The sequence below is a fragment of the Labrus mixtus genome, chromosome 11, assembly GCF_963584025.1.
Source record: "Labrus mixtus chromosome 11, fLabMix1.1, whole genome shotgun sequence".
Lineage (NCBI taxonomy): Eukaryota > Metazoa > Chordata > Actinopteri > Labriformes > Labridae > Labrus > Labrus mixtus.
The window spans coordinates 20,872,966-21,015,646 of record NC_083622.1 but is presented as its reverse complement, the minus strand read 5'-3'; the positions used below and the strand labels follow the sequence as shown (position 1 = coordinate 21,015,646).

Below are 142,681 nucleotides of genomic sequence, written 5' to 3'. Positions count from 1 at the left end.
TCAAGAATAATCCAACTTTACGGCCAATGGGTTCAACATTCGCCTCTACAGGGGGTCAGACGCAGATGTTAAATATCAGCTTTAAAATGCATGAACTGCTATCAGATTATGACCTAACTCATTCTCTAACTATGCAGCACTGACTTGAAGTTTTGGGGCAGTTGTTCACCGCCCAAAACTGTAAACTGAGATCTGTTAGTAATTCGAAAACACAAAAATGCCAGTTTTTCTAGAAGTTGTATTTGTAATAACGTTGAAAGATTAAGAGAAAAAAGGAAACCATTTTTTTTTTTGGTTAAGATTACTGGCCATAAAAATTGCGTGTGCGTGCGCTTATTTGGAGAGGAAAATAACATCTAAAAGGAAAGTAGCCTCTTGTAAAGTCATCCTCGTGTGTGACATTAGATTATGTAAAGGGGATTCAGACACTTGAGGATATAAGCAGACGCACGCCATACACGTAAAATCAACAATTTTAAATTTGTTCATGAAGGTAAGAGCAGACCATCATAATAATATCAATAATAATAATAATAATAATCATTATGATAATAATAATAATAGTTTAATGACAACATATTGTATAAATAGTAGAAATCTTTATGAGGTTTCGCACATTAAAAGTCGCCATTCTGTCCAGTTAGATGTAAATGTGTGCTGTAAAGTGTTTTGCATCTTTGCACGACAGTCTCAGTTCAGTCTTTATAGCAGAGGGTTTGTGTAGTACTGTAATCGGTCTCTGTTCAGTTTCTTCTCCTTCATCCTCCTGTTCTGAAACCAGATTTTCACCTGGCGATCAGTCAGATTGAGCATCCGCGAGAGTTGCAGCCGCTTCTCTTTGTTGATGTAAACGCTGAAAAAGAACTCCCTCTCCAGTTCCCTGATCTGATACTTTGAGTACGGACATCTCTTCTTGCGCGTCCTCTGGCCACCTGAAAATATGAAGAAATAAAAGGGCAAAGGGTCAGCACATTGGATGTTGTAGACTCGTTCGAACAACATGAATCATTAGTCTGATTTCCTGCTTGAAGCAGCCGCGGTGGTCTGAGCTGATCTTTGGAGTTCAAGTGTTTCCTCCTCTCAGGCCTGTAGGACTCAGATCTGTAAACAAAGACTGGACTTGATGGAGAGGCACGTGAAGGATATCATGTCGGAAGTTGTGAAAAACTTAGTGACATCGGTAAACCCTCAGTGTCTGGTTTTTAAGAATGGGGGCCTTCGTTCAGTCATGGGTATCATGTATCTGATAAGCTTGTATTGTGCGTGTTTTTTATTTCACTGTGGGCAAAGAGCAGTCGTTTTAGTGTCAGCGGGGGGAATGCCAGAGAAAGCAGTTGTTGTATTAAATCCTTGCAAATCCAATGAATGTGTAAATATTTATCTTGAAAAAGCAGCAGGGTTTAAGCCTTAATCTGGCGCAAAGTCAGATTCAAATGCCTCAGCATGCAGTTCACATGTGTTAACCCGGAATAAACCACACTAAACACCCAAAAACTTACATGAAACAAGATATATTACGAAGAAATTAATTATCAGCACATGGATCCAAATTTGTTAGATTGTAGATGATACATCTTAAATCTCTTGGATTTGGATTTTTATTGAAATGGGTTGTACAATGACTTGCCGTAATATTACATGTTTATAGACTAAACTACATATAACTAACTGGCATATTTACGTTTACATTTTTCTCCACATTACATTTATGGAGAAAAAAGGTGGAGGTTTGGGTTAAAATATTGTAAAGCGAGCATTACGCCAAAGTCGTCACGGCCAATTCCAATCCCAAGCACGTGATCTTGCTGTTTCAAACATAGTTTTGTTACAGGGGAAATCTGCAGGCCCTCCATAAACCTTCCATGCTTATAAAACAGCATATAAAACGCTTTAAGAGCAGCGCGTTACATGTTTCTCCTGCTCGCATTCAGCACAGTTTACTCACTGCTGCTCCTACTCCGCTTGTCCTCGCTGTGTCCGGAGGAAGACTTGGGGCTGAAGCTCTCCGCCGTGTCGGAGCCTGCGTGCGCTGGTGCGGGGCTCCTCTTGGCTGCCTGTCGTTCCGAATCTGCTGCCGCTTGTGCTGTGTTTGTGGTGCTGTTCTCCGCGCTCCCGTACGCGGTGTCAAAGAACTGGTCAAAAGCCTGTGGCAGGACTCCGTTCCTGCCAACGCTGCCGTAGAAACCCCCAGGCGTCGAAGCGGTGACGCCGCCTGAGTGTCCCGCGCTTGAGCTGCCTTTCACCAGGATATCTCCCCCCCGTGAGGTCGGGGTCGTCCAGCCATCCCTGTGCGTGATGTCCTCGGCGTAACAGTGCGTCAGGCTCCCCCTGCTGTGGTGCCATTTACTGGAGGCATCAATCCCATAGTCCCTGAACGCAACGTCTCTCACGGAGGGGACCTGTGGTAGCGCTGGGGACTGGTAGGGGTATGTCACGGGGCAAGAGGACTGGCTTTGGGTTAAATAATGAGGCAGACCCGGGAAGTCTGCTCCGGAGACGTAGTAAGTGCAGCTCGGTAAATACATATTGGAGGCAGGGATCCGCTCATCAAAATCCATATTCTGCTGCTGGAAAACCCTTCTTATAAAAATCCGCTCATAGTTCCTCCGCGCGCTCAGCTCCAGTCACTTTGAGACAGACTGCTGGAGCAGAAATCCTTAGACGTACAAGCTGACGTGGGGATCCATCTCTATCCATTCCTGAGGGCCAAAGCCATGTGACCACTGGCACAAAATGACAGCTAGCCTACGCCTCAATGTGTAGGCTATAAGAGGCAATGAGTCTATAAAGAAGACATTTGGGAAGGAAAATACATCCGAGGAATTACGCACAGGCATAGTTTATGCTATTTTGACCTGGCTGGATATTTAAACACGTTTTGCGTTGTAGACTAGAATATATCTAACTATAGCCATTAACGTTGAGGTATAACATTACAATGTAAATACAAAAACGAGCATTATGTATTACAGCATTAAAGCTGTTTCAAATGTTTTATTTTTGCAAAGCTTTTCGTTCGTTTTTCGAGCTAATCCTCACCTTAACCTTAACCTCAGCGGAGACGTTTCAAAGACAAAGATCACATATTTAGAGTGAAGGCAACACTTTGTCACGCATGTAAGGCCTAAGACACAAACATCATTGGATTTGCTCAAACAAACAACATGCTCTGATCATTTGGGCACGAACCGTTTATGTGTCACTTATTTTGGAAGCTATTAAGAATGAATTCGATCTAAATGAAAAGTTGTCATCATTGTACCAGTGGCCGGTATGACTTAACTTAGCCACCCAGGCTATATTTAGACTGACACAGTCCACGAGTGGCGGAGTCATGTAGTCATATAGAGTGCACTTTAGTGAGACATAGACAATAGACTTTAAAGAGGGCCGTGTGTTGTCTGTCGTGTGTTTGTTTGGACCAGCGTTTTAGCATACAGGCCTACATGTTCTACAGATTTGCACGATCGGATCACTTATTTCATGCTATTTCTTTTATGTATGCGTAAAAGTTGGTAAGCCCTTTTAATGTGTTTAGATTGCACGAGTAATGGCACTGACCCATTACGCACGTGCAGGATGTGTACAAATGTAAATGTCTGGTTAACTATTCGACGAGGGAAGGAAGCATGTATAGTTCATATGAGTATTATCCACGAAGTCACGATAAAGCGACCGAGCATGCGTTTAACGTCCAGTGCAAACATACGCATGCTGTTTATAGGCTATGAATACTAAAGATATTTAGCGAGGGGGGCTCTCGCCTTTGGACACGGACTATTTCCCCCACTGCAATCCATTTCCATTTGTCATCACTGCAGTGTAAGTGGGCACATGTGCCTCATATCGCTGTTCATGTTTTGCAGTCCATTTTGAATTTAGTCCGAATTCACTCTTCATCAATCAAAGGCTGATAGCCTGACACGTTTCTCTCTGCACAGGTGCTTCGACTTTAATGGTGCGCATTTACTGTGTGAAACTGTTACTCGTTTAATTTTCTCGCGTGATAAATTTAACAATAACGCCTCTCCTTATGTTTACAAAAAAAAAAAAAAAAAAAAAAAAACTCTCACACGCATGCTAAATAGTCAGGCAACAGGAGTGGTCCAGTATCCCTCCGCGTCTCACAGCAGCTTCAACCACAAAAACACTGGGTTCACGTTTAACCCGGGTCAGTAAATGTTGCGTTAATCCACGAATATAAAATGAGACCGTTTTCATAGAGATCGAGTGGCTGCTAAGCATGGAGGCTGCGTGTAAACAAAAACCATGACATCCAGCCGGTTATCATGAGAGAAAAAAACAATGATTGTATTAGATGTAATAGTCATTTTAACCCACCAGTAGTCCTACCGGAATAATAATTAAGATGCATTAAAACTGTATTATATTTAAGGTGAAGTGGGGCTTATTTAACAATTTCTTATATCCACGTGAAAGTCAAGGCTGGTTGTTTTAGAGTGTCATGAAAGATGCAAATACTTTTTTTTTTTTTTTTTAAATCAGGCCTTTAACCTGAAGCACGCGCACTTAGAAATATGAAACGTATTTTATTCAGTGTGAAAAACGTTAAACTATCCAAAGGTACTAAAATATCTAAATCTTTCCCAATGGATGATATAACTGATATTTATTTTAAAATAAAAACAGTGTGTCTGGTTTCATTTAGATTTCGCAGACACTAAAGAAGGTATTTGGTTTCATTTAAGCGCTCTTACATTTCCTGTTCCTGCATGAGTTCATTTCACAGGATACACTTATTAGTATTATAGGCAATCCTACTTGTAAATATTGTGGTTAAAGACGAGCGTGTTAAGCTTTTGTGCATGTGTAAATGCTGTGTTACAGGTACAGTGTACAGTGTACAGTGTACAGTGAAATAACATTAAACATTACAGTCAAAAAAGGATACGAACACTTGATGTGTATTTGACTCTTTCGTAATGAGAATCGCTGTTGTTATAGGGAAATATTTCACAATTCAATGATAGTTTTCAATGAATCAAAGGAGCTGTAAATCAATGAGAGCGGGACAGCAGGGTTCAATGTTGTGTTTTGCTGCTGAGGCTCAGAATGTGTTTAGATTTGGATCTTGGATTGTGTCTTTAAAGAGAAACTGTTCGACAGGAAACTAAACCATTTAGTGTTTCTAGAAATTCCAAAATTCGTAAAATTCAAGAGGATTAGAGGTTTGCAGATAGGACGTTTGCAGCAAATTTAGTCATTATTTATATTTAGGTTTTTTTACGAGTCTTTAGTACCTCGAATGTTCAATTGCTTAAGTTCTAACCAGATGTTTATTGTTAATCGTGTTATTAACTATTAACTTTCCCCGTGAAATATAACAACTCAAATACATACACAAATAAATCGACTGTGGGCTTAGATTGACCTCACTATACTTCCACTTTCTTTCTGGTTGTGTTTAATGTGAGAATGTGCGTTATATTGTCTCGCTAAAGTCATTATTTAAACTGTCATGACTCTATAACAGCTCTAAGAGAAGTGTTACAAACCTTTCTAACTTTATGTTGTGGCAGTATGTGCTGTGATGACAAATATAATATAATGCTCTGGATTGCAGATAAAAAAAAATGAACAAAAACTGTTAAATGTGTTGGTGGTTGTGAATGTGCTCTCAGAAAGTGGAAGGGGAAATATTGGTTAGATGTAAAAAAAAAAAAAAAAATGTGTTAAAGCCAACTCTGTCCCATTTATTTTTATTTTTTTGTTCCTGGTTTATTCGGAGAAAACTTGGATTTTATTCACTGGCATTTCATTGAAGGCCACCCAAACAAACGAACGACAAACATATTAAATGATCAGCGTAAACGTCCATCATAACACACAAAAGATGAGTTTCTTTGGTGCTTTGTGTGTTCATTTGACTCCAATGTCTTTGAGAAGGCGCCACCACCTCAGCTCACATTTGACATTTTAATGTAAAGAGTTTCGGAACATTTAGTGTGTTAGTTTGATTCTAGACGTTATCTTGGAAAGAGGTCATCAGTGTTGTTACTCTTTTCTTCTTCAGCTTGCTTTAGGCCTGCACATACGGGTCTTCGTGAGTGAGATGCACTAACATGTGCGGCTGTTAGGGGGCGCAATGACACAGAGCATCAGAAGGGATGAGGACGAGCTATAGAGGGAGGTTTCTAAAGAGACCTTTACTCATCAATGTGGATCAATAATAACACCAACATTATCACTGAAACAGAAGCTGTGACAGCAGTCCAGCTTCTCTGCATTGAAGTAAAAAGTATAAAGGCTGATAAAAAGCCTGACTGGCACTCTGAGTTACCGGCGAATACTGTTTTAAGTCATGTTTGTAGATATGTGATCATCTAACTATTACCCACAAGTTGTCATAAGCGAACAGAGTGATAAAGAGTGTTTGAACAGTTTGGAGGTCAGTGCAGGCTTCAACTTTCATTTGAAAGAAAATGACGTCAAACTTTTCACAATGCAGGTATGTTTTATTCTGAGAACAAATTGTGTGGGAAATTAACATTCAAGCTGATAAATGTCACTGTCTATGATGGTACTGTAATGTGGATCATGACCACATCATAATACATTAATAATGAATGATTCCATTTTAGTAAGTAGAAGGCAAAAAATCAGATCAAGCTGGCAACTTTAATCTGAAAGGATTTTTGCACGTCTGTTTCACACTATTCTTCCTTTTCGTTAAAATGCAAATTCGTAAAAATCAATTAAAAAAAACAAGGTGTCCTTTTTTTATTATCCCACAATAATTGGAAATCAAAACATAAATTAAACAGACTTAACCTTAAAGATTCCGATTTGAGATGCAATGCTGGATAATAAAGTGATCATGTTCAAAACTGTAGGCATGTTGGAAACGAAAAGTTGAATTTTACTCTTCAAAAAAGTCCAAGAACAGATTCAACTTCATGCAAACTTCAGTACCTGAAGGCTACAAATGCTTAGGCAAGAAATTACGCATGATTGAACAATGACTTGAGAAAAAAAAAACTAATTTCTAAAAGGAAACAAAATGAGCTGAGATGTGGAGCCAAATGTCTAAATGTGAATACAGGTAAATAACACGTAAATCTTGGCCACAACTTGTAGAGTATTCCTCTACAATTATAAAATAATAAAAAGAATAATAAATATTCTTAAAGTCTTTCTTGTGCATACACATAATGTTCTCAAAGGAGAATCAGTTTTTTCATTGTGTGAATTATGTTTATGAGTGTTTCTTTGATTTCAAATGTTGAGAAAAAATATACTGATATAGGCAAACTGGTGTAAATACTGGATATTGCACGCGCACATGCACACACGCCTTTAAGTACAGACAGATGGATATGATAGGCATGAGTGAGAAGACACTGTGCTGACAGGGTTTCGCCACTAGATGGCGACATAAACTCCTAAACCTGAGGCCCGCAGTGGCTTTACTGTCCGATGGAGGCCTGTTGACGAATACGATTTGGAAGTTCTCTATCAAGCAATCAGAAATGTCCAACTTCACTTCGACTGAGGATAATTAATGAAAATGACAAAACTCACATTACGTCTCTCAAACATTTATTGTCAAAAACTTTGACTATTGCAGTCAAAAAAAAATAGAATAGATAGTGGCAGTCAGGGGGTATTTACATGTTTAAATATATGTCAAAGTTTCCAGCACTTCCTTGCAAAATCGCTGGTGACTGACAGGTCAGTCAGAGTTATTCTAGGCTCAAAAAGCAATCAAAACAGAAGTAAGTATTGAAATGCTCAGTGTTCACGTTTGATTACGTTTCACAAATACTGGTAGATTAATGAACAGAGATTGAATTAATCAAAACAAGGCCGTAGTGTACATCCTGTCAGTGAGAGTTCCAAGCGGAGAATTTACGCATAAGCTTCATCACCTTTCCCCCCCTGTCTTTAACCCCTTGTGAGTAATTGCAAAAAAAATGTATTCTATCATATCAACACTTTTTGTTACACTTTAGCCTTTCTTTGAGGATCACGGGTTGAAAATGACTTTTCAAATGTATTTGCTGTAAATTGGTTCTATAGGTGCTTATTTTAAGGACATCAATTTTAAATTCCGGATTGAATTAAGTGATACAAAAGCGCAGGATCACTCAGGGTGTCCCATGGCTTCTAACAGAATGTCTTATTTTCTGATGAGTATTTAAAGGAGCCCTCTCAGACTCGCCTTGGTCAAAATGTTGCAAACCATTTCCGACCTCCTGTCAACAGGCTGCACCGACTGGTTCCAATTAAACGCGAGGAAGGAAATGTGCAAGTCAAAAACAGAGCCATTCTGGCGACCAAAAGGCCGTTCATATCATGTAATAAATTATCGCACAGTTTTTTGGATGAAGGCACATCCGTGTCCGCACTTCCTCTCCCGTTTCATTTTTTTTTTTCCACAGCTAACTGGAGCTCTTGAATTTATTGACCACTTTTTTCTCCTTTACGCGGCGGTTTTGAAACCAGATTGTCACTTGTCTCTCAGTCAGATTTGTCTGTGCGGATATCCTTCTCCTTTTATCCTTGGTGATGAATTTGTTGGCGTTGTATTCTCTCTCCAACTCCTTTAACTGAACCTTTGTGTATGGCACGCGCTTCTTTCTCCCCCGGCGGATAGAGCTGTCACCTCCAGATATGGTGTCTGTGGAGATATAAGAAAAAAGCGTTTTTACAATTTAATTTGTTCAAATTGCATCATATAGAACATGTTTAATTGTAATAAAAATTGTGTGTTTTTTAATGTGAACATTCAAATACTGCCTGTTAAAATGTTTGATTTTGCATTTGCCTTTAATTCAAATATTGACAAGTTTTACATACACATCCACTTGCACATTGCATATTTCTCTGTCAATAAAAATGTTAAAAATTACCTTGCAAAGAGGATTTCCATAGAGGGTTTGACTGTGGCTGCTCCTTGGCGCAGTAAACTTGACCACTCCAGCCATTAGTGATGGCCCAGGGCTGGTAGGGCTCCATGGGCAGCAGTGACTCGTGTCTGGGCTCAGATGGAGCACTCAGTGCAGGTACCACAGGCACGTCCAGGTAACTGGGCTGGTAAGGACTCGAGGAATAACCCTGATAAAATGCAAATTCCTTTGCCCTGGTTGAGAACTCCTCACCAGAGACGGATGAGTCCATGTATTTATCGCCATATCCAGAGGGCTGAGCGCACGCCTTGACGCTGCCGTGTGACATCCTGCACGGGTAATAACTGCTGCCAAAGTATCCATAAGGCAAAGACGCATTTGGAGAGCTCTGAGTGGCAGAACAGGGACTGCATTGTTTGCCAGGCTCCCCCATGCCAGACACTGGCACCTCACTCGCAGTGTAAGTGGTGCTGGGAGCCAGCGAAGTTGGATGCGCTAACAAATTCCTGCACTGATTTGCTGCAAAATTGCCTCCAGTAAATCCCTCCATGTTCTTGCTTCTTTCATCCAGGCCACTGTCGTAGAGAAACATCACCGGGTCGATCCAGTGCGAGTGGAGGAGTAATGAAGCGGTCATAGCATGCCCTACATCGAGAGGACCAGCTCTTTTTCCAAATCCACTCAACTGAGCAGAGACAGGGACTCCGGGAGAGTAACGATACCAGCACGCCTGAGTACAGAAAGATCGCGAGGTTATTGGCCAGGGCCAAGCACGTGATATGCAAAGGAGCCGATAAACGTCTAGACATCAGATCAAACCGCATATTTGTGAAGATGTACTGAACATCAGTAGATTTACATTTGATGCAAATGAGTCACTAGGTTTTTTTTCTTCAAAATAAACGAATATTTAAACCTAGAACAAAGTGTAACTTTGGTTCAAAGACAGTTTGTCTATCTGACTCATTCCAACAAGTTGTGTGGAAAACGAAATTATCCATGCGTATTTCTGAAGGTGCAATGCTGCGCAATTACGCGTGCCATTTTGGTTTCTCCCTCTGAGGGCGAAGCAAACCTGACTTATGTTTGAATTGATTTTTGTTGTTTAGCATAAGATTTGAAACTTTTTTTGTTCTTCCAAACAAAGAGACACACTTTTACAAAATGTTCCATCACGTCTGAAAGGGTCTGTTAACTTAGAGTTGGGCTCTTTGAACATAAAGATTACAAAATAAAGATTACACAACAAAGAAATAAAGTGATATTCTGTTATGGATGCCTTTTTATTCATCATATAATAACAGTAATTATCAGTTTAATTATCTTCACATTTGGCACTACACCAAGTTAATGCAGACCTTAGTAGGGAGTGCAATAAATACAAAAAACAGGCCATATTTGACTGTACAGAGTCGCGACTGGAGGCCAAGGTCAAGTTGAAAGTTGCATTCAACCAAATAGGCTCTTTGCGCCTGGAACCAAAACACTTGTGAATGGCGGAAAAGGCATTCAACGACTGACATGGCTTGTTTGTAAATATTCCGTCTCTTTCGTTAAATCTACCATATTTTGCCATGACAGAAATTAAATAATTTCTGGTAGTAATCAACTTGACGATTTTTTTCTTATTTAAAACGTGACTTTACGGAAAATATTTGGTTCAGCCAGAGTCTCTACATGTTTTTGCATTCCGCGTAAAATGGCTCCACGGGTGGTCTGTTGTCCTTCTCAGCAGAGCTAAAAGAACTTTTACATTTGGGCACATTTACCATATATTATACACATTTACCATATATTATACACATCTCATTCATGGGCACGAGAGTGTATGACAATGAATAAAATAAAATGTTGTTAGCGGTTTAGCCCACATTTGGCACAAAAATCTTCAGCTAAATATCACCGTGATGGCAAACACTGGTGTCAACCTAAATACTATTCTAACTCCAAGAGAGCGTTTGTGTTGTACATTTCTGAGGCAGGACCACAGACGCAGAGCAGAGTATACCCTTCCTAAATTTGAGCACCATTTTATTTTTAATAGAGTTTTCCCACCTTTTGAGGCTGTAAATCTTTATGGCCCAAGTTCATAGCTCGTAGGCAGAGAGAGCAGTGAACATTTCAGAAGGGAAGCAGAATGTTTTATAACTGGATATGTTTAAGTTCTGGTATGTTTTGTTATGATTCGATTTAGGCCTAGCCTTATTTGGACTAAAATCGTACACTGCATTATGGGTAAAGTAGTCTACTTTCTTTAATGTCGCTGAAACAGATTTAGAAAATGTGTGAGCTATAGACAGAAATCTGCTCAGCCACGTTGTTCACACGTTAGAGGACGGACGTCCACGAAAAAAATACAGCTGCTGCTGGGAAAAATGAAACGAGCATTCAGGTCAGCACTGAAAACTAAAAACACAAGCATATCTTTATGTGAAAACAAACAATTCTTACTGATGGTGGTGATGCCATTTTTGAGGTTTTTTTTTTTATTGGAAGTCCATCAACACACACACACACACACACACACACACACACACACACACACACACACACACACACACACACACACACACACACACACACACACACACACACACACACACACACACACACACACACACACTCAAACACACCACGCAACATCCTAATTCATGCCATGACATTATATAGAATTAAGTTAATGGTTTTTTTTTTCTGAAAAACTAGATGGTATATAGTGCCGGTGAAAAAGACAAGATAAAACCAGTTGAACAAAAAAAACCGTTTTAAATCTTAAACAAAATTATTGTTAATGTTTTTTTTATGTTTTTTTTATTTTATTGTGTGTGTGTGTGTGTGTGTGTGTGAATTTGTTGATCAATAATGAAATATAGCCTTTAACCTATATAATACATTAAATTAAAAATCCCGTATAGGCCAAGAGGAAACTTCTTGAAGTAAGTCGTTGTAATTTAATCATCAATGTTGTTACTTATATGGCATATTTATTATGCTTCGTTTTTCAGTTTAAATTGTTTGCATTAGTTGATTAATTTGAAGAAAAAAAAAACAGTATTCAATAGGGTTTACATTTGACAAGGAGGCATCTGAAACTACCTACATTTGACATTCAGACAGATCGTTACGTGTCTGCTTTGAAAGCAAAAAAAATAAATGCAGTTGAGGCTTATTACATTAGTCTGTAATTTGGATAAGTACAATCTACAGCAAAAAAAGATGTGTACCGAATAGTCATCAGAGCTAGCAGCGTTACTTTTCTCCATTTACACAACACAAGAAATGTCAATAGCGCACATGCATATTTGTTCGTGCATATATTGTAATTGCAAATTAAATATGTATATGCATACATTAAAATAGCATAAAACATTGCCGTATAGCAGACGATCTGAAGGGCAGCGCTCTAGTGGCAGACGAAAGCAAGTTGTGTTTCCATTTATGTATGTATGTATGTATGTATGTGTGTGTGTGTGTGTCCCAGTCTGCTGGAGGCCTGAGACCAAAGCGCAGTTCTGTTTGCAGGACCTATCAGCTAGATGACAGCACAGCTCTTAGCGTACAGTGCTTAATGGACTTTTTATGAGTTTGCCTTGTGATCGCATGACCTCTGGCACCTTGGCCCCTCAGTGGCTCTTGGCAAACCAGATCAGAAACATGCCGCCCTCCTGGGTCGGACTAAGTGGGGATAGAATAGGAAGGATCTAAATCCCAAACCTAAATCTCAAAAGAAAATCTACTGAGACTGGCCCGCTGCATGACGTTAAAGTGCTCACAACTTTTTTTTCATAGCTGTGCAGTAGGAAACATGCAATAAAAATCATTTAAGCATCTATTCGAAAAGGTCTTCTAGCAACAGGGTGTGATTTTTGGGATCATATAGTTCTAATAGAGCTGATGTAATCTTTGCCTGGAACTGTTTCGGTGTGTTTGTTTCCTTGCCCGTCGCCCCGTCACTGAATGTGCTCTGTAGCCACACTGCTGCTGCTGCTGCACGCACATGTTCCTCTAACATTGTCTCGTGACTGAAGAATCGACACGAGGCGACAGAATTCATTTGAGTCATTAGACTTAAGTACTGACAGACATTGGTTAATAGTACTGAGAGTCCAAATAAGAACCATCTAAAATTTGAATATATGTTATCGTAGGGCATAGTAGTTATATCCTTTGTGTCTGATGTTTGGACGCTTTGAATGATCACAGCAACAATAACTTGAATAGAAATGAAGGAATGCATATACTACTCGCCCGCAGAGCTCTTCCCTTTACATCTGTGGAAGTTATTCAAGAGAACATTATTTATGGCCTTAAAACACATCTGTTACAAGCCAATTTTTTTTAAATCTGTTAATACTGCAGGTAAGTCAGTAAAACATTCAGTTAGGTGACACATTAATTAATCACAAAGTTTAAGACATACCAATCTGTCTTTATTTCTTAACAGGATATGATATAACACTCTTATCCCAAAGTAACATTTCCAAAATCAAGAAAAATAACCCCCGAACAGAAACACAACATGAAGAAAAGATCACAAACAATAGATAAATATGTGGAGACTAAACCGTACTCTGCATCTGTTTAGCCGTGAAAAAAAAAGAGATAATGAGTTATCTTCAAAACACCAGACTCCCATCAAACTGTCACTGTCAAACATCATCTCTGTATCTGACGATTCTTAATTTCTAAAAACTGAAAAGGAGTGTTGCAATTTAACAAAAAAAAAAAAAAACATGATTTCCTATATAGGAGAAGTGCACTCATGATCTGTCACGCTGTGTTGGAGCTCTGTAGGCCTCATTGTCTTTTACAACCTTGGAAGAAAGAATACAGTCCTCAGGGTGAGTTGCACCCTAACTACGCTATAAGTCCTGTGCAGGGCCAGGCCTGGCACGGCTGTGGACGGGGTGGAGGCTGATATTATTGGCCCTCCTCCTCACGCAGGAACTGAAACACTGAGGAGAAATCTTTATTGGCATAACCACGCGCGCACATCATACGGTAGATCTGATGGGCTAAAGAGCCGAGAGGGACCGGAGTCTTCGTGTTGGTGGCTGTGTTCTGTGCAAGGCCGAGATCCTAAAAGAAGAAAAGCAAACATACATTAAACAAACCCAACAGGGCTGAAAATGTAACTCTTAAAACAAAACCACAAGTCCACATACCGCAGAGAATTTTTCTTTATGTTGCTACAATATGGACTTCATTCCCTTTTAAGAGGGACGTTAACTCAACTGTATCATTCACTGCATCATTTCAAGTGGTTTGACCCAAGATAGACATTTTCCTAACACTGTAACCTAATCCCTGTCAGATGCACGAAATGTAAGTAGTCCTTGACTGACTTATGATAAATCTAAATGAATGTATTAAGAATATTAATAAAAATGACCCAAAAAGAAAAACATGAATCCACTTCATTTGTCTCGTCAATCATAAACTATTGGTTCTCATGGAAACACATTGTTTTCGTACACTTTTAGGAACCACTAACTATTTGGGCAAATTTAAAAACTTGATTTTTAAAGATTTTTATTAAAAGGGCGACAACTAAGAACTTTAAATATATTTTTTTTTACAGAAACCCAAATATTAAAATGTAATTGTGAGGCCAGAAAATAGAGAAAGTCCAGTGTAGCAGGTATTCTAAACTGACCTTGGCCATGAGCTGAGTGCCGAAGCCCCCCTGGTAGTTATTCCCAGAGGGGACTCCCTCCATGACTCCGGGCACAGGGTTGTAGGTATCACTGGACCAGCACCGACCCGAACTCATGTTCAGGATCTTAGCCAAAAGTTTAGGATCGAGACCAAGTCTGCGAATTAAAAAAAAAAAATTAACTCACAGCAAAATATTTGCTGCTGCAACTATTGTGATTATTTAAAATGACTTCAAATGCTGCTTTTAGGAAACAAGACTGTGTTCACCTGACTCCCAAGTTCATCGTCTCTGAAGTCCCTATCATTCCAATCGCCAGAAGCATGTTATTACAGATCTTAGCAGCCTGTAAAAAAAAAAGAAGATGTTTAGAATTTAACAGCTGTAAATATGTTTTAAATCCCTTGTTATGTGAATGGCCAGTATATTGTGAATGTTTGTCAAAAATAGAGAAAATATCTGCTCCCACCTGTCCAGTTCCAACCTGACCACAGTACACCACATTGGCTCCCATGCAGCTCAGAAGTTCTTTGGCTGCAGTAAATTCTTCTTCTGCTCCTCCGACCATAAAAGTCAGTTTACCAGAACTGGCAGCACCCACACCTGGGAAGGTGAAATCATGCTTACATAAAATAAACCATGTGCAAGCAGAGATTATTTAAATCAAAAAGCTGAATTAGCTTTAAGTCATTATTGTTTATCAAAGCAGTAGTACCACACATTTGGCATAGAGCAGATCAGATTTGTGTTTGTTCTCATGTATTAACCAAAATAAAATGTCACTGCTTTTGAAGCTGTAAGCTGCAGTTGTTTGAGTTTTAGAGAGCACAGTACGCACAAAAAGGTCCACTGAACTTTAAAGACGACTTAACAAATACAGACTAACTTTTTGTCCTTCCCTCTGCCTAAAAAAAAGCCACATGGCTCCATATGTTGTTTCACTACTCTTTACTCCCCTGATCATCAGTCCTGTCTTTAGAACATTGGCCTTATACACAGGCGAGAGTGAAATATGTTTAACTTTGAATGGATATCTTTTGGATTTAAATCTCTATTTCTCTCAACTCCTTTGTGGTCAGGTCGTATCAGTATATGCTCAACAGATATACATAAATATATCGGAAATACACCTGTTTACATGCCTCCTTTTTATCATTTAATACTTTGACGGGATAAAGCACAAGCCTGTTTTCATCAGTATCAAGCAACTACTAGCTTAATATTAATGTAGTGAAGCAGCTATCAAAACAGAACTACAAGTAGACATTTATAAACCATAGTAGAAATGAATTCTAAGTTAATGCTACATTGAAATAAGAATGAAGTTCTAAATTTTATTAAAGTAAATGAATGTAGATGTACAATAAAAAGTATAAAATTACAGCCATTTAGGTATATAAAGCATAGTTAATCACATATAGCCTGTCATTCAAAGTCTTTTGAGACCATCAGATTAAAGTCTAGTCAGCATATTCCAAGATTTAAGAACATCTGTTTGATGATCCATTTGTACATTTGATGATGCATTCAGGTTCACATGGGGTTAAAATCACAGTCATATACAACAACCAGGTGCAGTCCACATGGGTGCCAAGAAATTAACCAACAGAGTCTTATAATTAATCCTCAACTTTACAGGAAGACAATGGAAGAAGGCCAAGATGGGTGTAATGTTTTCTCCTCCCTCATGCCCGTGAGATGTTGAGCCAGCAGCATTTGAAACTAGCTGGAATATATGATGACTGTGCTGCTGGAATAAACTGGGAGTTACGGCTGTTGGGCTCAGATAAAAAGACAGACATTGGTAATGGTGTCTATATTCACAGTTTTCTTTTAAAGCGAACAAGTCAATGTGACACAGAGATAACTTCCAAATATTTCTTTTCTATTTTTCTCACCACATTTCTTTTTCTGTTGTCAGATTTTACTCAAACTTTAGTACAGTCATAACAGACTGAACTAAATGAAACATGGCCGTTACCTCATTTGGTCTTTAATATTTTCACACGAAGAAAGAACTGTCAGACACATGCTGACTCAATTACCTCCCTACTTCCATGTGTGCTTTTATGTTATAGCTTTAACCAAACTGGATGAAGTAGTCATTACCATGCAACTGCACTTCTTTTGATTTCTGTCTCACTACCGGAGAAAAGCTTCGTTGAGGAGCTAATGCCTGCTGATTGACATACCAAAGTATGACACTGCCATTAGTTTGGACAAGTTAAACGGCTGCGGCCACACAAAAACACACACAGATTCAAGTTCAAAGGACAAAGTTGGAAACTTTCCTGTATGTGCACTTCCACATAATGGAAACATATAACGTATTACTTATCTTTAAAGCTAAGCTGTTAAATGGCCCAAATCAATTTAAAGAAAGTGGCTCTGCTGACGTTGAAGAGGCCAAGTTCAAACAAACTGGGTGCATGTGGACCCCCAAGGGAGTCTGACAACACACACTTTACAACCAGAATGTATTGAGGCAAACACTGATCCTCCTCTTCTTCCTTACACAGATACACAATGAGCTGTTTATCAACTCAAAACATGCAACACTTCATTTGCCAATATAGCAGAAATACTGTGAATAATTTAAGTTAATTCTGTTATATAATATCAGCAGCTGATCAATATAGACCAGGGGTTCCCAAACTTTTCAGCCCATGACCCCCAAAAATAAGGTGCTAGAGACTGGGGACCCACTCTGTCCATGGAGGTGGTTAAAACATTTACCGTTGTGCACAGCCGGGTACACGATCCAAACACTGGAATTAGAACGACACAAAAGAACAGCCTGAACACTGTATTATTATTATTTTCATAATGGTAGCAGAATTAATCTCTTGATCTTTTTTTTCATATGTTTTGACAATAATGGGTAAAATAGGCAATTTTAAGTGATTTTTAATTTTGATGTGTTTGGAAGAATTCTCACGACCCCCTTCTCAGTGTCTTGCGACCCCCCAGTGGGTCCCGACCCCAACTTTGGGAACCACTGATATAGACAACATGTTGCACCTATGGTAAGAGTCACTTTCCTTACTTTCACCCGTACCAGATTTATAATGTAACACATTTTATCTACCTTTTCAATGTATCTGATAATTTGGCAACTTTTTAGAAAAATATAAATCACTTTTAGTTGCAGGGCTTAAAGTAAGAAAAATATATAATATAACAAAACACTTTGTCAAGGTAAAGTTGGGATCTCCCCCAGAACACCAAACATTTATTTTCCTGCAGTCCGATACATTTTTTTAAGCACCAATTTGTGACTTCACTGCAAAACTCTATGCTCATGATCTTGTGTTTTCTTTCTTCAAATCTCTTTTAGTCTTCATCAAACACATGTTCACACAATGACGAATGCATTCATCTGAATATTTGTATACACATGTGGACTATGCAGATGTGTTTCTGCTCTATTCCAGCAGAATTTCTAAAGCTGTAGCTTTAAACTAGTGACACATCCTGAAAATAAAAAAAAGAATGTGTTTAATTTCTGCGACACATGGTCATGCAGTGAAAACATGACCTCAATTATTTTTAGTTGTTTGTTTAGAGGGACAGTTTGAATGACAGACACACTTGCATCTTCCCGAGCACGAGAGAGAGAGAGAGAGATCAATCCCTTACTAGTTAATTGATCTCAAATGATAATCATATGGGCAGAAAATAAACCTTGGCTGCCTGCCTACCATAACATGCTAAAAAGACATAGATAGATCAATCACTGTCTATTGTTGCCAAACTGGAACTGCCATTTTCCACTTCTGATTGGGATAACACTGCTAGTTCGGTAGGTTGAGAGTGAGAGCTGTGGTACTCTCATACCAGTGGTAGCTGAAATCCATTGTCTTGACCTTGATAAAGCCCATTCCCACGTGTATTCATATTTATTATGAATAAAGAAATCAGAATTGAGCATTAAGGCTTGCAGGTTGAAGCCTATGTTGCCAGTCTAATTGCACTGAATGTTCCCTAGACAATATAAAACTCCTCAGTGCAAAACATTTGACAGCTCCATTGTAGTTTCCAGAATGACTAAAATTGGTTTCACACTCAAACGGGTTAAATAGAAATTCAACATTTCAGCATTCATGAATGGTTTGTTCTTATTTGGCTGACTTGGTTGAATTAGCTAAAGGCTAAATGATAAACTGGTTACTTAGTGTACACATTTTTGGAAAACTAGGCCATGAATTGTTAAAAAAAAGTTTAACATACCTCCTGATACTGGTGCATCCATAAAAACTGCCCCTGTCTTCTCCGCAGCTGCAGCCATCTCTTTAGAAACAGCTGGGTCAATGGTGCTGGAGTCAATAAGCAGAGAGCCTTTCTTCACCTTCCTGTTGAGAAATGTACATAATTAAGAATCTGACTTAAATCCATAATTTCACACAATCAAAGAGAAGCAAACGCTTACTTGAGAATGCCATTGGGTCCAGTGTACACATCTATCACATTGGGACTAGAGGGGAGCATAGTTATAATGCGGTCAGCCTTGTCTGCTACTTCAGCAGGATTATCCACAATCTGTGGGAAAAAAAACACAGTGTGAGGAGAAAATGCACAGGTGAAGTTCTTAAAAATGTAAACAACTAATATGAATTGCACCTCACCTGAGCTCCCAGCTCTTGCAGCTCCTTGCAGGACTCCGGGAAAACATCAGTAGCAATGACTGGGTAACCGTGCTTCAGCAAGTTCTTTGCCATCGGGTTTCCCATATTGCCCAGACCAACAAACCCCACCTGTGTCTTAGAGGCCATAGACCTTGTGGAGACTACAACATAACAGCCAAAATAGATCAATGATTTAACACAGTGTAACCTTCTTCAAGGACAATAATGCTTGTCTGCAAGACAAGTATGCAAACATTTTTTGTGGACAGATTTGATTTTGTACCTTCTTAAGTAGTAATAATTAAAAAAAACATTTCAAGCAATGATAACCCTTGCTAAGATTTGTGTATTTTAAGCTGCAAATGTAAGTTTCGTATAGGTATATAAAAGGAAAGTTTAAATTTCCTTTAGATATAATCTCCCTTCTGTTCAAATGTCCTCAGCTATATCATCAGTCAGGCATCTTTCAGTATGGGTTTAGATCCTACTTCATAACAGAAAACTCAAAACACATATTTGTGGATTCAAAGAATTAAGACAGAGAAATAGCCTTACCCCTTCAATTGATCTCCACAAAAATTTAAGAAGGACAATAATATATGTTTCAACGTATGTGTTACTACAAGTTATTTGGCAGCATACTATATCAAAACAATATCTTCTGGTTGTTCAAACTGAACGAGCATGCGCACTAGATCCAGCAATAAAGATACTTTGTTACAAGGTGAACAGAATACGATGGATAAGTTGCCCCATCAGAAGCTTTTGTGTTCTAGTGGCTACAAATAGCCACCCCAATCGCCCTTCACAAAGTACATTACACAGTGATTGACATTACATAATGTACCTTAAACAATAAGGCAGCATACAGTAGGACACAACAGCGTATACAAACAATTTGACCCGTCAGCGTTTTGAAACTCGAATCGCATTAGATGATAGTTTGTAGGTTGCTTACAATAAGTACTTTTAAAACAAAGGTTATTTAACCAGCAGAATGTGAGCTGAAGCCTGTGCAAGTGAAGCTAGCGACAACTCAAACTTATCTTCAAATATTTAAAGCAAAAGTTGTTTTCGTGTTTCAGAGAGGCTTAAAGTAACAACACCAGCTTCTATAGTAAGTTCAGCAAGGTGCATTATGTGTACATAGTTTTAGTTTGTTGTCCTTACCAAACGCAAAGTCGACATTTCTGCAACACCTTCCAACTATGTACCGAGACCCTCTCAACACAGCGGCCATGCTTCTTTCCTCTAGACCTACGTAGAGGACGCAGTGAAACGTCATTTAATGGCGCATTTCTCCTCCAATCAAATCAAAGACATGAGCTGCACTGCCTCCCAGTTTTAGCCACTCAGCTGAAGGGGAGGGCTTTCGAGCTGTGCTCTCATACAAACTACAAACTGTTCATAATACTATAGATGAGTTAATCTAAACTCACCTGTAGTATTGTATCACCTAATGAAACTGCTAAAGTAAAAATTCCGCATTAAAACCGTGCCAAAGTTAAACTTTTACCATTATTAAGAACACGTAAATTCAATATAATTAGTATATCTACTCCTCATTTTAAAATCATTTTTACGTACACTTACGTCTGAAAGTTTAATTTTACATCCTGATTTTGACTAATCCAAACATGTGTATAAGTTTAAATTGATCTTGACGTAGCTTACACAGTATCTTTTTTCTTGATACACTTCTAACCACATTTTGAAATGGATGTAGTCCGTTTTAAAGTGCAATGTGAATATGATATAAAACATTTTAAGAAAGAAACACTATTTTAAAGGATTTCCAATCCATCTACATTAAACCACAACTCCAAAGCTAATATTATCTTTACCATTGGAATCATTCTTCTTTAAATATGTACTACAGTATTATTGTCATCATGATATATTGTTTACTTTAGTTAACAACCATTCTGTGTGTTAGACACAACCATAGACTGTAAATAATAAGGTCACAACCTGCATTTTCAGGTTTCGGGCGAGTGGGATTCCCAGGTCTCTTCCGGAAGTGACGTAGCCCACTGTTGTTATTATTCCAGGAAGAGGACACGGGGAAAGCACTGAACTGCGTCAACAATTGTTTTTATGATACTTTCAAATTCCAGGTGTAATTCGACATGGCAACTGGGTACGTTTAATGATTATTTTACAATTGTAGCTTATAACAAAATCATTGTTCATATTATCATCGTTTGAAGTGTGTTTTTTGAACTGTTTACGTTGGCTAACCTTGTGGTGGTAGCATTGCTCTCTGGTTAGCTCTTCTGTTTTTCAATAAGGACATTGTCATGATACTTGTTTAACGCCGTTTGTTTAACCAGGCAAAGTTTACATTTCGGCTTGGTAGTTTATACATTACACTTAATCGACTGTCCATTTGCCTTTAAATATACCCGTGTTAAAGTGTGTAACCATCGTTGCTAGCTAGCTGGCCATTGCTAACAGCGAGATATGATCTCTGTTTTAACATGAGGCCTGACCTCCTAAAGCTTGACTTTATTTCAGAAATTCATGTTAAGTTTTCTTTTTTTTTAGATTTAGGGTTACATAACCGTGTGACATTTTGTGATTTGAGTAAATGACAAAAATGTGTAGCGTTTGTGATTGTAAACCGAGCTAAATGTTTTGACTCAGGCCTCAAAATAATATCTGCCGAGGCCCAAATCATAACAATCATACTCAGTTGAAAATGTCTTTTGAGTTAGGTTGAAATTAACATCAGATGCATCAAGGGGAGTGTTCTGTTCTTTAATTTATTTATTTAATTTAAACCATTAGGTATATGTATTGAATTTATTGTCAGAAATGTTAAGGTACCAGTTTTACTTTCCAAATAGGTCAAATGTAATTAATCAGATGGATAAATACTTGAGTTTAAAATAATCAAATTCATTTGGAAGTCTTTTTTTTTTTTTTTTTAGTATATTTTACTTTTTAGTAGAGTTTCAGGACACACTTGAATACTTTTATCAGTTTTATCAGAGTAACCATGTGTCAGCAATCGAAATAATTAAAAATCATTTCATTACCGTCTTATTTAACAGGAACTTGTCACTTGAGTTATTATTAAATACACTACTAGAAGATACCAAATAATGGTGTAAAACGTGTTAGTGTGTTGAAAGTGAAAAGTGATTATTTGTGCTGTAGATCTACTCTCTGCTTGAGTCTCCCAATGACAGATTTCCATTCTGGTTGTCAATTGAGGGACATTTATTTGAGACAAACTAGGATTTCTTTTTACTTTACACTTTTCAATTATGCTTATTGATCATATAATATTTCACAAGAAAAAAATGAAGTCTTTGTTAGCATGTGTAAATCTTTAAAGTAAAGTTTGAACTGAGAAAAGAGGAATGAGACACATTTTAATATGCGTTCGTTTTGAAGAACATGTACATTTCCATATACTGTATTTTCTCTGACTTGCCACAGTACTGTTCTATTATTAGTTGATTGATTAAATTTGATTTGATTCTATGACAATAGTTCACAGTAATTGTAGGATTCCAATCGTTTAATCTGTTCCTGTTTTGTAAACTGCATTGCTTACTTGTTTCGTTTTCCCTTTTGCTTTATTTATCACATATTTCATTGCCGGTTTCTTCCTTTACAGCCACTGCTGAGTGATTTATGGCACTGTTCCTGGAAGGGACTTTATTAAGCAACAACATGGACACATCAAATTTTGCTCACGTCATCTTCCAGAATGTGGGTAAGAGTTACCTGCCTCATGCTGCGCTGGAATGTCACTACACCCTGACGCAGTTCATCAAACCTCATCCCAAAGACTGGGTCGGCATATTTAAGGTGAATAAAACTTGTGCACTCTTTTCCATGTATGATGAAAGCTCTGAATATTTATTTGACAACTTTTATATTCTTATGTTTTTGGGCTGAGCTTTAAATTGAAGTTGCTTGAGGGTTTTGATAAAATGTGTCGATAATGATTTTTTTAACGTTTGAAAGGTTTTCTCAGAGGATACATCAACAGAACCATTAGACAGCAGAGGCTGTGACAGCAGAACGTTAGTCTGCATTGTTTGCTTGCATGGAAGTATAAACAACCGATTTGATTCAACATTTCAGCTGCCAAACATTGAGTAAAGGTGAAAGTAAAAAGTGGTTCCCTTGTCTATAGTATACAAAAAAAATGTTAGTGTAAAGAGAATTCCTGCTGTCCTCCAAAGATGAGGGTTAGGTAATTGTTGCCAAAAATGAACATTTAGTTAACTAATGGATAAAATTAGTAGCAAACAGCCCCCTATGATAAAATGTATTTCTCAGTTGAATCATTCAGTGTGTTTGTTTTTATGGGGAACAGACATTTGCTGATAATTCAGCCTGAAGCTCAACTCTCAGCCCCTCCTAACTGGTTTTGTAGATAGGTTGGAGTTCAAGAAACACTAATTTCCAAATTAAAACTTCTGCATTTAAAGTTTATTCTTACTTGAATAACATGTGCTTTGGGAACAATTAAGAATGCAGCCTTTAAACTGCACCATACATTTTAAGCTCATACTAAATAACTATAGTCCAACTGTAACCAATGTGCCACCTTGTGTTTCAGTCCTCTGTAATGAACTGGATACTCCTCAATCTGAAAGCATATTATATTGTTATCAACATTGATCCTGATCAATATGGGAAATCAATTTTGTGCTCGTACCCTTAAACCATCCTGCCCAGCACTTTAATGATTCAAGCAGCTGTGGTAGAAAATGTTTACAGTGTGTACTCTAGTGATCAAAGCATTTTGTGCATGATGAGGTTGAAAGTTAATTTCTAATACACTGTTTTATTACTCTAGTTGTACAATGTAGTGGTGATATCTTGGCAAGCGTAGTATGACTTTAGCTCTTTATATCGGTGTCTTTGGACCCTTTGCAGATTTACTGCATCATTTGATTTAGCAGATATTACAGTTCTTAGATAATACAAATAAGTTGGCAGAGCATTGATTCAGTGGTGAGTTAAACTGAGAGATTGTAAGATCTTTATGTTCATGTTTTTGTTGTTTTAAATGAGCTTAGCAGAGGGTAAAAAACATTCAGAGTTCCATAATGATCTTGTTATAAGAGTACATTGAATACAATACAGTGGCACTAATGTATTATACATTCATCTACAGTGAGTCTGCAAGTAGTCTACTGTAGACCACATGGTTTTTTTTTATCTGCTAGAGTTTTGATAACAGCGCCATTAAATCTCATTAGATAAAAAAAACTGTTTTGCATTCCTCCTGAATGCGCTGTGTGTCTATTTGTATGATACCATACTCTTGACAGGTACTGTAATGCAAATAGGAAAGTAGAGGCAGTTTGTCATAAATGTAAGATATGCAACTTTTTCACGTCTTTGCAATATTAGGAAAAGCCCTGTATAACTGTGTCTGAGGAAAATATGAATGATTCACTCCTTTGTGCTATTCATAGAAAGTATGTGGTGTTGGGAAGGGGACATAGGGTGAGGAATATGCCAAAGAGAGAAATTAGGTCAGGTGAGGCAGCCGACGGTTGATCAAGTAATGTCCAGAGGCTATTAAAATCTCGCATTCAGCACTCTGTTGGGGCAGGATGCCACATCACATTTTGTTTAGCCTCAAGGAAGGCACCAACTGGCAGTGTAGATGTAAAATTACTAATTGTTTGAGCCTCTAAAATAGAGCTGAGCTGGAAAAGGCTGAGACCAGGCTGGTAAATCGTGTAAATGTTCCTGGTAGTGCTGACAAATGAGAAGATTGGTGCCAAAGTCTTGCATTTCTACAGAGAGAAATCAATAGACAGATGTGCACCAGTGTTAGGCCCTAAACCGCACATATAGTCACTTTTGGCTAAGGGGCCATCAGATGAAATGTGAAACTGTCTATAAAATAGCTTGAATATTTTTTTATTTTGAAAAATGAAGACAAATACATTTCAAATGAACAATTATCTCATTTTGATTGAATACTTTTAGCTGTCAACTTATTAAGTATAAATCTTAATAAGTGAATGAATAAAACAATAAAAAAAATGCTATTGACGATTAAAAGATAAGAGGTTCTTGTTTACATGAGTCCGGCACTAGCCTTGTATCTGAAATGAAGTTAACAAGCAACACGTCGTTGTTTCTGGGCATGCAGAAGAATGCTGTTGGAACAGGTTGGCTTAGTGCCTGGGAGAAAGTTTGTGCAACTTTATAATTAATAATTCTGAGCACAACCTCTCAGTGTGAAATGAATCATGAATAACTCACTCCTAAATGTATGAAGTGTGATTGGCACAGAATACATGATCTCCTGCAGCAATAGTCTCATGTATAGGGCTTCAGTGTATGCTGATCTACTGTCATGTTGAAGTAAACTTAACATGTTGCATCAATTTGTAGGCACACAAGATTTCACAATCATTGTTTGCCAAGACGTTTTGGTATTCATAGAAATTGTCTTGGTGTTTTGGTGCATCACAATACACACAGAAACGACTCTTGTGTTTCACTTCAGTCAGCCACCAGTCAGGTTTTTATGGTGCCTCTGTCTGTGCCATCTCTACCTTCTCTACTTACATTCATACACGTTACAGACCTGTCTGTTCTAAGTGAAAGAGTTCCTCTCAGAGTTTGCACTCACCACCACCTCTGCTGCTTTAATGAGTGGACTGGTAAGGGCTAGCCTTGAGTAACGACACCCACTAACTAGGTGCAAGTTTTAATTGCTTCCTGTTCTTTACTGCTGGAGGTTGGAACTGCACTGGTAAAGAGTGGGGGTTTCCAAGCACCAGGGCCCTCTATCTCTGGCTCTCATGAACACTTGCAGTATTGAAGCTTTAGGCGGTTTTCTACACAGGTGAGAAAATGAATCATCCAGCAACATCTGCTCCACAGCATTTATTGAAATCTGATCCATCTGTATGAATACTTTGAATATAATTTGTGAAAACTTTGAAAGTGGTATCACACAACTTAAGCTCTGTGCTATAACTGGGGCTGATGTAATAGACTGGTTTCGTGGTGCGTGTGCCCGAGTGTGCACACCGAGAGCCAGCCAGCCTCAAGTGACTCTGATTTTGTTTGACAGTTTTATGGCACTGGTCTGAAGTTATGGATGTATTTTCTGTACTCCCCCTCATCAGCGATCAGTTAACAACACATAAAATATGTATAATTACATTTTGGTTTTTATTTTCAAGTCACCTGTGTATAACATTTTCACCTATTTTCCTCTTCCTGTTAGAAGTGAGTTGTGGCTGCATTTCAACAGTTTGGCTTGTTCATGACAAGGGCTCGTGGTCACCTGCTGTATGAGTAGTTGACAGAAAGAAAGTCCCAGTCCCCTCGTTGGCCTTATCGGACAAAGACTATTACCCCTACATATATAGTTTTTTTTAAAACATGATAAGTGTTACAAACCAGTTTGAGATATTTTGCAAGAAGCACTGTGGATTTTAGAACGTCTTCCTGTTATTCCTCCATTGTTATTATCCTACACTGATGTGGTAAGAACGTCTGGTTGAATGGATTTCCTTCAATGTCTCACAGGTTGGTTGGAGCACAGCGAGAGACTATTACACATTCTTGTGGTCGCCTCTCCCTGAGAACTATGTGGAGGGAACCACAGCCAACCGAACAGTGGTCTTTCAGGGTAAGATCATACTACGGCTTCATATAACTTTAACACCTTCTAATAACCTGATATCAGAGGGCGGTTTACAGGATTGTCAAAACTTAGATACCAAATCAGTGGTGTGGAATGAATGAGAAGTTTTTCTCCACAGATTGCTGGTCTGTTGTTTATTATATTTCAGTTACTGTGTTTTAAAAAAAATATTTTTTGGGTCTTATATACTCAAGTTTATATCAACAATACCATTCTTAATATCACAAATATCCTTTGTTTGACCATTTGTACTGCTGAATACCGACTTCACTGACTGGATGAACATTTTCCACAGGATATTATGTGCCCAACGATGACGGGGAGTTCTACCAGTTCTGTTACGTGACCCACAAAGGGGAGATCCGGGGAGCCAGCACGCCTTTCCTGTTCCGCGCCAACAGCCCTTCAGAGGACGAGCTGCTGACAGTGGAGGATGAATGCAACTCTGACATCCTGGTGGTCACCACCAAGGCCGGTTTCTTCGAGGTACAGTTTTGACAAGGAAGTAATTCACAGGGGAAACAGAATTGAACACACACTATTAAAGAGTTGTGTAAGGAAAAGAAGGTAATAATACAGATGGCCCAAACAGCTTGAACAATGTATCTCTCTGTACGCAGCAAAAGATGGAAGAAGCCCAGAGAGAGAAAGAAGAGTTGGTCAAAAGCATGGCCCTCCTGCAGCAGGAGAAGGAGCAGCTGGAAGCTGAGAAGGAGAGTCTGCAGAAGGAGTTTGAACAGGAGAAAGAAACCTGTGTCCAGCTGAGAAGAGAGAACCAAGTAAGCCCAGAATGAACTAATGGACTTTTTTTTTCAGGAAGAGAGGTGTGCCAGTAGTGAGGAGTGAAGAAGGGTGTCTGTTGCTGTTAGAAATATGTTGTCTTTAAAACAATAGGGTTTGTTCCCTTTTTGTACTTTAGTTCTTCCTGCGTTTTGACTTTGCTTATTTTACAGCATAAGATGGATTATTCAAGGATTTTTTTTTACATTTGTCCAAACAGTCTCTTAGCCCCCCCTAGTGAAAGACTGCAAATATGCAGAGCTACTCAAACTGGTGATGCCTACAAAGTATAAATCACACGCTGACAGATGAGAATGTCTGTATTATCAAAGTTATTATACAGACTTTTATAGTGTAACATGAAGTCTTAAAAGCTGTGTAAGTAATTATTCTTATAGCTGTCCTCTATAATAAATCTGCTCGTTTTGAAATGGCTTTCAGATGAAAACATGATTACAGATTTCGTGGCTGTTAATTTTATGACTATACTTTTATATGATTTTTTTATGTGGTGTGAATATTAAGATTCCAGAATATACCCTATAAACATACTGTAAAATAATGATTTCCTTTTTCTTTTTCTTGTCTTTTTTTAAGTTTAAGAACACATCAGAGAGACATAATGTAAAGTTGATTTAGACATTTCAAAGACGATAAACGTTTAATGTTTTACAGACACTTTCCACAAACTGAAAATCACAGACAGCGAGGGAATGTGGTGAATGTGTAGGAAGCTACTCTTTTCTCATTGAGTTGATCCACACTTGATTTATGACAACGTTATGGATGAAACTGATTATTTTATTCAACAATATGTCAGGGTATTGCCATTTTCCAGTCTTCCTCAGTTCTTTGTCAAATTTTACTGCACCTGTTTGTAAGTTTGTATTCTATTGTTTCTCAGGAGGTGCAGAATTCATCCCATGCCCTCCAAGAGGAGAAAGAGGAGGTAAAGAGGAGGCTGGACGAGGCCACAGCCAGAGTTATACAGCTGGAGGAGGACTTGATTGGAGTCACTCAGAAGGGCCTTCAGAAAGAAACTGAGCTGGACAAGTGAGTTAAAGATTGATAGGTTGTTGTTAAAGAGTTACAGAGACACTGGTTTTGGAAGTACGGTATAGTTAGAGTTGTTTATTTAAATTAGCAGAACACCAGATAAAGCGAATAAACTCACACAAAAATTTTCTTTGTGTTTTTTTTCATCTGAGCATTAAGTCTTGGACAAGTTTTGTTCAAATGAAACATTTAGATACGAACTTAAAGTCTATCTGTTATATTTACTGAAGGGGGTCACGTTGGAATTGTATTGACCTTATTACTAAGTCAAGATGAGAAAAAAATCACTATATATTTTATTTTCAACAGCAGCTCATTCTATGTACGAGTGCAGCATCAATACATTAACCACCCTATAAGAAAGGATATTATGGTCAATAATCAATTATTCCAAAGACTGACTGAAGACAGATGTTATGGGGTTTTGATCTCTTCTGATCTCTTTTCAGTCTTAGGGATAGAGTGAAGAAGCTAACAGCTGAGAAGGACTTGCTTGAATCCCATCTGAAAAATGAAAAAGATGAGAAAGAACTGTACAAGGTAATGTCCCATTCTTTTATCTTTTTAAGCCCAAAAAGTTTCATTCTTATATTTTTTCCTGTGTGAGAATCATTAAAACATTGTATTATATCACATCAAGAACTATATTTGTTTTTCAGGTTCAGGTAGAAAGCAACAAGGTCCTTTCATTTGACATGATTTTTAGGTTCGAGGGGGTGGGCTTAGCAGCGGTTTAGCTGATTCGTATTTTAGGGACAGTTTTACAATTTGTACATATGAGAGGCTTCAGAAATGGAGGTCCAGTTAATAGACTTTTCCTGTTTTTCCCTTTTTACCACCGTGATAATTTTGCACATTCTCATAGAAACATTTAGTCCAAACAGGCCATGCCTTATTCAGTCTTCTTCTGGTCCATCTGGTGTTTGTTTGTCTTTGTTGTGGTGGGCACCACACAGGAACTGGGAGTGCCACACAAACAGTACTGTCGCCACGGAAATGGAGCAAAAGACCGTACCTAATTTAACTTGCACCATCACACCGGGGCTTTTGCAAAACTTTATGGGCCTATCACAGTCTCTGTTTTGTAATCGAGGTCATGCAACATTTACTTTATAGTCATATGCTCTTTGGTACATGATCATGGCTGGTGTGTGTAAAACGACTGTGTGTTTTATAACTTCACTTGTGTTTTTATAACTCCTTCTGTGTGTTTGTGTACGTGTGTGTACTCAACAGATTCACCTAAAAAACCGGGAGCTTGAAAACACTAAATTAAGTGCAGAGCTGCAGATGCTGAAGTCTGTGGACGTGAACAAGGAGAACACAATTGCCCAGTTTAAAGAGGAGGTGGGACGTCTGCAGGCATGCCTCACTGACAAGGAGAAACAGTACCGAGAGATCCTGGCCAAAGTTCCCCCCTTGGTACAAAGACCTTTCCTGTAAAACGTTAAACAGTCACAACATATGGATCGATTTGTTAAACAGTGTTTAACTTTAGAAATTCATATATGTAAACATTAGTGATATGTTCATTCAAAGATAAATAACGGCAAAAAATACTGACAAAAATATATTTTAAAAAATGAATGGAAAGGCAAAAATCTCCAACCAAATAATGTCTGTTTCCTACAGGGAGATATGAAGGCCCTGAAGGAGCAGCTGCGGCAGAAAGAGGAGCAGCTCCAGGCCAACCAGCAGCAGTCCTCCTTGTTAGCTGCTGAGCTGAGGGACGCCTCCAGCACCAGAGACCGTACCATGTCTGAGCTCTACCACATGAAGCTGGAGGCAGATGCCCTCCGTCAGGCCAAAGCTGAAGCTCAGGCCCAGTGTGCCCGTCTGGAGCGCCTGGTGGAGCAGATGAAGGCAGCGGCAAAGCAGGAAGCTGTAAGGAGGATAATCAATCTAAGTGTTTATCAATTCAACTAGCTCTATAGGGAAAATGTCATTCATTAAAACATACAGTATGTTTTTAAAATACAGGTAGGCACGGGGGATTCTTTATTTCTGATCAGCAGTGAGGTAAAATCTTTGGCGAAAAAACTAATAATAATGTAAAATCCAAAATAGACAAATAGACGATCTTATTTCATGAGAACCTATAAGTCCTTCATTTTTTTTTTTAACTACATTTAGTAATAAAATATACATCACTTTAACAGTTAAAGTTTCATTTAGCAATAATCTACCCCCTCCCCCCAAATAGAAGGTTTTATGATTAAACATCATGACAGTGTAGTTTAATGTCTGTATCATATTCTGTATGTTTTGAGTTCTTGTGATAGTACTCTGAAAGAAGATCTAATTAGTATAAACACAAACAAAAGTCTCCTTCCCAAATGGTTCTGTCAAAGGCTGTGATTCTTTTCTTCAAACTTCCACAGATTAGTTTACACGGCAGCCGTAGTGTCACCACACATCTACCACGTAATACATGGAGGGGCGCTGTTTTGCTCGTAAAATAAGGAACATTCAAGATGACAGAAACAGCTCGGAAAAATCACCTTATCTGTTTAACATTTTTTATTTCAATGAAAACATCAGTCTGAAAAAAACTAAGGAAGCCTGGCTTCTCTTGGCTTCCAGGAGAAAACGTCACTGGTCACAATATCTGTCCCACTCTGAAAACTTTTCATTGACCCCCATGATTGTTAAAGAATTATCAGATAGTTTTTTTTTTAACTTTAAAATGTAGCTAAAATGCTTTGTAGATTATTCCTTTCGATCATAAAGTTGTTAAATGAGAAGGGATCTCTTCTCCCTGTGTTTGGATCTGATCTGTTGTGTCATAATGATTATTTATCACTAGGCCAAAGCAGAAGAGGAAGCGGCTGCAGACCCAGCTGTCGTAGCAGAGCTCCAGAGAGAAGTGGAGGACCTGAAGCTGCGGCTGCACATGGCAGCAGAACATTACAAGGAGAAATACAAGGAATGTCAGCGCCTGCAAAAACAAGTGCTGAGACTCTCTGAACAGCCAGGGGTATGTCCCACCAGATGCCAGAAAAAACATCAAATATATACGTGTACCTGGAAAGTGAAAGAACAGAACCAACGTTAGATGTCATGTTCATATCCCACTTGTCATTCTGAGTTGCTTTTTTGTAGACTTACTCTAGGATTAGATACATTCATATTTATCACCATTGAAAACATTTACTCATGTACATTTTATGTCTCTTTGCAAACTCATACAAAAACTGTTCCTGTCTGTATCAATGTTTGGTAATGCGATCCTCTTTGATTTAACTGAAGCCCCTGTCAGTTAAAAGGTGTTTCTGTCTTCTAGTCGATTTTAGAACTAATTTTAAACTAATTTCAAGCATTTGTTTTTCTGCATCTAGGATGTTAAGAGAACCTCAGTTCAAGAGGCAACATTACTCCCTGCATCAGGGAGTCCAGATACATCAGTACCAGGTACATTATACTTAACTTTTCCAAGATGTAAGTTATGGATATTAACTTCATGAGCAATAAACTTGGATTATGTGTTAAGGTTGTGTAAGTTTACCAGCTGTGTAATTTCATAGGTATAGCCTTGTATTCTTCCTTTTTAGGTCAGTCAAGTAATCATCATAATGTAGATGCTGGTCTTCAATATAAAATAAATCTGTAAGCGGATAGAAATAATATGTCATTAAGTATATTACTTTGTGTCAGTTAGTCATTATAATGATCGATGGATGAATCAATAATAATCACATCATATATCAACAGTTGCTCTATGTTTACTTCACAGGGAGTCCAGGTTCAGCTGATCCCATGCTGGAAGCCATCATCCAGGAAAAGCTCAAAGGCATCAGCAGAGAGGCGTCTGACAGGAACGACAAGTACAGAAAATGCAAGCAGATGCTGGTGGTAAGAAACGTGACATTTACATTTATTTTAATGATAATGTTTTAAAATCTAGTTAAAGACTAATGTTCTCCAAAGGTATGACTCACATGATGTACTCTGCATTTTAAAAGAGGAATATGCTTTTTTAATATGTGTCTGCTGTTCAGGAGGAGAAGGAGCGTAGCTGCATGTTTGCTGATGAGCTGGCAAAGATGGAGGTGAAATTTAAGGAGCAACTGAAGACCAATGAAAACCTGAAACTACAGTTGGCAGCAGAGGAAGATCGCTATAAGGTCAGCTCATCTGACGGCGGTTCAGACTACAGACATTTTGCGCTGCACTCTGATTGGTTGCTAGCAGTGAGGCTCTGTTACTTTCTATGCAGGTCTGTCTCTGTCTGCTTACTGTATGTTGTTACCTCTTAGTATGGCTGGTCTAGCTCAGGGTTGGAGCCTTTGATGCTATCTCTTCTTGAACAAACTCGCTCTGACAGTGTTGTTTATGAGAAGGCCCATCAGCCGAGACGACATTTTACTGCTGTTTATGTCAGGCTCTGCAGACAAGCTCAGCGAGACTCTGAAGAGTCATCTCCAGTTGCCGGGCTAATGCCGTGCTTGGCTCAGGTCAGGCGGATATTTGCTTAGTGTCTCCAAGGAATTCAAACAGGTTGTTTTGCTTGGAGGCATATTGTACATAAATCAGTCCTCTGCTAAGAGAAGCCTTTTTACGGCCTCGTTCAATTAATGTTAAGCTCTGGGGTCTGACAGAATTTCAGTGATGCAGTTTTCAATCACCACATCAGATTTGGAGAATTAGTGTTTTCTGTTTTTTTCCCCTTCTTTTCTTAACTTTTAACTTCTTCTAGAGCCAGGTAGCTGAGAAGGGACGGGAGCTGAAGGAGCTAAAGGACACACTATCACTTTTTGTTAAGGACAAGGAAAAACTGGAGGGGGTTAGTGACTGCTTTCATTTTCGCTTTTATTGACTTCTACGGCTCTAAAGAAAACTCTGAAAAGTGCTATTCTTTTGCTATTTTCCCACTCCCAATCTGGACTGTGTTTAACATGCCTCTAATTGTAGAAGCAAGGTAAATGAGTTCTTATTTTCCATTCCATTACTTTAGACCACAGTAAGCTCCTCACTGCCCTAAAATATGGCTTTGAGGTAATGCTTTAACATTTAAGAGGAGCAGAAATACCCAATTTGAGGTTTAGACTGTAAATTAAATTGGCGTCTGCAACTAACCTCAATAAAACACAGCGTCCCATTCCCTTTGAAAATGAGAAGAGTTTCTGCTTTAATGAATGCACTAATTAAAATGTTTCTGTGAGCCAGAGAAAAGCAAAGAGTCACAGCTCTGGAGGTGCTGGGTGATTGGAAGCGTTAACTAAAAAGATTAAACCAGATATTTGGCTCCCTGGAGAAGATACTGATGCTTATGGTGCTATTTGATGTTGTAACTGGGCTTTGCTGGTGTCAAATATTGTCGAGATGTTGCTGTTTCCACCCCTTAGGATCTCCAGAAAGGCACCAGGAAGGGTGATCAGGGCGTGGGTGAGAAAACCAGTCCAGACGTCACACAGTCCAGTGTGCCTTTATTCCTGCAGTATCCTGTCCCTTACGCCCAGGATGCCCCGACCCCTCTGCTGGTATCTCAGAGCCCAAGCAAGCTGCAGTTTGGAAACCCTTACTCCCCCTCAGACTCAAAAGGTCAGTTTTTCTTAAATAACACATTTCTGTTCTTGAAAGTTATACAGTAATTACAGACGCATTTTTATGTTAGCGTTGTCTCTGAATTCTCTCCTTGCAGATGAGGAAGATGAGGAGTTCTCAGATGACCAGCTGCTGAGGCTGCCCCCTGTGGGCCCACCCTCCTGGGACAGTAATGTGGTGTGTATCCAGCCCACACGCAATTCCAGCAGGCCAGAAGGCCATGAAGAATCAGAGGAGAAGCAGAACAACAACAATGTAAGCCTCTCAGACTGAGAATTCTTTTTGCTTTGTACAATTAGTTTTTTCCCCATTACGTTTGATCCTATTGTTGTTTTTATTAAAAATGTTTTTCTTTTCTCTCTCAGGCTAATACCAACGAGCAGCCTGCAGCAACTGAAACACACAGCCCATTTGTGAATGATGGACAAACTGCCTTCTGCTTTGATCCAAGGTAACACACCCTGACACGCCCCAACTTCTCATTAACGATGTCAAAGTTTGCTGCACCCTACATTTTCTCAACCTGCGCATTGTGCCATGTGTAAAGTGTTTGTTCTGCTGCACAGCCCCTTTTGTTCGAATTAGTCAGGCAACAGGCCACCCACATCGCAACAGACAGATGCTCTTTATTAGCCAGCACTCCTGGTCTGCCCACATCATCACTTGCCTGCTTATTAACTGAAGCTTTCTCTCCCTGCCTTCTTCTTCTTCTTCTTCTTCTTCTTCTTCTTCCTCTTCCCGTGTGCAGCATGGACATGAAGCGGTGTCCACTGTGCGAGGTCATCTTCCCGCCCAACTACGACCAGAGTAAGTTTGAGGAGCACGTGGAGAGCCACTGGAAGATTTGCCCAATGTGCAGCGAGCAGTTCCCACTGGACTGCGACCAGAAGGTGTTTGAAAATCACGTGCTCACTCACTTTGACGGCCACCCGCTCAACTTTGAGTAGAGAAACATAAAAATAAATCTGCACATCCGGTCAGCCTACTTCCTGTCGCCAACTAAATAATTCCCTGCACATTTTTCTGCATGTAATGGTGTGAAGATCCAGTCTTTAGGACTATAACGACTTTCGCTTTGTTACTCCAGCTTAGAGAAATACTTTGAATTGATGTGACATTTTAAAATGTTCTAATTCGGTGTATCGGGCAGGGCTTCTGAATCTGTTGGCAGATCAGACAATTTTTTTTATTATAGGTGAAATGTTTCCCTTCAATTGGATTTGAAGACTAATTTAGGATGATAATACTGTTTTAAGAATAAATACTGACTTTAAATGGACTCAGCTTTTAGCCTGCAGGATGTAACGAATCAGGGACAGAGATCAGTGTTTACCAAACTTACATTCAAGACATCAAACCAAATGGTCCCCCCTTAAACATCACTGTACAAGAGATTTACTCATTCTTTATAAATAGCAGCCTTGGGGCACTGAATGCAGTCAGGGAGAAATCGTCAGTGATTATACATTATATCATCAGATCATCTATTTTAGAATAATTAAAGCCAATGACATTGTGAAAGCCTTGATTCTTTGTTTATCATAGGTTTGTGTTCTGTTATGTTCACTTTGTTTTGATTTATTTGGTTTTTGTGTCCTTAAGAACTTTCATATCATCAGCTAATCAGTGCATGCTGAGCTTATGTTAAACTTCCTTCTGTTTGTTTCCTTCTTTTAAAGCATTAAGTTATTTTACTCAGAAATATCTCATTGGTAAGGTGAGTTTCATGTATCAAATATAAACCAATAAAGTCTGTTCGAAACTGACTCGTGTCCAAACAGTTAATAACTCAAACGTCTTCAGGCATAAATCAGAGGATTTTTTATTCTAGATGTAACAAAAGTTGACATGAAGCAGCTTTTTAAAGAAATACAGTACATCAACAAGACGTTCTCCAAACAACCTCTAAGTTTGCCTGTTCATACACTTTATACTTTTGATTTTTTTTTTCTTCAGAGACATATGAAAATATAATTTAATGCACTTAACACATAATACATTCACTGTACACTATATCAAACACTTTCCTCCACACTGGCAGTACAATACTGTCACAATCTCAATTGGACCTTAGTTCCTTTACACAAACATCATGCTGTGAGAATGTTAGAAAATGGCTAGTTTTTGATAAATCCCTTGTCCTGTGGTATTATCATCTATATGGTCTTTATTCATGGGATTTATTGATTTCAGTACCCTCAACTGACATTACATTTTATGGCACAAAGTCAGAGCTGGGAGGGTTTCCTCAAAGACCATCATCAGGACTGCAAGAGTGAAAATGTGCTAAATGATCTGCTGTAATTATATTCATCACAATGACTTTGACATGTTTTATCGGACTGTGGAATGATGAATAGCAAGAAAATTAGACTGTGATGTCTGTGTAATGTTTGCTTACAATTGAATTTGTGTGGCATTCAAAATGAAGCTGCACTGAATGGAATGGTTTACAAATGAAGGCAACGGTTGTACAGACAAAAATCTCCCAATACTGGAAACACTATAGATTTGGTGCACATCTGCCCTGGGAGCATTTGAAACGTCTGCTCTGAAGGCCTTTTGACTCATTTTGGTAGTTACTGTACAAACAACTAAAATGAGATATTGGCAAAAAAAAATGCTTATTTGTTGGCAACTTGTTACAAAAAGTGCATCAATCCTTCACCCCTCAAAATAGACAGGGAAACTGCGCAAGTCATCAGAAAAGTGACCAGGAACATAAGAAACAATGACGCACAGAGTTCCCACTATCCCACTAAAACATGATCAGAACACTTGGGCAGGATAGTGGGGCTGAAATGCTTGAAAAACATCACCTGAGATCATCCTTTGGTGCTCACACACAGATGAAGGCAGTAAAACAGATGAATTAAAGAGGTTTGGAATACTTGTGATATGAAAGAAAAAGTCCAACAAATTAATACTATAACATTCAATCTAACAGGTAATGAAACATTTAGATTTTTTTTCAGCTTGGATTTCTCTTGCTATACCACACACATTGTAATTTTTGTCATTTGTTCCTAACAAATATTTTGATAACCAGAGGCAATCTAATGGTGCTCTCCCTTTTTCCAAAAGAACAATGGTGTCATATAGATCAATCAAAGCTTAAATGTGCAAAATACAAAACTGTGAACTACATAAAGAGTCAACATTCTGAATTAAAAAACAAGAACGAATAATATCACATCTATACCATGCAATCAAAAATAGTGTCATAACAAAGTGGGAGAAAGAAGAGAGAAAGGGTTTCAGGATAAGAGGAATGAGAAATAGCCATTGCTGGTGATAGTGGCTTTCAGATGTTGGGGAAGTTTCCTGAAGGAGAATGCTGGTCGCTCACTCCGTCTCTACTGCTGCATCTTACGGATCATGTCAGTAGAGATGGGTGGGTGAAAGTTGATGGTGTGGTGGCGGAGACCCTGAGACGTTTTGTAGCTCTTCCCACACCGGCACTTGAAGGGTTTGCGCACCCTTATCTGGGTTCGATGGCCGTTTTTGGCGTGATACTTGATCCCGTTCACATTCTGTAATGAAGCAAAGAAAATGAATCATCTTTTACTGAGTTTTCCACATCTGTGTCATTTGTATAATGTCAACCATAAGAGGTAAAAATTTACAAGTGGGCTTGAGACACTATCTCGTACATTTCTACAAAAGACGTTGCCGTTTGATATAAAGCTATCAAGGAGAAATAAAGTGTGTTCTTGTTACAAATCTGCCTTGTTCTGCCTCTGAACAGATGCCTAATGCTGCCTGCTGCCACAGACTAAGTCATCGCCCATAACCCTGTCATTCACGTCAGCAATGCAATTTTCTCAAGCTGCACATAATTTATCCCAACCACACACACCAGATGTGAATGGAAAATCCCGTAAAACTCCACATCACTGGAGTGGACTGGATGTATGCATCTATGTTGACATGCTGTAACGCTCCACCATGGGCGGATTTTCCGTTGTCAACAGCAGGGGCTCTATTTTGATTTCACATTCTCATTTGTGTGAGAAAAAAAAAAATCCCACACTTTGCACACTATTTTATTTGTATTAAATGTACAGCATTCTCCTGCCTTGTATCTCTTTTTACAGCCTGGTACGGGGCAGGCGAAAGGCTTCTCGTCTCCTCCGTTCATGCACATGGAGCTGAGGATAGATTCGGAGCTGATGGCGCTCTCTGTGGTCCACGACTCATCGCTGTCAGACTCCTCAAAGTCTACCTCCTCCTCATCACACTCGCTACCTGTTGAAAGGGGAAACACAAAAAGTAACTGACTCATAAACATCTTTTCCAACATGCAATCATACACATTTTTCTTTCCTTCTCTACTTGGTGACTAATCACTGACGATAAAATTCTTGCCTTTTGATGCTTCAGTCAGATAATTGTGGGCCATTCTCAACATACGCGCCCGGTACTTCAGTGTTCCCATAATCTCCATTTCATGTGTAACAGCGCCCAGGTTTTTAGAAAAGACTGAAATATGTCAGTTGTGGGAAAGAATAGATGCATTTACTGTAATGAGGTTTAAGGGTCAATGAGCTGCAAATACTCAATCCCTTACTTAAGGATATTTTCCAGAAGAAGCGATAAAAAACCACAAGAGCTGCAAAACAGACGTAACTTTAAAGTATGCAAACTTAACAGAAAACATGAGTACATGGGAAAGATCACCAAAAATAGTTTTTCTGTTAAGCAATCTTTACTGTGGTAAACAAGACAAATCAGTTGGACTGTGAGAACCCAGCGTTGTTTCTATTGCTTGAAAGCGAATCATGTTTGACAAGCCCTCCTGATGTTGTGAGAAACATTTAAAGTGAACGTATCGATAAAGTAAGTCAGCGAAAGCATTTAGGGAGAACATCTATTTTATCAGTTAAAGGGATAAAGGGTTTTCTACTAGCAAATACAAATAAAACTTGTCCTTTTCATTTTCATTTGCCATTTCAGCGATGATAACAGACTACGTATTTTTTGAACCTTCAACCATTTAAAAAGTAAATGTAGGGATTCAAATGTAACTTTGAGCCAGTGCCATTAACGACAGCTGAGCACAAGTTTTGTCACAAACTTGTCTCACTCTTTGTGTCAGTCCTTCAATAGTGGATATCTAACCAGGAAAGTGATTGTAAAGGTTGCTGACGTACCTGTGGGAGTGTTACTGCGGAAAGAAGAGGAAGGGGTGATGGGTGGGGTGACTGGAGGGGTGAGGTTTCCACTGGTGTGGCGAGGTGGAGTGGACACACTGGTGCGGGACAGACTGCCTGCCAAAGACAGAGACAACTTAGGCTGCACCTTCTTCTTCAGGGTGTCGTGCTCTCGCCGCGCTGCCTCTGTCATGAACCTGGCATTGTGAGATATCAGACCGAGTCAGCATTTGCAATATTTGACAAGAAAACGGGCGATCTTGTTTAAATGAACACTGGATGATGTGTTACTGCAGGATTGCCTTTTCTGTTAGCAAAGTTCTGCCGTTGATGGTTTGCTCCTGTTTAGCACATGCTTGGATAAAGAATATCATTGGCTCTGCTCTCATCAAAAAAAAAAAAAACACCAAAGTTTATGATGGATAGTAAAGTCTTTGGTAAATGTGTAACATAAAATGAAATGTTAACATAGACATTGTAAAAGCAGAAGTGGAATTAACAAATTAAGCTTTAACCACATCAAGATGTGTTTGTGCAGGCAGGGAGACAGCAGCAGACCTTCTTGAACACTGGCTTGTTGCCACTAAAACCACTATTCAAGCACCATATCAAAGACGACAGGGATGAACCTCGAGCAATAAAACAAACCAATTACCAAATACAGAAGCAATTCATCGAAGCAAACCACCAGACGACATTTGAGATCACTGGTTAAACCTCAAAGGAGAAAACTCTCCTGAGTGCACAGCAGAAAGACTCACTGATTGAGACGACTTGAAGATCATATTTTACCCGGCCAAAGATTCCTAACTTTAATGTTGTTGTTATTTTAGATTGACTTATTGAGTTATATTCAGCTGCTTTCACTCTCTATAATGGTTGTATTTTTTACCTGTTGATGTAGCTAAGGGCAACATATGTCGGCTGCTGCAGCTCCTGCTTCTCCAGAAGACGGGGGTCTGTGTCTGAGCAGAAGAGAGAGAGGCAGAGAGTCCAGAGATTAGCCACAGAATATAGATGTCAACATTGGCTAGTTTTCTAGCTTACCAAAAAATGCAAATCTTATCATGTAATAGAATATTCGTGTGTTTGCATTTGTGATGCCCAACTTCCACCTAAACTAGAGTCTTTGCACTGGTTGGTTTCCACTAGATCACACCCCTCTCAAAATGTGCATCCTTGCCAACCGGAGATAATGAGTGTAGTGACAGAGTGGATCGATCTGGAGAGCAAGTCATTTCTTCTGGCACAACAGAGACACAGTGTGAAAATGCACAGGTGGGGTATTTATACATTTACTTTATTTGATAGGTGATGCAATTAAAATCTGTATTTCAATTTAGATATTAAGGTAGATAAACAGCAGATAGACATATGCAAAACAAATCCAAGTTTCAGAATTTCAATACTTTTGCACTAGATTTCCAAAATGTGATGCAGCACAAAGTAGTAGTAAGTATTCTCTCCCTCTGCCTTAAAAAATAACTTTTACATTGTTTATTTTTGGCTATCAGAGGCTATCTCGTATCTTCATGCAGCATCAAAAGATATATCATTAGAGCCCATTATGAGTTAACACATATCTGAAAACATTTGCCTTACATTTGTCTTACACCAGTGTGCACCTGAGCAGTGAGCAGCACCTGAGCAGTGAGCGGCACCTGAGCAGTGCACACAGTGGCAGGCTGGCGATGAACTTGGAAAGTCTCAGGTATGAATGTGAGGAGTCAAAGAGCACATAGGCTCAGGTTATTCAACAGATAAAAGATAAATGTGGGTACTGTCTAATGTGGAGTACAATAAACTGTAGTATGATACCATGCACCATTGTTTAGAAGACTACAGCCAGTTTAGTTTAGCTGGAGAAGCTATTCAGTTCTAAAGCTGAAGCTGGTTTACTCCATCTAAAGAAAGGTACTAACAGTTGAACAGTGTGCTTCAGACTTCTTTCCTATTTGTAAAATGCAAAAACCGTTACTTTTATTCAGAATATAGAGGAGAAAGTAACATCTCTCTTGAGTTTCCATGGTACTTTTTGTAAATCTGCACAGCAGACACCACATTGCTCATACATGACCACACTTGACACATACTGTGTTTCCACATGCTGTGCTCCAGACATTCATCTTGCTGAGCGGTGCTAAATGTACAACAATAGCCAATCTCCACACCCTGAGGTGAAGAAGGCCTGACTTCAAACACTCTTCGTTCTGCCATCCATGTGGGAGAAGAGCGATGCCCTATAAAACAACAGTGTCGACCACTTCCCAGCTGAGCCTCACTGTCTGCCTCTGACAGAGCTGTGAAGGGCTGCTACCCCCATGTGGTTAAAACTAATGCCTGTTTCCATCCACAAGCTCATTTATACACAACACAAACACCTCAGGCTGTTTGTAACATTCAATTTTAAAATGTGCTTTCTATGGCACAATGACTACAGGCAGCTTTCAGAGTAACTGCTCATTCAGCAAGTAAATAAAAAGAAAGCAGTCATGGTTGATCAAGTTTCACAAAGATAATGATACAAAACATATGGAACTATAGCGTAATTAAAGTTTCTTCCTTAAAGGGGTAAGCAACACCTTTGTAAATCATTAATAAAATCCTGAGTCATACTCAATTATAACCAAACTAAAACAGGTTTAAATGGCCTCCTGTTTGTTTGTAAGACCAAAACAAAACACCTTAAACAGATTTCCATTTAGAAGTGTTAAAAAATGGTTTCCAGTTAATTTCTGATTAACCAAATGTCCAAGTTTCAAGTTAATTTATGTTGAATTGAATGAGCCTGAGCGAAAGAAGAATGTATTAGATTTTGGTTGTGTTTCTATAAAAGGAAAATTTGTTTTTCACTGTATGCAGGAACATCATCACCTCTTGTTTATTAACTGAGATGCCTTTCATACAAACAATGAAGTATGAAAAGTTGAGATGAAATGCTGCTTTGCCTTTAATTTTCTGCAACTAAAACAAGGATTTTGGGTGACACCGGTAGCCGTGTGGTTATTGCACGCATCACATGTACAGAGGCTAAGGTCATCCAAACAGGTGGATTTGGACTCCACTGCAGAATCTCTAAATTAAGGCATAAATAGATCAAAAATAAACCTTTAAATAAAAAAAAGGGATTTTGGCAAATTTTGCTTTCATTTATTTCATCATTAAAGTTTTTGTTTAAAAAGTGTGTCAGTTTCTTTAATGGCAAAAATAATTTAGTGGAAAAGAGTAATCCCAAAAAGTAATGATTAATTCAAGAAAGGTCACCTATATCAGAGAATTTCCATTAATACCTGCTGACTTTTGTATTCTTCAATGTTGTTATATAACCTCACTGTTTATGTCCGAACTGACTGTCAAAATGATACCTTAGCAGGTTTCACATTTATTTAATTCTTATTTAAGTGAAGCTGAGAAATATCAACTTCTCTTCATATCTTAAGCCAGAAATGAGAAATCTGTGCCAACTGAAACACGGACAGAACCTTAACGTGTTTGTAAGAGTCAGCACATTGTGTATAGGTATAGACCCTTTTAGTGTTTCAGTGGGCGGGGCTTAGCTCCAGACCATAGACTATAAAAAGATATTATGTACAGTAAATATATACTCTTTATATACATATACTGTATATTATTTACAGTCTATGCTCCAGACATGTTAACCAAAGCTAGCTATAAGTTGTTTTTGGCTTGCATTCGACATAGGTGGAAGAAAATACAAGTCTCTCTGTCTACATCGCCTACTATCAGGCGATTGTAGTGTACACATGCAACTATCCAACAAGAAATAACACAGCTCATGCTGCACACTCAATTTCAACAAAATAAACTACTGGCTTAGGTGAAGGTGAAAGTTGATATCGACCAGTAATACTCAACCCAAACCACATATAAGTGCAAATGGTAAATGGACTTGGAAAGCCCAAGACTACTCTTCTGACCTCTCAAAGCTACATGTCACAATCACCCATTAACAACACATGTACACACTGATGGCAGAGGCTGCCATGTAAAGTGCCCAACAGTACTATTCAATTATCACACATTCACATCTCTGGCTATGCAACAGGAGCAATTTAGGACTCAGAGTCTTGCCCAAGAACCCTTCGCATTGTGGATGCAGGAGCAGGGGATCCAACACCTGACGTTCTGGTTAAGAGACGACTGACTCTACAAGTAGGGAACAGACGTGAGAAAGTCAACAAACTGTCACTGATGTCAGTCCAACTGGACAGTAGACAAGGGTAAAGGAAGAGACAAAACCTACAAACCACTCAAGGCGGTTGGTGATGAAATAGTGTCATAATTTTATGATACTGGCAGGCAGGCTGTAAGAAAAGCTTAAACCTCAGCGCCTGAGGCTCAGGAGGTTTCCCTCAGGTCCTGAGTCGTAAGCAAGTGTTTCATTAACGTTGGATTTATCCCCAATGTGACGGACAGCACATCTCTCTTCACTCTTCAGCCAAAGTCGTGAAAACACCAAGTAGGAAAGACATGTTCATATAACAACTTTACTCCAATGCCAGAAGCCGGAGGCAGTGCACAGACTATTCTGAGTTCTGTGTGTTAGCATGTGTGAGCGTAAGTGCACACAAAATCCCTCCAAAGATCCCTAATGAGCCTGGAGAAGTGGCATGGCAGCCTGCTCACAGACCGCTCAAACAGCAGCGGATCAGTCTGTTCCCACACGCTGTAAATCACACACACTTCAGGTGGGGACCGGGGCGAGGGAGGCCTGCAGGGGCCAGACCCCCACAGACTCTGCTGTTCTTGGGGCCACCAGCAGTCATGGACCAGGATGAAGGCGCCTCATGTAGAGATGAGAACCCTTTAATGAAACTACACAGGTGGTCCACCATGGTGGCAACCGTAAGAGGCCTTCTGGGAAACAAAATATGCTATTTATTCACCATGGCTTGTTCCAGAACAAACAATCACTTCCTATACACTGCAGCGATTGTTTATGTACAAGATCAAAAGTCAGGTGTTGGATAAATAAGATGTCGACAAGCAGAACAGATGTACATTAAAGACTGATGCATAATAGGGCCCCTTAAATTTGATTCTCAATGAAATGCACTCAGAGCTTTTCAAAGATGTACATTAGTTTAAGTTTAACTCCAATAATCAACAATATTCCAATGCAGGTTTCTTTCTGTTTTCTATAAATAGCAGTTCAACACGAACAGAGAAAATTGAGAACAAAAGGTCCTGAATTAATAGCTATCAGAGAAAGTCCTTCTCAAGGGCTTTATGCCTTTACTTAGAGACAAGACAGTGGATAGAGTCAGAAATCAGAGAGAGAGAAAATGGGGAATGACATGCGGGAAAGGAGACACAGGTCGGTTTTGAAACCAGGCCGCCAGCTTGGAGGACTACAGCCTCCGTACTTGAGCGGGGACTATTGGACTACTGGACCATTGGGCTACGGGCGCCCCCAAGAGAAAGTCCTTTTAGTGACCAAAAAAGCAACATCATTTTTCTTCATATTAAAAAAAACAGAAACAATAACAGTTATATTTCCACTTTTGAATTGACCTAAAGTTACAATCCTTAACCTTAACATGACACTAATCTTACTTAATATATGAAGCATTTCCGGTATGGTGTCTCTATGTGCAGTATACTTATAAAGTTTATAACCTGAGTGAGTCAGTGGCTGCTGTGTATGAGAGCAGAAAGTATGATGCAGTGACTTGTTCTCATTAAAGCCCATGATGGCCCTCAACAGGAAGCCTAGAGACGATCGCACAGCTAACCTTCCTAAGGCAACGGGGGAAGTGACGCCTGCTGCCCTCTCATAACTCCCTCCACGACCCTCTGCCTCACCCACACCCACACACACACACACACACACACACACACACACACACACACACACACACACACACACACACACACACACACACACACACACACACACACACGAATCGCAAACACACACATGCACACCAGACGAGCTAGCTCCCTCTCTCATTTCCACCGTCGTCTGTGCTCTCCATCCAGCCTCATGGCCAAATGCACTGTGGGGTAGAGCGGAGTGCTGAGCATTATGGTGACATGTTTATGGCGGCTCTGAGCAGCGGGGGACATTACCAGGAGTGGTGGCACAGGTAATTCATTATGATGTGACCTCTGAGGAGGAAATTAAACAGAGTCAAGCTCCATGTGGAAGCTGCCTTAGCGGTTTGCTGAAAAACACTAGGAGGCAAAGTGATGTTTATATCTAACAGTGACAACGGCTGAAATGTGTATACACATGCTCTTAGTCACGCACACGTCTCTACAAAAACACATTTGTAAAGACACAAATACAAGCATTTATTGATGCTAATTGCACATATAGTACATTGGGATAAATGATTACTATTTTCATCTGCTTAGTCTGATGATTTTACTCTTAATTAATCCATTGTTCAATATACAAAATGTCCAAAGTGTTGTCGTTCACAGGGCTCAAGTTATCTTGTTTGCAAAATATTCAAATCAAAGAGCTGGAAGTAGTGAATGTTTGGTAGTTTTACTCAGAATGACAGAAAGAATTCAACCATAATCAAAACAGATGGGGATTCATTTCATGTCCATCACACATTTAAGAATTAGTCTTATTGTACTACTTTGTGTCTTCAAACCTGATTTTTTTTTTAATGCTGGAAAAGTCAATGAGGGTCACTTACAATTTGGTTTAAATCCACAGTAAAAAAAAATGGAGGGAATTTCAGCTCTCAAACTTGTGACAAAGTTCAGAGGATTACGGGGTTACATTTTAAAAGAAAAGGAACTATGGTTGCAAATTGTTACATGAAAATTAACCATTCAATCAAAAATTGTGGGTTCGAATTAGCACTGACAAACACATTTCATAGCGGTGGTCAAGAGAATTACCTACATTTGTATCATTTGACATCAGAAAATATATTGTTCAACATTTTCCAAAAGTACTTTACAAAATCTTTTGAGAAAAGATATCAACAAAATTCGCTTTTTAGATCTGCATAGAACTACAACTCCCCATATTGTGTTTCGTCCTCAACACAGGCTTTACATTATCTCCCACGAGGAACATTTTATCGAGTAGAGGAGCCCCTCATGCGGCAGCCACCACACAAGAACAGGAGCAGCGGTGTTGGGGGATGGGGAAATGTAATTAGGCCCACCAGGTGCACAGATCAGGGAACTAGTTACTGCTTCCCAAATTTATTACTTCCATGCAGATTGTGAGGGGGGGGTGCCCCACCAAAATCTACTAAATGACCCTTTAGTGAGATTTGGCAACAAACAGACCTATTGTTACAGAGCTTGGACACACTTGGCCTCAGCAGTACGTATAAACATACAGTCACAGGTCTGAATAACATGGTTGCTGTTTGCTTCTGGTCCACAGCAGCCTGGTCACTCAGTGACAAAGTAAACGTTTCAATAGCTTAGTGCGAGCAGTTATTCAAGCTGCACAAGAAGAGCTTTCAAGCTACACATGAACCATTCTGTCTTGAAATATGATTATGTTTAGGGGGCTCATTAAAGTCTACATTATTATTGTTTGGCTTAATTTCACAATGGACTAAGTGGACAACCAAACACTCATTTTGTTAATCTAAATGGCCAACAGGGTACCCCATGCACAGCCTAAACATGTTCTCAGGTAAATAAAAACTCTGTGGCACACTTACTTTACTTTAACTTTACTGTATTTTGCACATTAAGGTTTTCATTAGAGGCTGTGACCCAGTATGGTGTTTATTGTGATGATTGGTCACGTGACGATTTGTATTTTAGGCACCTGTATGCCCTGTGATTGTGCAGGTCAAACCTGAGGAAGCTACAGGCAAAACGCGTTGTTAGCTCACATTAAAATATAGTAAAGTTATTTTCAGTGTGCCATGGAGTTTTGACTCATTTTATTAACTTGAATCGACAACAGTATACAAAGAAACCCTGATTCATTTATGTTTTATTATATCACTGATGTTGGATTTATTTTGGCTTTTGAAATGTTATTTTTATCTAATTAATGTTCAATAACAACTTGAGTTTTTCAGGAAAGACGCAACACTTTGATTTGTGTTCTTTTTTTAAGATTTATTTTGGGATTTTTTTTATGCCTTTATCAAGAGACAGGACAGTGGATAGAGTCAGAAATGTTATTCAAACATGAGAAGTATCCCTTGATTGTTTTTGTTCTCAATAGCTTACAAATGATCCTTTAAAATATTTCACATTACCGAAGATGATTACTCTTATGACACAATTCACTGTGTTGTTACATGAGCTGAGGAAGTTAGATTTTTGTTTATAATATGCTCTATAACAAGCCCTAACTGTGCAGACCAAGGCCCTCAAGAATGCTCCCTGACCAAAAGCAGAGCAGCGCCACCTCTTGTCCAAAAACCTCACCTGCAGGCTGTATGGAGAAAAAGGGGACAAGAATGTGTGCTTGTTTTCCAGGCGCCTAATTATAAAGGAGAATGTGCTTTAAGCAGCAGGCCACCAGATGAGGAGGAAGACAGGCCAAATCAAGCACTCTGTCTGTAATTATGCTTCACAGGCACTTGGCACAACGCGCAAGATTTCGCACTTCTCAGAGTGGGCACAGGCCAGTGGACAGAGGAGGGGGGTAGCAAAGTTTTCCACTCTGGCCCAACTAATTGCCTCATTATTCCCCAATAAGTCATTCAGAGGCGTTTTTTTCTAAATCTAACACCTTGGACACATGCACAGCACACAATCGGAGGGCAGAGAATATTAAAGCAAGTCAAGCAACAAACAAGAATAACAGAGACAGCTGGGCCTTGTCAGCTTCAATAATAAGAGTGTAATATTAAATTAGGAAACAGATGGAGGAACTAACAGAGCGTCACACTGAGAGGAGGGAGGTTTATTTCAGGGATTGTGTTGAAACATATAAAAGCTTTCAGAAAAAAAACTAACATTTTATATTTACTTTTACTTTAACTTCTTGATTTGTGCACTGTGTGTTCCTTTTCTGTAATTTCTTTGCTGCTTTAAACACAGAAAATTACACAGATTTAAATGTATCTTATATTATTTTACAACAAATATGATCTTATGCCTTCCTATAATACAGCACAAATGTGTTGTTAGGTCACGCCCCATGTACATGTAGGATAGTCCTCCAGCTATTGTTTCATTTGCCAATAGAAATGAAAACATAACCACCTTGAAATTCAATTTAAAACCTCTAGCATGATGTTCTCATGTACTCAGCCACATGGGTTTATTTTTACATCTCACTAAAGTAAATCAAGCATGACTTTTCAACTAAACACACAGTGACTCTGACCAATATAAAACTGTTGTATGCACATCAACTGGCCCACAGCGTCCCTTCCTTAAAACAGGCTGATTATGTTGGGCTCAATTAATGTGTTGCTCCCTTACAGTAAATAGGCTACTGCAGTTCATAAACTTATTGATGCTGCATTTATTTGAAAGCCATTACGAATTAGTCAACAATTACCATATAACTTGCTCAATCAGTATTCTTCAATGAAGTGTTTTGTTTTTTTTAAGTACCGGATTTGTTTGTGATCTGAACCAAGAGGAAGCTCTTGTTATTGTGTTACTCCTCATGATCTCGAGGTGGCGCTGCTGATTGGAGTAGAACTTGATGTGCAGTCAGGAGTGAGAAATACCAATTTTATATGGTAAAATAAAATAGGTATTTAACTGAATACAATTTCGACCACAAAAAAAAGTATTTTGAAATGTAATAATTAATTTAAACAATCCAGTATGCCCTCAATTTTATTTAATTTTGAAAACATATAGCCTACTATAGATTAGTTATATACAATAACGAATCATTTTCTATAAAGAGTTGAACATTTTAAAATAGGCTACATTCTTTCATTCATTTTTTACGGATATATTTGTTTGTCAGGAGATATCTTTATGTAAATTATTGTGTTTCAACTGGCAGTAAGTTAATAATAATAATAATGTTACTATTAATAACATTGTTTGTGAACCAGTATCCTAAAGATACATACTTTGTTGAACTTCGGTATATCATTTTAAAAATGTTGAAGCTTTTAAAAAGGTAAATAGCCTACACATGTGACATAAGACAGTTGGATGGGAAAGAGTGCATTTCTTTCATCAGAAGTCTATAACTGTGTAAACTTTTTGCTGGCTCTTATTTAATCAGTGTTTGTTCATTGGCTCCTGCAGATTACAACTTCTCTCACGAGCTTCCCTGGCGGCTCTCCGCGCGGCCTCACGCTACAAATATTGATGAACGAGCGACCCGACGGAGCGTAAAGAAAGTCTTCCTGTCTTTGTGTCAGTGCGGCTCATTTGATGTTGTAGCTGTCTTATCTGTTGAAACGCATCTTTAAACAATACTAGGTGGTGGAGAGGTACTGTATTTTCAACATGGAAACATCAACCGCCACCACACCTAGCAACAGGGTTGTCAGGACGCAGGAAGTAACTTGCTAGCTCGCTAACGTAGCCACTCCTGCTAGCTGCAATCCTCGGCCATTGCTAGCTGCGGCGCTCATGACTTCTCGACTCTTACCGATGTGGTTATCCTCGATGTGCACGATGAGCTCGGCCAGAGAGTCGAAGTGAAGTCCACAGCCCCCGAATCTACAAGCATTGGAGAAGAAAGACGCAGCGGCGATGCCTGTCATGGTCGCTGCTGCATTGGAAATGGGGGCTGGCAGCAGCAGCGAGCAGCGGGGTAGCAGCAGGCGAACAGCGGTGCGAACAGCTGGAGCGGCAGGGCGGTGCGGTGATGGAGGTGCGTCAAGCGTCAAACCAGCTGGAGCGCAACAGCGAGACAGGAAGTAAGGCGGTTTTTCTTTCACTGCAAAAGCATGCACTGTTGTTAAAGGAAATAAATATTGATATCTAATAAACTAACCAATACAAAAATTTGCTTCTAATGATGATAAAAATGTTATGCTATCGGTCACCAAAATATTTTCATGAAATTGCTTCAATGTTCCTATACACAGCTGTTACCAGCAAATACTCCTACCTGCCTTTACTAAAATAAGGCTATGATTCATTGAAAATAATATATATAGCCTATGTGAAAGATAAAATGTTTTAAAAAAAAAAAAGACTTAATCAAATTGACAATGGTACGACTTATTCACGTTTAAAACTAAGAAATATAACATTTAGGTTTGGTTTATAAATTTGAACGGGAAGTGGTCTTTTTGGATTTAGTCTAACTTGACGCATTTTTTTGTAGCGAGTAGGTTCGTAGGATATATGGGTCTAAAGTGGAACTATACATAGCTTACATGGCCTCATATACTTATTACTTTAAATTACTTTTTGTTGCATCTTTTGTCCTTTAATATGTGTCCCATGCACTGTTTTCTGATGTGTTATGAATTGATTTAAGAAACGCTGTGTTCATTTGATGTATTGTATCTAATACATGTGTGCACACTATGCATATACAAATATATATATTTTTTAAATCAAATACATTTTAAGTACAATTTCACAATTTTCAGTATTTTTCCGTGTGATGACTGCAAATGATGAAGTTTCTAGTTTCATGTACCACACAATGGATCAACAAGTAGCTAAACTATTATGGCCACCAAGTGGCAGTGTTGGTCAACAGAAAAACAGTGATGCTTGCTTTTTCTAAGCATTAATTTAAGATTATTTACTTTTAACTGTACCATGAGTGTTGCTTCATACGTGGTGCTAATAAGTAAAGTATATTTTGATAACATGATGCTATAATAAATACTCAACAGGGCAGTATCTTACTTGCTACTACTACTTTTTGTTTTTAAGATTACACTTGTTTTAAGTTTTTGCATGGGTGTTTTTGCCCATTTAAATTAAAATATGCTTTACATGATGAAAAGTAATTCTTGGTCATTCAGGTTTTCCAAGTTGAGACTTGCTATAAATGAACACACATGGCAATTTGGAAGTGTTTGACATTCTGACTAAAGACAAGTGGCTCCTCTCCTAATGCTTCGGTATTGTATAGATGAAAGTCAACAAAAGCATGACTTTGCAAATTTTACTGTGAGTACTAGTGACAAATATGAAATATTTGTATCTCGACATTTGCAAGTTTGTGTTTTTTTTGCTTAAAGAAGATAATGAGAATGAGCTAGACAACCATTTGCCAGCAAGTTAAAACAAACTGATGTCTCCACAATGTTTAAGAATAAACATTGCTTGTATGTAGAAAGTAAACATCGTGTACCCTTATGGGAATGTAGAATCTGGTGAAGATCTGATGCCAGATGTAAGAATTTAAAATTACAGTTACTTTTCTCCCTCCCGAGTTTTTACATTTATTGACTGGGCAGTACCATTGAGTTTGTGCCTAGTGATGGTGTAATGGGTCATCATCATTCCCATGTCCAATTTCAGACCAGGCACCACAGTCATGGTTAAACATTTTTCCAGTTGTTCTTGACAACCATGAGACATTAGTTTGCGAGCATTATGTCACACATGGCCTTGTGTTTGAGAAAGCTGATGACTTTACTTTTAATACTTGCAATGCCAATCCTTAGCTATTTATTTCTGGTTGCGCCTGATGAGGATTCAGTAACTCAAGTCAAGTTCATCATCACTCCTCAATTTTCTTACAGCACATTAGAGGTAACAAATGATTTTCTGTAACAGAGATGACCTAAATTAGATTGTTCTGATTGTGATGGAAACCGACCAGCAAAGTCACATTTAGTAGCTGCTGGTTAGTGACTAAACCCTGCAGCCCTCTGTTTGTCAAGTTTGAGCTAGTGCTGTACCACAGATTTGAAGTGAAGAGAAAAACACACGGATTCTTCCTCACACCCAGATAACACTTGTCGTAATTTCAGACTTATCATGTTGAAGTAAAACACACAGAACCCAAAAAAGTTCCCAAAACTGATCTTTTTTTTTTCAAGCCTAATCATCATTGTGTTTATGAATTAGTATTTTGTAGGACATGTTTTAAATGCCAGAGTGAATGATCTTAAATTGATTTCAAATATTATCACTAAAAACAGATGACACTTTTTTTTAAACCAAGCAATAGAACAATTATGAATGCTTGTAAATGACATTGATTATCCAGGCTGGGAACAGCCCAGTTCAGGATTCAAAAGAGGGATGTATTTTTCCACAGTTTCTGAGCAAAGAGGAAATTTTCTTACAGAATAAATCTAAGCGTCATCACACACACACCCAGCACCAGCTTCCATATGTAGCGGTTATCGGGCTTAGTGTCTGAGTGCAGGAATGTCACTGAGGTTATCTGCTGGGAACCTCCCAGCACATATGTTTTGTTGTTATCAATTTTAATGTGATGTTGTGCGACCCAGAACACAAGTTTGCACCAGTTGGTTTGGAACCTTCAGTCAGAAGATGATTCTTTAAAAAACCTTTCACCTGGAGACCCTAACTGTGTCTATTGTTTAAAAGATGATACAGCTGTTTAATAAAGTAATATTCATGCTATGTTGAAAGTAGATAATGACAAAGCTGAAGAATCATTTTCTTTCCAGAGTAACTTCTTTATTTCGATGGACATTGTGAACAATGTCATTCTTTGGTAGTACCACTATCATTTCCTGAGGTCATCCATCTTGCAATATTACCTGATCTTAACCATCTTCAAAAACTAGCATCCTCTTCAAACGTTCAGAATCTCCATTAAACCAGCATAAATAGACAACAACTCTGACTCTTAGCTAAAGTTAGTCTTATCTCTTATAAGCTTTCACAGTTTTTGGGATATTGGTCAGAGCTTGCAGCTTTAAGCTGTAATTTTGTTTGTTTATAGTTTGCAAAAAATGTTAATGCACCCAGAATATAATTCTGATAAATACAGACAAGTGCATGAAATAATGTTGTACATTTGATAAGATTTGTAGAAATCACACCACAAAACATTCCATCAGCTTATAGACTGTACATCCAAGAAGATGAATAAAGGATTCCTTTTTTTTACTGAAATCCCTTTTCTCATATTATAGAACATTCAAATGTAACTTGCATGCATATATTGGTAAATAATCTTGATGCTCACTCATGGTTTATAATCTATTGATAAACACTTGATCAAAATAACAAAAATAAATTGGAGATGTGCCAGCAGTTTGTACAGAGCAGAATCTTCACATTTAAAAAATACACAACATCATTTGTCAGAGAATTACTCATGATAGATTCAATTATTCTGATATTTAATCAGAAAACCATTTGAAAAAACTTGGCTGAAAAATATGATGTATTTTTCTACTCCAACTTTTTTTTGCACCTTTACACTTAAACATATTAGTAAGAATTGAAGTGCATATAGAAACAGAATCTACAGTTTAAACCACCATCTTATATGGCTGAGGTGTTGTAATGTTGAAGTTTAAAGAACAGGTTACAATGTATTCACTGCAATCTCTATTTTATTAGAAAGTCATTGTCTTTCTTTATTGGAATGAAATCTATCTGAAGGTGTTGTATATTTTTTAAAATTGAAAGCCTGTCTGACATGTTTGTGATTTAGCCTCCTTCACCTTTTGCACCTGCTGCAACAAAGCATCCTCACCGGGGGTAATCTTTCCAAGGTGATCTTTCGCACATAAGCCCTGAACAAAGGCATAATAATAAAAGGTTTAGTATAATATAGATCAAATCTGCTTTAGTGTGGGTCACTGACCCAAAACTGTATCGGCTCTTTTCAACCTTAATAGTCTGCTCCTCTGGGAGCATAATGTTTGGATTGGTTGGAAAATATATTGGCAATAAAGAGACAAAGGGATGTCATAAACGTTGATTAAAGCTTTGGTTAAAAGACAGAGGCGGAGGAGCCCTGAATTATGAGGGCTTTTCAGACTGCGTTATTGTTTCAGTGACAGAGCTCTTAGTGCCTCTAGTGAAGTGGTCGCTGGCGAGTGGTAAACATTTCTCAATGTGCAAGGAGTCATTAATCCCTGGAGCCCAGGATGGCTTAACTATCAGTGTCTTTGGTCCAAGAAATCACAGCCAGTTGGCACCAGCAGGTCACACAGAGCTCCAACAGAAATGCTTGGTACTCTAAAAATCTTTAAATCTCGTCTAATGTGCTGAAGCCAAACCATATACTTTTCAGAAGAGACAGTGCGGAACAACTGTGTGTTTTACATGTTCAGTTATTTTGCAGGTGAAGATTTTGATTATGCATGCTTTTTGGAGGAGCCAGTATAGCAAAAAGAAATACTGTTCAGGTCGTCCCTGCGAAATCTAAAATGATCCATATGTCTTTAGAATGTTAAAACTCTACAAAATCTCCAGAGACATGTCATGTAAAGGGCCTATAAGTTGTAGCATTACTGGTCTGTGCAAATGTAAGTTACTTGATAACATGATAAGGGTATCATATATCACATAAGGTACTGTCTTAAGATGGTGCCTATGTTCAGGACTTCTTAATATGTGCCTCCTTTTATGAAATTGTAGTTAGCAGAGCAAATTTAGAGCCAGCTTGGTAAAGGGGAAATGGGGTTATAGTGGCTCCAGCAGCTTTTTTCTGTTACCCCAGTTCCCGAAGGCAGGTTAATCAATCCACTACTGTCACTGCATAACATCAACTGTGGACACATGTGGAGGGTCATTATAACTTTATATTGCATAAACCTCCCTCATGACATGAACATGTGAGAGTGATGTGGAAAGACGTATTGTTTTTTAACAGTATCTCATAGTTATATTTTTTATTGTACTGATTATCCAATGAGTTAACAATCAGTTCACATGTCACACACATTAAAACTGACTTGATTCCAGCTAGCTGCTGTAGGTTTAGGAATCTGCATGTTGGCTCTTTTTCACTCTTATTGGGACACTTGAATATAGCAGAGGGAAAAAGAGAGTATGAATGAACACCTGTGCTTTATCCTGCTCTGAGAATTCAATATGCTAAAAAAAGATGTCTTCAGAAATGTAAGGTTTCTCTTTTCTAGAACGTTTTTAGAAAGTAAAACCGTGACTAATGTATCATACAACAGTGACCAGGGCCCAATTGGATGAAGCAATGTTTCTTATATTCTACTTGAAGATGTAGTGTTGAAGTCTTTACGTGAAGGACTGTGTGATTCAATCGTCTCGTCACTCTCAGTTAATCTGAGGTCGCCATGTTTAGTAGACAGTTATCAGCCACATCAGTTGTTAGTTGCGGTACATTTCGCTTATTTGCATCCCTGATTTGTCAGTAAATGCAACCCAGCTTTGGACCACACCCACTCCAGGTCCAGCAGTGTCCTGCCCATGCCTCTGGGGCGTGCATTTGCAAACTCCGCCCTGCACGCGCCGCCTCCAAGCAGACCGCAATGATTTAGAAGTTCAGGAATCCCACGTGACGTCACCCAGGGGTGACGTTATGCTTCTCTAAATAGATCGTATTGTAATCTTTTCTCAGTCCAACGTGGTTTCTTCTGAGAGACTGCTTCATATTTTCTACACTTGTTTGGTAAGTCGAAAAGCCTCTACCAGCATGCAGAGGACCATGCACGCGCCTCTGCAGGTTTGTTTGTATTTGTTTCTAAACGATACTTGTGACTTTTTCTCCTGCTTTTTTCATGCAACAGCTTGTTTTGATGTTCGCTTCGGCGGTTCTTGTCAAAATGTATTTTTTTTTCTCTATTTTTATAAACTATTTTCTTCTTGCAACTACAATAGACAAAGTGTCATGTTAGGTTGTTAGTATTGAGTGCATTGTCATCCCACTTCTCCGGACTATCTGTTGACTGTTGTTGAAGTTGAACGCGGAGTCAAGTGCCGCCGCCGCTGCTGCTGCTCGGAGTGTGTCTGTCTGTCAGGCAGCAGTGGAGACAATTCTGCAGGAATTCAGAAAAAAATCTCCACTGAAAACTACACAATGCGTGGATGCAATGGATGCTTTTAATTGCACTTCGCACTACTTGAGCACGTCCTCTAGGTTTTTCTGTTGGTTCCTTAGTGCCAGAGCTGGATGAGATCCGCATCATTGTCACGCCTGTCCCATCTCGGGATACGCAGAGCCGACGCTGGTCCCGGACTCTGCGTGCTGCGGTTCACCAATGACTGGGAAATGATAGCTCGGTCCCTTCGCTGTCACTCCGGTCAAAGAGAAAAGAGTGATGCTCCTGTAATCCTGTGAAATTGACGTTCTATTTCTCTTGAACAGCAAAGTGACTAACATTACGTCATTCTGCAGGCCAGTCGATATGTGATTAAGCGCTGAGATGTTGAGGGTTACTCTCAGTAAGGTTGTGCTGACGAGGCGCGCTCTGTAGCTCGAGACTGTGCGGCTTTGAAAAAAAACAAGAAAGATGTTTTAATCATTTGATTAGTCTCTGCTGTCATTATGTTTATGTGACAACACTATCAATAACAGCTCGTTTAATGCGCGCTGCTTTAGATCAACGTGGAGGCTTTTATTGCGTCCCTTCAATTGGCTTCGTTAATAACAGATGATGTCTTTAAGTTTTAATTTGATTTAAGTAATGTGATGATTTGAAACACACTGAGATTAGTTTGAGGACTGCTTTGATATTGAACTTTGTTGAACGCTTTACATGTTTTGTAGTAACAGCTGAGAAAAGGCTTGGAAAGGAATACTTTTTTTCCACATTGTCCTCTATTTGTAACACGTATCCTTAGCAAGTGTAATGTATTTTATCATCTTTTAAAATTGACAAAACTTCTTAGGAAATAATTTATTTAATGTGTTTTTTATATCAAAACCTTATTTTCAACAAAAACTCTGGTTTCCACATCCAAATATGAATAAACACAAACAGCAAAATCACAAACTTTATGTTCTCTGAATAACAGGATAACTTGTTTTATTTATGAACTGTGATACACATTCAATTCTTCCCATGTTTTACACACATTTCAGCTTGATTAATGTCCATGCTCATCTCAGCAGTGAAATGTGACCTCTATTTGTTGATAGTTGTTGTACGGTATGCATGTGTTCAAGGTGAAACATTCCTCTCTCTATGATTATACGAATGTAGAAAGGGTTCAAATAACAGAAATCATAATGACAACCACACAGCCCAATCAACAGAGCGACCGAGAACATTAAAACTATTGCACATGTTGTTTTTAAAGTAATGTTTTCATCCATGTTTGTTATAGAATTTTCTATCTTTATACTTTATAACATCAATCGTGTCAAACTTTTTGTGAGTAAAAGTGATGCGTGTGAGTCTTTGTGCCCGCCGAGGGGACAGTTTTGTGTTTGTTATGAGTTTACATGTTGTTGAAGAGAGTGGTAATTGACCGGTCTGGAGGTTTACATCACAGCAGTCTTTTTGTCACGCATTCACTTCATAGAGCAGAAGTTCAGGGCAGACATTGTCTAAGAAAGAGGGCCATGTTCTCTGCCTCAGGCATCGCCGTGATCCCACCTTGAACTTGTGCTGTCAAAGGCCTGGGCTGTGGGGAGCTGGAGATTAGAATTGCTGCGCATGTTTGTGCTTGCTTTGACCCCGTATGCCTTTGCACCCCAGCCCTTCTTTTTTTCAACACCATATTGTTTAAATTCTAATACGCAGTCTACCTGGAGAATTCCTCCCTAGATCCACTTGAAATCAAATGCCGGACCCTAATCCATCCCCTCGCACACATCAGGATATAGTTAATGTAAAGTGTAACCAAATTTCCTCTGCTGAACAAAAACATCTAGATCAAGTGAGAGCCAAATGCCATTTCCAAAGAAAGAGCTTTGCACACTGATTATTTGAAGTGTGAAAGCTATCGGATAATACACAGAGGCATTCACAGAATTAATGGTTAAATGTTTTATGTGTCATATGGTTTGAATTTCCTGCTAAATGTGATGAAATGATGAAGTCCCATTTTAGAAACAGGAAGGTAAAATGTTTGCATCTGTTTGAAATTCATACATACTTTTTCTCTTTTTCTAATGAATGCTTTGGGGAGAATTATTGTAAAATTATTTTTATATCATGTGAGTCATAGTTGTGCAAGTGTTCAGAAAGAAAGCCTAAAAACAGAGGCAATAGGAATTTGACAAAAGTTCTCTGGAGCTGCGTTTGAGATAATAAAGTCTAAAGTCTTGATTCAACCGAAACAACAACAGCGACACGACCATAGGCATTTGTTGTTCTATAGTTCGCAATCATCCTGGCACTAGTTTGTGTTCAGTGTTGGATCAGCAGCGTGAGTTGTGTTTGTTGTGTCAGAGGAAACCAGGTGAGTTTTGAGGGGCCCTTCAGAAGAGACGCTGTGAGCTGGTGACAGAAAGAGAGAGCAGGGCTCATTGCTCTCTGACAGAGAGACCCTGTCCAGACCCTGTTCTGCAGGCCCGCTCATGAAGTACGGCCTGTTAGGAAAACAGCACTGCTTAGCATAACACAATATTTGAATGTTTTGACTGTGCTTGAGGAAATAGTCTGTACCCATGAAAACGACACACATGTACATACTAGTGTATGAAGGTATTCATGCTTGACATTACTTTTGGTTTTGAGCTTAATTCTGATGCGTCTTAATTTTTCTGAATTGATTCTAGGGGCAGGTAAAAAGGAATACACTTTGTGTTGTGTATGTGTCAATAAGCAACTGTTAGATGCAGTGTGACTGCTGTAAATACTGAAGATGTTTCAGTTATTATTGACAGTGACCACACACGCCTAATGTCGCTGATTATATCATTGTTGTCTCAACAAACTGCTTCCACCTAGACCTTGTTTTGATGTGATTGTATTAGTGGTATACTTGAAGAAGAAAGTTGGTTTCAGTCATCATAGATTATTGGAGATAGTTAATCCTCAAAGTACCTCTGATGATTTTTTAGTTGGTTATGAAACAGACTAAAATCAGTCGTTATGCCTTTAAATACCATTTCTATTAGAGCAAACAAAACCATCAGTGCCATGATCATGTATTTCTATACAGGTGCTTTTAATGCCTGAAATTGTTGTTGCAGGGTAGTTGTCAGATGAAGTGATGAACACCAAAATACTACAACAGTCTTTTTTTTACATTTGTCAATTCTCAATTAGTGATACATTTGACTTTTAAAATAAATCAGGATGACATTTTTTGTTGTACAGGACAAAATCAGAAAAGAGATGCGAGGTACCATTTTGTCCACAGGGGGCGCCAAAGACGACACAAACCTAAAGTTCCTCACAGGAGCTTTAAATGTTTTTTTTAGTTAACTTTACTTTTTGGGTGTTAACAGACTCCATGTCATGTCCTTATTCATCCAGGCCCCTTTCAGATGTTTTGTAAGGGCCTATTCACTTATTGAGTACAGAATGAGTGGCAATAACTCTAAGCTCTCTTGACATCCACATGCTATGGCTTTGGTTGAATTCTCACGCCGTATTCAGTTTGAATGTTCCCTGTAAGCAAGAAAGACCTGCATGTTCAGTGAGTGTGACAAATCCTCCTGCTATTGATCAAACCCTGGTTTGGTGTGTTGCTGCTCCTGAGGATTAATAAAGACTATTTAACACTTGTCATAGTCACTTAACATCTAATAAATCATCTGTGAGGAGGAGCTGGACATCTGTAGCACTACGTGGTGACTGCTCAGAGTTTGTCAGTTATAAGTAAAGTTGACATCACACCGTAAATTCCCTGTGACAAAATAGCAAGCAGTCAACACATGTATGATGTTCGGGGAAAGTACATAGATTTCTTAAGTCATACTTTATCTGTTCCATAATTGGATGCGTTTTTTTTTCTCTCTACAAAACCTTTATTTGTCATCAAAATGTGCAAGTTGAAATTTAACGGTGTAAAATATGTCGATTGTTTCAGTTTAGATCACCAGACAGCTTTAATACTCAAAATGCATTCTTTATTCAGGAGTATGTGGTGTCTGTTTCAGATATAGAAGAGGCCTTGTTAACCTTTCCATTTTAAAACATTTTCTGCCTTAAATAACTGAAACATTCAGCCACTCTTGGATGCGTCAATTATAAAAGCTGTGGTAAAACTTTATGGTTTGAATATTTATAATTGACTGACACATCTCATGTACGCTCCATGCAATGATTGATTGAAGTGCACATCACAGCTTTTCATTGGCGTGTCGTTGCACTCTGTTTGATCTTGAGAAGCTGTAAAGATGTGGCTGCTATTCTGTTGTTGTGTTTTTTTCTCTGATGTCCTGTCATAAATATAGTCAGGCACCTTTCAATGTGTAATTAAGCTGAATGCAGAACTCATCCTTCTTTCTTGTTGTGCTTCATTTGATGATATGTACAGAATATGCAATAATACACACACGCTTCTTTTCTGGGAAAGTTTGTCCCCTATTTCACTCTAAATTATTAAAGCTTCTAAAACAATAATTGAGGGCATTGTCATTTGACATGATTCATGGCTGTGGCTGGAGTGTATGAAGCAATTACTTACAGAGCACATATTTGGCAGTAGTTTCAGGTAAACAGATAAATTGTCTCGTATTTTCAAGCTTAAAGCTAACTCGTGTTTCAAAGTTGTTTTGTAGAAGAACTGTATTGAACCTTGCGTCCATCTTTCATGCCATGCTGCTCTGAAACCCCTTCCTTTTCTCCATCTCACTTTGAGGCCAATTCAAAAAGTGTATTAAACCTTCTTATGACTGCTGTACAAGTTCAACCTGAACATAGACGATAATCTACACATGGTTATCGAAGGTGTAAATGATGTGCCTTTCATTTAAAGTTCAAAATATCTCTCTGAATATTGAAATGAAAACAATAATTTCCCCCCACTTAACTAATAAAGGACAGATGTTTAGAGCAGTGCTAAACCAGATTCTCTCACTTTGTGGTGAGAACAAACATCTGAAGACACCCTGTTGAAACTTCAATATGGGGTTGTAGTTGTGTGGTTGACAATTTCAAAGATGGTTTATCTCATCACTGTCCACTTTGTAATTTGATTTAAAACTCCACTAAGTTGTTTCCTTCATGTGTGTGTACCTCTGTTTACATGGCTGTTTTTGTTCATCACTGGCTTCAGTGTAGTCTTTACTATATGTGATTAATAAGTCATGAAAATAGCAACAAATAATCCTGCCATTTCATTATGAGTTACTATTTGAATGCTTTTCTCGTTGCATATAACTCTTAACAAAGTTCTTGAATACCATATTTCCAGCCCTTGAAAAGCCAGAAGCTTTCCCTTGATGTCATATTTATTGAATCCAAGAGTACCGTAGTGTGAGAAAAATGTCTGTTTATTAGTGAAATACCCACACAGCTGTTTCAGGTGCAATGGCTATTTTATGTCAGGCGTTACACAATGAGCTTATTTTTCCTCTTGTATGTTGGCGGGAAAACTCAAGTCACTCACTTCCTCTTCTTCTTCTGTGTGTGTGTTTTTTTTCTTCCTGTAGTTTTATGAGAAGGTGGCCAGAGTGATGAACTCGGACCAGGAAAGGCCGTACGTGTGCAACGCTCCTGGCTGTTCTCAGGTGAGTGTGTCGCAACAAACCAACAAAACACAACTCAGATGTGTATATGTGAGTGTGTGCATGTGTGTGTGTGTCTGCCTGTAATTTGAAGAGGTGTACATTGAGGAGGTCTGAGGAGAAGGGTTACTGAGTTCCTCATGCATAAGGATGGAACATAAGTGTTGAACTGAGTGAAACACAAACTGTAAATAAGGCTTCAGGTGTAAAAAATACCCTTAGAAAATAAGATACTTGAAACGATTGATGCTTGTTCATGACGTTCCATTTAAAGATAGGATATAAGTGAATGTTATATTCGGGTAAAGTATTTTGTTTGGGATTATGTGTTTTATAATAGGTGAAAATAAACACTTTTTTGTCTTTACAAAATTCTTACAACCCTCCTTTTTTTTTAAAAAACCAAACAGCGATTCCCCACTGAGGACCATCTGATGATACACCGACACAAACATGAGATGACCCTAAAGTTCCCCTCCATAAAGAACGACAACATGTTATCAGGTTAGTTACGGCTGCATCAGTACAGACCTGCACAATACCTCAGCAGGAGCTTGTAGTTTATTTGCAGGTGTGTGCCTCGGTGACTCACTCTCAAGCGCACTTGTCTGTCATCAGAAAACTTCACAGCATGTCTGTACCGGGTTGTTTACAGTAATGCAAATTATATGACACACTTTACCCTGCAGCACAACTCTATTCTGTGCATACCACTTACACATAGGAGGATACAGAGACACAGACATATGGTGGGAGCATGTTTAGCGTCAGGCGTGTTAATAGTGCAGTAGAGTATGTAGAGGTGGTGGGAGATGGTTTACAATGAATGGTGGGGTGTCAGGTGATATTCTGATCAGATCATAAATCTCCTGTTCAAAGAAACATCAAATCATAGATTTTGTACCGTGCCAAACCAAGGCCAATCCATAATAAGTATAGATCTCCATTCCAAGAATCAGAGCGGCCACAGCAGACAATACTGTGAGCTGGTCAGGCCACACTGCTGAGATTGTGTCTTCTTTATTATTTACGCTCAGTGGACAGCAGGATCAGATTTTCTAGGCCGGGTGTTCTTATCGCCTGCCGTCTGAGTTACAGCTCCAAGTTTTCTCTTATTGAGAACGTGAGCTCAGGAAAAATAGTTGTTGCATTTACTGTAAGATGAGGTTCAGCCACACATAGAAGTAGAATTAAATCTGCTCTTCTAATTGCTAATTTTTGTCATTGACTAATAGGTGAGGTCCTGAACCTATCGCACATTACTTGTGTTTTTTATTAATAGAACTTGGGTAGCAATCTCAGCCAAAGTGGGAAAAGTATAATTGAAGTTAAACTGTTTTTAAGCACAGAGGTTGGAATCCATCACTGGTGTAGCCAGAATGGATAAACAGACCACAAAGTATGCTTTTAGCGTTTGAAACAAGCCTGATCCTCAAATCACCTTCAACTGTCTGAAACCTGATCTTTGTGCACCCCCACAATGTCAAGTTGAATACCAAGGCCTCACTGGGCTCAACAAATGAGACCCCCACTCAGTAGGTAGGATCTGTGCTTTATCAGCTGAAATGGGGCTGTCAAGCTTTCTATCTCTCTCTCACTAACAGAAAGAAGGTTATCTTTACGCTTTGGTCCTTGTGTCGATCCCGACTGGTTTCTCTAAGGTGTTTGCTGGATTCACATTTGTCCATAGAAACAAACAAATAAGAAATAAATAGCATTTATGATATGATTGAATCAAAAGGGCTTGAATACATAACATAAATATAAAGATCACAGAACAAGAAGACAAAGTTCTTGGATTTAAAGTTAAATTGTCAAAATGATACAATTTAACAATTTCAGGTCTGTTAGTAATGCAACTTTTCTGCTTTTATTTGTTCTAACATATATGTTGTATTTTCTTTCTAATTTTGTATTATGTTCCCCGTTTGTTTGTTTTAGTTTGTGGAATTGTGGAATAAATGATCTTTAAGCTTGCTGTGGTATACTACCTCAAATGGTAATATCTATATTTGCTTTTGTACATGGTCTGTTGTAAAAAAAAAAAAGGAAAAATTACACACAAAAACACTCAAATATGATTTACCCCAAGATATTGGTCCTTAAACTAATAATCCTACTGTCTGATAGAAGCTGGCACATAACCTCTGTTAACTGTAGGTTTTTTCAAAAGATAATTTAAAAAAACACTTTCATGATTTCCAGACCAGACGCCTACACCAACACGCTTCCTGAAGAACTGTGAGGAGGTCGGGTTGTTCAGTGAACTGGACTGCTCCATTGAGCAGGAGTTTTGCAAGGCCCAGGAGGAAGAGGACAGTAAACAGGTACTGCAACTAAAAAACCTGAAGCCAAAGCCTCAGACACATGAGCATCAGTCATGTCACTAACAGCAGCATGCACAGTATGATCTCACATACACACACTTTTAAAGATTCCAAACAACATCTATTAAACCTGCACTTTGCTAACCTGCCTATAACTGACAACAACAAGTATACTTACACATCCAATATGTCTGCTGTAATTTCTGTTTTCTATCCAAAGACTAGATATTTGTTGCACAACTAGAATTTTTTGTACACAACACACCATGCTCCTCTATCCCCATCAGTTTTGTTGACAGTGACAGACAGGGCTACCAGGTGGAGATTTGTACCCCACCACAGGTGACTAGAAGAAGATCAGGTTCTCCACCTGTAACTTCAAACAGATCTCTGGCTATGGCTAGGGAGGGAGTCCTATTTCTTCCCTAACACAAAGACAGACCCCTGAGACAACTTTTGTAGCAGACCAGACATTCTCACACGTGAGCAGAGTAGTAGGGCTTTGACATTTGACAATGGACGTGATCATTTATGCATTATAGATCTGCCCTTCGGCACCTCCACCTGAGACAAGGATGCTCGTCAAATCACCACAAGACAGACTGCTTATCTAATGTCTGGAGAGATGTGCAGTGCACGCTGCACCTAAGCTGTCGTCTGGGTGGTTTGGCTCTGGAGCTCGTCTGCTCTCAGGTCAGCCTCGTCTGGCCTCCCCAGCCTGTGTGGTTTACGATGGGAAGCTCTGCTTAGTCAGCAGGAGGCGAGTCGGAGCAAGACTCGGTGGAAGTGGAAAGTAGAATAAGCAAAAAAGAGCTTAAAATGTCAGGAAAACAGCAATTAGTGTATAAAAAAGCCATTGAAACATGCATTTAGAAACAGTTTATTGATTGAATGGTAATTACTGTGGTTATTCCAGGTAAGATGCTTTTACAATTAAAACAAAATGTTGACTTTCTGTATTCTCGCTTTTATATTTGATCATTGCAGATGTTTTTCTTACATTAGATTAATTCTTAAGTACTTCAACTTGCTGTTTGTCTCAAGATATTCACATTGAGAATGGGGCTTTGCTTTTACTTACAGTGCAGGGTTGTATTTGGATGTTAATGACATTACACAATAACAGAGGTTAAAACTAACAAAGTATCCTGCTGGGCAAATAACAATAAAGACAACCGTTCTTCATTAGATTCAAAATGTTTCCCAAAATGGTCCAGAAAAAGCCAGTAGATGATAGTTTATATAGTTCCTTATTACTCACTCAAGCTGGGTGAATGGAGCCCAAGGCCAAACAGTTATAATTGCTTGTTACACACAGTTGTGTTGAAAATACAACTAGCTGGGAAGAATGTGACACTCCTAAAGGATCCCTAACCTTGTATACCCTTCTCACTTTTCTTTCCACTTCATCTCTGCAGAACATCTCACTACACGGCCAGGCAGGCCAAGGCCAGCACCAGCATTCCCACTCACGGATGGGCAACCATGATACCAGCATAGTGATCCAACAAGCCCTGCCCTCCCCTCAGTCCAGCTCCGTCATCACTCAGGCTCCATCCACCAACAGACAGATAGGGTGAGTATGCAGAGGATATTCTTAGGATTGGAACAATGAGGGAGGGAAGTTTTGTTGTTTCTTTTTGCCACTGAGTAGAAGAGGCAATATTGAGGACTGCTGACAGATTGAAAATTACCTGAGATGATCCGAGTGTATTCTCTCACCTTACCCTGTTATAGCTACAGCCTCAGGCTCTACTGGTCCCTTTTTTGTCCCTGCTGATTGTCATCTCCACGTAGTCTCTGAGGTTATGTCAGTGTTGTGTTACATTCAGATCGTTGTGTGTGGGGCCGGCGATTCATGTTTTTCTGTTCATTGAGTATTGTCCCACCGCAGAGCATGCCAAAGAGGGTCCCAGAGGACAAGATGAGGTCATTGCTGAAGCTGTGACCGCTTTTACAACAGTTTAGCATTTCATGCTCTAAAATAGTTGCTTTCACTGCATGGGAATGTCAGCCACAACCTTAGAGCTGTTTCTCTGATACCTGTGCACCCGCTTGCTACAGGTGTATAATTACACTGGAAACAGAAAATAATGATATAAAATGAAATCTGTGTGATGTACTGTTCTATCATTTACCTTGAGTGTTGAGTGATCTAGTAAAAAATAGTAATAATGAAACACATTTTGTCAGATAGAGTTTAAGTTATGGATCCTGATCAATACATAACATGTGTGTTATATGTTTTTATACATAACACATTTATAATTATATGTCATATATGAATTAATATATGTATATATGACATACATGCACAAACTTTCTCCTCTATGACTCACTCTACTGACCTTATTCCCTTCTTGTCTCTTAACCCCAACAACCTTCAAACCTGTGCCAGGGCTTTGTTATTGTAAACCAGACCTGTGGCATGTAAGTTAGACATTGAGATGGCTCAGTGTTATTCGCCTTTGCAGTGTTGAGGTTGTCCTGTGTAGATTTACAGCTTGAGGAGCTTGTGAATATTGGATGGGAGGCCCATCACTAAGCCTGACTGACACTCCGTCATTCATTGTCGAGGAGCGGGTTGGAATTTCATCCCCCTTTTGGAGGAGCGGCAATCACTGCCAGTAACAGAGACTCTGCTTGGCCTGCTTCACCTGACTTTACCTGTCATTAAACCCTCCTCACCTCACTAGAGCACAGACACACCACCCACTTCACTTCTCTTTACACTTCTTTATGATCACAGATCTCTTGCTGGTTTGTTGAGAGACTGGTGGTTTTACTGCTGTCACACACACATAAACACATCAATTGAAAACCAGAGTTTGTTTGCCATGTGGTGGTGGTTTTCAACCACAGAATGGCAAATAAGTGTTAGCTATAGTTATGTGTGGCGCATTTTGTGAGGCTTTACCAGAGCAGCATTCATATTTGTTAAGAGATGTCGTTTGTTTACAGGACGGAATCCTGACATGACATGGAAAGGAAGAGTAGATTCACACGACAGAAAAGTGATCTGGAAATGTTCACATCAGCAGGAAATGGGGTTGAGGAAACCCCTACAATAAAAAGTAGTCCTTCCACAGGAAGCCATTAGGGCAAACCAAATACTCTGTGCACAGGGTCTCGCCACAGGAACTTCCAACACAGAGATCAAGTCAGACATTTCACAAGCTAGATGTGTTCTGCTTAGTTTGAGTGTTAGGAAGCCTACTAAAGGTCAGATCAGTGATAGAAGAAAAAAACCTGTTGTTGCCCCCTCAAATACAGTATAACCTTAAATCTGATTCCTGATGTTTTTATAAAGATAAGACAACCATGTAAAGCTTGTAGTTTTCACTTTTCACATGTTTATGTTAAGTTTAAACTGAGACAATTAAGAATCAATAATCCTCCCCAAGAATTAATTGTTTGTGCACTTAATCAATGCATGCTCATAAAGATTAAAACCTTGACACTTTTTTTTGGAGCTCTGGGGAGAAAATATCTGGAAGTAGAGAAAAACCACCAATTATAATGAGTTTAATCTTCTATCTGCATCTTTGTTCTTGACTCTGCTGATTGCACAGCGTGAGCATCAAATGAATTAGGATAACAAGTCATTTTCATTGCTTCACAATGTTTACTAAAGAGCTTTGAGGCTTGGAATCAATTAGGATTGGCTTTCCTCAAGTCCATTTACTTTAGGGTTGAGCTGAGCCTGCAGCTGTGAAACCTGAGGACCTCTTTTCTCTCTCTTGTTTTTTTCTCTCTCCCCTTCTGCTCCAAGTCCCTAAACAAAGTCTTTGGGGAGCCTCACTGACACAAACCAGTGTTAAAACCAGGCATAAGGAACAGCCAGCAGATCTTAATGTCATGGCTATCATTATCACACAAAGGGAAGCGGCGTCCAACAGATTTGAATGCTTTCTGCTTTTCAATTATAAACATCTGGTGCTGAGTTATGTCACAGTTAAATGCGTTGGACGTTACTAGTCAACCATGTGAGAAACAACATTTTGTGGAAACCTCAACCTTTTGACTTGTAAGAGGAGATGTGCTGGTTTGGGTGTGGGCACATGCATCAAAAATGAAATTCCTTTATTCTGGCTCAGGAGAGGAATTTAGTCCAGTCGTTTCCATGACGTAGCATAATCAACCTGAATGCAGCTGGGTTAAGTGGGAATGATTGTAGTACAGATGTAGTAAAATATCCGATCCTCAGTTTATAACGATATGGTATTTAAATGCTCGTTTCAGTTTTGGCTGGGTTTAAAGGCAGGTGCTTTTAATGAATGAGATCCCTTTGTCAAACAGTTTAAATAACTTTGAGAATGAGACTGTGCGACCCATAAAGTGCAAACCAGAAACCAATGATTGTTGAGTTCAGTCGATTTAGGTTTGCCACAACCTAACCAAGACAATATGTCTCTTTTTTAGTCTTTACAAATGTCACATTATCAATTTCTTTTTACTTCAAAAGTCCATCATACAATAAATGCAATTTGCAGTTTGGCATGTGTACGTGGTAAATCCACTTTCTTTCAGATTTCTATATGGAGGATTTATCTCTAAGTTTGAGTCTGTATTGTTAGTGATGCCCCATTGTGACCCTAAATGCGTGCAACTTGAATTTTGGCTGTCACATCACTGTGCAAAGCACTGAAGGAAGTAAAACTGCGGTTCTGTTTCCCATGCATCTTCAAATATACAATGTTTTCACACCTAAGAGCCACGAGCTACTTGTGCTCCTTCTTTTTGCCCCTTAAGGGAAGTACCACAAATATCTGCTGGTCTTCCTACCATCTAACATGCAGAGCTTCATGCACAGCCATGGTTTCAGGTGACACATTTTTCTGTAAACTTCCTGTGTTTCTCTTGACAAGAGTTGGCGATATGCTGATTGATTATTGAAGAAGCTTACAATTGTTTTGACTATAGATATGAATAATAATAATAATCTTGATTTCTAGATAATGGTTTGCATTTTTTTGGTAATACTTCAAGCTTATTAGTCAACTCTTTAAAAAAAAATCATGGTCTTTAAGCTCAGCAGATTTTGATTCTGATATGATTTAGTAGTCATTTAAACATTAAACTTCAGTTGTTATTAAATGGTTATGTAGCTCTGCTGCTACTTCTGTATATATGGACTTCCAGGGTGTATTGAATATCACTTTTATAAAGATTGTAAAACACATTGCTCCCCGTGTAATGTGACAAAACAACTGGGTTACTTTCATCTATTGTGCCAGCGGCAGAACAGAGAAAGTCCCCCACCTCTACAGAGGATAATGGGCTTTCCATGGACCAAGTTTGACCTCATGAACTTCAAAATCTAAACAAAACTTCCTTTATTATTGTTTATGATAAGAAAGTAAGGGGTAAGGAGGGCGGTCCATCCTGAGTGCAGGAGTGCAGCAGCTCTAAAAAATGCCTGAGGTGCCCTCATGCTCTAACTTGACAAATGCCTTTCTCAACAGGCAAATATGGGTAATAATCGAATCCAGGTACAAACCTTAGAGCTCATGCATAAGGAGTTGTAGCAGGTTACAAAAGGGAAGGACACATAACCAAAGGTATACAGTGTACTTAATTAGGGGGAAAAAAGGAAGAAGAGAGAAAAGAAAGAAAAAATGTAGGATGTACATCTGACCTGAATTAAGATGAGCTCATTGTGTACTGCAGTGGGTTTAATAGTGCGTTTGTAGAGGAACGCCCAGACTCTGTTCCCTCTCATTCCAGCGGGGCTGTGTCATCCCTGCCCCGGGGCCACCACACATGCAGGCTCCTGCACCAGCAACTCAAACACAGGGACATGGCTCACAGCTCTGGGGAGCGCAGGGGGATCACAACTCAGGGAAGTGTGGAAAAGGGGATCAGAGGTGGACAGAAGAGAGGAAGAAAGGGATCAGAGGTGGATGGAGGAGAGGAAGAGGGGATAGGAGGTAGATGGAGAGGAGGAAATGAAGGATCAAGAGGGTGGAGGAGAGGGAGAGAGAGAGAGATCTGGTGTTAGGATGTAGGTTTTTATACTAGGATGGTGGAGATAGAGGATACAAGACATGTTTGCACAATGAAAGGGAAGATAAATCACGATTTGATGGAAGAACTGACAAAGTGGAATCAGAAGAATGAAGGTGTGGGAAAAACTTCAGTGAGATTACGAAATAAGAGAAAAGAGGCAATCTGAAGTAACAGAGGGATGGGACTGATGGTGGAAGACAGGAACCAGGTGACAGGTGACAGGATAAGAGGAGGAGAAGTTGGTTTAGGAGGAGAGGGACAGACATGCTTATACTTAGAGAAGTTTTGGTAGAAGAAGAAGAAGAAGAAGAAGAAGAAGCAGGATGACTTGTATTGAAAGTGAAAGGGCCTGTGTATGCCAAAGGTTGCTGCACAACATGGTGCTGCGGACTGAAGCCAGGTGAGCTTGTCTCAAGATTACACAGTTGTTGCTGAAGACTTCATTATGTCTTTTTTTGGCATGTCTGTTTTTTGTTTCATTTTTTTTTGATAAGAAAGAAACCCCTTCTTCACCATTCTCAGCCAACGGCATCCCATGAATCAAAACAATATCATATTTGGTGAATAAATACCGCAACACTCACGCTAATTTGCTCCAGAGAATCATCCAAAACCATTTCTCAATTTTGCTTTGGCATGGCTTAACTCAGCTTGAGGCTCTCTAATGTGAGGACACCCCATCCCAGATCCTTCCCAGTGCAGCACCCTCCCAGCATCCATCCCTCCTCTAGCCTGCTAATAAAAGTCAGGCTGTGTCGTAACCCATTAGGGCTGATTTATTTGATCAAATTCGTATTATTTCCTCAGTCCAAACCCCATGGCACTCTCCTCCCACCAGTGATTAAAGGCAGTAAATCAGGGGCAGGTCCTGTGTAGTGTTTACTCAGAGAGCCAGGCAGCTGCAAGCTGTTTGAGGCCCTTGTTTCTCCCTCTGTTTACCCCCGTTCCCATGGCGACTGCACCACCGTCTCCCGAGCGTCTGGAACTTGGCCCTGGGCTGTTTTGGTTACGTTTGAAAGTTTTTCGCTGCTGTGTCTACCCAGAGCTCGCAGTGACTTCACCCAGAGAGGAGTGAGCGCAGCGATGTTGGACGGGTTCGAGGAGGAAAGAGAGGGAAAAGTGAGAGGAGGAGAGGAGGGAGGGAGGGACGAAATCTAGGAGTGGGCCGGCTCAGGGTGGGGGGAGGGCGAAAAGCCAAGAGCATTACATCATTGCTGGAGCAGAGTCAGAAAGGGAAGGATATGAGTCAGTGGACTGACTGCACCTCTCTCCTTCTCTCTCTCTCTCTCTCGCTCTCTCTCTCTCTCTCTCTCGCACTCTCTCTTGCTCTTCTTGGATGACAGCCAGGCCCCTTGTGTTTAAGTCTCCAGTACTTGAGTTGGAGCTGGGACTGTGGCAACTGTAGGAAGCTTAGAGTGTGTGCAGACTGCAGGATTTGTAGGTTAGAGCAAGGAAGTCCAGAGAGGCTTGTGTTGAGGGTGGGCACCCTGAGGTGTCCAGAAAAGAGTTATAGAGGATTAACAGGACAATGAGCAACTGTCAGTTCTGCTCCATCAGAGAGAAAATAGCAGGACAACTCAGAGATAGAGACTGTGGAAGAGGCAAAATGGAGGGACTCAGGGAGGAAAGAAGGTCTAGCAGTGATGTCATGGTGGAGTGAAGGTGGGTGGGAGGGTGGTGCGATGGTGGTTCTTGGGCGGGGATTGTGGAGGAGAGCTGGGCTGAGAGCGAGGCACTCAGTAATGTGAGAGCGCAGGGTCAGAGCTGCAGAGTGTCTACCTGCTCTCCCCTGGGGCCCACTGCCCGGGCTATTATCAATCCCCTCAGTGGAGCCACAGCCTGTCATTATTCACTCACACACACACACACACACACACACGTGTGCTCACGCACAGCTTCAGGAACAGTAACACACTGGTGCATGCACGTATAATGTACACACAAAGTCTAAACATACATGCACTAATCCACTGTACAGTATTCTACATAATGAATTCATGCATGGGCAACAAATGTAAACAACGTAAGCAGAAGACAACAAACTGTTTTAAGAGCTCAGATTAATTTAATCATATATTTGGATATTTAAAATCCTGTTTTACACACTCAAGCCGAAAGTAGAACCTTTTATTTTTATTATTTTATTAACAGTTCAAAACCCCAAAGTGTACAATTTATCATCATAATAAAATAAAGCAGATTTTTATTTTATTTAAGTGGCTGGAACCAGCAAACCTTGGGGATTTTTCACACAAAAAATAAACCCTCAATGATTTTTGTTTTTCCAAGAGTTTACTGTAATTTGACTAATCAATCAAACATATATTTAGTATTATCTATGACATTTTAATGCGTGTTAAGAAGCATACCTATCAAGTAAGCATGGATATCCTGCATGATAAATGACTTTTCTTACTGACAAGTACAAAATTCTTGCATTTATTCTAAGTTGCTTTTGTTCCTTCAGTCAGTCTAAAAAATCTTCCTTTATTAGCAGAGTCAGCGCAAATCTAAGATAATCCCTAGAGGCAGTGCCGTCAGTGGATAGCATTGTTTTCACTCCCACTGAACAACCAGGTGGTGTTTTGGTGTGTGTTGTGGTGGTGTCAGGCACAGTGTCCGTCCTCCCCCCTGATCTGCTGCAGGTGAGTGTTGCATGCAGACTGTGAAGACTTCAAAGTAGCTTTTGTTGTCTGAAACATGACATCCAAGGACAGCAAACAGCCTGTGCTGTGTTCTGACCCCTGTCACAGGTAGCTCTGTGTTAGTACACTAGTATCAGGATAGACATTAGGAAAAAGATGTTATCTTTGTCCTAAGGTTATTTCTGTGAAATATTACTTTCTTATGACAATATGAACAATTAAGAGAGCATTTGATAGTTCAGTTATTGCTGACAGTTTTTTAAATGTGATCTGTAAAGAAGCAGCAAAACACTATACTGCCAAATCTTCACCAGTACAGTCAGTACCCTCTTTAAACATTTCAAACATATTTTACACCTCTGTTTCAAGATTTTCTGTCTAACTAAGAGCCTGTTACATTACGCTATTGGGAACTTATTTTTCATTGTAATTATGCAGTAAGTAATGATGGTCACGTACATTTAACTGTAAGACTAAAAGCATTACAACAATATTGTAATGCATTAAGCATGTGGATGTCCTGTCTTATTAAAAAAAACAATTAGTTATGTTAGATCAACTACTTTTGAAGTAATATTCAGTGAATATGCCCATTTCAAGGAGTTATAGGGATGTGCATACGCATAAATTGGACACTGTAGCTTTAACAATTGTTTGCTAAACTGTATTACGCACTTGTTTTGGACTAAAACAGCCTTAGATAATCTCATTCTATATCTACGATAAAAAAAAAAAATCTTCATGTCATCATCATGTTGAATAAAAATCCTTTTTGATAGTTTTTATGTGTATAGAATTAAGACTGTTTCACGGTCACTGCCTCGTGACTGTTATTTCATCGTCTTGGACCCTGCCAGACTCTAAACTCGGATGGAAAGTGTATTGATGTAGCGCACAGCTACACTTCATACCTCATTCATGGCTTTTCCCATGTGGAAATGTTTGGGTTCGTAGTGTCGCTCTCATGTCATACATGCTGTTAAATGAGTGTGATTGTGATAAATTGGGATGTTGGACAGGAATGACACAAAGTCGGGATGGTAATGATCCTGTGTGTGTGTGGAGCAATCTAAAATGTCTGGAGCCTAAATGCACATATTTAGGTCTGGAAAAATACAGGTATTTATTCAGGTGGGGGGATCGTTTGCACTAGTACAGCCCCCCTATTTGGCCATCACTCTCTCACTACTCACTACTGAGGTAATCTGGGCCATGATGTGGTCAATTGATCACATTAACTTGTGAACACACCTACATGCTAAATGTTTTTATGCTACAGGGACAGAATATTGACTGTATCCATGTGGGAGAAACGACACCCTGCAGCTGGGCATCAGTGTTCTCATGAGCAGGGATTTGGTGGCAGTTGTATAAATGATGTCACTGTGTGCAGATGTAGTGGTCTGGATGTCGGGATGGTTGCAGCCCAAGAGCCAGTGACTGTGACAAGACTTCTGTCAGTACTTAAAGCTTCATCCCGACCTCCTCAGTACATGTGATTTATTAATGTGGTTTTGAGTGTGGATAGGCCTGTTGGTACACACACGCTTTTGTGGTCACTGAGGGGGATTTTCCCCACAGGGCTTCCGCTGCTGTAGCAGTTTTTCAAATTTTGCTCATGAACATCTCATGTGGTTGTTACGGCAAACATTATTCATCCATCATCATCACGGTCGTTATTCATCCATTGTACTACATGATGTGGGCTCGTGTAAAGTGCATCCAAAAAGTCCCCCCAAGATGCCTCAGCCTTAACCTACAATATGAAAACACAGCCACACATTCTTTTCTCATTATGATTTTGCAGCAGAAACACGTGGAAACTAAAATCAGAAGAAGTTGTGGAGAACATGTAATGAATAAATTGGATAAATTATTGTCAGGATATAAGTACTGTTTTCTCCGTTGATCTCATGTTGTTGAACCGCAATAGTCTAAGGGTGTTTTCACACCTGGGTCATATAAGCATCATCAGCAGCAGGAGTAGTAGTAGTAGTAATACACAGTAATAGGCAATATTGATTACCACTTATAATCAGCATTAAATAGCAACATGCTTTTACGTTATGTTACATACCATCTCCATCCCAATCGACATCAGCAGATCATCAAAGAACTTGAAAACATCAAGTTATTCGACAACTCCTTTATCTCATAGAATTTATATCCAGCTCTTTGAATCAGGGGAATTTGTCCTCATCACTAGAACCTCCACTTTTGTCAAGCTGGTCTCTTTTTACACAGGCTACTGCTGTCAAAGTTTCTTTGCTGAGACTGCTAAAAGGTGTTATGTTTTAAAGAGTTACCATGTTAACTGGTGACCTCCAGCTGTATGAAAACAGGCAAGAGTGGGCTACTCATGAATTTATCTTTGTTCATTTTTCATGATTATTCCAAATGAACTCAAAATGAACAAAATCAATAAGCTGTTATCAACAACCACAAGTAATTCGGCTTAGAGTCACCACTTATCAGGGTTTTACGTTAAACCATAACTCCGGCATAGCGTTGAGAGCTCCTCTCATTCATGACTCACAACTTTGTTAACTTGTGTGTTTTTGTGAGTGGTGTCAAACATTTTCTCATGTGCCTAAATGTGGGAGAGATATTTGAACTCCTCGCTGCTCCAAGTCAACCCACAAATCAAACTTTTTGAACCAAGTCCCACCAAATGTATTAAGGCTTTTAAACCCACCTGTGAATGATTTGTTCATATGTTTAAAAAGTGATCTAAAGTTTTATAGCACACTTTAAGGATGTTTGAGGTGTGTAACCACATGGTATTATATATAATTACAGCTATGAAAAACTGTGTTAGCATTTAGTCATTATAATTGTCCACAAGTTATAGATGCCTCTAGGATAAGTTATAACTTAAACTGTAGTTGAGGTTGATGGGGAGGGGGGGGGTGTTGGGTTTGATGATGTTTCATGACAATGCACAAAATAATGACATCAGTTATCTATAGCCCTGAAAAAACCTGAAGCTTTCTGAATGTCTGTCTGTGTGTGCCTCCTCAGGCCTGTCCCCGGCTCTCTGTCCTCATTGCTGCACCTACGAAACAGACAGAGACAGCCTCTGCCTGCCTCCATGCCTGGAACTCTGCCAGACCCCACCATGCCCGGCTCGTCCGCCGTGCTGATGCCTGTGAGTAAAACAACGGAGCCCTCAGAGCATTCACTCACATGCAGTTGCAATGTCACTCACTCATATATGACACAAACTATGGAGGTTTGCAGATTTGGATGTTTTCTATCACCATTAAAATGACTGAACACAGTTTATAAGAAGGTCACATCCCATAGAATCCAAAGGTTCCACCTCTGAGTATAAAGTATAGACCTTATAGTAATTAATCCAAAAAGATTTAGTGGACCCACATTGGGAAGCTGGGAATGATAACAACCCGGGAAAGTTCCTCGTATCAAGATTCTAATGATACAACATGTGTTCTCATTGTAACATAAGACAGCCTGTGTTTATGGTATGGAAAAAAACTCCCATGTTTATTAAATTAAGAGCTAAGCGATTTTGGGGAAGATTGACGGTTCAGGAAGGGGGTGCAGGTTTGGGTGATATTTTTACACAAAACACACTTAGTGCAATTAAGGCTGTGTGTCAGGTTCTGGGCCTGAGTCTCTGTGGAAGAGGGGAGGGCAAAAGGGGGGCTGGAGAGGGGCCATTCCCCTCAGAGACCACCACACATAGAACAGATTAGCAGCTGGGAGGCCACAGCAGCTCACACACATATGCATGCAGACGCACACACAAAGGTTTCTTCTTTCTTGCACATACAGCCGAGTGAACACTGACCCCTCACCCCCATCAGCAGACCCAGCTGATTTCCTCATATTTTGGTCTCTGCTGTGACACAAGACCACACTGACCATGATCAGAGGCAGGCGGTGACCTGACACACCCACCAAGACAGATTCTAATGCATTCATACAAGTAGCCCACTTCTCACATCTTGACCACCGAATTAACACATTTTGCACCAAGAGGGGCTGAGGTTTGGTGTGTATCATCAGAAACACACACAACCCGTTTGCACCGGCTTCCTGTGTTAAGTCCCTGCATACTGGCTTCCTGTTTCGGGTCAGCTCCAGTTATCATCACACAGAGCTGCACAGGGCAGCCTGTCATGTGAAATCAGGATCTCATGCGCTCTCATCATATCTACATAGCTCACTGTGCAGGAAGACGAGTCTCACATTCTAAGTGTTATTTCGTCTTTTGTCAAAACAATAATAGCATCTAGTTCAGACATTACAGTCTCCATCAATTGCAAAGATCAGAGACTTATAGACACTGTATGTTAAGTTTGAACTATAAGTAACTATAGGTTTGAAGGTATGTGATTAACATATCTACACTTGTGAGTATGACTGATATGATGCTGTTGCAATCTTCAGATGGAGAGACAGATGTCCATGGGCTCCAATATGATGGGTATGCAGGGACCCACCCACAGCAGCTCCTCTTCTTCTGCACACATTCCCTCCATGCACTCAGAAGCCAAACTGGTGAGTACATGCATGCATTTGCATGGATTCATGCACATTTCTGAACACATGTGTACGAGTGCACACATTCAAGCTCAAAGTGTTGCAACTCTCTTTTCCATTGGGCTGTGCCAGCAAAGCTATGCTCTTAAGTCTGTGTGGATTTCATCATTTGGGTTGTAATCAAAGCTGTGTCTGAACCTGCCAGTGCAGCACTAGGGACTTTGGCTGGAATAAAGGGTCCTTTATGTGGTTGTAGCTGTGCTGTCCACTGACTGCCTGATGTATATCTTAATGTACAGAACATGTTCTGTTGCTCCTGCAACTTGTTAGCACTAGTTTAACACAGCGGGGAAAAATCAAATGACCTCATGCTTCACAAAGCAGGCAGTTAGAGCAGAGGGAATGAGATGGAGCTGAGAGAGAAGAGAGCCAGAAACAGACCGGTTTAGAAAGTTAAATAAAAAGAAGTAAAGTGAGAGCTGAAAGAAAGAAACCTTCCACAGAATCTGAACTTGACGTTCGTAAAGCTTATATCGTTGCTAGACTTAGAAAAAAGCTTTAATTAAAGCCACTAAAAGGAACTTTCATGAGGATTGACTTTTGCTGCCCCTTGATACTTTTGTACTGGAAGTTTTACAGGTGTAGATTAAATACAGCTAATTCCAGAAAGCATGGCAATAAGGTAATATATCTGTTTGTAGCCATGTCTGATGAATAACTGTCATGAGAGAGACAACATTTATCTATATAGATTTTTTGTCTTCTAAGAAAGCTTATCATCATTTACTGGAAATGCTGTGCTTTCACAGAAGCAAGCTTACACCGACATATAGCTTCGAGCCGAGGGAATGTTAACATTAAATGTTGAGTTATAAGATGCTACATAGTAATAGCTAGTCCTCTCGCTGATTGTCTCTTGCTTTTGTAGATCATATGAAGGCATCTTTATTAAATTGACATGGTTTGATAACGTAGTATAACCCTTTTACATTTTCTAATGTCAAATGGATAAACTGTTACAGTCAAAGTGATAAGAACTGATTAATACTTTAGCAACATGACAACCAGCCAACCTTTGTTTTCAAAATAAATAATTCTGAAAATGGAAAAGATCCTGTACCAGTGTTATCAAAAAAATCACAACCCTCAATGAAAATGATTGGCTGCTCTTTGTGTTTGGAGAAGTTCACTGATAGCTGAGTCTGCTGGACAGAAACATCTTGTGTAGAGAGAGACAGAGGAGGTAGCAGAGGTCATTAGTAGAGTTATTGCTCTGATAGAGGAGAGCGGGTGCATTCCCAGGGCATTTAATTCTCCCTCTTCCTCCTGCTCTCTTAAGATTGATCGTCTTTGTAGTCTTTTGAATGTCTTCAACTGTTCCTATGGTAACATGCTGGGGTAACACAATATTAGTGTATTAGGCTTATCTCTCCTCTGGCCGTCATCCAGACACATCTTCTTTTTTTTTTTCCGCCTCCTTTTATGTAATTGAATTGTAAATGCTCTGTTAGGCCTCATATAAACATACACACTCACTAAACAGCCACAGGCCCCTCCACCATGCAACTTTCTGGTTAGCTAGCCATTTGGACGCGAGGAACAGCAACCAAATGAGGATCAATTGAGATTCCGATTCCTGATGTCTGAACTCAACTGATGGAATTCCATGATTGTAGATAGAAAGTGAGAGACTAATTGTGTTATCAGGGTGCGATCTCCAGTGAGGGTTTCATAAGCATAGACTTCGTCTCTAATGTCTCTAATATCCGCACACGGGCCAAGTCGATAAATACGGCCTCGCTATCGGATAACTGGGCCATGATCAGGCCCATGTGTCCCCTGCGACGTTCTCAATCTGGCTCTAATCGCATTACCCCGACCATGTTGACTTTCCGCCAATGGGAAATCTCGGCACTGTAACCCCACACCCCCGAGGCACGGAGCTGAACGCGCGCTTAATGCTCAACGTTTACATAGTGAGAGCAGAGGAGGGGATTGAGTGAGACTTTGATAGACATGAAGGAAATAGATAGACATGCAGAGTAAGCAGGGGAGTTGAAAGTCAAGAGAAGGTATTGATAATCTGAGACATCAAACAGCAAGCAAGTGAGAAATTGGAAGAATTCTGTGTGAATGGCATGAAAAGACTTCTGCTCTGCCTACTTTCCTCCCCCCCGGGCATGTGTGCATGCATGTATACCAATACTTGTGTAATTGTTTGATATTGTGGGGTAACTGAAGGCCTCCCTTGCAGGGTTAACCCTCCCCTGCCATAGAAAACATGCTCAGAGACGGGGCTAATGAAGGCTAATTGATTTTGTGGTGGGCCAGAGCAGCAGGGCAGCCTGTCTCTGGTGTAAATAGTTAATGAGCCAGAGGACTGCTGTGGCCCCTTGGGGACTCGTATCTTGCTCTAACCTCTCTGTTTGTGCTCTCTGGGCCAAAGACTGTATCTGCATCAGGGCCCATCTTTGTTCTCCTCTATCTCTGGTTTTCTCCTTAAGTGCTGTCGTTTAAGTGGTGCACCTAAGCCCGGTGGTGTAGTTACTGACTTGTGTGTTTTCTCTTATTGCTTTCAGCTTGTTGTCTGGGAGGGTTTGCTGAGATTGGAGTGTTTTATTAGTTTTGGTTCAAGTGTTTTTCTTCTTGTGAAGGACTGGGTGCTTGTGGTGCCGGGTGTGGTTGTGTTCTTCTCTGTTGTGGTCTGGGGAATAGAATGGTGCGTGTTGTGCGCTGGAGGTTGTGGGATAGTTGACCCTCACAGTGTAGAGGAAACGGTGCAGAAAGGAGGCCAAGTTCCACAGCACGCCGGCCAAAGCATTACATCAACGCTCAGAGCCAGTTCTCCACAAGGGCTCGCGAACAGTCGCACACACACACACACGCACAAAAACACTGACTGCTCTAGCTCTGTGTGCCTCTTTCTCATACAATGTCACACAGACATACAAACACATGCATACAATAAGGTACTGAAAAACAACCGACTGACTGAATGAGACGTACACACATGCAGAGAATGTAAGCAAAAAAAGTCTTACATTTCCTTTTTTAAGGTTTTAATTTTTGTGGTTTTGCGTAGGATGGAATAAATACTGTCAAATGAATAAGTGACATGTATCTGTGTTTAACATGTATGCACACACACAAGACACACACAACTCTGTCCAGTGTGAGTGTATTTCACTCATGTAACTGCTGTTATGCTTAAAGTCTTTATATGTGATTTCTCACACTTAAATGTAATAGAAATCAAGTATATCCTTTGAAAATAACTGAGTCCTGACTGTCTACAATGGGTGTGACTTCCAAGTCCCACTGTCTGTGATGCTTTCTGAGTTTTCCGAGTCATATCTTCAGTTTGTTTACATCGCCCGGACAGCCGGCTGGCTCATCCCATCGCGTATGAAAGTTGTTTAATTGAGGGACTAGAGAAAAGAAGAATAACATACTGTACTCACAGCTTAACTGTGTTTCTAGATCACGCTCATTTCAGGTAATTTTACATGCAGTGTGAAGATACGAGCATAATAAAGATCGCTAGCATTAGCATGCTAACACAACAATGCAGCACGAGTTGTTTTGGTTTCATGCTGGTGCTCAAGGGCGACATCTGCTGGATCAAAAAAATCACATATTAAGCCTTTAAGGAACCTTTACACAAGTACAGATTTATTTATTGCATAAAAAGTTTCAAAGATAAAAATAGATATAGTTTTTTTTTTTTTTTAAATGCAGAATCCAAAAAAAAATAATTAATTAAAGGATCAATCATTCCGCAACAGATGCAATAAGTATTTGTAGGCCACTAAAATGTATTAACCTGCCACTTCTTTTACCATAAACAGCACCAAGAGGGAGGTATAGTTACAACTCCTAGTCGATGTACTCACCTGACTGCAGTTACTAAGGTAATGGGGATTATTTTCAAAAAACATCATGAAGACCTCAATCTCCCCTCTATAGGAATAAGTCACTAAATGAGCATGCTTTCCAGGATCCACTTTGAACATTTAAGCATCTTATTGGCTTCACCCAGTCTGCACTACCAGTGTGTTTGATTCAGGTAACTTAGTTGGCATGCAACATTATTTAAAAAAAGAAGAAGCATGCAGCCGTACACTAAGGCTTTTAACTTTAACTCATAATGGCAGAAATCATTAATAAATTTCATATCAGTACTTTCTGTTACTGCTAAGCCAGGCCCATTTCCAGTGGATGAATGTCTGTTCAATGGTTCTGCCTGCAGCTGCGGTACACCGGCAGCGTCTTCTATGTTCCATCTGTGGATTTGATTTGCAGCACGACTTATTTTTGAGCTTTCATGTGACCTTTGCTTTTACTCCGTAGCAGAAGCAACTTCAAATGAAGTGATGCAATACTTAATAACAAAACATTCAACACTGGACCCTCCATCCCTAAGCATGACACCAGCTCCATATTGTTTTTGTGGTTACAATCTTGCACCTGATCACTAAGTTTTTTTTATAGAGCCCCCTCCTCAGAGCCTGCACACTGTTATTGGCTGAAAGCTGCACATCCACTGCACAACAGTTTACGCCCAGAAACGTCTTGGACACAGAGCAATAACAAAGTACAGGGTAACACACACACTAGTTTTAAGTGATGATCCGCAAGGATTATTTTGTTTACCCTCCATACATAAAAAACCTGATCGCATGGTTTTGGTATCTTTGTTTTGCATGATGAAAGACGTTCTCATTTCTCATCAGTCAAAGGGAAGCCCAAATAAGTTCTTATAAAGTGGGGTTTTAAATGCTTTGTGGCATGATTCAGCTCATGTCAGTGGGACCTTTTTTAAAGTGGGATTGTTGCATTGTTATTGTTTCCCTTTATAATCAGCTCCATGCTTCCACACAGCCCACTCGCCTGCTAATCTCAGACAGGCGGGTAGGTGTATGAAAATGTGCTATTTATTATCTTCCAATTATCTATTGTTTACATTGTTACTAAGGACAATAAATGTGTCACTAAGCATCAGGCTAGGTGCTGAGTCTTTTATGAGGTAAACAATACTATATGTTCCTTTGCTGCAGCCCTTTTGGCTGTGGAGCTGGCACTGGATGGGTGGATGACATAATTCCTGGCATGCTCTAAATGTACTCCTTTTTACTTGAGCAGAGAAAAAAAACAGTGCGCCTCTTAAAGAAACATTTCATAGGACACAGGAGGAGCAATAATCAAAGTGTTTCTACAGCTTTTTTTTGCATTTCATTTACACAACCCTTACTGCTCATATGTTTCTGTGTAGTTACAGGAATGCTAAAGGCATTGCAGTTATGGGGCTTTAAGATCAAGCTTTGCCCTTCACAGCTTTTAAGAGAGAAAAGAGAAAGTTACATTTTCTGTTGAGAAATTCAAAGAAAGAAAAACTTGTGAAGCAGCCACACGTGTGTCAGTTTTTAAATCTGCTACACTGTGATTGATGGAGTGATTACTTCACTTTGAAGTCATTTGTAAGCAGTTTAAACCATTAGTGTTCATGGTAACACTATTACGTACTCCATTCATTTGACTGCGCTGTAGTAGAGGAGCACCTCTTGTTGTGAGGAGGAGAAGCACACACAATAGCAGTCCAACTGCAGGTTTTGTAAGCAACATCTGTATGAATGGTGGCATTGTCAGGGTATGATGTCATCGGAGACGGACGGTGAGCTAAGAGCACAGCTGAATCTGCAGCCTGCTTCACTGCAGCTTTGGAATAAATGCATGTGGACTATATATGTTGCTCATGATTGCTTGCTTTAAATGCACTGGCGACCAATCTGGCACAGAGTCACAACACATCTGTGGACATAAGGGGGCTAAAATAGACCATGAAGTTGAGTTTGCACATAGTATTCGATACAGATCTGTTATATACATACATGTGGTAGGTTAAGTAAACATGTGGATGTGTCATACAACTGTCACACAAGGACACAAGACAACTGACAAGATTTGCATTGATTTAGTGCTGCACCATAAGGTTGGTCAGTATCACTGCCTTGGATGCAAAGAAAGTTTCACAGATGATAACCACATGGAGCTCCTCTATTTCATCATTGAGACAAGTGGATTATTTCAAGAAAAGAGGAGTGGGACGTGATTGTGTACCCAGTGAGTCTCAAAATGATCCCATAGGGATAATAACCACAAAAATAGTGACTAACTGGAAGAGAAAAATAAAGAAAATAGTATTTAGCAATAACAAGTAAGCTTCTTTAAATAAATAATGCAGAGAAAAAGGGAAACTAAACCACAGCTGCAAAGCAAAAGCAGTGGACTGGAAATGACATTTTCAGGAATACCCAGGAAACACTCCTTAACAAAAACACAATGGCTGCCACAACGGGCCTAAAAAGAGAACACAAAAGGCTAGTTTAGAAAAAACCTGCCCAGCATCACAAACTACATTCTTATATAGACTGGAAATGATGAGACAATTATGAAGAAAGATTTTGGTGGTGCCTATGCACACACACACACACACACACACACACTCACACTCAGACTCACACACACACACACACACACACACACACTCACACTCACGCTCACACACACACACACACACACTCACACACACACACACTTACACTACAATGGAAAACACTTAAAGAACCTCTTATTACCTCTGAAGCTGAGTTTTACAATTTGAGGTCTGCAGCCTCCAGAGTGTGCATTTGAAGGCTGATAACGTCACAGCAGTGTGTCGAAGGCTCTTCCATTTCGAATGCTCATTCAAATACTGCTGACATATGCTACCTCCTTTCCCCAGCTTATCTCATGATTCATTGCGGGCCATTATAACAACAAATTGTAAACATTTATTTATAATCAAATTCTGACGAAATAATAATTAATAGACTGATTCTCACAAACTGTATCAATTATAATAAATAGAAACCTGTACGATGGTTGAACCAGTTCTATCCAACATCAAGCAGAAGGGGATTTAAAAACATGCCTATGGGACAAAAGCTCACATGAAATTTATATTCAACATGTATCAAACATATGAACAAACACTGACTCCTGTGGTAACTAGTTGGTAGAAAAGAATAAAACCTAAGCAGTGCACAGTCTCATTTGAAAGTTAGCAAACTTTTACAGCTGACACCTTTCAGGCATACATATAAGCCTACTGGTTAATTAATAGCCTATTTGATTGACCCATATATGTATGTGTGTGCATTTATGCCGAGCCCTGTGCATGTCCGTGTGACTTTGTGTGGGTGGGGTTATAGACAAGGGTAACAGTTGTGGCCCAGAGAGTCGCATCTGTTTGTCTTTGGATGACTGCATGTTGTTTTAGCTGTGCTGATGGGACGTGTATGTGAAGGCCATTTGGTCATGGTTCAGGGCCCGTCAATAGGACAGGGCTCCAGTCGAGCCAAGCTTGGGTAAACCAGCTGCCATCAACACACGGGCCAGACTGGACTGGTCTGGCCACCATGAGCCCCCATGGAGCCTCAGGAGTGACAGAGATACTCTCTGAACTTCAAAACAACCACTCCCACACTGAAGTGGTGATGAAGGGGATAATGTCCGCTGTATCAGAGGTATTTTGAGATAAATAAATTGAAGCTTATATTGATTAGTGAGGTCACAGCAAAGTCTCTCAAACCAAACAAGACAACAGCCTACTTTTAATTGACTCTGTCATTTTGACATGTTTGAGCACAAGAGGAATCTCAACATGTGGGTGTCTTAACATTATGTTCTACTCTCAAAATATTATTTCCTTCCTTTTTAAAATGCTGATTCAAGAAATATGAGCTTTTACAGTATTATCTTCAGAAAAGTTCAGAATAAAAACTTTGAACACAAATAGAGACGCTGGTTACATTTGAGATTTAAACAGGGGTTGGCAGGGTAGTGAATGGTCCTGTCTTATCCAAAAGAAACAAGCATTTTTGAAATTATATTTAATGAACTCATCTCATTTCAGATTCCTTTATAAACAAGATGTGACATTAATTGCCTGTTGCTTTTGAAGCCACAAATGGAGGCATTTGTTCGGGTTAATTATTGTGTTCATGCTCTGTCTGTCTCTCTTACTCTTGAGGAATTCTGTGTATTCAAGATTGTGGCGGTGGTGTGTGTAGTGATAACCATGTAGGCTGCACTAGAGCCGGGCTTTACAATAGAAGGAACAGTGGGGTTATACAGACTGGAGTCAGAGGCCCATCCATTAACTTGACAGGGTGGAGGAGTTGCCAATAGTATGAGCGCATGCTTTTGGAGCACACTCCACTGTGGGTGTGTGTCTCACTGCACCCACACCACCAAAGTTTCTCCAAAGCACCACCAGAGTGTCGGGTCCTGGCAGCACAGACGGCCTATGTGCATCTCATGTCTGCGTCTGGAGCCACAGGGAGGCTCTGTTCTGCTCGGCTCTGATCGGCTTGGCCCAGAACTCAAGAGAGAGGAGCGAGGGGGCGACATTACAGCCCAGAGCTCCCATCAGACTGTCTGCCTCGGCGTTCCCTGAGGAAATCAGTTTAACAGTCCCCGGCTCTTGGCAAGCAGAGGGCGAAGGGGTGGAGAAAAAGGGAGAGGTGTGTGTGAAAGAGAGAGAGAGAGAGAGAGAAGGGGGGATGTTACTGCCTCTCTGGGCGAGAGGGAAATCTAATAAAATTGGACTAATGGGGGTGTGGAGTTTTAGGGCACAGAGAGTGGGTTTTGCAGACAGGCACTGGTAGGTGGTGGTGGTGTTGGTGGAGATTGAGAGGATGGAATTAGATCCTCTGAGTGCTTGGCAACGCAGCAGAGCCAAACTCCTGCTTTCAACTAAAGATGGTGAACCCATGTAGGGTTCAGTGTGTGACTGAGGGGGTCTAGACCCGCAAAAATACAGCCAGGAAAAACTTAAACTAGAGAATATTATGTATATTATTTAATTTGCTAAGATACGTTTTACAATATCAAACATAAATGTTAGCCTAAAGTGGCATGGGTTAAGCTCTGAACAGAGGTTTTAGTCCTCGCTGTGGGTTTGACTCCTACCCTCAGACACTAGCTGCATGTCATCTCCAATCCATCTATACTCTTTATTCTGTCTCTTTTTAGCAGTCATGTCAAAATGAAAGTCAAAATGGCCAAACATATACTCAAAAACAAGAACATAAAAAAGGTAAGCTTAAGGCAAATTCAAATCTGCAATCCCATGACAGGTCTAATACTGTATATAAAAACACACTGTTCTAAAACAACACTGAATTGAGTAGACTACAACACACATAATACAGATGGACACAGAGTGAAACACACACACACAGACAGGTGTGTCAAGTTAAAAACAAGTGTGAGTTTAAAAGCAATTACGGTACAAACACTGTGCGTTATACATGATAACTGTTCTAGTAAATTAGTGGTGTTAACACAAAGGCTGACAAACTCAGACTGAAGCTTAATTGCATTTCTGTCAATTATTTTACGCGACACAGAAGATCTCCTTTTAATTTGTGATCTTTTAGCACTTAAATTCTGACTCCACAGTCTGCTAAGATTGTTCTAACCTGCTGTAAGGCGCCAGAGGGCCACAGGTCCCCTGACAGTACACCGCTGTGCTTTTAAGGGGAATAAAAGTGCTCACCCTGACCTCAACAGGTTTGATTTACCCACGCTGTGGCGGGCGTGGTCTTTCTCTCTTTTGTACCTGCGCCCTGCTCCTGCTTACTCCTCCCAGGGTTAATAGATATGAAGTCATCTGGCGGGGCGAAATCTGAGTGTCTTCTCAGGATATGCCCAGAGCACTCACAGGGACATCACTCAGACACCCTCTTGTGTCGGAGAGGAAGCAGCCATTAATAAATATCATTAATGGGTGATCACCTGGTGTCCCTGAAACCACATAAATGAGAGAAGCTTTAAAAGAAAGAAGAGGGAGGGGAGAGGTCAGGGGGCAAAGGTCTGAGATGCGATAGCTCCCCTCTGGGCGGAATCAGGGAGGTATTTTAACAATGGAAAATCAATAGGCTTACTACTTTAAAGTACACTTCCAGAATGCTTGAAATGTAGTGTCAAATTCATGATTACATATTTATAGCCTGCTAGTTTATATTTTTATCTTGTAAGAAGCTGTCGTGTTTTTATGTTGTCATGAACTAATCATCCTTTTAATATGTCTTATTTCTAACAACAGCCGGGCAGACAGTGTGCCATCCCATTCAAAACCACAGGCTAACACCTGCACCTAACTGATTTAATGACTGTTTTCTGCAGCGGCCATGTTGCTGCAGGAGAAATCTATATGTATGTGTGTTATTAGAGGAAAGTGCACATAGTGGTTAAGTTCTTGTGCTTAGCACAGTCTGGGGAAATACAACCATGTGTTAAAGAGTCATTAGGGAGCTGATGAAGGTGTTTAAGAATCACAGCCTGCTCATCATCGCTCTGCTAACGTCCCATAGTTGCGTCACTGTGGTTCTGGATACAAAGACTTAAGATTTGGCTGAGCAGGGTTTAACTGAGATGGAGAGTCTGTTTCAGATGGAGCAGTAGCAGGCACTTCAGGACTACGTTTATTTTAGGGTAAGGACTTTCTTTTGACACAATGTGGACTGTTGTTTTTTTTTCTTCTCTTCGTTTTAATCTGGTGTGATTATTTAAAAATGTTAGTCGAGTCTGTTGTCTTTTCTCACTTTATTTCTCATATTTCACATTTCGGGCTATAATCTCTTTAATCTGCAGGATGAGCTTCGGACATGCTCTCTTGGTCCAACAGTTTAGATTTTTAACTTTGTTGCATCAAATGTTGTTTGTTAAATTTGGTGAGATAAAGGTCTTCTTATTATGTACTATGGTCATTTTCTTTCGTTTTCCTGTCTGCTGTTTATAATCCTCACTGCTACAGCGTTTAGAGGCCCCTCAGCTCTTTGACCTGCCTCTGTACTCTGACACTCCGGGGCCTCTTTGGATGCAGGCTAATTCAATTAATAAACAGATAGCGCTGCACCACCAGCTGGAAAGCTCTCAGCGACACTGACAAATGAGTGCTCGTTGTCTTAGGCTGATGGTGTGTGGGGAGGAGACACTAGAAGCCATCTAATCTCCCTTTACCCCTGGTCACCACTCCTCCCCCCCCCCCCCCTCTCTCTCTCTCTCTTAGTGTCCCCCTTCACTTCCCTTTTACCCTCTCTGTCCTTCTCCCCTGGCGCCTGCTTGGCAGCGACTCAGGCACCCCCAGATGAGCATCTTAACCCGCACACAGACATCTTTACAAGGGCCTTAAAAACACAGCACAGGAGACAGGCAGCCAAAAGAGTCCTCTGGCTTCTGTCCATTCAGGTGATTGCCGGCTCTGCAACTAAGTGGCAGGAGATTGTCAAACCCTGATTGGTTTCCTCTTTTACAAGAGAGGTGGGCCTCACCTCTCTGGTGCTGAGTGACAGGCTGAAGACTGAAAGAAAGGTATTTAGTCAGGACTGTCAGCTGCAGAATTCATCCTGTGATACTCGGAAGATGTCCTTGTCAACACTGGAGACATGATTCATATCTGTAAGCTTGTTTTCATATGATTCTGTATTAGGAGCATGTTGAATAGCTGTTTGTTATTTCTGTAATATTTGTATTGTGTTCAGGTAGATATGCAGTTTGATAATCAAAAAACAAATACAGAATGAATCTTGCATGTTGACAGTAGGAATATATTGCAGTCCTATGTTATATGTTACCTACAGTTAGTCTCAGTATGAATGTGATGCTATGGACAGCTGCAGGCCTGTAAGTGTTTGTGTAGACTCTGTGCTATTTTGAACTCTTTTCTGTCTGGTTTAAAAGACAGAAACCTGTGGCCCTCGATAATGAAGCTGCTGAGGCTGTGGTGAAGGCGGTTAGCAGGAGTTTTGGTGGGATCAGATGAAGATGTACACTAGGAGGAAAAGTGTAAAACAAAAAAACAAAAAAATGAGTCAACAGAAAAATCATGTAATTCTAAAAATGTTGTGCTGTTTCACTATGTCAGGCATCCTTCGGTTTCACAAACAGAAACTACACTCAGCCAAAACAGGCTTGGCAAGGTCATAATTTCACAGTGCTGGTTTCATGTACTCCTCTATCACATGCACTGTGTTGGAAAGCCAAGTACAGCCTACACGTAAAACCTCAAACAAATACATATAAGCAATTTGTAAATATAATCCAAACCAGAAGGGCTTTTGTCAGAGATGGTTTATTAGACAGAGTCTCCTTCATGCTGGTAAAAAGCTTTCCACTCATGAGCAGTGTGAGAGAGGAGCGGAGGGGGCCAGTATTTTGCTCTGAACATGTCGTAGCGTAGTGATCTAGACCAGCTGGATGCCATTCCCTATGGGAATCATGAATGTGAAGGTTGTTAAAAGATATGGAGCCCTGGACGCAGCGTGGACTCACTGACAGCAGCTGGGAGAAGGGGGAAGGGAGCAGAGAGAGGAAAGAGAGCTCTGGGAAAGAGAATAGAAAACTTTGTGGAATTCATAATCGGACCCTTAAAAAAGAAAGCCTTTGTGTTCAGTTGTGTTGCCTTAAAGTCAGAGGTAGAAGATTTGGTAGGATCTAACCTTTGTCTGTGTTATTTATTAAAGTATTTGTCGCATTACAACTTGTTGAAGAGATGTACTTAAATCAAAGTTCAGCAGACTCAACACTCTCTCAGTCTGTTGTTCATGAAGCAGTTACATTTTGATGAGTCCTGAAAAGGCTCAGACATTATTTTCTTTATTTTGTCTGGGTTTTCTGTACAACAGGTGAAGCCTTGAGGACGCGTTTTGGCACTTGTATATTTGGATAGAGTTCTTTGGAGGTTTTGTGGTTGTCTTCAAGCTATGCCAAGAAAAACACTCTCAAAGAGAGGTGCATTCAGTAAACACGAGGAAAACAAGCACGCCTTGAGAGAGCCTCTCTCTGGTCTCCCTCTGAGGCTGCTCACAGACTGCGGCTCAGTCAGGGCAAAGTAGACCACACGGTTAAAGCAACAAGCCTCAAGCAAAGGAGCAGTCTGAGGCTCACACATACACATACACCTGCATAAAATAGAGAGGCTATTAAGAATATGAAGACGAGGTACTGGTGGGATGGCTATCAAGGAAGGTAAAGCAGGAGAATGACAAGACTGAAGGAGAGACAGAGGACAGGCTAAGTGGCTTTGATTTGTTCTCCTGACATCGGGATTTATGGAGCCATTCATCATCCAGCAGTCGGCACATGAGCTGCTCTGTAACCATGATAATCAGCACACTGATAGCTGTTTGCATCTACAAATTCTGTCTTGAAATATTCATAGAAAATTGTTTTAAACATGTTGCGCTGTCTGTCTGTTTCTCAGAGGCTGAAGGCTGCACTTTCACACCATCCGGGCACCATCGCCAACGGCAACATGATGAACTCCATGGGCATGATGGAGATGATGACATCGCGGCAGGAGCAGGGCACCCACCATCACATGCACTCACACCCGCACCAGCACCTGCAACCCCCTCCCCACGCATACCAGCACCACGGCAGCCATCACCACCACAGCCAGGCACACGGCCAGGGCGGACATCATCACCCGCAGGGACACAACCCCCATCACAACTCCCACAATCCCCACCTCCATCCTGGGCATCCACACCAGACCTCACCCCACCCGTCAATGCACTCTTCTTCACATGTAAGCAAAGAATATTCCTGGGAGAGACGAAGCTTTTAGACAGCTCCAAGACAGAGCCACAGGTTCAATAACACATTAACCACACTGCACATTAAAACCTAAAAGACGGTATAGGTACCATGACTAAAACAGGGCAGCACTGTGAGTGGTTTTCAAGTCAGCTATTAGTGGTTTAGTACAGAAGTAAAGCTGAACTGATGCTTCAAATTCACAGTAAGTAAGTGGACAAACACTTTCTCCCTTACTACAGCCTAAATGCCAAGTAGTTTCCTGGCAACCATCTCAAAGGTAATTTTTTCCTTAGCGGCTGGTCAGCTTCAGGTCAGTGTTGGACGCCTGCCATGGCAGGAAAGGGTCATGAAGAGGCCATAAAGCAGCCATTATAAAAGATGCTCAGGACTGTCTTACTGGCCATTATGTGGTCACAACGTGCACAAGAAGTTTTATAAATACTGATGATGAAGAGACAGCCTTGGCTAACAGTCTAGGAACATCTTATGAATATATTTGGTTTAATTCTAAAAGAAAGTTAGAAAATAACCCAAGGGAGAGGCTTTGTCCTTGCATTGTCTTAATGCCCTCTGCAGTCTCCAGCATTATGGTTGAAGGACATCAAGAAATGCAATTCACTGTATGTTCCAAATGTGTCATTAACTTAAGTTATTAAAACAACACTCTCTGTATGCATGGAGGTCATTTAAGCAGCTTGTATTTTCCATGGTTCTCATAAAAATGGTAATGATCTGAAGACTGAAAACACTTGACCTTGCCAAGAATATGTCGAGATCTGTCAGAGCATGTACAAGTTTAGAAACGGGTCTATTGACTGCGTCTGGTGGTGTAAGTCTGAGTGAAAGTGGGCGGTGGAAAACTGCCTCCTGACACCTCTTTAACAAGGTGGGCAGGCTGGTGAATCAGCCCAGTCACTCTCTATGTCGCTGCTGACGCCCACGGTCCAGCTAACGGGGCACGTGGCCCAACCAGATGTTGTTTTTGGGGAAGTTGCCAGACGTGGAAAAACTGCAGGAGGTTTGTATGTATAGATGCTTGTTTTGAGGGGAGCTGTGACAGCAGACAGGTGGCTGGATTTATGTCAGGTGTGTCAGAATAGTTACATGTCTGGTTTGGATAACGCTCATCAAGGGATCAATGATGCTCATATATCTCTTTCCGTCTTTCAGATGTCACCTGCAACCCAGCAGATGCAGCCAACGCAGACCATGCAGTCACCGCCCCCAAGTGGTGGGCGCCGCAGGCGAGTCGTGGATGAGGACCCAGACGAACGACGGCGGAAGTTTCTGGAGCGGAACAGAGCTGCGGCAACGAGATGCAGACAGAAGAGAAAAGTTTGGGTGATGTCGTTAGAGAAGAAAGCAGAGGAGCTCACTCAGACCAACATGCAGCTTCAGGTATAAAGTGAACATGCATGTTGCAATTAAAAGTCGATGCAAAATCACTGCAGATCCCAAAGTTTTTTATTCAAAGATAATGGCAGTAAGTTGGAGTCTATAAGTAAGATTGAAAGCGGTGAGCCCACAAAGAACATCAAAAAGAATGGAACTGATTAACTCAGCAGAGATTTAAAAGACCTGCCTTTCCCATAATGCAACAGAAAAGCATCTTTTGTTACATCCCCTTTGCCTGGTAAATGTCCTCATCTTAAAACTTCACATCCCAAAACTTGTAACATTCTTAATTATTAAGGAATTGAGAACTTATGAGTTAAATATTTAAAGCCTCATGCTCAAAAATAAAACAACCCTTGAAAACAACAGAAATAGTGGTTGTGGTAGTTTTAATGAGGATACATTACATTGTTATCAATACACTTTTATTAATCCTGATACGATGGGATGCCTGGCTGATATTAATATTGTTCTCTGTCTATTTCAGAATGAAGTGACGATGCTAAAGAGCGAGGTGACCCAACTGAAGCAGCTTCTCCTCACACATAAGGACTGTCCCATCACCACTATGCAGAAAGACTCCCAGGGTTACCTCAGTGAGTAGCTCATACACTGACACACAGACAGACGCACACACTGCCACATGGTAATTCGACCCAAAACACACACCTTCATCTGCGTGCCCTTGCCCACAGAGAAGATACGACCATTGTGAAAATGCTCATTTATTGGCCTGCCTGAGAAAAAGGATTAAACTCTAAAGACTGATCTGACTGCCAAGACTCTTTGCTCCTGTGTGCTGGTATCCGGCTCCCACGCTCACTTCAGGATTCTTCCTTTCACATATGGGTGTTGCACACTCTGGTAGCCGGCCTGGATTTAAAGTTGGTAGTCTGCATCCCACATGAGACCAGTATTTTTCCATCCGACAGCAGCTCTGCGCTCAAAAGCAGTTCGAGACTTGACGTTGAAGACGTCACAGGCTGCACGCCGGCATCCAAACTCTCATGGATGCCCTAGAATCTCACTGATTACACTTCACGCCGTGCTCAGCTCCGCCACATATGACATCAGAGCCCCACCCGTTGATACGAATACAAGTGACATTTCCACGTAATTAGGATCAGGCACCTCCCTGTGTGGCTTCAGCACAGGAAAATAAGGCTCATATCCCTCTTGGCTGAATAGTGCTTTTATGCAGAGAAGAGCTGACTCCCAGACTGGGCTGGGAGAGAGCTTCATCGATGAGTCTCCGTTGTGTACAGATGTCACCTTCAATGTGTCCAACAGTCATCAGGAGTGTTTATGGAGTTAAGCGATGAACTTTTCCATTTTTGTGTGAACCATTACGGCTTATATTAGGATGACAGGTGACACTTTTCGTGTAAATTTACTGTGGCATGTGTTTAGAATGTATCTCCTAAATAAAGCTGTTTATTTGTTATTTCCATCATGGGATTTATTTCTGTATTTGTTTTGATTTTATTTATTTTATTATCAGCTTACATATATTTGAAAGCCTCTTTGTATAGCGTGTCTGTCACTGTTTTCACACGTGCACACACATGCTGTACATGCATCCTCATAGCTGTGTCTGCTGTCTTTTCAGGTCCAGAGAGCAGTCCGGCAGGCAGTCCAGCTCCAGCGTGCTCCCAGCAGCAGGTCATTCAGCACAACACCATCACCACCTCCACCACAACTGTAGGGGGCAGCAGTGTGCATGGGCAGGCTAACCACCGCACAGACATTAACCCCATCCACTAGGAACAAGAGAGACTGTAACACCCCAGCTGTAGCCCCAAACAACCCCTGATCCCTCTCTCACTCCATCAAGTAAAACCTCAAAGGCCTGTGTTGCTGCTCTTTGTACAGTAGCTACATAATGTATTTTTATAGACCAACCCTATTAACGCATAAATGTTCTATGGTTTGCCTTTTTTGTTTGTCTTTATTTGTACTCCTCGAGACAAGGGGAGTTTTGCTGATGTCATGCAGCGTGTAAGTGACTTTTTCTGTTGTTTAAAGATACAAAATGAAACCAGAAGAAAGAGTCATAACTCTTGGACTGTCATCTCTTTAAGCAAACCCTTACATCTCTTTATGCCTGATGGACTGAATCAAATCATTCCCTGAGTATCACATGTGGAAAGTGTGTGAGAGTGTACAACAGACTTTGAATAAGTGCGTTGAATTTACTGCCTTTAATTTGTTGTCTAAAACCAGGTGGAAGTGTCGCCATATCTTGAAGACAGCAATATGTCTTGAAGACAGGAATATGCAAGCAGATGTAAAGATCCTCTACTTCCCTAGAAATGACTGTTAAACTTTTTTTCCCTGTCAGCAGTATTACTAAAGAGTGTTAAATACAGCAAGACAGTGAAAACATGATCACATGGAAGCAATACATCACAGAATAGATTATCTTCAATACAGCACAGTATTGAACATCTTCTCTACTGTATGTCCCTATTGTGATCAGCATGGCCAAGCCACTCTGGTCCAGAGGACATGTTGTTACAGCTAAGCGTACACTGTGACACCAGTGAGGCAGCTCGAGGGTTTGAAACAAACTCCTCCGCTCTCCAGGACCAACTGAAGTTTTAATTATTGAGGCCTCCTTTTTATATATTTGTGCATCTGGATCCACGTCTTGGATTTAAATCCCAAATGAATATAACCTTCAGTTATGTATGTCAGAATAGTTTTGAGTGTGTATGGGAACTATGCATATTGTGTGTATGATTTTGTTTTGTCTTCTTCACTCTGCAGAACTAGTTTAGCAGTTGTTTAGAGACAGAAAAACAAAGAAAATGATTGAGAGTGATGGTGCGCATGTCTTTTTTTTTTTCTTTTTTTAACTGGTATCCCACAACTGGCGAAGTGTTCAAAGTTTTCCAAAGAAGAGCAGTTTCTGTGTGTGCTTTTCCAAAGCGTAACAATGTGCCTGAATCTTTCTTAATATCTTTTGTTGGCCACTTTTTTTTTTTCTTTAACCAATCAAAACAGTCACATTCTCAGAGTATTACTGATGACTTTTCTCTTGTTATTGGCCTTGTCTGCTGAATGTAGGGGCCAAACAAGCTGACAAGGCGAAAAATACCAATTTTCCATTTGGCCCCTGACCTCTCCATCAATCCCTCTCTTGCCCTTCTGCAGTTCATAATGGCAGTGGATGCTCTGATAGAAGTCATGGCTCCATTTTATTTTTTTGTAATCTTCTTTGCATCCATCAAAAGCCTCTTACCTCCTTACCTGAACCAAAATTCCTCTTTCTCTGTTTTTCCCCCATTGACCAGGAATGTTGATTCATGACTCATTAGCATGATGACCACAATGCACTGTGTTTTACAGTAGGATGAATAAGATACATTCCACTGACAGGTGGAGCAATCGCTGAGCTGTCTATGCACTTTGTCCTCTGCCTACCAGAGGGAAGAATAGCCATATTAAAGTCCAAGTAATTCTCAGTGATCTTCCCATTTTCAAACACCAGCGAGAAACTTAAACTGTGTTTGGCTTTATAAAATGAGTCTGTGCCTGGCATGCATCCCATTTCTATAGATAGAAGAAGAGACCCTTGTGCTTGTTTTGTACGATAAGGATCCTGAACCATTGACTTTGTGCCCCCATATTATTCTGGAAACGTTTTTTAAGATGAAGGACGCTCACATGTGATTTTAAAATCTCATCTCTTCCTAATGGGTTGCATTCACCTTTTTTCGCACTGTTTATGTCATTTCTTAACCTCAAGAGTCCGCGTGTGCAGTTTATAATGTGTGTGGTTGAGACTGAGAAATTGAATTATCTCAAAAAGGGCTTTGTTGTTCCAACCCTTTAACCTAAAGCTAGCCTCAAGTCGGCTCATTTTTCAAAACATGTTAAGATTGTAAAACCATTCCAAATTAACCTAATGCATGTGAAAATGTCAACTGGAATCATTTGGAGGATGCTGATTTCTTTAAGAGTAACATATTCATTACTTAAGTTGAATATAGCTTCAGAAAAATACTTTTTCTTTGTATTGCAGATATTTGAAAACAGGGACGGGTTGAAGTGCAGTGCGAGTGTGTCTGTGTAGATTTGTGAGAGGTGGAGAGAAGCTCCTACACATTAATGATGTTATAACTATTATTTTAAATCTAAAAAAAACCTATAAATAGTGTACATAATGTCATTCATTTGTGTAACCGTGTACATGTAATGCAACCACCTTTCTTTTTGAAGGGAGTCAATGTGTGGTACATGTTTGTAAATAATGTCTGCATAGCACTTGTTGCCTTTTGTTGTATGTCAAGGCTCATTTCAGCGCTTAAAACACATTGTTTATATGTAACAAACGATGGAAAACCATTTTTGCCTGCATAACTTTGTACATTTTTGTGTGTGTCTGTAACGGCATTATCTCCATTTTGTTTAGTTCTGAATTTGTACAGATGTTAAAGTATCACTGCAGTTACATTACGGTATGAAAATAAAGCACTTGTTCTGTAACTGATGTGAGTGGGTGTCACAGCTAAATGAAACTTATAAGGACAGTCAGAGTGCACACATGAGCTGAGAGACATGAAATGAATATTTGAAGAAAAGCCAGATCAACAGTTTTTTTTCCAATCAATGTCCTTGAGACATGACCGCTCATTAAATTGTAAGATGCTTTAAAGATTTAAAATACTCATTAATTATTTAACTGTCTAGACATCTTGATAGTTGCCTGATGAGATAACATGGCAGTTAACCTCAGTACACAAACAACTCAGTAAGATGCTTCCAATTATCAATACTGAACTGCATGACATTTACATTCAAAGCCATAACAGAAGTAAAAGTGTGTATTGTTCGAAAATGCGTCTTTCTTCCCATTTTTCAGACATATTAGGTAATAAAATATTATTCTTAAGAGGTAAGTTAAGATGTTCAAATATCCAATGTAAAGAACTTTCACAGCAGTTTTGTTAGAGCGATAGTTTTTTGTTTGCATTTTCAGGGGGTACCTTGCAAAAGTGTCCTTGTAGCACAGGGACCCCTGGTGGATATTTTCTGAACTAACCTAACAGTATTAAGGAGGAGAAATCCCATTCATCAATAGGTGCTGCCATATCCTATTCTAAAGGCTAATCAGGCTCTACGGTTTCATTTATATAAAGACACTTACATTTAAAAAAGAAAACTTTATTTCAAATCTTCACAGCCCTGCAGCAGAGGTTCTTTCTGTACACATTCAAGCGTTTAGTGGATTAACACGACATGCACTATGTTTCCCTCATTCATTAAAAGACAAACATAAACATCATGTCATTTAAATGAAACTCTAGCTTGCCTGCACTTAGACAAACAAATGTTGGAAGAGATTCATGGGTCCCTGTTCATGGGTCCCTTTTTTTTTTTGATGTGCAGTGTGTCAGAGCGGCCTTAAACCAAGTGTCACTTCTGCCATACACAAAGAAAAATCAGCTTCAAAGATGTGTTCGGATCTAACATAGTGCTGATTTACGTTACCTGAGACAATCAACAGTCTTTTTAAAATCAACAGTTAGTGATCAACAATATCCTCTGAGATGCGTTCATGAGCATCCAAACATTTCAGTACCAGCCCCGCGTTGAGAGGAATCTGTCAATCATGTCAAAGGACCTCGCCGGCTGGTCGTACGGCAGAATGTGTCCCCCTCCTCTAATGATGACCTGAAGTGACAAAAGGAAACAATTCAAAGCCGGTGTTCTAAGAGGTTCTTTTACATCGTTTCACTGTGCATGTTGGAGATATCTGCTCACCTGGTAAAACTCTTTGACTTGTCGTACATAACCGGCTACCTCTGTGTCGCTGGGCTGAACCTTCCAGTGGAAGCGAGGCGTTGTTTTGAACTCTGCAGCTCCGGCCCATTTGACAGTAGGCAGAAACCTCTCAGTCAGTGGTGCTGCTACGATGACATCCAGCTGGCCGCTGTAGATTAACACCTGGATGTGGTAAACAACCAGCACGCATTATATCTTTAAATGCAAGCAAGAGAAAAATGCCTTTTATTTCCATTAAGACTGGGTGATATTAACTGGTACCACAATACATTGTGCCGCTACAGCAGATAACCCTTCAGCCCTCACCCTGTAGTTGTCCATCAGCACCCCCAGCCACGGTTTGATGCTCTTCATGACGTCCTGCACGAGGTGCTTTTCCACCTCTGAGCCGTCGTGGAACGTCAGATTCCCCACATGGATGGCACGTCGCACTGCTGGCAGAGTCACAAACTTGGAGAAGTACTCTTGGTCTTCCGGCTCCTGTGATGCAGAAACAGAGCAAACCATGTGCAAAGGCTTTGATTTAGGTATAAAAATAAAACTATTAGCTTGTGTTTAAAGTTAAGATTGGAAGTCAGGCAGGCAGCGTGGAGCTCCACAAGTGTTAATAATTACCTGACATGACAGGTAGTTGAAGTAGTTGGTGCATCCTGTTGCATTTTGGAAGAAGGAGGGATACGGCTCCACATCACCATTCAGCAAACTATCAAAAACCTGAAATCAGACAATAAGACATCAACAAGCAGCTAAAACTGTTCACCATGAAGTTCTTATGAGTTGTTGTTAAAGAAAGAGTTGTTCATTAAACAGTTGGAAATAAAACAAATGATGTCTACAATTTTCTTTTCTTTTTCTTTTTTTTACCTCAAAAGCCTCGACCCATTTCTGTTGCTGGATCAGTTTCACTCCCAGGTCAGTCTGCTGGTTGACATACTGTCTCTGGAGTTCATCTATCATGCCTGTTTGGTACAGGAACTCCCCGTAACCACCCAGCATCTGAAACAGAAACAGTAAAAACATTATATTCATCTGTTTTCTACAATGGCAGGACTTTAATATAGACTAAAAACTAATACATTTCTGAAAGGATCAAGCAGAAGAAAAAGGAGCTCAATGTATCTGAATGTTGAAATACGTGAAAAACAAACTATTTTAGTTAGTTAGTACAAAACAAGTACAGTGAAGAGAAATAGTTCATTAATAAGTCAAGATGATGTCGTTTAAAACACACAGTCAGACACGCACCAGTTCTGGATCACAGAGTCCGTCACCAATAGCCATCCCCTTGAGGTTGATTTTCACTTTGGCAGTTGGGTTTTGTTTGTGGATGTAGTAAGAAATGGCAGGAACATACTTCCCTGCATACGACTGCACGGGGACAGAGTAGTGTTACATGTGTAGACACTTTGTTTAATATAGGTTTTAAAGGTCATGTTCAAAGCTTGAAATACATTTATTTATTTTTTTTAAATACCTCGCCAGTTGCGTAGAACTCATTGGACTGATACTCAGGAAAAAGCTGGAAGAACTGTGTTAAAGCACTTTGAAAAGAAAGACAGAATAGTTTTCAACAATTACAGCACCTGATTCAAAGACTCAAGTTAGAAGTATGCAATGTTTTGGTCAGATGTTTGGGTTTTACCTGTACAGATCTCTGCCAACGTCATCCTGATTCTGAGCAAAACCTCTGTCATCATCAGTGAAGCTGAACCCTGTTCCAACCTGGAAAACAAAAACAAAATGATCTTACTCAAAGGCTGTTAGTCCATACTCATGCACATCAGAGGAGAAACCTTGAATCAAACGTTGCTTTTTGTCTGAGGTGAATAAAAATAATACGTACTGGATTGTCGATATACAGAACTGAGTATCTCGTTGTCCAAGCATATTCCCTCATACCGACTGCAAAGATAAAAAAAATCACGAGCAGATGAGAAAAGCTCCAACATAAACTGCACACAGAGGTTTAATGTGATTGTTTATGTTTTCTTCTTTAGCACCTGATCACTTCTTACCAGTCAAGTTCTTAAACACCACATACGGTCCATGTTCCACAAACAGACCGAACATGGAGGTGCCTCCAGGGCCGCCTTGCAGCCACAGCAGGACAGGAGCATTATCTTGGTTAGCCTGTCAGGCAGGAGAGAGAGAGAGAACACAAAGATGAGAGTTTAGCACCACCTTGTGGTCACTGCTGTCACATACACCACACTTTAGTACACAGTCAATTAACTTTTTAACAAGTGAAAGTATGATTATTAAAGGTGGGTCAAGTGTATGCTAAGGCTGGTTTAGATTTAACCGACTGTTGAGATGTGGCAAATAACATCGGTCCTTAATGGGTTAATATAAACTCCAGACAATTCAACTTAATGCTTTGTTTCAGGGATAATTAAGGAGTCCTCCTGTATAGAGCTAATAAACAGTTTAAAGAACAGCACTGCCCTACAAAGGCAAAAGGCAGTAACTTCATTTTTTTTTTAAATGAGTTTTTGTCATTTTTGGAACATTACAAATGTGCTTTATTATGTGGACAGATATCTTGAGTCAATTGTGTAGTTTTTTTTTTAGAAAATAGTAGGTTGTATTTGCCTTAACTTCCAAAAGCCCTCGAGAAACCAAGACAGAGTCCAGTAACTTCACTCATCAGGGTCTTTGTATTGCAGCATTCCTGAACGCTCAAGCTGAGTTAAAGTCTTCTGTCTTTGTTTTGCTGCGGATCAAAGTGAAGTTACTGTTTTACTGCAGTGGAGTTAAGGTGTTATGCCTTTGTTTTAATATCTGTCATCAAGCACTTCTGACACACACAGTAGCTTGACTAAAGTGTAGCAAAGAAATAGTGTTGGTTGTGTTATTTTAACCATGCAACCAAGTGAAATACAGTAACAAATGGAAGTTAATGCCTTTTGCCTTGACATGACCCGTTATTATTATACAGGCAATGCAAAGGCAGAGTACATTAACTTCCAAATAAGGGTCAAAGGTCATGTTTGAGCTAAAGATTTTTATGAACATTAATAACCTCATTAAAAAGACAAAGAGTTGCCACATTTCCAATATTCTGCCTGCAACGCATTTGGCTGGACAACAAAAAGACTTTAAAGTCATTTTTCTCAGTTCTACACTCTGGCGAGTTAAGGTCTTTTGCCTTTGTAGGGCAGAGCAGGCAAACCGTCTTATCCCAGTCAAAAAGTATAAATATACTGCCCTCATCAGATGGGTGATAAAGCTATTATTCCTTTCACATGTAATTATACATAGTAAGAAATAATAACATAACAAGAATAAATAAATGGTATAATGACACCCAAGTTTAAAGTTGGGATTTTCTTAAGGCCAGCCAAACAAAAGGGCAGAGGAGATCAGGGCTTCATAAATGTTGTCTTCTCTGGTAGGCTGATTATAGTTCAATATGAATGGCTGATAATACAACACAAGGGTACAGATCATTATTAAACATTGATAAGTCCTATGAGTTTGGTAAAAGCCCGTGTTTGAACATCAGATGGCATGTTTAAATATGAGAATGTAACAGAATGTATATTAGAAACAGCCTCTTTGTCTTACTGCTGACATGCATAAAAACATCTTCACAGTGGCTGCACTAAAAGGAAACAGTGCATTGTCTTTTTAGTAAATAAACTTCAGTGTCATGGTATATCATAAAATGAATAATCTGTAAAGGTTTCAAGAGTGATCTTTCAGTCAGTCCTTGGAGTTGATGTGACATTATAACACTACAGTATAAAGAAAAAGTTATGTGGCTACTGATTTACAGCTGTTATTCAGAATAGCACAGGAAAGCATCCGTCTGCCTGTAAAACCATGTTGGATAAAACACTAAACAAAGTTCACCATCATAGCTGTAATTCCTCTGCATGCACATTGTACAATTCCTTATCACAAGTTGACTGAGGGAGCACAGTTAAACCTCAGGCACACATCACGTTGAGTTATAAAAGCAAAAACATCAGTTTCCTCTTTGTGATCCTCTGCCATTAATCTGATTATGAACTCTGGAAAGCCCCCTGTTGTAAAGAAGAAGTTTGGCCCTACCATCAGGGCAGGGAAGAACCAAAAGAAGAGGTTGCTGTTGTACTTTTTGTTGACCGTCAAGTACCCTGCATAACTCTTGACGTTTGCACCTGGCAAATCTCCCACCAGGCTCAGTTTTCTGGCTGAAACAACAACAAAACATGGGGGGTATTGTAGTTCATTTCAACCCGTTTAAACATCATAACCGTGTTGCACAGCAGTGAATGAAACAATACCTTCATCTATGGCGCCTTTCTCCAGGTAAGGAGTGAGAAAGAGAGGAGACCCGGGGTCGACTCCATTCAGGCCGCTGACACGGTGCGATTTTCGGCAGAAAAATGACGAGCAGCCCCGTGAAAGCACCGAGTCCAGACAGGCCCACAGCAACAGGAGACCAAGAGTTTGCCTCCACAGTCTGGAGATATTTACAAAAGACATATCAGACTACAGGCCCAGTGATATGTGAAACTAGAATACCACTCAGATTTCAAAACAATGTGACCGTAATGACAGCACAGATCACACTGAAGGCGGGACAAGGGTGTAAACTCAACAACTCACCTCATGTTTACTGTGGATTACAGAAAGAGGAGAAAGTTGGATCAGACAGACGTCTTCAAGCTGCTCAGCTCTGTACGGACCACTGACTGTGCAGGACGGACGTTTAGTCACATGACCAGCTCTGGGAAGGTCACATGATATATTAGATCACGTGGTCTTTGTTTTGGCTCCAGCGGCGTTTCTGCCCTCAACGTGGTCTTGCAGGAAATTACCAGTCAAGAGGGGTCAAGTCAAGAGTGACCGATGTGTGACTTTTAACCTAAATGAGTCGGTGGATGCATCTTTATTTAGTTTTTCATTGCAGATGTATCCGATGATTAGTTATGATACACACGTAAGGACCATTATAAAGTCTATGGTAAAGGCACTTTCCCTGTTCAACATCTGTAGTAGTCAAACCACAGGGCCAGGCAAATTCGGCGGGAAGTCGCCAGTTAATTGGTATACCTTTTACTCCGTAACACCAATCTCGAAGTGACTGTAACAGAAAACATTTCATTGCTTTCTTTCTTTCGATTTCATGTTTTTACAGAGCTCCTTAAAACTTCCTGATTTCAGATGAGGGAAGTCTTGTTGGGTAAACTAAAAGTTTTTATTTTTTAAAGTAGCCTATCCCTGAAGGCTGTCTTTAGCTTGTTGATTATAATCTACAGCTGAAAGACAAACAAGCTGGACAGAGAGTTTAGAGTTAGCCTAAGTAGTGGGATAATACGATATAACTAGATAGTACTGTATAAATAATGTTAGTTCAAAACATATTCGGTGCATGTCTTAGCCCACATTTGCATTTCTTTTCACAAATAAAATGCCACTTAGAGTTTCACAGAGGAAAAATGCCAAAATAAAGTAGGCTAGCCTAAATTTAGATAGTCCTATGTCTCACTTTTTTCAAATCTGCAAAGATAAAAGATTGACAAGTTTGTCACATGTTGCGAATAGCACGGAAAAGAGAAGTGAAAGTGTAGCCTTATTATAGCTCTGCATTTATCAGTCTTTACAAAAAAGAAGTTCTTAACCTTTAAATAAATAAACTGGCTATTATACGACAATGTTTCAATGTTTCAATGATCAAACTTCAAAAGGGGAAGTTGTCTTTAAAGGTAAAGCAACCCAGTTGTATAAGGCTATATTATAATTCTTGTTAGCACGAAGAACATTATAGTACTTAATATTTTCAGTCTATGGTTTAAACCCGACTCACTTCCAAATCTGTTAAGAAGAGAAGAATGATATGGATATTGTGATGGGCTGAGACTGTTGATCAAACAGAAAAAAAGTCATATCTTCACAATTGAAAAACTGTAAACAACACCCTAATGCTCAATGCAAGCTTTGTGTATGTCTGTCATTTTGAGTTTGAGTGTGGTTTATGTTTTCTTTTTCTGGATATTTGTAGTATCTGTTTGTACTTTACTCTGAGAGACAGGACTGCAGACATAGGATAGCAGCGATATGAAAAGAGTAGATGTGACCAAAGCAGGGTTTGGATCATCAGGTGAACTTATTGCTGCTCCGTGTCGGCTGTGTGTAAGCTGAAGATTTTGTGTTAGCAGCATGGTTCACAAAATAACTCTCCTGACTGTATGAAAGAGATGCAAAGGTGAAAAGCACTGATGTTACTAATAACATTAACAGTGACTCTCGCATGCACAAAAAAGCCTACTCAAACTTTGGTTTTACTATAAATGCTTAACATTTTAAAGCTGCACTCAGCCTACATGTTCCACCACTATGGGAGCAGAGGTTGCTCATACAGGCCTGTTAAAACCACGGTGATGATTATGTCTTAAAAAGCAGTTCACGGTTGAAATGTAGAAAGTACTGTAGTGTGATGTGGCAGTTCAGATGAACAGGTGAGAAGGATGTGACTTTAAAACATGGTTATGAATATCTAATTGATCTAACCAAGTTTCTTGGTGGAACATTATAAAACCATTTGCCACCTTTTAAGAAGTTCCTAAAACATGAATGTAAATTGTATGGAGACACATTCGGCTATGAGATGTTGTCTTGTCACCTCAGCTTTTCGGTTCAGGGCCCCTCTTAAAGAAATCTCAGTGGTGGTATAATGACAGATGGATTTTGACAAGCAACCTGTTGATGAGCACATGTAAGCATGGCAGCAAATATTTCCTCTACACAATACTTTACAGTGAAGGAAGCACAAAAGCAAATCACAAACAATGACAATTCAAAACCAGAATTGATGTACAGATTCTTAAGTCTGTGATCTTAGGAAAAGTGACAAAGCAGCCCCACTAGATGGCGCAATGAACACAAACATGTTCTTTAGGTATTTTCACACAACATGACAAAACATGACATCTGATGAAATTGTGCGAAGTCGAAGCTGGGGGTATAAATGTGGTTCATCCAGTTGGACCCTGAATCTCATACTGCACTGTGCTTGCGTGTGTTTTGGATTCTTAAAAACAGAAGTTAAGCCCGTTGTTTTGTGCTTCTTGTGCTGGAATCTGGCAACCCAAACTTTCACTTTAAGAAGGCGCGTCTACGCTGCAGTGTGGTGTGTTTATTACAATTCTTAAAGTGGCACATGGAAACCATAGCTGATTCCTCCATGGCACATCTAAACCTACAGATTGTGTCTGTCGTGCGTGAGGGAAGACTCTGAAGAAACCGATCCACGGAGTGTATGCCTGTAACCTGTCTGAATCTTTTCATTTAGTGGTGGCAGCAGCCTTCAGAGCTCTCACCGTGCCACACGGCGAGCCGAGGACTCACGCAGACGGGTGGAGGTGGAGGAGGTGGTGGTGGAGGGCTCGGGACCAGACGAGGCATGAAATAGTCACCGGTAGAGCCGTCAGAGGTGAGGCAACATTGGGACGGGAGTGAAATGGAGGCACCGCCGCCGGGGACGAGCTGCTGTGAGAGCACCTTGGCCAAACGGGAGTAACCGAGCCGTGACAGCGGGTGGGATGGCAGCATCGAGTAACTCCAGCCTCTCAGGTTCATCTCTGTCCTCTGGTAAGAGTTCACAGGGATCAGACCTACACTACACTCTCAGGCTTACAACTCAACATAATATATTTGCATGTATTTTATATTTGTTAATTTATTTCATTCATTGGTCAAACACAACAATTAAATACAAACATCAAATCTCAAATCTTGGATGAAAAGGAGCAGAAAGAAGAATACTCTTATCAAATCTTTCACAAGACATTAATTAACAAAACAATAATATTGGGGGGACGCAAATTGATCACTACATGTTGTATTTATATTATTATTATATAATAATAATAATCACCTGTCACACGTGTATGTATTTGGCTTATATCAAACTTTTTGTCTTTGATATTTTATGAAGCAACCCCAATGTGCTCACAAAAATAAATAGCAGCACTACATGACATGACATCTCCTGACTTTATTTCCCACGTTTGCACGGTAAAGATAACACATCATTATAGCAGCATCCAGTGGCTTCTGTGATTTATGTTTTTAAAAAAAATAAATGGAAATCATCCCCATCTGCTACATCTGGCTGCGGTGTTGGAAACACCAGAGGAAAAGGGCACCTTTGGTGTGCAGAAGGATTATATGGTTGTGAATGACATGCAGTCATCCTGACGTTGGGTTTGGATGTTATCATTAGATTGCCAATCATCTTCATAATTCCTTTACTGACTTTCCACTGGGTTGGCTTTGAGGATTATCTTTGGCCTGTGTAGTCTACCATTTTCCAAAACGCAGCACAGGGTCTGTGGCAATTTCTGACATCGTAAAAAAAAAATCCCCAATATGCACTGGTTCAGGGACATTTCATACTGCTACAGTGTGCACTGAACTCCAATCAAATCCCCTTTGCATAATGAGGTGCAGCTCAGCCAGTGTTATACAATTGCAAAAATGTCAATTTCAGGGTTGAGTTTTTTTGCAGAATGAGAACAGAAAGTGGGTAAGCAGCTGCTCAAACAAACCCAAAATGAAACGGGCGCTTCATGCTCGTTGTCTGTGTGTTTCATATTTTGTGTTGATAAAGCACAGTGCTTGTGTTTGCCAGGGTATAAAGTACAAACTCCACTATCACAGCGCTGTTTGTTGTGGAAGCCACACCAACAACCAGAGAGAGAAATAGTGTGTGCGTTTGAAAAAGGGGTGTGTGTGGGGGGGGGGGGGGGGGGGGGGGGGGGGGGCTGTTTATAACACCAGGCTCAGCAGATTGCTTTGTGTTTGCTGTTGCCACTAATATTTAACATTTTTATATCTAGAAAACATGAAGTGATGCTTTTGCCCCCTCCCTAGAAAATGTTGCATGTTTATTACAGGGTTAGGATATTGTATAGCACACACCATGTTTGTTTTTTACTTTACTCTCTGCATCCTAACCACACCACACAGCAGAGTCACATTTCCCAACCTCCTGCCCAAAGGGAGGGAGGGAGGGAGGGACAGGCAGTTGTTTCAGAGCTGATACAGGCCGTTCTAACCACATGCTTCACAAAGCATTATCTCATGTGTGCCTTTCAGAAAAGCAGTGGATTTACTGTTTGACCACTGCTGCTTTAAGAGGAAAGTCTTTTCTTTCTGTGGCAGTGTAGGGTTGTCATTACAGTTGGGCTCTCAATATAATTATCAGAGGTTACAAGCTGCGCTGCTGCCAGGGATGGAGTGCTTGTCACAAGGGTATTATTATTCTCATGCAGAGCTCTTTGGCAGTCAGACACAACATTTGAATAATCTTGTCTATGAGGCATATGACTTAAAAAATGAATCTCGACTCAGTATTTGGTCATCTGTTTTGGCTGCAGACTGCAGAGTGCTCTCGGTGTAGTCATTTCCTCTGCTTCACAAGTTCGTCCTGTAATCTTGTTTGGAGGCTGTTGTTTAAGGGAAAGCGTGTAAATGAAGTTGATCTAGTGCCACTGGTGGCTGCTTTTTCTTTTGATATGTGACAGAGGTATTGGTGATTAAATGATGGAACCAAATCTTGATTTATTTATGTAAATGTAATTCATTTATATATGTAAAAAAAAACCTATACAAGTCATGGGCTGTATTACACAGCCTATGACTGCAGCCTTTTTGCACAGGTGGAAAATAAGGACATTTCTAAATCCAGTTATAGTAAGATAACTGTCAAACTGAAAGGATTGCAACAGGATTGCAATACACAAGTTACCATCGCTGCCTAAAATCCCTGGAAAGATACTTTCCTGGCTATTCGTCTGCGTCAGAGAGATTCCTGCGCATTCTTGGCATGTGGGGCATGGAACCATGTACTGTACACGCAGCTCACCATTTGCCAGGCAGCTCCAGGAACTAAAGCTTTGAAAATAAACCGAGGGATAGAGCATAGAGGTATGCCCACAGCTTCAAGCCCTGAATGACAAAATCCGTAAGTGAGGCAGAATTAAAGCCGTGTTTATACAGTGAAGCTGCTCGACATAACAATGCACATGATTCTGGCAAATACTGAAGAATACCGCCAGATCTTTCCACTGCATATTTTTCTTGTTTTTATCATGTAGGACTGGATTGGTATCACACTGACATAACCATCTCTGAAGTATTCCTGTTCTGGTTTTACACGTTCACATGCTCAACCCTCTCTTTTCTACATCAGTCTTTTACGTGGCTGTCAGAATCAGATAACTACATAATACATTTTTTTCTCAATCAAATTCATCACATTTTTTTTTCTGAGCATAGAGAGAACAGCCCAGTGATACACAAACACACTCCAGAGATACACCCTCATACCTGCTACATATTAACCGCTCAGGCAGGCAGTGTTGAAAGCTTTGGACCAGTTTAATACACAGATGGTCTCCCTGCTGCAGTTCTGCTGCATCACACTGATATCATAGTGTGTGTGTGCGTGTGTGTGTGTGTGTGTGTGTGTGTGTGTGTGTGTGTGTGTGTGTGTGTGTGTGTGTGCGTGCGCGTGCGTGTGTGTGTGTGTGTGTTTATAAGGGTCTGCAGGTATCTGGAGTTTTGCACTCTGATACAATAATGTGTACTTCATAAAGCCTGTGAATAAAGTCGGCTTTATATTAAGTTAGTTAAAATGTGATTAATATAGGTGTTATTAAGTGTGTCAAATTGCCATTTCAAAGCCGAGCTTAATTACTTTCACAGTTTCAGGCACTCTAGAGAGCAAGCTTTAAAATTGTGTGATACCCTACAATCTTCAACTTTACACTAAAACAGGTCATTATACAAATGTTGAGTAAGGAAACAACTTTGAGGTGCTAACAATGTCTCCAACATGAGTCAGTGTCGAGGCATCTTAATCATCCAGGAAGCACAATGGTAAATCAAACCGACTGCAGCCTTTTCACTAAAGGACTCGTCCTAGTTCTTGCAGATAAGAGATAACTATACTTAGCTATTACAGTTAAAATGCTGCAGTGAAATGTGCAGTGTTTGAATTGTAGTGAGTCCATATACCAACGTAGTCGTCAGCTCATTGCCTCGTCAAGATCACGATAACAATCGACCCTCAGGTCTCCAGAAGAGACGGGGATCACAAAGGATGACATATTGCCCGCCACAATGAAAGCGGAAAATGGAAAAAAAAAGATCAGAGATGCCCCGATACAAAAAAAACACAATTAGTTCACCCTCTTCAAATCAGACAGACATCCTGATCTGAACATAGACGAGCAGGTGGACATGGAGCATAGAAACATGTGAATTACACCAAGAGGAATGGTCTTAGACCCATTCATATGCAGTGTTCTGTGCAAACCTTTAAGGCTAATGAGTTGATAGTGAAAACAGGTTTTAAAGATGTCTGTGTTCTGTTTGAAATCTCTTATTACCAGCTGCTTTGCTAGGGTGCAAATATGCAACTGAATGTGTTTGTAATAGATGCATCTTGAAACCACATGTAGCGTGAATAAGTAATCAGTATACTGTATGGAAGAGAGGATACATAAATGTTTTCTTGCTGACCAGCATACACTAACTAGTTTAGATCGGAGAAAGTGGCAAAAAAAATTTAAGCTTTTTTTAAAGTAATGAAAACAGAAAAAATCCCTCTCTCTCTCTGTAATGTTTTACCACTTATTATTTCCAATTTATCCATGTGTGTCACGTTTTAAAATAGCACATGCTCATTTCCCTTTGGCAGAGTCCACAGTGTCAGATAGAGAAATCCTGGGTCTCTTGTCGCTTGGCTCCTGAATGTTTTTTAAACATTTCACATACTCAAGTGCCAATACTGAAAATGATCCAAGTTAGGGCCTCTGTGTTTGCCTTGCTGTTGTCTGACTGTGAAAAAAGCAAACACTCCAGACTGCCTGCCAAATGTTCAGGTACAACAGAGGTTGCATAGATATAGTTACAATACACAACAAAAATGAAACATGATCAGCTTTATGCACAGCCTCTCTGTGAACCTACAGACTGCTTTACTACCCATACTGTACATGCAGCACATGAATCCCCAAACTACATGTTGCTGTATTCCTAATCATGCGACAGTGCATACAGAAGAAGAAGAATTGATGCTGCGAGGGGAAATTCAACTTTTATACTCTGTTGTTAAACATACTAAACACACATAGGCTGAAATACACACACATGCACAAACAGGAACCTATGGACATGTCAAGACCAGACCAATTTCCAGACTATATTATTAATAATAATAATAATAATAATAATAATAATACATTCATTTTATATAGCGCTTTTCTAAAAATTCAAAGACGCTTTGACAAAACTTCAGAGATTAGGTCTGCACCAGGACTTGGAACAGCGACCCTCCATTTCCCAATCAGAGTCCCTACAGACTGAGCTACTGCCGTAAAGTAATAATTCACACCCTTTATAATGCATTTTTGCTGTTGGTGTGCGACTGAAAATGTGAAATACTCTTATTTGTTCTGTCACCTTCAACACTTCAGTTTGGAGTTTTATTTAGATTTTGCATCATTCTACCTATAAAAAAAAAACGTATCCTCGTCTCTGTCGACGGCTGTCTTTTGTCCCCCTATAATGAGGGAAATTCAACATGATTCTGCTCAACAGTTGCTGTTGCCAGCCATCTACTCATTTTACCTCAACACAAGTAATTGTTTTAAGTGCTGCTGTTAAATGCGCACAGACTCTAGAACAGACGATATCTCAGGAAGTCTTAGGTGAGCCATATCTTTATTCATGTCATATTGTCTTTGTCACCAAAGCAAACACCCGCCCGTAATTATTTTATTGAATGCCTCTGACTGGTGAGTAATGGAGGGCAACACTATTAATAGATGTTTCTTCAGGGGAAGAACCCTCTGGCTGCTCCAGAATTTTAAATTCTCCCTCATCATCAGACACGGCACAGACTCGGAGCTACTAAGACAATCTTTTTGATGTTCCTCTTCCTGCGCGCGTTTGTGTGTGTGTGCGCGCGCCTTTGTGAATATGTGTGTGCATATGTGTGTGGTGGTTTGGAGCGGGTATGTACAGTGGAGCAGGATTTATTCATGTGTATGTTTCTGCAAGTGTGTGCCAGTGTTTGCATCAGATGGACCATTAAGAGCTCCCTCTTTTCTGAGCCCAAGCTGCTGCAGAAATCCAGACTGAAATGCCATTCGTCATTAAAATGGATCCGATTGAAAAGAGAATACTTGGCAGCCCACCAGATGAAATCACATTCTTTAAACAAGCTGCAGTGGAATAAATCTTTCAGACTGTTGCCAGCACAATACACAGTGACAAAGCTCCAGCGTTAGGACAATTCATTTTCAAGCAGCTTGGCCACACTTCAGCAAACAGAGTCCACAACCTTTTTATTTGTATTGGAGGGCAGACTTTATGTGGAGGGCTTCAGTAACAGCAGTCACTCTCAGAACACCCACTTCTTGTTTTGAACATTAACATAATTATTCTACATTTGATCATATGCACCTGCCTCGTCTCTCTTGTTTAATTAAAATCAGCTCTTCCTGCAGTAAATGTGCTGAGAAATAAAGATGAGCTCCTGGCATCCCTGATTATAATGCAAACAGCCTCCAGTCAAACTGCCGCAGAGAGAACAGGTTGAAAGAATCGGAATTTCCTTTTCCTCAAGTGCCGTCACATGAATATCGAACAAAATGATACAGAGAAGTCATGGACGTAAAGAACTAGTCCTGCAGTTTGGCTCTGACGCAGCTTGTTTGAGTAAGTTTCACAATTCCGCTGCCCACATCCAACATGTGCTCACTGGTTTTCGCGCCCTCTCAGGTGGTTTTCACAGGGGTGTGGCTCTGATCAACTGATGAGTGCCGAGGAATGTTTGAAATGATCTTCTGCACCAACACGATTCATTATGCAGACAATCATTGGGAGCCTCTTAGATTTGGTGCCATGTGTTTGAGTTTTTAACCTGAAGTGTCGTCTGCCTATGTGTGACAGATTAAAGCTCCTCTGAGGAACTTTTTGTCAATGTTGGCGCCCCCCTCAGGACAAAGTGCTACCTTTGATCTTTTTGCTGATTTCACACAGTGCATGTGTCAGTCCTGTTTTCTGTTCTGAAAAATATCTCCTGCTTTCATTTAACCGTCAAACGTTCACTTACTGTGTATCTTTGCCGTGGAAAATGTTTCTGCAGCATGCTGTGAATCTCCTCATCTGGCACCTAGCAGCAGTTTCAAACATTAATTATAACAAAAAGAGAAAGAAAAAATACAGCTTCTCATTGATGGTCTTGCCTGCATGTGTATTATAGAGGCATTGATGTTAATATCAGGCTGTTTCATAACCAGTAAGAAAGTCCTCTTAAGAGCTTTGATACTAGAGAAATAAACCATTATTATGATCATTGTGACTGGAGTGTAGATTCATGCATACTGAACATGAGATGCAGTGACTGTCAAACTTTCTGTAAATAAATCAAAACCTGTTAAGAGAAGTCTTAAAGGTTAAAGGACTGTTATTAAGAATGTTTTTATTAGTTTCTGCTGTGTTTAAATTGAAGACTTAACTGAAAAATAACAAAAGAATGCTCCTACTTAATCTTCAAAATATAATATAATGGTTTCTTTGTTTGCAGCTTAGTAAATCTGCAATGTCATTGTTGGAGTTAAATTGATCATCCTTGACTTTGAGATAAAAGTTGGACGTAAACATTCTCGATCATAAAGCAGATGCATGGAGTGCTGCATGGGTGTGGAAACTTGAAAAATAAAAGTGTCCCTCTGGTGCTCTTCAGTGTGGGGAACAAAGTTTGAAGTTATTGAAGAAGTCTGAGGCACTCTTCAATCACTAAATAAAAATGTTCAAGTTGGAGATTCAATAGGTTTTTTTGTTTTGTTTCCAAAGCTTACAATACTCTGTTTGTCTGATATACAGCTCCTATCATAAAATCCACTGGCTGCTAAACCTAGCATATATAAGCTAACGGCTTCTTTTATATGTTGTTACTTTGATTCTTTCCAAGCTGTGGTCAGGACTTGGACTAAAGTCTTTCAATGGAAATAGTTAGATTTTCTATTTGATGTTTGAACTCTGCACTGCATCATTGGGCTTCATTGTGTTTGTCATCATACTTGTTGTGAAATGACATGGGGGATTATTATTATTGTGTCATGAGTAAAAATATGCCGCACCATTTGTCTCATAATGAGTCGCAGACAGTTTATTACTTTACTGGCATTGTAGAACAGCAGCAAATTTTGCCGTTCTTTTGACTTATTAAGTGACAAGTTTTATTACAAGTCATTACTTGTGCAAGTAGCTGCTGCAGTAAATTTTCCGCAGCTACAGGGCATTTACTTCATCGGCTCTCTGACTCTTTTCAAGCTAATCTAACAGCACACTTCATCATGTATTCCAGGAGTGTGTTCACATTGTCATAAATCTGCCACCACTTTTCTTAGAGGAAGGTCTAACTGTGGGTGGGGATGTCTACATTGTATTTACTTACGTTAATTTTGATTGGTGTTTTTGAACTCTGTTGCCAGAACACACACTTGTGTTTTTTTTAAGTGTAGGGGTCTCTTGCTGTCAGGTGATTTAGATCAGGTGCTTGCCATTGAAACAAGCAGACATGTATGTATATGGATCGTCCTTGAATCAGAGACTCTGATTAGAAGCATATTCATGTCTGTGTCTCAAGAGGCAGCTGCACAGCGTGAAGCCCTGTGCATATATATAACAGAGATAAACAACAGTGACACAGCACAGTGGAGGGCTCACAGTCGGTCTACTGGGAAAGAAATGGTGGTTTTAATGAGAGAAAACAGGCCACAGTGTGTTAACAGTACTAACAGAAACCTGCTTTATTTGTGTGTTTTACAGACCCGGAGGATTACCAGCCGCCCATATGGAAGTCATACTGTGAGTAATGCATTCATTTTCCATTCTGATTAGCAATCTTTAACCTGACTCAGGCCTGCAGTGTATTTCCTTTAAATAATAGCCCATTCATTCAGGATCTATAAATAACAAAGAGACATATTTCTATACTTGGAGAATTGGGTTTTGTTGCACATAGTACAATTAGACACGCTACAGGTTCCAAAAGGCTCTGCACACACACACACACACACACACACACACACACACACACACACACACACAAGGCACACTCAAACCCAATTGCCCACACAACACACTCACCGCGCAAATGCAAAGCAGCAGATTCTCGATCTGTGTGTAAAATGGGTTACCATCACTGGGGAAAATAACATTTTCTACCTGCAAAGAGGCTCAGCTGAAATGGGCTCCTCACAACACCCACCTCATTACACCATGTGTATTCACTGTGTGGGAGGAAAAGGGATCACTCCACTGGATGTATTTGGTGCATTTTGGCAAAGCATAATTTGAGCTTACTGTCCTGAAAGTGGTTACAGTTTAACTAATTACAATGTACAGAGTATATACCTTTTCCCTGTAATTAAGTGGCCCTTTTTCTGAATCCTTTCCTGACTCCACTTGTCCTGTGAGGAGGTATTTTTAGAGCCCACCATGTCACAGGACTGGATGATGTCCAGATCTTGCTGGTTGGCTTAAGTCAGCCTGACAAAAACATGCAAATTCACAGTCAGGAGTCTTCCTTCTCCTGCCTGGAGGATCTGCTGCAGTCAAGGCTTAGCTCAGCCTCACACAGCGATTTCTGTGCTGTAATTCTGGACTATGAAAGAGGGAGGCACAGCCTATTACACACATTCTGAATCTGCACCTCACAAGGTTAAAACCCGCTTTTTATAGAGAATCTGGTTTGGAAATTTGGCAGTGCATCAAAAATAAAACAAACTCCCATTATAGACTCATCAAGGATTAAAAGCTGGTTATGAAGAAAGAAAAGCACACTCAGCTACTGATTCAGTTGTTGCGGTTATATCTGTGTCCTAGCAGACAGCCAGTTCTGGTAAACAGCAGCTCCAACGTTTTGTAAAACTATTTGTAACATATGACTGCTAAGGTGTTTGTGGTGATTACTCTGCCTGCCACAAATCCCACAATTCTATTTTCACTGTGCTTCACGGATTTACTTCAAGTTTCTGTCCATACTTTAAATCTAAAAATCTAAAATATAGAGACGCTTGGATTTGCACTATGAGTGAGTGTCTGTAGGTGTATTGACAAGTGCAAGTATTTGGGTATTATTGGAGTCACCTAATGTGCACTTGTAAGTGAATCTGTAAGTGCACATTAGGTCTTAATCCAAACAAATGCATTGCAGACATATAGCTTATGTCAACAACACTGCTAGCCTTGCATATAAAAGCTAATGGCTTCTATGTAGCTTGATGGAGAGCTGTGGTCAGAAGCTGGACTAAAGGCTGTCAACAGAAGATTGTTTTATTGTATAGAGTGTATACAAGCTGCACTGCATCGTTTGACTTCCCTTTTCTTCGGTGTATATTATAACTGAGTAAAAAATAACAAATGTGGGATTGCAACTTGTACATGGCGGCATACAGCAGAGCACCTTTGATTAACATGCATGTATTCCTCTCACAGTGTACCAGTTACAGCAGGAAGCCCCGAGACCAAAGAGGATCACATGTCCTCAGGAGGTCAGTACATCTGAAAATATCTTTACAAAAGACTACTGTACTGGGCTTAAAGTATTAGGTTAATATTTATTACCATTTCATTTTTAAAACATGACCTAAATGTCAGCGTCATTCCCAGAAACCAACAGAGAGCCTCCAGAGACAACATGAGAACATTCAGGTCCTTTGATAACTAATTGGATTGATTATTAACAGATAAGGTTTGTAACATCATCCATTGATGACTTCACAAATTCTTCCAGCATTACAACTTTGTATGGTTTGGTTAGATTATGCATTAAAGGTGCACTATGTAGATTTGGTAGTGAAATTGAAAGAAACAATTCTATACTTTATTTTATGAACTAAATACACAAACTTTATTCAAAAGAAAAAAAATGGTCCCTGAACCATTTGGACCTATGGAGCTAAAAAGCTAACAGGAGAGTTATGGTTTCACTGCTGCTGGCCCCCAACAATAACTTCTTGCATAGCATTTTATCTTCAAACAGTGTTCCAGGGTCCAAATTTTCCCCTGAGGACAGTTTGTGTTTAGTTATATAGAATTGTGAACATATACCACAGAATCTGTCAATTTCTCCAACTTTTACATTTCTCTGCCAAAACTCCATCGTGCATCTTTAAATATGCATCAAAAACAACAAGAAATCTCTATTGAGATGATAAAACATTATGTAGCATTTTTAATGCATGAATGTGCTCAACAAACGGTGGAAAATGACAGATTCAAGATACCTCAACATTAACAACACAGCATGGTTTTTTTTCACAAGGTTACTTTCGCAAACTGAACCACCTGCTGCTCCCATTTATTTTTTATAGAGTTTTTTCCCCGTTTACTTCTGAACCCAGTCTACCAGATGACAGCCACACTACTTCCTACAAACCGAGTTTTCACTCTGGAAACATTCAGTGAGCAGTGATTGAGCCTGGCAGCTGGAGGCCAGACCAATCTGTAACCTATGGAGAGTGACTCGCTGCTTCATGAAACTCCCAACAGAGTTTTAAAACTCAATAAATACAGCATAGTATTCTGACTGTATGGTTTATTTCTGCCTCTAAATTGATTTAGAAATATGTTTTGGTGAAAAGTTTGACAGATTTATTTTTTCTTTTTTTACATTCCTCTTATATTTTTGTGTTTGAAAGAAAGACCAGAGATTGGTTGAGGAGGAGGTTTGTGTCTTGATGCAGTCCGGTGTAAAGAGGGTCTGTGCAGACATCTCTCTGAAAGAGGTCACTGCTTATCATCTGTTACCCTATATAGGTTCAAAGTGTTCTGGGATGTTCTTCGAGCAAAATTTTGTCCTAATTAATTTGAATGTTATCAACTTGATTCCTCCAACTTAGGCAACTGAAGTTCACATTAGCCTCAGATAGTCTTAATACAACTTGAGTGTAGATTTGGTCCCCAATTACTGATTTTGGAGTGATCATCCCAAATGTGATGAGCTCAATTCCTTATGAACAGCAACTAATAACCCATTTCTATGTTCTTATGAATGCTTAACTACTGCTTTTAAACTGTGTAAAAAATGTAACAAAGCACATCACATGTTCATACTTTATAGGAGAAGAAGCCGGAAGAAACAGGAATCCTTTGAATGGGCAACATTTTCTTTTCTTCACTTAATATAACTAATAGAGTTAGCTCCTGTACATGTTAGCTGCTCTCAATAAAAGCAAACTGTCAGTCTACTATTGTACAGCCTGTCAGAAAGGATGCAAGTCTCATCCTATTGTCATTATGATGAGCAAAGTGAAAGTCGTGGGTTGTCATAATTCATCATTCAAAGCTGAAAATGATGTTGGACACATATCCACAATCTTATTTGATCATAAATATGAGTTTTAGAAGTGATCCCATTCTGTCAATGGAAAGGTGTTTTGATTGCTCTTTCATTCTGATTAGTTCACCTTGATTGAATTGAAAATAAATGTTATGTTCTTATAGTGCATCTTTATGCTGATGTTTGATGTTGTTAGTATCATATACATGATGCAAAATGTATGTCTTATTTTTCCTGTGTTAGATGTGTAACACAGACACACTAAACACCCTGGTAAGACACCAATAACATATTCCTTGCAGCTGGTCGTGTCTCGCCAGCTGTTTTCTGGCTGAGCCTGAACCTTATCTCCACAATCTGTGTGATCTGGCTTCATGGTTTGGTGGCTGTGAATAGACACGGGGGCACAGATGGAGATAATCTGTCCCATGGTGGAGAGTCCTTTATATTTCACACAGGCTGCAAGAACAAATCAAAGAGCCTTTTTAATTGAGCTTTTATATCATATTGCTCCAGCTCATATATCCTCTTTTGTTTTACAGATGGAAAACAGACCCAAATACTATGGAAGAGAGTGAGTTTAACTTCTTTTTACATGACTTTGCAGGGATTTCATTTTGTTCTGCCTTGCATCAAATAGCGTAAAGATAAGGCTTGTGGGTGAATGTGTTTCTTTAAAGGCCCATTCAGGCTGCCAATTAAAGGCGAAAAATGTATGCCCTTGTGATGTCTGGCCTTCAGTATGAATGTCACAGAGGCGTAATGGAGGGACAAAGTTATGTCGTCTCTGTGCCGCCATCAGAGGTCGTAACAGTGGCGTTACAGGGGCGAGACCAGATTGGCGGGGTAGAACAGCGCCGTGTGTGTGCCTGTCTGAGTGTGTGTGTACTTGAAGCTCCCACTGTTTCACACATTGGGCTTCTGCAACACTGTAACACAATGTGAAATCACAGACTGGTACACCAATCCATATGAAAGTACAGAGACGTGTACAGTCTGAAAAAGGCTTCGGTGTTTGTGTGCGCCTTTGCTTTGCTTTGGTAAAAGTCTGAGCTGAACGTCCTTGGTGTAAACTTCAGAATAGAAAGGTGTTGGAGGAAAACTTATGTCGACTGTTTGATTTTGTTTTTACAGATTTTATGGCATGATTTCCAGAGAATATGCAGATGAGCTGCTGGCGGGAGTTGAGGGTTCTTACCTCATCAGGGAGAGCCAAAGACAGCCGGGGACACACACCTTGGCTTTAAGGTACCAACATCATCAGTGCTGACTTTCAGAAAGATCGCCCCCATCAGGAACCCAGACCCCACTACATCTTTTCCTCCTTCTCCCCTTTGGACCATGTTTCTTTATCCAGGTTCGGGCCCCAGACCCTCAACTACAGGTTGTTCTATGATGGGAAGCACTTTGTCGGGGAGAAGAGGTTCGAGTCTGTCCACGACCTTGTGACTGACGCCCTCATCACACTCTACATTGAGACCAAAGCGGCTGAGTACATCGCGAAAATGACCACCAACCCCATCTATGAGCATCTCGGTTACACTTCGCTGCTGAAGGACAAGATGGTTCACAGGCTGAGCCGTGGACGCACAGAACCACGGAGAGTCACCTTTCAGAGAGATGAGAGGGTGAGTTTAGTGACTGTTTGTGTCACCGTAACAGAGGAGTATGCAGTGTGTACATTTGTGTGTTTCAGAGTTTCAATATGTCTGCAGTGCTGTGCTGTTTCCTGCTGCAGAGTACAAAGATGTATTGAAGGACTAAAACTCTACTTGGGCAAGACACAGCTCAGGAATGTTGCCTGAGTTAAAGATATCAGTCAATAAAATAGGCGTATCCATTTTCATGGAGAGACTTAGGTAAGCACATCTGTCGTCTTGTGTTTGTTGGAAAATCACAAAACTAGAGGCGCTCTTGCCGGCTGAAGTTGGCATCAAATGGAAACAGTGCTCCATAGCTTTCCTATCATGTCCAAAAGTAACCCGCAGCTTTAGCAATCAGAAACCAACACATTGTGTCTTGTTCCTTTTATCCATATAAACAAAAGTGTGAAAAGAACATGAGCCTCAGTGGTTGTTGAGACGGACTGTTTCCACCAACAACATGGAAATTTGCAAATGATTGTTTTTCACCGTAAGGTTGCCAGGCACGTCCCATGAGAGTGTTATGGATTTTTTTCTTAAAATTTAAAATGATTTCTTTAAATGTAAGTTATCATTCATTTTTGGTCTGTTGATTATGCAAAGCAATACTGAATTATTACCTGATATTCTAGAGATGATAATTAAACCATGTTTACAAAGAAAACATACTCCATTGAAACCAGATTTAAAGTTTTTAGTTCAATATTTCTAGAAAAACGATTATCCAAAGACTTGCATTCAATTGGTATAATACTAACTTACTTTAAATTCTTTGATGGTAAGACTTCTCTTTCTAAAGCACAACATCTCATACCGAAAATAAACCATCATCTTTGTTCACGAGTACAATCTCTAGTACATATCCTCGGGCCTTTGACACACACTGTATAATATCTTGATCTATTTCCACGCTGCTGAACATTTGCACTACTCTCCCAGTGGGATGAGAGGACAATTTGTCCTGTGAGTGAGACGTACACTCTCCCTCCAGCCCTTGGGTGTGTTCACTGCTGCCACGCTTTGTTGCGTCCTCTGAAAGGTAATGATGACCGAGGGGACTGGGACTTTGCTCTGCTTGCCGTGCATATCAGACCAACTCATCTTGGGTGAGACAAATTGCACATTGTATTCATCGAGCTGTTATTGGATTCAAGTCTGTGAATGATTTGTCAATGAGGAAAGAGGAAGGTCTATTTTCAAGCTGAAGAATTATCCCTCCACCAGGGGGCAGTCTTAACTTGTTTCCTCCTCCTTCTGGACCTGGTGACAGCACACAGATCACTACACTCTTGTAAAGACAGTCGTTTCTGTGTCTTTTCTTCTTGGAGATCATGTTGTATGATTTTTCATGTATCTCACATCTTGAAGGCCAGATTCATTGTTGTCGGGACTCTTCATCTTTAAATGTTCTGTCAACAGTTTTTCAGCTAGACAATCCTTTAATGGCAAACACATGATAGCATGTCAGCCAGATCATCAGTGGAAGTATTAATACCTGTCTTCATTTAGCTATTGTAAGTAAATCATTAATGAAGCATGTTTGACTGGCTGTTGGTCAGTCAGCAGTCCGTTGACAATATTTATTTTCTCCTTTAACACTGACTTCACACTCAGGGGGGTAAGCTCAAATATGATTATGATGCAGGATGCAAGTCATATTGATGTAGGATTTATGTTTTAGTATCAGTTCAACACTTCTTAATTGACCAGCAACTGAAAAAAACCCCGAAAATTTTCAGGAAAAACACCACATTCAGGGTAGCCTGATCCCTTCTGCATTGCTTGTGCTGGTGTCAAGCAAGCAAAGGAATTGCTTGTGAATGCAGCATCATGGGAGCATTGCACGGCTATGCTGGATATGATGGAGGACGCAGATGAGGAATTCCCCCCCTCTGTTTAGCTGGCTCCTTTACTCAGGTGAGGAGCATTGTGTAATGAGGATGATGACGAGGATGCCATTCTCCCTCCTGTTCAGTCCTCGTGGCTGGGCAGCTTCATACCTCACTCCGTTTTCAGAGAACAGGGGTTAATGATTATTGATCGTCAGCTTTCCTTAAGTTATACATCTTACAAACTAAAGTCACATCGATGCAACATGACAGCATTTGAGCTTCCCCATAAGAGCATGACGGCCACCAAATGAATATAACAGATTGACTCACAGAGGTTTCATTTAACTTGGTGCTACACATGCCAGTGCTAATGTATAGGAATCCCCTGAGGCAGAGAACTCCCCTCATAAGAGCTCTGATCAATGTTTGCTTAACACACAGAGCTTTATTGAACAGTGTCACGCTCCGTTGCTGTCTGTTTGATTTTCAGCTTTGATGTTTGAATTTGTGTGTGGACTACATACTCCATGTTACCTCCATTTAGGAAAGTGAATCTGGAGCACATCTCTAATGTCACATTGTCAGTAAGCTTTTAAAAAACTGATTTTCATATTCTGACTGCCAGGTTCTCTACACGAGGATCTGTGTCAATGACAGCTGTGATGTTGGCACACTGTGTTCAGACAGAGCTTAAAAAACCACCTGCCAGTCACTTCTAAAAGACATGGAAAAGGAGAAGAAAACTGTTTTCTGTCTGCTGCTCGTATATTACGTGTTCAAGAAGCAGAAACCCGGCCTGATGGCTTAAAGCTGTGGCTGCTTTTTGAACTTCATGTTTACCAATCACACAGCCACACCCGGGGGCATTACAGCCACAGTAGCTCCACTGTATCGTCAACAGTCATGTGTATTTACTCAGTGTCAGGTTGATACCGCTATATTGCCATGAATGCAAATTCTTGTGTAATTCAAAAGCTCCCAGAAGGTGAGTGGGAGGGGATACTTGACTCGACCTGTGGATCAACCTCCTAGCTGTGCTTCCTTCTTTTTTCAATGTGCAGGAATTTGCTCTGTGGTCAAAACCTCTGCCTCATTCCTCCTGATACTCACCACGCTGGTTTAATGCCAGAGGAGCTGTCGTCAGGCTGGTTGGCCCGCGTGCCATGGAAAGATTTCCAAAGAAATGTTGGTGTTTCTTGTTAGGATAATTTCCTATTTTGTCCAGAGAGTGTAATCTTTAAAAAAAAAAAATACAACAAATAGATACAACAAATAGCCAATTGCATCTTTAAATCGTGGATTGTACAATGATCCTCCCACAGTTTTCGAAGAGGACAATTCAAGTGTTGATTTATTTTCTGCCTCCCATTGAAGACAAAAGTAGCAGTTTCTTCCATTTTTAAATAATGGTTTATATCCTTGACCACTACCCCTCCACAGTGTGTCTATTTGTCTTTTTGTTGGGCATGTTGTTAGGGCTGCTTTGTTTCTGGTGTGTGTAGCTGTATCCTGCTGCCTTACTGTGTCAGTGCCCACTGTGCTGTTTGCCCATGAGTCCCGCTCGGCGCTCACAAAAGGAATAAAAGAGCCAAGCCACTGAAAAGAAAGCAAGGCTTGTTATGTGACCACCTTTTGTGTCCTTTTTTTTTCCAAGCACTCCTTTAAGAGACAAGAAGCCATCTGCCTGCAGACAAAGAGTTCAGCCCTCATCCCCCCCCCTCCCTTCAGCCTCCTCACAAGGCTAGAATACCTCCGAGGGGTCTATTCCTCATCTGTCCCCTCAGACTTAGCTGAATTGTATGGTATGGCATGTGTAGGTCTTTCTGCAGAATGTCAAACACAATGACAAATATCTGTCCTGTCTATCTATTTTAGCTATCAGCCAGTAAACTGTTGTCACCAGACATCAGAGACCAAAATAAAAGCTGCTACACATAAAGGCCTGCAGCAGGTTTTCAACTTTGCTTCTGAGTGTGTAAGCTGCCAATCCACTCATTTTATCTCAGCTTTGCAGTTGCCCTTTGGGTCTTTTGCTCCCCAGTACACCACCCTGCCTCATCTCTTTTATCACAAATCCAACGCTTACTTGCTTACTGACCTTCTTTTCCTGCTCAATAAATCAGGAACACTTTATCTGTTGTGATGTAGTCAGTGTTTCGGGCTTTGCAAAAGTGTAACAAAGCAGTTTTGGTAAGATCTCATTTGTTGTTTGGCATGTAGTTTGCTCTGCTGTCAGAGTTGTGTCTCTCGGTTAAGACCTTTGTGCTTAATTAAAAAGAGCAGACCGCTTTGTGGTGCTGTTATCTGGTTGTTTACAAGCAGAGCCAATAAGGGCAAATTCAGCATGAATGTAGCAACAGCCCCCCCACTGGTAAACTACTACGTGACTGCAGACGTGCAAGCAAGCTTCCTTCGAGATTTTACTTGGATTTGGGCACTACGGGATTATTCCCTGGGTAAGGATTATGGAGGTAATCCCATTCCCAATTTAAATTGAGGGTCTGGTTCTGGTGGTCCTCTGTGACAGACGATTGTGATTGGCGGGAGGAGTCTGCAGCCAGAGTGTCTGGAAGAGCCAGTCTGGACGGCAGTGTGGGGAATTCCACCAGCCCACTGTCATAGCTGGAGGTCGAGGTCTGTTTGAGTTATGAGGGCACTGCAGAGGGAATCTTTGGTCAGACTTTGTGCAGCAGAGTGACCCGTTTAGGTGCTGACTGGTTGGTGCTGGCACTCCAATATTATCTCTTGTTAAGTGGAGTGGAGTGTGTCCGGAAGGTAGTGTGCTAATGGGAGTGCGCTGTGTGCTATAAAGAGGGCGTCCGCACTATTGATCCTGCTTTACAGAGCTGTTGAGCTGTGTGAAGAGGCCCTGACAGCACCCGACCGCCCTCACGCTCAACCTCCTGGCCCCTCCCTATCAGGGACCCTGTCCTCTCTCTCTCTCTCTCTCTTTCCTTTCTGGCAGTTGAAAGAGGGCCATTGTGTGAGGCACACTCCTGCCCTTAGGCCGCCCACTGCTAGTCCCACTCCCCCTGCTCTCCTCGCTCGTTTCTGCTGTTGGATTCAGAGCAGATGCAGATCCAACCCCGTGATGACTGTCATCAGTCGCCCTCCTGGGTCAGAGGGGAGTGGAGTGTAGCCGCTGCCTCTGCACTAGGCTGTTGTCGGCAGCGTCTGCTGCACAGCACCCGCGTCTCCTCTCCAGATCTTTCCCCAGAGGAGATGGAGAGTCTGTGGGAGCCCGAGCAGTCAAGCATGGAAGCTGAGGAAAACAAGGGAGGTTTAGGAGGGGAGCTGATAACCCACAAGACGAAAAGACACGAGAGGAAGCGTCAGGAGCTGCTGGCTTTGGCCCTGGGAGTCAAACTGGGGCGTAAAGGGACACTTCTGTGGAAGCCTATTAAACTGTTGGCCTCCTGTCCACAGATCACCTCACCTCTGGTGCGAAGGAGTGCCTTGAAGGATACACCAGAGAAGCAGTGCTCCTATGAGAAGATTCACAATTTCAAGGTGAGCATGTTTTTACTTTCACAAAAGCACAGATACATTTTTGGAGGTCTTCTTTTAGCTTTCAAAGTTATGTTTCTGTCAATGTGGTTAAGATATCACCAAGAGGGCTGCTTTTACGGATGTGGTTTTTGCCTTAGATGTTTGCCTGTCCAATCGGAGACTAGTGTGTGTGTGTGTGTGTGTGTGTGTGTGTGTGTGTGTGTGTGTGGTATGCCGATGTGAACCCATGCAGCTGACACCATATGTGCACTGAAGGGAACTATTGGACACTCTTTACCTCAAGCCATTAACAGCCAGGCACATTGATTTTAAAAGGTCTTCGATCCATTTTTGTTTGAGGCTGCTCATTTTGTAAAAGCAGTTGAACAGGGTTGTAGAGTCCACTCTATGTCTCAGTCAGCGGCTGTGAGTGCATTAAACACTGTGACGAGTATAATGGATGTATTTACATAAACAAAGGACTATCTGGTGATACTTTGCCTCTGGGCTCCCCAGCATTCTTGCAATTGTATCTTTGGTTTCAGTTAGCCAGCTGGTTAGAATGACCCTCGTCGTTTTTGTAAACTCCTCTTTGAAAAAGAACAAAAAACCCGTCCACTCACCACCTGCCGTCTGCCCTCTTCACTCATCAGTCTACCTATTCAAACTCAGGTGTGTGTGTGTGTGTGTGTGTGTGTGTGTGTGTGTGTGTGTGTGTGTGTGCGTGGCTGCAATTGCCATCTTATCTGTGTGTTTTAAGGTGAACAGTGGGTCTACATCTGTTATTTTGACTGGCAGGCTCGCCTCTGTGCCTGCCTGCGTGTATCCGATTGCCCAGCAGCAGATGCCAGACACATTATTGTAAATCCTTTAATCTGCCTTGTATATACAAATGCTCTCATTTGGCGAGGGGTTTCCCATCCACTGTAGCTGTGGATCAAAATGTAATCTCCATCCTGTACATGAAAAATGAAGCTTCTCCAATTCGGACCTGACTTGTTGTATGCTGCGTGTGCGTAAACCATGTCATCTCTAACAACAGGTACACACCTTTAGAGGGCCACACTGGTGTGAGTACTGTGCCAACTTCATGTGGGGCCTCATCGCACAAGGTGTCCGCTGCTCAGGTAACCACAAACCTCATCAACTTTGAAATCACACGTGATGGATTATACACAGAATGTTACCCAAGTCAAGGATTACACAAGTCATGCACAATCTGAGGCAGACTCTGTGTTCTGTCATGCATGCCTCAGTTGTGTAAGTGAATATGTTTTTTTTCCTCCCTTTTTATTGGTGGTGTGATTATGTCACTTTTCATGGGTATTTTTCTTTCATATCTGTGACAGACAAGTTGAGATCCTCCTGTCAGTGATTTATCAGAACCAGTCTGCATGAAAAATGCAGCTAGGCACAGAGATGTCGTATATCTAAAGTTCAAACTGCTGTCATTTTTTTTGAACACCAAGAATACTAAATCATAGCCATACCTCAAAAAAAAAGTTAATTAAAATCACCGCAAATAATCATGTAATCATGTAATCATGTAAATAAGATATGATGTGATTGGACACGTGAATGTTTTGTTATTGTTGACCAAATTTAGAAGCTGAACTAATTGATGTGTTCCCTGATAGAGTTCAGCTGAATGTTGAAGGCCTCAGTGGTCACAAGATTCATTCTCTGCAAACACACACACACACACACACACACACACACACACAGCCCTGAAACCAATGTGCACATCAGTGGACTCGCTCCTTTTCCCCTTAAACAGTGTGTTTGTTGTTGAGGCATTTGCTATGCTGATAAGCCAGAGGCGAACACCGCTATCATCAGACACCTCATGTGCTATGGGAAAACAGGAGAGACTTTTCTGTCCTCGCTCACTCCGTCTCTCGATTCAATTTTTTTCTTATCTCCTGTTGTTCTGTGAGCACCCACTGAGAGCCAGGAACCCAATCAGCCACCCAGTGTTAAAATGCGTCTGTGTGATGAACCATTTCAGTCGGAAAGCCACATCTACAGGTGCTGCTCCTTCAAACTCTACATTCAAATCCCCCTCTCTACTCCTGCCAGCTGTTTAGCCCGCTCCATGAGACTAAACGTACAACCAAAACCTCGGCCCATGCTGCCATGTTTGCTGTTATCAATCTCATGCTCATCTCACCGTGACAGCTTAGCTGCATCTGTGCGCTGCTCATCACTGACTCTGGGAAACCTTTTCAACATGTGTCCTAAAGCTGCTGTGATGGTTGTGTTATCATCTGTCTGACATTAATCTCTAGCTCTCTTTCTCTCTCTCTCTCTCTGGTTATCTCCCTCTTGCGCCTTCAGATTGTGGGCTGAATGTACACAAGCAGTGCTCTAAACTGGTTCCCAGTGACTGCCAGCCAGACCTGCGCAGGATAAAGAAAGTGTTTAGCTGTGACCTCACCACGCTGGTCAAAGCTCACAACACGACACGACCCATGGTGGTGGACATGTGTATCCAAGAGATAGAGCTGAGAGGTAAAGTCATCACATAATACACTCTCATGGACTTCAGAGAGAAAAGAATGTAGAGTGCAGTAAAAAGCCCTTTCAAATGAGAAAAGTGTCTCTATTTCTTTTTGTTTTGTTGCAGGTATGAAATCTGAAGGTCTCTACAGAGTGTCTGGATTCTCTGAGCACATAGAAGAAGTGAGGCTGGCATTTGACCGAGGTTTGTTCACATCACATTGATGTTCCTAATGTACAGGGTCTCTGAGGTTATCGTTCAGGGGTTAACATATTTAAATATGATACTTTTTTCTGTGGAAATGTAGCATAACGAAACAGCATTCTCACTTATTTTATGGTATACACGAGAACATTCAGCCTGTATTTTTTAATGGATGCAAATGTGTTATGACATGCAAGTTATATATTTCCTTCTTTTCATGGCCAGATGGTGAAAAGGCTGACATCAGTGCCAGTGCCTATGCAGACATTAACATCATCGCTGGTGCTTTGAAGCTCTACTTAAGAGACCTTCCCATTCCAGTCATTACGTTTGACTTGTACTCCAAGTTTATTCAAGCTGCAAGTAAGTTCTCCTCTATATCATTTCATGCCATTACTTTGTCACCAGTATTCAGCAGTTTTCTGATTTGAATCATGTCATTCATGTGATGTAGAAATTCCAAATGCTGAATCCAGACTGGAGGGCATCCATGAGAATTTGCTGCAGCTCCCCCCAGCCCACTATGAGACCTTACGGTACCTGATGGCCCACCTCAAGAGGTCAGTTGTTACACACAGGTCATCAGAATAAGCTTCTTAAGTTCTTCAGTTGCCAAAATTCATGAAAAAAAGAACAAAACCGACAATAAATTCATCCTACTTACAAGAATTGCATGCATGACCGCTGACTCAGCACACTTTTCAGGGGTGTATTCCTTTCTTTAATATAAAGAGGGTAATGTCGTTTTTTTCAAAGCCAATCCCATATAAACCACTCCACTGTCAGAAAAACTCAGAAGCACTCCGGTATTAAACCACAGTTGAAAATAGTTTCAATGATGGTGATGCTTCACTTTGAGTAACAATTGCAAACAAAAATGCAGTGAGTACAAACATTATGTTTGTATCTGTTAAACAGATGTCTTGAACCAGTAATGGTTTTGGTCTTTTCATGGGGTTGTTGAAAATATCAGAATTGCTTAATAACGTCATCCTTATCCTTGAATTGAAATATTCTTGAGGTGAATGACGAGAGAAAGAAAACCACTTTTTAATGCGTTTCTGTTTTTGTATTTTGCTGACTTGGACTGTTCTTACAGGCTGGTTATCTTGTCTGTTTTACAGGGTGACCCAGTTTGAAAAGGACAATTTAATGAATGCTGAGAACCTGGGGATTATCTTTGGTCCGACACTTATGCAGCCAACGGAGCTGAATGCCTTGACAACCCTGAATGACATGAGGCAGCAGAAACTGGTGGTGCAGCTCATGATCGAGAATGAAGATGTTTTGTTCTGAGGACTGAGGCCTGCAGGCCTTTTTACAGACACGAAGGACAATAATTTATTCTGTCAAAGAGGAATTTCAAGCCACCTTGATTCTAATGAAGTTTCTGAACAGTTTGTTATCAGACTGAACTTGAAACACTTATCTCGCATGACTGTTTTAGTTTACTGTTTGTTTAGTGTTGACATCGTCTTGTTGCTGTATGTTTTGGGATTTCTTTCTTTGGGCAAAGACCATCCTTTTTTCTTTTCTTTACTTTTGAAAAGGAAAGTATACTGTATTTTTTACTTCTTACAGTGCTGTTTCTCCTCTGTTTAAATGGAAGACTACCTGGTGTAGACTTAGTCATGACAGTGCTGTGTGAAATCTGCCCCTGGCTCGTTGTCAATCAGTGAAAGTCTGGTGTTGTGTAAACCGACCTTACTGCAGCAGCCAAGCCCACGTTCCCTTAAGACATGTGTGAATACTGTGATTTCAGTGGGAATGCTGGTTTTAACTTAATTGTCCATAGAATCAGATCATGTAATGATCAAAATGTAAACTGTGTGTTCTAAAATATGAGAGATGAGACTATTTGGCGCTCATGAAGCACTTTTTTTGCAACAAGTGTACAGATTAATTTTGTAAAGATGTTTATATTTGTCTTTTACTCCACATCATGTTCTTTTGTCACACTAATACAAACTGTTTGATGGTGTTTGTTGCATTGAGTTCTGAATGTTTAAAGTTGAGAAGAAGGGGGCTGGTGGATGCGCCATTCCCATTTGCAATGTGCTCAAGTGTTGGGGCGAGGAATACATAGGTGGTCATTTCCATTCACATGTCATGTTTCAGACTGTGCAACACATGAGCAACATTCATCTGCAAACATGTTTGTTTCAACTTTGTAGTATTTCTGTTTACATGCTGTAATCTGGGACATTTTCAGCTGTAAAATAACATCTGGGCCCTTTTTCTTTTTGTATGCCAGTAACATCGCTCGGTACCGCTGTAGTGTCCTTCAACTTCACAAAGCCATAGAGGTAAACAGTCATACTAAAGCTGTGCCGAGCGTGTTTCTTTCACAGTTCATTTAATGTGATTTAGTACATTCTTTCTACAAATCCATTTTATCAAAATGTATTTTTGTGACGGTTGCAAATGTAATTTATCAAATGATGATTTATTAAAGGAGAGCAAACTTCCGCTTGAAATAGATTGACCTGAATTTCAAAATGTTGGTCTTTATTCATCATAGTCTTATTACCGTGTGAGAGCTATACAGGAGGTTAAATCAGAAGAAAGGTCCATCCCTGTGTTTGTGATGAATTTGCAGCCTGAGGCACAGTGAATCGCAGGTAGGTGGTTTACAACCCTTTTTTTTTAATACTTGTGATAGCTACATCTCAGATCCTGCCAGTTTTTCTTTTACCCAGATGGCAAATTAAATCTCCGTCTTGCTATATAACCTTCCTACTCCTGCAGTTTTACCTGTAGGTAGGTGTGGTGAGCACGGTGGACATTTGCCAGGTACCACATGAACTGCAGAGGTGAAACATAAACTGCACCACAGTGTTCGCTCTGTGGTTGCTACTCTGAAATCTGCCTATAGTTTCTAAAAAATATCACAGGTGCACATGAGCATTCATCAGAATGACATTTTAACAGGAAAACACTGCATAACAATAAAAGGTTTATTTCTTACACATCTTTTTCTTTCTTTTTTTATTTAAAACAATCGTGGTGTGTAAATTACCAACATCATTCAAATGCAGACATGCAGTATTTCACCTTCAATACCGGTCACTTATCCTGATAGATAATATATCTCCATGATTCAAGTCTTACTGAGGTATTAGTTCTCAATAAATAGCTTAGTAATTAGCTATGTTTGTTAATGCCTTTACTGTAAGGCTGAAGAAAGAAGGCATTTTTCTATCTAAACCTCATTTTTCTTTTTATCAGTTGAACACATTGACTGTTTATATACAGTCTATGGTTGAACGGGGATAGCTCATATTTTATGTCAAGATTCATTCATCCCAAATCTTCAAATGCTTTCATTTGGAGGGTTTAAAGAAAATATAATAGACCAAGAGCACTGACTGCCTTCACACATCTCGTTGGCTTCTTGAATCTTGACACTATGTGCTTCCTGCTGATGCTGCCTGCTGTTCCATCACTGAGTCACAGGTTAGCTTTCCTCTACTTGTTATACAGCATTTATCATGATGTATAATGGTGTGATAAACTGTGACGCTGTGATGAACACCATTGCAAGTCAAGCCATTATACTACATCCTTAAATCCTGCCTGATGAAAAGGAATGGTAAATGTGCTTTTACTCTCATGTAGATCACTAGGTCTGCCAGGGACAGTATGCAATAGAGGAAAATGATTTTATTTTTTTTCAATACAAAAGTGTAGGACAAGACTGCCCTCTAGTGATTAATGAAGACATGCACAGAAAGAAAAATACCAAACAGCATCTCATCTTCAAGGTTTAGATTCTAGTCATGGGTGTCACAGTGGGAAGAAAAGTGGGACTGACTGCTAAGGGTCCCAAATGAGGAAGGGGCTTAGGATATTTTTTGTAAGGTTTTTAATCGGTCAGCCAAGAGGACCCACTATCACTTTCAGTGATAAAAACACACAAAGTAAACTAAGAGCTGAGAGGAATAATTTGAGGTCACGACAAGTGTTGCTGAATCTGTTGAAGTATTTATTGGAATTTAGTCATAAATGGTAGTCAAACATTTATTTCAAGAAAAAAATAAAACATTCATTATGACTTTAAAAGATTTTCTTAATAGCATTTCTTAGTCTTGCTTATAAAACTATATTCCATTGTTTGCCTGAATTTAAAACAATAAGATATATCCATTGGTAATGGGACATACCATTAGCTCAGTGAATTCTGACACTCCCTTGTTTATCAACAACTTCTGGTTTGAGTCCAACCTGTGGTGAATATTATTTGATATGCCAATCGGTGGTCTGTCATCAACTATTGCAATAGACAGAGGTTTCAATATTAGGCAAAGGTCCCTCTTGACTGGAGAGGATTGTGGAGGATTTAGAATTGTCTTCGTTGCTGGTTTATTGTTGATAATTTATACTTTATTGATCCCGCGAGGGGAAATTCGTTTTTACACTCTGTCTAGTAAACATGCTACACAAACATAGGCTGAAATACACACACATGCCTTGCTCAGGCACCCTACAGACTGAGCTACTGCCGCCCACATTTCTATAATGAGCAAAAAAGATCCGCACACCAAGGAGCTCCTGTGAAAGGATTTATTAACAAGTGACATTTCAAATCAAACTGCTCTTCCTCAGACTTGAAAGTGTGAGACACAGACACACTTTTCAAGCAGAGCATAAAGCAATCGGTTTGCAATATTGCATCTGACATAGAGTGTACTTCTCTATACATTCTTAATGTGGTGAGGTGTGAATGTCTGGTGTTTGTTCAAATAAATATGACTTCAGGTGATGCTGACAAAATAATACACTTTCGTTTCTGTGGTCATTGATCCCCGATTTTACGAAGAGTTTTTGTTCTTTAAAGCTGTTAATGGCTCATATGCGTGGTGTTGTGGTTACAGTAACTGTGTGGGGTTGGCTTGGGCTGTGGCTTATTGGGCCCGCAGTGATATTTTGTCATGTGGCCCAGAATTCCTTTTGATGCCCCTACTCACAGCACATGTATTACAAAGATAATAGACAAATATAAACTTGAAGTTCACATATATCTAATGAAATAATTTAATTTAAAAAGAAGCCAACACTGCAGCCTTAATACATCTGTGGTGACACTGTCAGTGCATGAGGAATGGAGATGTAAAAATGTATGGATATCATTTTCATAAAATTACAAAAAAAAACAATTGAGCAAGTGTATTCTACTTTTTTCCAAAAGTAAGACAATTCAGTTCAACTGTCATGTGAAAACAGCCTGGTGGTGTCCTTAAGTTTTGTCATGTCCTGATGAAATGGAAACAGACACTCTGGTAGATAAAAAAAAAAAAACACAGGTGAAATCAGAGCTCATCGTGCTGGTAGGTAAATTCTCTTGCAGATATAAAACCATCTTTATCCTCATCCTCATTTTTGAAGATGTCATCCACCATCACTTCATGATGTGTATCATTAGGTGAGTATCCATGTTTCTCAAATTCTTTCTTCAGGTACTCCTTCACCTACAGTGTGGACAATAATAATTACTTTCAGCAATAATCAAAGTCCCTCATACAGAAAGGAAAAGCAAAGTAAGACTTTCAAACCTCCTGTCGAGAGAGCTTCCAGTCATCATTTAGATCCATGTCCCGGAAAGACTCATGTGACCTGGGACCATTTTGGATGTCCATGAGCTCGATGTCAAAAACGAGGGTACTACCAGGAGGGATCTTGCCTGTAAAGATAATCATCTGAAAGTATCATTTCTGATGGATTTCAAGAAAGGGGACTTTGATGCAACCTATAGCATGCTTTTATGTAGTCTATGTTACCTTTTCCTTCCTTGCCATAAGCCAGAGATGGAGGGACGGTCAGTTTTCTGCGCTCTCCTGTGCACATGTCTTTGAGACCCTTATCCCAACCTTTGAGCACCTCCTTGATCCCAAGAGTGAACCATACTGGATTCTTATCTCCTTCATTGCGGCTGTCAAGAGTTACAAGGATCAATCAGTTGTCTTTGAGAAGGAAGAGTTCAGTACATAATAATATCACAAATAGTTAAAGTAAGGGAGGAATGGTTGCCACCTTACTGACAATGCAGAGATATTGACAAGTGATGAGAAGTCCATTAAATACATTTCAGCTATAGTTAGTTCTCGTGCAACATGATAGGTTATTACAGCACAGTAATAACCTATCATGAGACTTTGTTAGAGCTTTCAGCGACACATTACCTTGAATGAAACCTGGTGCCATTGCTCTCCAAGAATCCATCGTAATGAACAAGAAGCATGTCTCCGTATTTTGATTTACGATAGCACATGAAGGGTTTGTGTATAACTTCTATCTTCACCTCTGGCTCGGGTAGTTTACCCCCAGTGACAAACACAAAAAGTGAGGGCAATATCGAACAAATGTGAAAAACATTCATTCTGATAGAAAAAGAGTTACTTACTAAAATTTAAAAAAAGTACAAAATGCAAAAGTTCACCTCTAAAAATATAGTGACTTAAAATAAATACATGTTAGGAATGCCAACTACGTGGCATCCAACTTCTGCAATGAACGCAGCCACTGTTTCGCTTTCTGCCCTCCTCCTTTCTGCTATTGGATGACTGGTTTCTAAATCCCGCCCCTTTTATTTACTCTCCTATTCAAGCGGTCACAATGTGTGTCAATCACAGTAATCCACGCCCACAAAACCCAAATCCGTCTGATGTAAATGGGAGGGGCGACTTGTGACTGCTAAGAGCCTCATTCATGAAAAACTTTACGCACTTTTACGAACGTAGCTGAGATACAGAGCTGTGGACATTACTCCACAAATCACACCCGGGGCCCGATGGAGTCTCTGCAATCAGCTGTGCATCATTTCTTGTTATGAGAAACAAATAATGAACGGCAAAACACACACTTAAACAATGGAAGGAACGCTGTATAAATGGACCAATTACATAAGCGGTAAGATTACTCCTGAGTCGCTCGCTGATTTGTGTTATGGTGCTCGTTGTTAAGGTCGCTAGCTAGCATGACAACGTCAAAGCTCACTTGTACTGAGTTTGAGATAACTAGCAGCGGGTTAGCTAATGTTACAGCTTGTGTACCATTTTAAATAAAGAAGGTTTAATGACTTAGCAAAGCGAGTTGTTTAAAGAATTAGAGGATAGCTTCATTTGTGGAGAGTTTAGAGGTAGTGCTTGGTAGTGAAGGTAGTTCCCACCATCTGTCATTTTAATCCTGATTATCTGCTGTTAACATAACCTAATGGTTAACTCAGGTTTACTGACTTTCACTAAATGGTAGATGTAATGTTTCCCCTTTCTAAAAATAACAACACAACAGAAAATGTTAAACGTGTTTTCTTTCCAGGATGGCAGCCACGTTGGTTTGTGCTTGATGGAGGAACTTTGTCTTACTATGACTCTCAAGAAGATGCCTGGAAAGGTTGCAAGGGCAGCATTAAAATCTCAGTTTGTGAAATCCAAGGTCAGTGTGACTCACTTTGGCTTCACGGTGAACTTTGTTTCATGGTGCATCGTTGTGTGTAATTAACTTGACTTGTTGTGTGGTGCTGTGATTTCTTTCAGTTCATTCCTCTGACTCTACACGAGTTGACCTGACCATACCAGGAGAGCAGTACTTTTACCTCAGAGCCATCAATGCAGCGGAGAGGCAAAAATGGCTGGTGGCACTGGGAACAGCCAAAGCCTGTCTGACGGACAACCGGACAAAGAGAGAAAAAGGTATGAAGATACCCTACAGTCCAAATCCGGAAAAAAATAAATGTATACGGTTAACATCTGTCTTCATGTTGGCCCATTTTTTGATACAGAGCTCCAGGAAAACACAGAGGCGCTGAAAACTAAGATGTCAGAGCTCAGATTGTACTGCGACCTTCTCTTACAACAAGTAAACAGGATCAAGGAGAATGATGAGCTAGGAGACACAGCAGAGGTAAGGTTAAAGCTTGGATGAGCTGACGAAATAAGAGAAGCTCCTGTTGGTGTTTAACTGCTGTATTGGGAGACCTTTTTGCTACGAGCACACGATTAAATGATGTGTGCCTGTGCTTATAATGCCAGAGAGGTAGCAAATGTTAGTGCAATTTAATAACCTTTGTGCTTTTCACACTGTCACCAAATATCATAATTGCTTCTCCCAGACTGTAGGGTGTCGTTTTGGATATGTGGCAGTGCTAACTGATGTGTTTGTGGGCCTTTTCAGACAGGCATAGACACGGGAAACATTGTGAAGTCTACATGCACAACTTTCCTTAGGACTCTAGAAGAATGCATGCAGATAGCAAATCGTACTTTCAGTACAGATATGGCAACACAGAGTCCACCAGGATCCCCTACAGATGCAGCCATCAAACCTCAGAAGGTACATGTATTGTCACCAGCCCTCTGTCAGTCATATAACCCAATCATATCCAGTATAAGCAGCATGGCTCTACAGTGATTATATATTAACAATCTCACGATTTCTTTTTTGTTTTCAACAGATTAAACCTGGCAATCATTTAAATCAGAATCTTGAGGAAAAGTAGGTTCCTTTTTTTTCATTACATATTTATGTTGCTTTTCTATCTATCTTTAAAAGTCGCATGTTCAATGAATTCGGTACAGCGAAGCGAAAATGAAACGCTCTCTCAAATGTTTTCTGTTGACATCAAATGGTTAGATTATTGTTGCAATTCAATGGCAGTGGATAAAGATCCCTTTTATGTTTTTCCAAATAAAAACAATCCAATTTCTAGATCCAACAAATAGTTTGCCTTTTCATTCCAGATGGAGTGATTTACCTGAACACTCAGGAGAAACAATTGCACATGAAACCCAGAGCCTTGACTCTGGAGCAGAGGGACCAGATGAGCCTGATAGACCAGATCACCACTCTTCCCCATCAGGTAAGTCTGGTGTCCCAACACCCACCCTGAGGTAACAAACCTCACAGCATTACATAAAGTAAAGACGACACTGAACAAAAGGGCCGTGCATCATCTGAACTGTTGATAGTTTTTCTTTGTGAACAGACACTGATTGATGTCCAGTTACATTATTGCATTCCCCTGAGCAGTGTACAGGACAGTTAGTGCTGGTGATGAAATAAATAGATCTGTCCTTTCCTTTGTATTTTGGTTAAATGTTCACATATTATTTCACCTTCTTTTTTTTTTTTTTTTCAAAGTTTGTTTTTGGGCTTTCATGCCTTTTATTTCTGAGAACAGTGGATAGAGTACGAAATCAGGTAAAGCGAGTGGGGAATGACATGTGGGAAAGAAGCCACAGGTTGTACTTGAACCTGTGTGCTATAGCTTCCATACATGATGGACCTAACCACTAGGCCATCGGTGCACTAACCTTATTTCTTAAACACATTGTTGAAATCAATTGAAAAATCCTATCTTTCTAAGTCTACTTGATATGAGAATTTTGATTTGATAAAGCACTATATCAGAATAATTTAAATTGATCGACAGAATATACAGTGTTCACCTGACACAGTTTAATCTTTAATCCTTAATTCGTTGTAATGTGTTGATAAAAAAGTTAGTAGTATTTTGATGTCTTGTTTTTTGTCCAGTGTTTTTATGTATTGACTGTGACTGCTGTAACAGTGTCATTTTCTTGCAAAGGATTAATAAACTATCCATCAACCCACCCACTTGCAATCCTTAAAAATCAAGATGAATTATTATTTAGGATATTGTAGTATAATTATTTGGACCTGTCCCACCCTTACCACTCCCCTCTTTGTCTTCATGCAGACAGCGAAGCAGCAAACGGCACTGGCTTGCTCCTCGAGGAGCAGGTCACTCCTTCTTTACACACTGCCCAGAATACCTCTGAGATCGAACAGTACGAGCAACCAACAGAGGGGGATGAGGGAAGTGAAGAGGATGATACAAAAGAGACAGAAAAAGAGCAGAAGCACAAAGGGGACCAAAGTCAAGAGCATGACAACAATAACCAGGAAGTGAATGCTGTGCAGCCTCAGCACCAACAGGAAGCTCTTCCGGACCAAGAGGAGGCTCAGCAGGAAGTAGATTCTTCTACAGAGCAAGAAGACACAGGGCAGGTGGAAACTTTCTTCAGCACAATGAGTCACAGGTATGAAAATGCTACTCAGGAAGGTCACATTCTTTAGGAGACATAAATACTGTATAGAGAAACTGAATAATGCTCTGTGATATTTCACTCTTACAGTATTAACATTAACCAGTTCAAGCTTTTGTAGAACTTTTGTCTTTGAGGCACTGCACTTTTGCTGCACAGAGACGTAGTTAATGTAAAGATAATATTAATATGTACTACAGTGTTACGCAGAATACATGTGAAATTACAAGTTTTGAACTGAATTCAGATGTTTGGATAAGTGTTTTATATTAGTGTGTTCTCTCTTGATCACATGACACAGAGAGGCCCTCAACTGATATTTGGGTTTGTAAAGCTTTTTTGTTTCACTCTGTATTATAAATATATTTAACTTTCCTTTTTTTAAAACCTTGACGAGTGTTACTCAAACGTGGTCATGAGTTCTTAAGTCAATCATTTCTGTACATTAAGCTACGATCAAATCAGTGGTTCCCAACCTTTTTGTCCTTTGGAACTACCCTTACTTGTATCTAAGAAAAGATGAGTACCCCCAAGGACCCACAGCAAAAAAAAAGGTTCATCGCTGATATGTATTAACGTACATTTTAATAGTTTTCATTGAGACATCCCCAACAGAAAAGGCCTACACACACCTGTTCTTAGCAAAATACCTTTTTATTAACTATCCAGTAAGTGATTTTTATTTAAGTTAATATGTGCAAATCTAATGTTGACAACCTCAGAGCAGACCTCCCCGCCCCCCAAGATCTTTGGCGCCCCCTTTAGAGGGGCTAGGATTAACCAGTATTTACCTCAAGATAGGGATCACATATTTTGAGGACGTTTTGAAGCATAAACATTAACAAACAAACAAACAAACACTACTCTGTGACGCTGTAGACACAGTAGCTGCATAGTCTCAGGTATTGTCAGGCATAGGATTGCATGACACTGTGTGAATCATTTCTCTGGCTTGATTTTGATGCTTGTATCTTTTTTCTGTTTGATTTGATCAAATAAAAACTGAAATGGCATACTCACCTCTAATATAATCTCCTGTTTGAATCTGTTCTACTTTTTTTTTTTTAGATTTAGTGATATAAGACTGGACGACGACAATGGTATCCCTACTCAAGAGTTTTTGGACTCATGCTATGCAATAGTGCCTGTATTAGGTAGGCTGGTCACTTTTAGTCTCTCCTCATCTTAACCTGTTCCTCTTCCTCCTGACGCCACTCATGTGGTCACCCTGTCAAACTTTTACATGGAAAACTTCCTTCTTTCTAGTACTTTCCTGTCATCTCTGCATGCCCTGTCATTCGCTGTATTTAACCAAGTGAAAGCATTTTGGTTTTGGATTCATCATCATACTTTTCTTTCATGCTTTCATTATTTCCCTCTGCACTCGACTGTTTTTCAGTGGTTCTTTAATTCTTTGTGGTCTGTTGTATGTTTGATATGAAGTCATACATGTTGTTGCATGTATCCCTCTGTTAGGGAGTCATTGACAGCTTCAGTAAAGATATAAACTAGATCTAGATTTGGACGATACTTCATTTTGTTTAGACAGTTGACCAAAAAACAACTAAGAATGTGCAAAAAAGAAGCCTTCCTGTTTTGAGATTAATCATAACTCAAATGAATTTCAAGGAGAGGTGGAGTAAGTATTGTCATCAAAACTTAGCTGGTTGAGTGGGAGATACATCTAAACGACCTTCTTTGATTTTTGCCCATGTGTTACATACTATCTTACTTATTAACAATCTGCACAGGTCCTGAATATACTTGTTACAAGAGGAGATTGAAGTGTTTATGTAAAAAGTTGAATTAATTAAAATATGCCTTTTTTTTTTTTTTACAATGGGCTTCTAAATGTAAAAACTTCTTCTCCAGTAACAGTGACGGTACATTTTATTGATAATGTCGCAACCTTTTCCTGATTCTGCCTGCTAAGCTCACGCTGTGAGCCCAAATTTACAACATATAACAAATTATAACAATATATAACATGTCCCCCATAGAGTCCTTCATATTCTCCCATGCAATATGTAGAACTATATTTACTGAAGTTTGTAGACATGATTTCCTCCTGCTTTAGAAGTTCTTCACAAAAAAAGCAGTTTAAAGCCACAACACTAAGAAACTTCCAGTTAAAGAAACAACAACAAAGAAATGATGATGGATTTTATCTCCTCAGACAAGCTGGGCTCCACAGTGTTCGCACCAGTTAAAATGGATTTTGTTGGAAATATCAAGGTATGTGTACACATCGTTGATACGTCATCTTAGAAATAACTTCACGTTTCTACTAAAGTCATTGTTGTAATGAACTTCACCGTAAATGATCTTGTTTCTTTACATTACATACGTTTTATACGACACAAATAGAACTCAATTAAATTAAATTACATTTAAAAAAAGAACTTGTTCATTTTTAGCCACGTATTTGAAAAACAACAGCAATACAAGATAAAACAAAAATCAGTCTGTGTTTTCACCCTGTAGAAAATTCACCAGAAGCTGATGTCAGACCCCGACAGCTTCCCAACACTACAGTCCATTGTGCTGCATGAAGTCCACAGACGCGTTGCCAAGGTTCGCAACTCGGCCACCGAGGCTCTGCTATGGCTCCGACGAGGCCTGAAGTTCCTCAAAGAGTTTCTGTCAGAGGTCAACGCAGGAGAACAAGACATTCAGGGAGCACTGAGTGAGTCCCGTGTTAAGAGGCAGTTAAAGATCTACAAGTGCACAAATCTTTGTCTATTTTTATCTGTCAGGATAAATCATGCTCCGCCCTTCACACAGATAACGCTTATGGAAAGACTCTTCGACAGTACCATGGATGGGTTGTGAGAGGCGTGTTTGCTGTAAGTATTTCTTACTCTCATTTCTACTCATACCCCGAAGAGACTGATCTGTACTTTGAGTTTCAACCACTTGTTGCTTTATTTTCCCAGCTGGCCCTACGAGCTGCCCCGTCTTATCAAAACTTCAGTGCCGCCCTGGTGTCAAATGAAGGCGACGAGCTGAAGAGCAGCTTCATCAGCGGCGTGCACAGAGACCTGGGAGTGTACCTGCCCGCCATGGAGAAGCAGCTGGCTGTCCTCGATGCTCTGTACGATGAATACAACCTGGAGTCAGATGAAGTGGTGTGAACCTGAACACGGAGACAATCCAGGCTCAAGGAAGAACAGAACCTGACTGCTGAGGGCAGAGTTGTGGTAAACTGCTAAAGGCAAGGGGCAAGATTCATCAAAGTGTGTCTCCTGTACAAAACAGTGTGAGCGTGTCCCGCGTCAGTGTGAGGTGTTACCAGTGGTTGTGGACTCTACGACTGTAGAGGCTCTAGTTTTGAAGAAGGTATTGATGTCGGTATTTGGGAACCCACAAGGGACAAGGCAAGCATTAACAATGAAGGCATTATTGGCTGACAAAATGTAGTTTCTGGGTCTTGTTTAAAAGACTATGAGACAGTGAAGGGGTTAAGCCCTGTTGTGCAGACTCCAACCCTAATGATTCATGGTGGCTATTTTGTGTAGATTCTGTTGTGGTGATGTGGCTTTTTATGTTCTGTACGTGTTTTGAGGTACATAAGCACAGGGAGTATGGTTCCAGTAACATCCCTGGAGGATAACTTGTGATTGTCTTTGATATAAATAGTTTTAATCATGACTGTCCTTCCCCTTGGAGCATGAAACAGGTGAAACTTGCAGCTAACAAAAGCGCTATTTATTGAAAAGCAGTATGCCTAAAGTATGTGATGGAATTGCATAATGGGCTAACATTAGGTTAATTAAGTAAGCATAATGCACTGACAGTTGAAGTTAAGAGGAAATATTACACAGCTATGTTTGATTAATATAATCAAAATCAATTTTGTGTCCCTGAAATTTTACTCCAGTTTTGACAATGTTTTGTTTTATACCGCTAACATGCTATGAGCTAAGACTTCAGAGACTCTCCATGGGACCAAAAAGGAACTGTCATGTGAATGGCTTTAGCCTGAGCTGCCTACAGTACCACTCAAGAGTGAAATAACAGTATAGCTGTTTCAAGTACTGACAACTGCTGAATATTTATGTCGGCATCCTCTGCACAAACCTATGCATATTATGCATTGTCACAATGTCTATTAATCATGTCTTAAGTTATGAAGTTCATGTTTATGTCATGAGGACTGTGAGACGTGTGCTGAGCTTTTGAATGAATGTATGGACATTTGTACCCATAGAGCATGTGGATTGATTGCATGTTTTTATGTATTAAGTAATATAGATGCCATTGGAAACTCAGACCTATAATTAACGTAAGGAAATGAATCATCTTAAATGGGAAAGATTATAAAAGTTACCTTACACAGATTTTCTTTTCTCCGTAATAATGAACATCAACCTTTAGCAAGTCTATTCTACAGATTGTGTTTCTCTTCACCATTTCACCCTCGCACTGTCCTGCATTTACTTGAGTGTTTTTTACCAGCCATACTCAATATTTGATGATGTCGATTCAACAAATAAGTGGTTAGACTCCACGTCCTGGACACGTTCAAGTTTGTCCACAAATTCACTGAGCCATTCGCACGAAGCAGGAACATCCTCATAGGGCTATTATTCACAAACCACAAAGTATTTTTAACTTTATTTTGACCTTAATGTTTGAATTTTCGAGAATGCAGTCAGTAACACATCTTCAAGTCGATAATTGGCAGAAGTTTTACACAGCTGGTATGCAATCGTTTTTTGTTGTTGTCTTTAAGGCCCTAATTTTTTCTGAAAATATGTTATTGTAATAATAAAAACATTTTGATTTTTTTTTCTATGATTGTATATAAGATGCTATTGGATTTTTACAAAATAAAAAACTAAGTTGTCTGAGTGTGCATCAAGTCCTTTTGTAGTCAAATACATTGTCTTCTATTTTGTGCCATGGTCCTGAACCTATGGTCTAAAGTTTAATTGGCCCTTGCTCAGCTCATTCTACACTAATTTGAGGAAACAACATTGTCACTGATCTTATATAACAGCTGCATTCCTTGCTGTCTGTTAAGTGAGTGTTTTGCATGTGCTGCGGTAGTGCATCCTCTGCCAGGACCACGGCACTCTGCATGCCGGCCATCGCTGCCTATAGGTCAGGGATTTTCACTCTCAGCCTCCGCCAACAGCTGGGTCTCTGCCTGCTTCCTGTCACTGTAGCCTCCTTTGCATCACCCCGATATGAGTAATCCCACACCGCACAACCTGCACCAAAATAATCCTTTTGTTGGAAAAAGTGTTTAAATACACCCATCAAGTTAATACCTGTGAGAGGTCAAACTAGATCCTGCTGAGTGACTACAAGCTGAACTTCATGACCAGTGTCTTCGAGAGAGAGTTGATCATTCAAATGAAATGTCGACTACAAACAGCAAAAGTTCTTAAATTAATTTGAGTGAAACGGAACTGTTCAAGGATCCTAAACACCTAAAAATAGTCAACTTAACTTTGTGGATTCTTATGTGTGCTTAGCAGATCTTTTCATTACAGGATCAGGTTGGCCTCTGCATCTCCAGCAACATTTTACT

General features: G+C 40.0%; 10 protein-coding genes across 12 annotated transcripts in view; 4 read left to right on the top strand and 6 right to left on the bottom strand.

Moving 5' to 3' along the window:
* Positions 1 to 2,723, bottom strand: part of hoxa11b (homeobox A11b) — a 12,468-nt gene extending 9,745 nt beyond the window's left edge. The window contains exons 1-2 of the mRNA XM_061049427.1: positions 1,946 to 2,723; positions 705 to 932 (exon numbers count right to left, since the gene is read on the bottom strand). Coding sequence (XP_060905410.1) covers positions 705 to 932; positions 1,946 to 2,558 — 841 coding nt within the window. The 5' untranslated portion in view covers positions 2,559 to 2,723. The remainder of the gene's footprint in view (positions 1 to 704; positions 933 to 1,945) is intronic.
* A 4,864-nt stretch (positions 2,724 to 7,587) lies between these two features.
* Positions 7,588 to 9,747, bottom strand: hoxa13b (homeobox A13b). The gene is made up of 2 exons (XM_061050792.1): positions 8,874 to 9,747; positions 7,588 to 8,641 (listed from the first exon to the last, which is right to left on the bottom strand). The coding sequence occupies exons 1-2, from the start codon at positions 9,505 to 9,507 to the stop codon at positions 8,403 to 8,405; spliced, it is 873 nt and encodes a 290-aa protein (XP_060906775.1). The 5' UTR covers positions 9,508 to 9,747; the 3' UTR covers positions 7,588 to 8,402.
* Positions 9,748 to 13,278: 3,531 nt separating this feature from the next.
* hibadhb (3-hydroxyisobutyrate dehydrogenase b) lies at positions 13,279 to 20,435 on the bottom strand. The gene is made up of 8 exons (XM_061050791.1): positions 20,322 to 20,435; positions 19,152 to 19,312; positions 18,956 to 19,065; positions 18,757 to 18,878; positions 14,996 to 15,129; positions 14,796 to 14,872; positions 14,527 to 14,683; positions 13,279 to 13,949 (listed from the first exon to the last, which is right to left on the bottom strand). The coding sequence occupies exons 1-8, from the start codon at positions 20,389 to 20,391 to the stop codon at positions 13,791 to 13,793; spliced, it is 990 nt and encodes a 329-aa protein (XP_060906774.1). The 5' UTR covers positions 20,392 to 20,435; the 3' UTR covers positions 13,279 to 13,790.
* A 718-nt stretch (positions 20,436 to 21,153) lies between these two features.
* On the top strand, positions 21,154 to 35,945 carry tax1bp1b (Tax1 (human T-cell leukemia virus type I) binding protein 1b). Of its 2 annotated transcripts, XM_061050788.1 has the most exons (18): positions 21,154 to 21,291; positions 22,780 to 22,973; positions 26,682 to 26,784; positions 27,095 to 27,285; positions 27,420 to 27,578; positions 28,484 to 28,632; positions 29,085 to 29,175; positions 29,872 to 30,057; positions 30,268 to 30,519; positions 31,442 to 31,612; positions 31,974 to 32,046; positions 32,369 to 32,487; positions 32,634 to 32,759; positions 33,332 to 33,418; positions 33,981 to 34,176; positions 34,277 to 34,434; positions 34,545 to 34,630; positions 34,928 to 35,945. In XM_061050788.1, the coding sequence occupies exons 2-18, from the start codon at positions 22,797 to 22,799 to the stop codon at positions 35,124 to 35,126; spliced, it is 2,523 nt and encodes an 840-aa protein (XP_060906771.1). In that variant the 5' UTR covers positions 21,154 to 21,291; positions 22,780 to 22,796; the 3' UTR covers positions 35,127 to 35,945. The 2 variants fall into 2 exon arrangements, with proteins under 2 accessions (XP_060906771.1, XP_060906772.1); XM_061050789.1 differs by lacking the exon at positions 33,332 to 33,418.
* Positions 35,946 to 35,977: 32 nt separating this feature from the next.
* jazf1b (JAZF zinc finger 1b) lies at positions 35,978 to 50,094 on the bottom strand. The gene is made up of 5 exons (XM_061050790.1): positions 49,870 to 50,094; positions 40,225 to 40,297; positions 39,333 to 39,529; positions 38,258 to 38,427; positions 35,978 to 37,712 (listed from the first exon to the last, which is right to left on the bottom strand). Exons 1-5 carry the CDS (start codon positions 49,982 to 49,984, stop codon positions 37,536 to 37,538), a joined length of 732 nt encoding a protein of 243 aa, XP_060906773.1. The 5' UTR covers positions 49,985 to 50,094; the 3' UTR covers positions 35,978 to 37,535.
* A 5,561-nt stretch (positions 50,095 to 55,655) lies between these two features.
* creb5b (cAMP responsive element binding protein 5b) lies at positions 55,656 to 96,754 on the top strand. 2 transcript variants are annotated; one of them, XM_061050786.1, is made up of 11 exons: positions 55,656 to 55,773; positions 61,657 to 61,734; positions 62,142 to 62,235; positions 63,937 to 64,058; positions 65,477 to 65,634; positions 75,734 to 75,860; positions 77,129 to 77,239; positions 90,531 to 90,857; positions 92,039 to 92,266; positions 92,751 to 92,859; positions 93,873 to 96,754. In XM_061050786.1, exons 2-11 carry the CDS (start codon positions 61,681 to 61,683, stop codon positions 94,025 to 94,027), a joined length of 1,485 nt encoding a protein of 494 aa, XP_060906769.1. In that variant the 5' UTR covers positions 55,656 to 55,773; positions 61,657 to 61,680; the 3' UTR covers positions 94,028 to 96,754. The 2 variants fall into 2 exon arrangements, with proteins under 2 accessions (XP_060906769.1, XP_060906768.1); XM_061050785.1 differs by having other exon boundaries at positions 55,677 to 55,827.
* An 857-nt stretch (positions 96,755 to 97,611) lies between these two features.
* cpvl (carboxypeptidase vitellogenic like) lies at positions 97,612 to 102,793 on the bottom strand. Its single transcript, XM_061050787.1, has 13 exons — positions 102,650 to 102,793; positions 102,325 to 102,503; positions 102,110 to 102,231; positions 100,069 to 100,183; positions 99,897 to 99,955; positions 99,696 to 99,775; positions 99,528 to 99,594; positions 99,299 to 99,421; positions 98,918 to 99,049; positions 98,669 to 98,767; positions 98,360 to 98,533; positions 98,033 to 98,215; positions 97,612 to 97,942 (listed from the first exon to the last, which is right to left on the bottom strand). The coding sequence occupies exons 1-13, from the start codon at positions 102,652 to 102,654 to the stop codon at positions 97,844 to 97,846; spliced, it is 1,437 nt and encodes a 478-aa protein (XP_060906770.1). The 5' UTR covers positions 102,655 to 102,793; the 3' UTR covers positions 97,612 to 97,843.
* Positions 102,794 to 104,986: 2,193 nt separating this feature from the next.
* On the top strand, positions 104,987 to 129,569 carry chn2 (chimerin 2). The gene is made up of 13 exons (XM_061050784.1): positions 104,987 to 105,634; positions 113,894 to 113,932; positions 115,565 to 115,620; positions 117,953 to 117,984; positions 118,545 to 118,658; positions 118,768 to 119,038; positions 124,312 to 124,395; positions 125,417 to 125,501; positions 126,712 to 126,885; positions 127,001 to 127,078; positions 127,304 to 127,441; positions 127,533 to 127,638; positions 128,203 to 129,569. Exons 1-13 carry the CDS (start codon positions 105,586 to 105,588, stop codon positions 128,372 to 128,374), a joined length of 1,398 nt encoding a protein of 465 aa, XP_060906767.1. The 5' UTR covers positions 104,987 to 105,585; the 3' UTR covers positions 128,375 to 129,569.
* A 2,058-nt stretch (positions 129,570 to 131,627) lies between these two features.
* On the bottom strand, positions 131,628 to 133,607 carry fkbp14 (FKBP prolyl isomerase 14). Its single transcript, XM_061050781.1, has 4 exons — positions 133,258 to 133,607; positions 132,856 to 133,007; positions 132,631 to 132,758; positions 131,628 to 132,546 (listed from the first exon to the last, which is right to left on the bottom strand). Exons 1-4 carry the CDS (start codon positions 133,452 to 133,454, stop codon positions 132,388 to 132,390), a joined length of 636 nt encoding a protein of 211 aa, XP_060906764.1. The 5' UTR covers positions 133,455 to 133,607; the 3' UTR covers positions 131,628 to 132,387.
* Positions 133,608 to 133,801: 194 nt separating this feature from the next.
* plekha8 (pleckstrin homology domain containing, family A (phosphoinositide binding specific) member 8) lies at positions 133,802 to 141,992 on the top strand. Its single transcript, XM_061050780.1, has 13 exons — positions 133,802 to 133,984; positions 134,393 to 134,509; positions 134,611 to 134,766; positions 134,856 to 134,977; positions 135,248 to 135,406; positions 135,528 to 135,568; positions 135,814 to 135,932; positions 136,794 to 137,136; positions 138,211 to 138,296; positions 139,319 to 139,377; positions 139,627 to 139,828; positions 139,927 to 139,988; positions 140,079 to 141,992. The coding sequence occupies exons 1-13, from the start codon at positions 133,945 to 133,947 to the stop codon at positions 140,274 to 140,276; spliced, it is 1,704 nt and encodes a 567-aa protein (XP_060906763.1). The 5' UTR covers positions 133,802 to 133,944; the 3' UTR covers positions 140,277 to 141,992.
* The last annotated feature ends 689 nt before the right edge of the window (positions 141,993 to 142,681 follow it).

Bases quoted from the DNA above. Each gene is read 5' to 3' on its own strand.
- fkbp14 (XM_061050781.1), bottom strand. From the start codon at position 133,454: ATGAATGTTTTTCACATTTGTTCGATATTGCCCTCACTTTTTGTGTTT. The intron at 132,759-132,855 runs GTAACATAGACT...TTATCTTTACAG, and splicing joins TTATGGCAAGGAAGGAAAAG to GCAAGATCCCTCCTGGTAGT. The intron at 132,547-132,630 runs GTTTGAAAGTCT...TCCACACTGTAG, and splicing joins GGAAGCTCTCTCGACAGGAG to GTGAAGGAGTACCTGAAGAA.
- hoxa13b (XM_061050792.1), bottom strand. From the start codon at position 9,507: ATGACCGCTTCATTACTCCTCCACTCGCACTGGATCGACCCGGTGATG. The intron at 8,642-8,873 runs GTAATTTTTAAC...ATATCTCCACAG, and splicing joins ATGGAAATCCTCTTTGCAAG to ACACCATATCTGGAGGTGAC.
- tax1bp1b (XM_061050788.1), top strand. From the start codon at position 22,797: ATGGCACTGTTCCTGGAAGGGACTTTATTAAGCAACAACATGGACACA. The intron at 32,488-32,633 runs GTAAGAAACGTG...TCTGCTGTTCAG, and splicing joins AATGCAAGCAGATGCTGGTG to GAGGAGAAGGAGCGTAGCTG. The intron at 32,760-33,331 runs GTCAGCTCATCT...AACTTCTTCTAG, and splicing joins CAGAGGAAGATCGCTATAAG to AGCCAGGTAGCTGAGAAGGG.
- jazf1b (XM_061050790.1), bottom strand. From the start codon at position 49,984: ATGACAGGCATCGCCGCTGCGTCTTTCTTCTCCAATGCTTGTAGATTC. The intron at 39,530-40,224 runs GTAAAAAATACA...TCACAATGCCAG, and splicing joins GCCCTTAGCTACATCAACAG to GTTCATGACAGAGGCAGCGC. The intron at 37,713-38,257 runs GCAGGAGAATGC...GCTTCATTACAG, and splicing joins GCTGTAAAAAGAGATACAAG to AATGTGAACGGGATCAAGTA.
- cpvl (XM_061050787.1), bottom strand. The intron at 98,768-98,917 runs GTAAAAAAAAGA...GTCTGATTTCAG, and splicing joins AATGGGTCGAGGCTTTTGAG to GTTTTTGATAGTTTGCTGAA. The intron at 97,943-98,032 runs GTGAGCAGATAT...TTGTCACTTCAG, and splicing joins AAGTCAAAGAGTTTTACCAG to GTCATCATTAGAGGAGGGGG.
- creb5b (XM_061050785.1), top strand. From the start codon at position 55,798: ATGCAGAGGACCATGCACGCGCCTCTGCAG. The intron at 55,828-61,656 runs GTTTGTTTGTAT...TTCTTCCTGTAG, and splicing joins CCATGCACGCGCCTCTGCAG to TTTTATGAGAAGGTGGCCAG. The intron at 90,858-92,038 runs GTAAGCAAAGAA...TCCGTCTTTCAG, and splicing joins CAATGCACTCTTCTTCACAT to ATGTCACCTGCAACCCAGCA.
- chn2 (XM_061050784.1), top strand. From the start codon at position 105,586: ATGGCAGCATCGAGTAACTCCAGCCTCTCAGGTTCATCTCTGTCCTCT. The intron at 117,985-118,544 runs GTGAGTTTAACT...TTGTTTTTACAG, and splicing joins CCCAAATACTATGGAAGAGA to ATTTTATGGCATGATTTCCA. The intron at 127,442-127,532 runs GTAAGTTCTCCT...CATGTGATGTAG, and splicing joins CAAGTTTATTCAAGCTGCAA to AAATTCCAAATGCTGAATCC.
- plekha8 (XM_061050780.1), top strand. From the start codon at position 133,945: ATGGAAGGAACGCTGTATAAATGGACCAATTACATAAGCG. The intron at 139,378-139,626 runs GTATGTGTACAC...TTCACCCTGTAG, and splicing joins ATTTTGTTGGAAATATCAAG to AAAATTCACCAGAAGCTGAT. The intron at 139,989-140,078 runs GTAAGTATTTCT...TTATTTTCCCAG, and splicing joins TTGTGAGAGGCGTGTTTGCT to CTGGCCCTACGAGCTGCCCC.
- hibadhb (XM_061050791.1), bottom strand. From the start codon at position 20,391: ATGGCCGCTGTGTTGAGAGGGTCTCGGTACATAGTTGGAAGGTGTTGC. The intron at 14,873-14,995 runs GTGGGAGCAGAT...TTTTTTTTACAG, and splicing joins GTCAGGTTGGAACTGGACAG to GCTGCTAAGATCTGTAATAA. The intron at 14,684-14,795 runs GTGAACACAGTC...TTTAATTCGCAG, and splicing joins ACGATGAACTTGGGAGTCAG to ACTTGGTCTCGATCCTAAAC.